A 144,179-nucleotide genomic window follows, 5' to 3' on the forward strand; every position below is an offset into this window, starting at 1 on the left:
GAAGAGTTCATGTCCTTTGTAGGGACGTGGATGAAACTGGAAACCATCATTCTCAGCAAACTATTGCAAGGACAAAAAACCAAACACCGCATGTTCTCACTCATAGGTGGGAATTGAACAATGAGAACACATGGACACAGGAAGGGGAACATCATGCTCTGGGGACTGTTGTGGGGTGGGGGGAGTGGGGAGGGATAGCATTAGGAGATATACCTAATGCTAAATGACGACTTAATGGGTGCAGCACACCAACATGGCACATGGATACATATGTAACAAACCTGCACATTGTGCGCATGTACCCTAAAACTTAAAGTATAATAATAAAAAAAAGAACAACTACTAAACCAAAAAAAAAAATTATAAGGCATAATGTCTAGGCCAGTTAGGAAAATACTCTCCAGTCAGATCAAATTTGGGGTAGTTCCGAATGCTACACCTGGAGTTAAGCTCTAGGGAGATCAAGATGTTGATGTATCTGGATACTAAGTCTCATGAATGGATAAAAGAACTGGGATAATTTAGTATGGAGAGGAAAATATTTTGGAAGACATGAGGTGTCTTTCAGCTCCTTAGGGCCTTCAAGTAGAATAAAAAGCTCATTTTTGTCTCCAGACACAGATTAGGACAAATAGCTAACATTTACATTATTTCTCATAAAAACTCTGTTAGTAGTTACTATTAATGTAAGTATCTCCAATACACAGATGAGAAGATTGGGCAAAAATGGTTAAATTGTTCTCTCAAGGCCACAGTGATAACAAGTGTAATCGGTGGAATTCAAACCTAGGAAATCTGACTCCAGAGCTTGCCAACTTTACCATATTATTTAGCATTTTGGTTCAACATAAAGAGTTCATTGAAGATACGGACTATTCTATTTATCATTGCATCTTGGGCTCTTAGCCCAATACCTGACACATTATATGGGTTAAAAGATTAAGTGAATAAGCAGTTTCCTCAAACTCCTGGCCTCAAGCAGTCCTCCCACCTACCCTTTCAAGTAGCTGAGATTACAGGCGCAAGCCACGGTGTCTTGAAGGAATGATTTTCTGAACACTCAAGATGCCTAACAATTAAAACAATCTGCCTTATGGAGGCCTTAATACCTTGTCTTCAGGGCTATTGAGACAGAAGCAAAAGGTGAATGATGATCTCTCAAAGATGTGGAATAAGATTTCTTTATGAGTGAAAAGTTGAAGGAGAAGGTCTTTACATAGTCTTTTTTCAGATGCTGTGATTCTATGATTCAATGATTTCTCAATAGTCATAGAAATGAATTTCCAAAATTCCCTCCAGCTGAAAAGTATACTCACCCATCTGTGAGACGACAGTATCTCTAAACTCTGTGGACAGAAGGTATTCAAGGGACTGCTGTTGCCTTGGGAAGGGTAATGACAATGGTGGAAGGGAGATACACACTGAAGACAGAGGCAGAGGCAAAAGCAAAGACAAAGGGACAGGAGGCAAGTGCCACTCTCTTGCGTTGAGGTGACCAAGGTGGTAAGGTGGATTCAAAAGAGGTGACCTGGTAATGTCAGCCAAATCCCCATACTCCCATTATATTCAAGAAAGAGATTCCATGTTGATTATTAAATTTCCTTTTAGTAATTCAAGGTGGTAAAACACATGCTGGAAATACTGTTGTCTCTCAGTATCCATGGGGAATTGGTTCCAGGATTCCCCACAGATACCCAAATCACAGATGCCCAAGTCCCTTCTATAAAATGGTATAATATTTGCATATAATCTACACACATCTTCCCATATACTTTAAAACATCTCTAGATTACTTATAATACCTAATACATTGTAAATGTAATGTAAATATTATACTATATTGTTTAAGGAATAAAAACAAATTAATCTATACATATTTAGTACAGATAATAATCATCTTCTATTTTTCCAAATATTTTTGATATGCAGTTGGTTGAGTCCATGGATGTGGAACCCATGGATATAAAGGGCCAACTATATTTGCGGACCTGTGAGAAGGCTTCATTTAGTAAAAGACTGCTTAGAACCAGAAAACAGATATGGGGATACATGACCTCAAATCTCTCAGGAATACCCCCTATGCTGCTGATCTGGAGAGCTTCTTCAAATCAACAGCCATCACAAATGTAGATTCACCTTCATATAATAACTAATGAAAATGTCTTTCAATGTGTTATAGGGTCCATAGTAATTAGTTTTATTGAAATACTACCTGTGTTCCTGTATCACCTAATGGTTTTGCAAGCATTTTCTAATAACGATGCCAACAATGACAACAACATAAACAACATTTACATAATTTGAAATTGTTATATTTTCTAGGTACTTTCCTTCCATGTCTGTTAATCTTCATAATAGTTTTGAAACGTAGGTATCACTAAGACCACTTTTACATCTATGCAAGAGGGTCTCCTTTGCCCTAGACCCCTGTTTTAAAGAGCCTCCCTCCAGGTCTTCTCCACCCATGCCTCTCTCTGAAGGGCTTGGAGCTTGTAGGTCAAGGACATCTGCCCAGCACAAAACTTTAATCCCCTTCTTGTTTATAACTTGGAATCCTAAACTTTTGAATTCGCTTCCTAAGCAAACTTTAACCTGCTTACTGGGCCTATGTAAACTTCTTCTTCAGGTCAGCTCCCTCAAGGCAGACTATGTTTCTGATATGCACCTTCTTTACTCCAAAGTATGACCTAAGGGCGAATATTTGCAGTAGTTTGGATGAAGATTGGACATGCAGGCTTTGGTATGCAGGCCCATGTTCACACTGCTCTTATGAGGCATAACGGAACTGAGTTGGATAGAGACCAGTGGCAGACCAGGAGAGAGACTGATGCTCTGTGGCTAACTTCTCTCATGCTGCTAGATTCCCACAAGAAACACTTAAGGAGTTTGAGAATCTTAAATTTGAGTCTGAGCTTTCATGTTGCAATGAAGATATATTTGCCAAGATATAAGAATAGAATTGTATTTAAACATGTGTTAGCTATAAATTTTAAATAGTTTCTAAATACATTGTAGATATAGAATGCAAGAGCTTCCATTTTAATCCTTGCCTGGAGCCCAACACATGTTAGGAATGGGCCTGGGTATTAGTCTAACTCTAAAAGTGTGTTAAAAATTCTGAGATAGATACCAAGTAACTTTCTTATGATCATAAAGTGAGACTGAAATTTTTAAAACTGCTTTATTGAAATATGATTGACATAAATATCTGTATATATTTAAAATATAGAACTTAGTGTATTTGAAGATAAGTATATACTTATGAAACCATTGTAACAATTAATGCAATAAGTTTATCCAGTATCTCCAAAAGTTTCCTTCTGCCTCCTTTTACTGTGTGTTTTGTTTTCTTTTGTTTTTCCTTTTCTGGTAAAAGCACTTAAAATAAAAATCTATCCTCTTAGCAAAATTTTAAATATAAAATACAGTATTGTTAACCACAGGCCCTATGTTGTAGGATAGATCTTTAAAACTTACTTATTTTGCATAACTGAAACTTTGTACCCTTTGATCAACATCTCCTCATTTCCTTCTCCTTCCATTCCCTGACAACAACCATTATACTATCTGCTTCTATGAGTTTGACTATTTTAGTTTATACATGTAAGTGAGATAATGTGATATTTTGTCTTTCTATGTCTGGCTTATTTTAATTAGCATAATGTCTGCCAGGTCATCCATGTTATTGCAAATGGCAGCATTTCCTTCTTTTTTAAAAGGCTGAATGATATTTCGTTATATATGTGGTATGTAGCACATTTAAAAAATTCATTCATTTATTGATGTCTGATAGAACAGAGCAGAGAGCCCAGAAATAAACCCACACATATATAGTCAATTGATCTTTGACAAGGATGACAAGGATACACAATGGGGAAAAGATAATGCCCTTAATAAATGATGTAGGGAAAATTAGATATCAACTTGCAAAAAATAAAATTGGACCCTTATCTCACAGCATGTACACAAGTCAACTTGAAATACATTAAAAAGTTAAATGTTAGACAAAACAATAAAGCTCTTAGAAGAAAACATAAGCCATTGGACTAGTCAATGATTGATTGGAAATGGTACTAAAAGCACAGATAACAAAAAGGAAAATAGACAAGTGGAATTAAATAAAATTAAATGGCTGCTACATGGCAAAGGAAACAACAAATTTAAAGGTGACCTACACGATAGGAAAAAATATTTGCATACCATATATCTAATTCCAAAATACGTAAGAAACTCCTATAACTCAATAGCAAAAAAGCTAATAACCTGTTTAAAGATGGGAAAAATAACCTGAATAGGCATGTTTTTCCAAAGAGGAACAACTGGCCCACAGGTACGTGAAAAGGTACTCAACATAACTAATTATCAGATAAATGCAAATCAAAACCACAATGAGATATCATCTCACACCTGTTAGGATGGCTATTATCATTGAAAAAACAAAAAGAAAAGATAAGTGTTAGAAAGGATGTGGAAAAGTTGGAACCTTTGTATATTGATAGTGGGAATGGAAATTGGTGCATCTGCTGTAGGAGAGTTCTCAAAAACTTAAAAATAGGACTACTATTTGATCTAGCTATCCCACTTCTGGATATGTATCTAAAGAAACTGAAATCTGGATCTCAGAGGTATATCTACACTCCCATGTTCGTTACAGTATAATTTGCAATAGCCAAGATATGAAACTCAGTGTTTTTTTTTTTTTTTTTTGGCAACTCACTAACATTTATTTAACCCCATCATCAAGTGTTTAGGAACCCATTATGGACGGAGGATGAACTGTTTTATCAGGCTATTGAATACGTGGCTGGGTCCAGTGGTATCCTGTGGTGATTTCAAAGTGTGTCTTCTAGAATAATCTAACATTTGTTCAACACGTGTTTATTAAATGTGACCTCTAAGTTTGTTTACATTCTATGTTAGGCCATGGGAGCAGGAGATGATTAGATGCAATTCCACTTTTCAAGAGGTCCATATTCCAGTAGTGGAGTTTTGCTTATCAGCAGATAATTACATTTCAATGTGGCAAATAACAGAAAAATGTATAACATTTAGTATAGTAGTGGTATCAAAAATTGAGACAGCAAATATTGTTGGAGGAGAGTGAGCAAATAAGTCATCAAAGAAGAGGTTCTAGCTGAAGGATGGGGAAGCAGTCTTTAGTCACATTTACAGGGTAAGGCCTATGTCTTCCGAAAGCATTCTCCCAGTGTCCCTGGCTAGTGATTGTTTCATCCTCTGATCGCCTGTAATATGTAGAATCTGTTATTTTGTATTTAACTTCTGGATTTTGGTATTGTTTATTTATTTTTGCAAATGACCTGTCTCCCAAATGCAAGTCCATAAAGTCAGGAACACTTTATGTTTCTTTGAATTCTTAAAGAGTAGCCATTGGAAATTTTCAAGTAAGAAATAACACAATGAAAATGCTGCTTAAACTCAGTTATTGTTCATTCAAAAGTATTTATTGATTGGCAATTAAATGTAAGGAATTGTATTTAGGTTATATCTTCCAAGTACATCATATCTTCTCAACTACAAAGAAAACTCAGTAAGGGCAGAAATAATGTCGATACTGTTCATTGTTTTATCTGCAGATGTCAGCACAATACCATGTATTTAGGAATTGAATGATTTTTGTTTGATGACTAATATGTGAAAGAGTTTTAAGGATGATCAAGGCACCTTCCTTGATCTCCAAAAATTACGTATCCAACTAGGGGTGTAAGACAAATTTCAGACCTGGTCTTAGGAATCAAAAATTTTAAAAAGTAGTGGAAAGATAAAAATAAAATGACCCAATGGAACATGCATGACTTTATGTTGATTCTCTTTCTCTACACTTCAGACCAATCCACTTGGGTGGGTAGGAAGAGTCAGAATCCTAATCTAGGGCAGTTCTCTATGCCATACTTCAGGGGATGTCAGCTGCTGCTGGTAAAAGTACATTTTCTGGTTATCAGAAGTTGAGGCTGCAATCTTCTTATTTATGAAACATTTTCATTTATTTTTTTCAGGTTTCAGTAAAGAATCTACACAAAGCAAGCAAACCATAGGGTTTATTTCTCTGGCCTGGGTTAGAAAAAAGCATGTTTTGGGCTGTTGAGCTACTGATTCCCATGATTTGCCAAGAGGGAAATTTCTGGCAGAAAGAGGCTCTTAGCCATTATTTATGACTAAAGTAAATCCAAAAGATATAATTCCGTACCAAAATTTTTAGAAAGAATTTCCTTAAGGTCCATTTTATTTAAAAATCAAATTAAGCAGTGCTTAAAATTAAGCATTTTACTTCCAAAGAATTTCCTTTAGGTGCAGTTACTTAAAAAGCATCTTACTTAAAAAATAATTTTTAAGCCTTTTACTTAAAAAAGCATCCTTTTCCTGGAAAATAATTGCCTCGTGCTCAGAATGCACTATAAGACATTTTAGAACCTCTTTACCTTCCCATTTGTAAACACTTAAATGCATTAATACTTGCTTCATGAAAAGAAAGACAAATGCTAAATGCTAAGCCTGTAAGCATTTTTTTAGCATTACACTTCACCATTATGACTCAGAAAACTCCTTGCAACTTGTCAATTTTAATGGAAAGGACTGCAGCCCAATAATATCTTAGTGACTGATGTAATGTATTAAATAGAAATATCTTTTAGTTAATAACTTTTGTCATTATTTTCATTAATTTTTATTTTCAAGGTAATCAAAATAGCTTAGGAGCCTTCCTTTTATTCTAGATTATTAGCGTTTTCTCAGGGGGTAGGTAGAGGGTGAGAGGATCGAATAAACTGCCAGATATATTTTATGCTTGTTTTTCTTCACAAATATTATGTCTTGCAAGTAATTAAAATGAAGGATATGTACTTCTTCAGATTTGACTGTAATTTTATTAATTTTTTATATAGTACTAATGTGTCTTTTGAGATGATCACTTTGAAACTATTAGACAATTTCAGTCTATATCATAAATCCTTCATATCCACCTTTGAGGCTCCTAGCACAACAAAAGTGTCTTAGGTTTAGCAAAACATTTAAACCATTTGCTAATTTTTAACGTATAAGAACAAAAAATCTGAGCTCTTTCTAGCTGTCAGAGCTGTTCAGGAATGTGTTGTGCAAACAGAGAAAGTGAGTTTCCTGTCACTAGAAGTATTTAATGTAGCCTGGTAGACAACTTGGTGGGCTTCCTGGGGAAAGAATTGAAGCAGTAGATTTGATGAGAAGATGTTTTATGATCCTCTGGCTCATCTTAGTAACCAGCTTGTGCTATGAGAAAAACAACATAATATTTCTAAACCTGCTGTACATCAGCAGAATAGTATTCCTTAGAGGGACTATGTGACACATTAAATTCTAAAAGAAATCTCTGAAATGAAGTTTACTTTAAAACTTAAGTATAGGAAATAAGCCCTTTATATATTTAACTTTGGAGCAAAAATGTTAATTTTTGGAATAGATTTTGCCTATAGGTTTGTCATCTTTTGTAAATTACCACTGTTAGTGACAGCTTCTTCTAAGAAAATATTTTTAAATGATAGATATTAATTGTTCTGAGCTATTATTAATTTCAGGGATTTGGACTTTTCAGTTAAATCTGTCAGACTGTAAGTACAAAAAATCCTGTCTTATCTACCTCCTATGAGATAAATGAGAGAGGCAAATCTCTGAGAATTGCTAACCTTCTCAAAGCTCTTGTTCTTTATAAAATGTGGATCTAATCACATCTATCTCATGTATTTGTAGTGAGAAATAATAAAAGAAATCAAACATGTTTAGGATTGCTATAGTGTGTTACAAACAGTAAGGACTAAATTTTAGTTATTGTATTTAGTTTTGTCTTAAGTTATCCACGCAGATGATTACAAAATTTCCATCAGTATTTTTTACTATCCCAGAGTACATACTCTGAATTTCTAATCAATTGCCGAACATCTCTACTTGAGTATCTTGCAGTATCTGCAGACTTAAGGTATCCAAAATTTAACTCATCTTCCCCCTCTCAACCTGCTCCTACCGCTTACTTATTCTTCTACATGTTGTGACCCTATTGTTTTTAAGGCACTGGGAAGGGTTCTGAGATTATATAAGACACAATGCTGGCCAAATACCACCACAGACTCTAGTGGAGACAAGAATGACAAAATCTCTTGCAAAATGTAAGGCAGCATTGCACATTAAGTAGGAAGGGTTGGAACACATTAAGGACAACAAATTCTGCACCTAGTTGTATAGAAAACTGACTGAGAAGTAATAACATCACCGTGTAAGCAATGGTCCAAACGAAAAACATCAACACCATCTAAATATTTAAGTTCTCCTAATCATGCATATAAATAGTTTGCCAACTCTTTTTAAGTTCTGTTTCTGAAATTTATCTCCAATCTTCCATGCCCTGCTTTTTTCTCCTGTTGACTAATTTTATTTAGATCCACATTATAATTTCCAAATGTCTCCTAACTTTTCTCCTTTGCTCTCTCTCCTTATTCTACCCATCCTCCATCCTCCATAACTCAGCAGAGAGCTGCCTTCTCCTCTCCTTTCTTTTTTTATTTCTCATCATCTCTTCGCCTCACTACTATGCAGAGGCAGTATGGTGTAGTGTTTAAAAGTAGAGACTGTGCTGCTAAATTTTTGGTTTCAAATCTCACCTAAACTTGGGCAACTTGCTTAACCTTTATGTGACCTTTTCCACAGGTAAAATGGGGGAATAGTACCTACCTCATATAGTTGTTTTGAACATTAAATGCATTTATATGAATTAAGCACTTGGAATAGTAGTTGTCATGTAAAAAAGGACTATATGTATTTTCTATCATTATTTTTACTACTTCTGTCTGGAGAGAAATTTTTCTCAAGCACAGGCCTGCTAGAAACTCCCTATTAATACTATATAGGGTTCTGTGGCTGCAAGATGGAGGCTGACTTTCCCAACACTGTGGAGTGGTCTTCACTACCCCAAGCTACCTCAGGGCTCTTCATAGCCCTAGGAGAGCTCTTAAGTCCACTACCAAACCTGTACCCACAACCCTCAGACAAATACTTCATTTTAGTTCCAGTCAAATTCTCACTGCTCCCAAATCGAGGTAAAGTACTTTAATCCCTACGATTTGCAGCCTCTCATTGCTTGCTTAGAAAAAAACTCCTACTTATTGTTCAAAACCAACTTACTCATCATTTCACAAACACTCCTTTGCCACTTCTTTTACAGAACGCATGCGTCTTGGGAAAACAAAATGGCGATAGCTGACATCCAACACTGGCTGGCTACCAGGAGCCCTCTGAAAACCCTACATGTGGCTACTGCTTAACTCTTGCAATCCTTTGAGGTAAATGCTATAAATTTTCCTAAAGAAAAGGAGACCAAAACAGAAAAGTTAAGTAAAATTTTCAGGATCATATAGCTGTTAATTGATGAACCTATTACTTGAGACCAACCCTATGATTTTAAAGTCAATAATCTTGATTTGTATGCTTATTTTATACTGTTTTACTTACAAGTCTCAGTCTCAAAGACAACTAAGTGTGATGCTTAGATTGCTTGCCTGCTAAATGAAAGTTTTTATTGCCTTATATGAGAATTGTCTAAAATATATTAACAATTTTCACAATGAATCAAAATAGAAAGGCTAAATCATGTTCTTCATCCCTTGATGGGTAAGTAAAGACATATATGACCATTTTGTAATAATACGAGGTAGTTGCTATAATTTGGATATTTGTCCCCACCCAAATCTCCTGTTGAAATGTAATACCCAGTCTTGGAGGTGAAGCCTGCTGGGATGTGTTTGGATCATGGGGGCAGATCTCCCAAGAATGGTTTGGGCCATCTTAGTGATAAGTGAGCTCTTAGTGATAAGTGAGCTCTTGCTCTGAGTTGACACATGTTCTGGTCCTTTAAAAGTGTGTGGCACCGCCAGTCCTTTACTTCTACTTTCACCATGTGATGTTTCTGCTCCCGCTTTGCCTTCCACCATGACTGAAATCTCCCTGAGGCTTCACCAGAAGCCAGGCAGATGCCAGCACCATGCTTCCTATATAGGCTGTAGAATCATGAGCCAATTAAACTACTTTTGTTTATAAATTACCCAGTCTCAAGTATTTCTTTATAGCAATGCAAGAATGGCCTAACATGGGAGCCCTCCTAGAATTTTTACAATGTGCAAAGGGCTATGTTGAGCTCTTTATAAGACTTATGGCATTTAAGCTCCTAGCAATCCAATGAGGCAGGTATTATAATTATTTTCATTTTGTAAATGAGGAGACTGAGGTCCAGAAAAAGTCATTTATTCTAGCCACATAGTGACAAAACTGGGAATCAACAGAATTTTGCCTGACTCTAAAGCCAGTATATGTATGGCTACTATGTTCTATTAACTTCATTTAATAATGATTTGAATCTAAAATGCTTTCAGTGAAACCAGCTTTGATATTCAAATGGGTAAATATTAGCTACATAACAAAATTATATGGCATATCAAATATATTTCTGATAGGTGACTCTAAATCATGTATTTTGCATGTTGAAAAATATATGAAAGGGCTTTTGATTTTTGAGATGGAAAAATTTATCCCAACTTTTAGATTACATAAAAATAATAATTATATACTACATGTTGTGGAATGACCATTTTCTCTGGGACACATGTTTTCCATCTAGAATAAAATACAAACCATTTTTTGAAAAAAATATGGTTATTTGCTTCAGTTATTAGTCTGTGCCACTGAAATAGGGTTCTCTTCAAGGCTTTGAATTAAAATAATTATCAGGGTTGATTCACTCAGCAAGTGTGGGAATGCGATGGTTGCTCTTTTAGAGAGGTTGAGGGGAGAATAGAATACAGGAAAAAGGGCCTTGGCCTGGGAAAGTGACCATCATCATCATCAGAGATGAGTTTAGTAAATAATGCCAGACCATATTTAGTACTCAATAAATATGGAATGGATAAAAGCATGATATATTTTTAAACCTTTAAAATCTTGTGTCAGTCATAGATGATGAGTTGAATCAATGTTGATTTCTACTCAATGAAGTAAGAATATTCTATAAACAAACGGGTCAATAATGGGCTGGGTTTTTTTTTTTTTTTTTTTTTTTTTTTTTTTGACAAGAGAGTTGTTGCATCAAAGCAGAGATTGGATTGTGATCACCTTCAGGGATCCCACAGGAAACTTTATTATGCAGGAAGAAGTTGGGTTAGATGAGCTTTTTTTTTTTTTTTTTTTTTTTGAGACGGAGTCTCGCTTTTTCACCCAGGCTGGAGTGCAGATGAGCTTTATGCTCCGCTCCACTCCTGAGACAATGTGATTCAGTGATTTCTTGATGGAGAGAGAAAAATGCATAACAAAAACAAAATAGACTTGCTCATTTTTGAGATGAAAGAACCTTAGAATTTCTTGGACTCAGATTCTCAGTTCAGAAGATAAATCAAAGTGGTAGGATCAAGAGGGATTATTGTTTCCATGACGCTGAAAGTGGCTAAAGGTGGAGGCAAAAGAAGTAACCTGCTGTTATTAACCTAGCCCATTAAAGGCTTGAATTATGTCCTAGTTAGATGTGTCATCTTGATTAAGAAATGACTGTTTCCCAGATCATGGCACTAGAACAGGTTTAAAATAATGAATCATTGGAAATAATTCCTGTGGAATATTATTACATAATATGACCCAAATTAATGCTATGTTACATTTGAATGGTACATGAATAATTCTTACTGTGTTCACATATATTTTGTTATCTTATTAGACTCACATATAAGTCTGGGGTGGATATTACCATCATCTCCGTTTTCTAGAGGAGGAAACTGGCCCTTAGAGAAGCTAAATAACTTGCTCAAAATCTCGTAACTAGTGAATTTCTAAAATAAGTCTTAAAAATAGATTCTTGGGTTCAGAACTCATTTTCTACAATGGCACCATTTTCATGTGAGTCTGCTGCAATGATCAGTAAGGCTCTCATCACCAGCTGTCTTGGTTCTCTACCCAGATCCCTCTTCTGGAACCCTGTCAGGTCAAGTTCTACACTGGTCATAAAGCAGAGGAATCCATTCACTGATCTTGGTTGACAAGGATCAACTAGTAACCCATGTTCTTTAACAGAGAATGACTTTGTTAAGAGTGTAGAATTTGGTGGTGCAATGAATGGAGATAGGGAGAGAGCTAACTGAACACCTGCTGTGAATCTACCTGTTCTCTGTTGGAAGTTGCTTATATAAGTTTCCTTAGAGGGAAGATCAGTAGCATTCTCAGGCACTAGAATAAGGATCCATGTGTATATCTTAAGAATCAGATGGTACAGAAGCTGGACTGTCCCTGATGCTTTGACCATGATTGCCATATCTCCAAACATGGCTAACTCTAAGAGGCCACGTATATTTTGATGCATCAAGAACCAGAGACCTCCATTGTGTTCAGTCTCAAGGGGCATACTTAGCTAGTGATCATCAACTGCCATTTCTAAAGGAAGGGCAACATTTGCCCTTCTCACTATGCCAAACATTCGGGAATAACTTAGTTACCAGGAATGAAGATTTTAAGAAAATATTCTTTATTTATGCCCTTTGGCTTTGACTGTGCAAAATGGCATTTTCAAAGAGCCATTCTTTGGCTTTACAATAAGACCACTGGCAGTTCCTCTGGCTTTTTGCGTTCGTGGGCTGGAAGGCACTCTGTGACACTAATGAACATAGCACCTACAGCCTGAAAAGGTTGGATTACAGAGAGCTTACTTAACATTTATTTCCCTGTAAATCAATAAAACAGCCAGAATCTGTTCAGATGAGCTGCTGTGGGGATAGGAATTATGATGTTGCCTAGGGAACACTGTACAGCAGTGTTTAAAAGCTTGGGTTCTGGACCCAGTAAATGCGCTTGCCAATCACAATTCCATCATTTCCTATTTGTTTTGAACAGCATAGTCTGTCTTCACTGAACCTCATTTTTCACAACTGAGAAAAAAGAGGACTCATTCATTAACTTATTACTTTTGTTTTTTGGTTTTTTGAACTCCTACTGTGTTCATTACTATATTAGGTGTTAGGTATACCCTAGTAAACGTTATAAACACTGTCTTCAAGGAAGTTTCCAAGCTGGTGACATTAAAAGGTCTGTATTCATAAGGTTATTTTGGGATTTAAATAAGATTATGATGTAAAGCATTTAGTAAGAACCTGGTATCAGATACTCTTCAATGAATGTTAGTAAACTCAGGAGGCATGCGAGAACTATCTTAAAAATACCGAAAGTGTTCTCAACTAGACTTTTTCTCTGTGGCCCCAAGAGCTACATTTAGGACACATGAGGGGGTAAATAATACATGGTCAATTTAACTTGATGACCTTTTGGTAGTAAAATTCCTCATTAATTACTGCCTCCAGAAATGATGAGCTCCTGCTCACTCCAGGGATCCATGAAGTTACATGAATATCTGTTAGGAATCCCATGGAGACAATTCCTGCATTGAGTGTGAGGATTGTAGCCATCAGTATTTTGTACTTTTTAACAGTCATACTAATACTTGTTGAATGCTAATTATGTACCATAAATATTCTAAGCACTCTCATTCATGAAGTTGTTTAATGCTTACACAAATTCTATGAAGTGGGCACAAACAGGATCCCTATGTAACTGAAGAGGAAACTGAATCCCGGAAATTAAACACTTGCCCAAGTTCATACAGCTAGCCAGTAGTGAAGCTGGGAATCTAACCATAACCTAGTATAAAAAATATATAAAAGAGATGCATCGCTGAATTGAAGTTGGAGTAGAGAAGTCTAGTTTGTTGGTCCTGCTTTTTCTTTACTGAGCTGCTGCAGCATACTTGGGAATTCCTAAATTTCCTTAGAATGCCATTTAATGACCACTGGTCTTCCTCAGTGGTTGTTAAATACCACTATTACTCTTCCAGTAGTTACTTTATATAAATATTATGTTTACTGCTTGTTTCAGTTATTTTAGGAGGTTATTGTTTGGGAGGAAGGAAAAACAGACCCAAAATGCAAGTATTCTTGCATTTTAACATTAAGCCAAAGGGAATACAACATTTTATTTATTATATTATTGCCAATATGTGAATTTTGTGCCTTTATATAGATAAGGGCTAAAATGATGACATAGTTTCCTAAAAATTGTGGGTGATTTTTGTCTTGCAACCAATAGAATTTCTATTTTGGTTTTTGCTTTATTTTACAATAAATAATTATAAAAAATGTAATTGGTCTGTGATATCCAGAAATCTTTAGATTTCTGAATCACTGGTTCAGTATTTAAGGTGTCTTCTTTGACCAAAAGTTTCTGTCAGAAAATGCTCTTGATGCTTTGCTTTGCTCTTCATGGAAGCTGTCACAGAGAAAGTGGAAATATTCACCACAGTTAGGCAACGTAATGCCCTACTCCAGTCTGCATTACATTCTCTGTAAAGTGGGCCCCTATGTAGACAGATTTCCTGGTCAACTTAATACTATTTTAGTAGAAAAGTAATTCCCTTAAGGGAAAAAAGTCCTTGTGATCAAAGAGGCTTGAAGATGTTAGAGAAGGTGTCTTTAAGAAAATACCTTAAATGCAAATATATTGATGCTTTTCACAAAGCAAATGTTTTCAAATTCATGGCCAATTTATTCCTGAGAACACCTACTTATTTTCTCCTTGTCCTTCTAATCTTTTCTCTATTTTGTCGTATATTGTATATAGACAATGTATATAATAAACATACAGTTTAAATAATAATGATAATGACAATACACATGCTCATACGTCTTATCACTCAGTTTACAAAATAGCACGTGCGCTCGCTCTATCTTTTAAACTGTATGCCTCCCCTCCAGCTGCCATTCTTTACTGCTGCTCAGGCTACCAGCTCTCCTCTAATTCTATTTCCATCTTCCTCTCTTTTAGGAAGGACACTCATGCAACCACAGATTCTAGAAATATTTCTTCATCTGTGGAGGTATTCAGTTGGTTTTGTTCTCTGGCCTTGGCTAAATAATACTGGTCTCTTTTGTAATTTTCAGGCAATGTAGAATTCACTATGGGGCTCTTTGTGCCCTTAGGATATTACATATGTGTTTTTAAATATATTTATCCTAGAGTTGGTTTTGATGTTGTTTTCCCTCACAGTAGAGTTTGTTTTGATGTCATTTACCCTAACAGTTTAAAAATTACATATGTATGTCAGGCGTTGCCTACTATGCGTCAGGCAGAAGAGATGAATATTTATTTGAGACACAAGGATGAACAAGACCCAATTCCCTGCTCTTAAGGGGCTTGAAACCAGAAGATATCTATATATACTTTTATTTTATTTCTAAAAAACACTGAGGATAATTTTTTAAATGTCCTTCTAGAAGCCCTAATGGAGGTTTGTGCCTTCATTTCATTGCAGTCAAGCCGCTCTGCTGACCTCTGTGGCTGTCCCTGTGATTATCTACTCTAACAGGAGGCTCTCAGTGCTGTATCTCAGGATAGGGTCAAGTGTGAGTGGTGGTTGTGATAGGGTGGGGTTGCAGAAAATACTAGGAAGTGCCAGAACCTAAATTAGAAGCACCCATAGGCTTACGGGGCAAACTTATTACAAGTACAGATTTTTGTTATTATATTTTAAATCTACCATTTCTTGTTAGCTAATTACATGCCAGGCACAATATTATGTGCTGTATACATATTACTTCATGCTAATCTGGAAGGAACTGTTATTGTCTCCATTCGAAATGCAGGAACCCAAACTCAGAAATTAAGCCACTAACTCAAGGCTACTTAGAAGTGGCAAACCTAAATTTGACCCCAGGGCTTTCTCTGCCCAAAGCCCCTTAGTTCTTAACCATTATATTCTACAGGCTTCACAAATAATTTTAGTTTGACAGGGAGAACAAGTTAATATCTAAAGGGTGTGGCAGCAAACAGATGGTAGTTCAAGCAATTAGTGGGCCTCAGAGATGTATAAGAAACAATTGGAGCCCAGACAGGCAGCCAAAACAGAAGTAGGGGGGCCAGTGTTTTAAGGGTGTTTGCCAGTGGGCTGCCATTCTAGAAGTAGTAAAGTGGAGAAGAGAGAAGCAAGGAGCACAACCTAGAGGTGGAAAGTACCAGAGGACTAGGCTCCTGGGCACATTACAGAGTCAGGGGCTCAGGCTGGGTATGCAGCAGTCACCAGGAGTTTCACGGGCAGGCAGAATAAGATTCAGAAACTGGGCACAAGGATAGAAAGAAACCCAAAGCCAGGCTTACTCTTTGATTAGTCATGCAGGGCTTGGCTGGGTGGGGCTTCAGTTGTTTTAACCTCCACACCTGTTTGTGAGCATGAAATGCCTCATGTCCTAGAAAGGATCACTTCGAGTCTGGCAAGTGGGAGTGATGCACCAGTTTCCTGAACTCTCCAGAAGCATCTCGCAGAACTCCAGTAGCCTTTTTCCTATTTTTAAGCAGGTGCTCTTAAAAAGCTTAATTTTATATTGACTGCTGTGTTTGGATTTAGAGTTCTTTTTAAAAGAAATTCTGAAATATTTTCAGAATGTGTCTATGTGGATGTGTTTTGTTAAGGAACGTATTTATAACTCTGGATTCCATTTCCTTGATCTACACCCTTATTGTTAATCAACATTCCAAAGTCAATACTTCAGCTTAAAATTGTTCTCTGACAGACGTGAGTTACCTGTTTTACAAGGACTGGTTAATTGGATATAGTAATGCGTGCTTTGCTTAAATGTGAGGAAGAGCTAATTAAAAATGAAATAAAGTGAGATTTCTTAGAATTTGTGTAGGCTTCAGTTCTAGCAACAGGTTTTGGTAATTATTTAATTGTTTTCATCTTATTTTATTTGTATATCTTTAAAATTTTATGGTAATTTTTTTCATGTTACAAATGACAAGGATTTTACAAGGTGGTTTTGCAAGAGATGAAAGGAATGTAATAAGGAATCTTGGGCTGTGGGCTGTGCAAAGTAATGGCCATTTTGATGACTCCTCCACAATCTCTAGAAAAGCATTTATTGCTCTCTATTGTTTGTATGTTTGTGGATTCTTCATAGGGAACTTGAAGAAGCAGAGTTTGGGTTGATGCAGAATGCAAATAGATATATATTCTCATGTTGGAGCTGGATCGGGAGTGAAGACACCTGACTTCAGAGTTATCTGGGAAAAGACATCATGGTTTCCTTGCTTACTTGTTGACAGAAGCCAAATTCAATTCATCTTAATTTAACTTAGTTAATTTATAAGGTATTAATTGAACACCTATGGCATGCCAACTGCAAGCCTGCAATATGCCAGTGGAAATAGATGGTTACAGAGCTAAAGTGAAAATAATATAAAGTATGCTAATTTAGGAGGACCAAATACATAGGAGATGCTTTTTAAAGATAATGACATTAAGGCTGAAAGATGATGTGGAAATTGGTAAGATGGAAAAGTGGGAAAGAGAATTGTAGAAAGAGGGATGAGCATGTGCAAAATTTCAGAGTGCATGGGAGGTTCTGAGAGTGGTGACCAGTCTGGGGCAAACTGTGGAATGGAGAGAGATGAGTTTGGAGAGTGAGGTGGCCGATATTGGTGGGGCTGTAAGCAGTGAGACTTACTGAAGCAACCTTACCAGGGGAATGGATGATGAGGTCTGTGTTTAGAAATATCACTCTGAAGGCTGTTAGAAAATGGATTGTGGGAAGTGGGTGGTAGAGAGGATAACAAGGAAGAGTGGTTGGAAAACATGAATTGGCCAACAACTCTTTATACTGGCTTTCTACATTGCAGTCTCATGTATTCACAATGCTTGGAATGATGCTTCTCTCTTTCTTTTCTTTTCTTTTTCCTTTTATTATTATTATTATTATTGAGACAGAGTCTCACTTCATCACCCAGACCAGAGTGCAGGGGTGCAATCTCAGCTCATTGCAGCCTTGACATCCAGCCTCAACCTCCCGGGCTCAAGTGGGCTTCCCAGGCTCAATTGATTCTTCTGCCTCGGCCACCCGAGTAGCTGAAACTACAGACATATACTACCACACCAGCTAATTTTCTCTGTTTTTTGTAAAGATGGCATTTCATCATGTTGCCCAGGCTGGTCTTTATCTTCTAGGCTCCAGCAATCCTCCTGCCTTGGCCTCCCAAAGTGCTGGAATTACAGGCATGAGCCACTGTGCCTGGCTGCTTCTCATTTCTCAACCCCATGGCCAACCTCTCCCAACTCCAACTCACTGCTCTTGCCCACCATTTTCTTTTACTGACTTCTATCCATCCTTCAGGTTTCTGCTTATAAGTTACCTTCTCAGGGAAGTCTTTCCTCATTACCCAGTCTAAGTCTAGCTTTTTCAAATATGTATATTAAAGATTGATATATTGTTAACATAATTCTTTCTCTCTAGACTTAAAACTCCATGAAAAACAGACTAATGTTTATATTTATTTGCTCTCTGATTCATTTCTAGCAGCATCTGGCAGAGTGAATATTTAATAAATATTTGGTGAAAAGATGGATGAATAAATTCTAGGTTAATATTTTTAATTCCTTTAAAGAGTTTCTTTGAAGAGCACTTTTTTTCCCTCTCTAAATTCCAATCAACAAATTTAAAGAGAGTGTTTTTAAGTAATGTTAGTGATGGTCTTGCATCATTCTGAAAGTTAAAAAAAAATGTAAAATAGAAAAGAAAAGAAAAGAAACACCAAACACCATTGTACCTGAATTCTGTGGAGGTTAACATGGGTCATTCTGATAGACAGTCTTGTTCCCTGAATCTGTGATGAAGTTGCAAGACCAGATCATAGCTCAAAAAGGGCTTGACTACATTTTCTCTTTCTCCCTCTTTATAGATAGTATATAGGTAGGTTTTCATATGTTAAATTCATGGGTGACTCTGTTATAATCTAATGAAAATGTTGCTTAATTTCAATTCAATTTATTGAGCATGTTTCTATATCAGTTTTATGCAAGGTGCTGTACCAAGCATAAGAAATTCCTTCACAGAATATAAACTCCAAGGTGGCAAGACCATATCTACTCTACTCAACATTGTATTCTCCAAGGCAGAACACTGACACTGACAAAGTAGGCCTTAATAGATATTTGTGATTGAATATATACACAAATGGATTACCAAGATTTACAAGGCATATTCTCTGGTCTTTAAGAAACTTGTGATATAATAGTAGGATAAGCTAAATTTCAGGTCTCAGACCTGAGATCAAGCATTCAAGAAAGAAAAATATCAGAGACGTCAACTAATATGTGAGAAGTTGCACAACTTTACCAACCATTTTTTTTACCAGCCACATTTTACAAACATATTCTCTGGTAGGAAACAGTTGGAGAGCAGTCCCAATCCAGAGCAATTCTCAGTGTCTTAAACCCAAGAGACATCTAGCAAAGCAGTGTTTTCTGATTCTAGTGCCTGAAGGGTCTCTCTTTATCTGTTCACATTTCAGGGATGTTCAATAACTGAGTAATGTACATGGAGTGTTTTCCTAGCCTGGGTAAGAACAATGCATCAGCTTCAGGGCCTTTAATTTTCTAATTCCTATTGCTAGTCTTGATTGGCCCTTTTTTTCTCCCTAAAATTATCTATTAGACAGCACCCAAAAGTAAAAAACAAGTCTAGAAAATTCAACTCAGTTCCCCCCCAAAAAGGAGTCAGGTGCACATTTATTTCCCTTATATCTGCTTTATTATACAAAGAAATCTACATATGGTGATGAGTAGGCAATGTGGCATAGATAATATGGGAACAGAAGTGTGTCTCTTGTGAATAGATGCATTAAAAGATATTTTGGACTCACAAGATAGATTTAACATTTTCCAAAATGTACAAATTTAAGTTTGCCGTCAGTTTTCCTGTGGAGAGAATATAGCAACAAATGAGAAATGCTGAGCCCATAGGCATTTCATTAGCATCCAAACTTCACTAATGAATCCTAAAAATGTATTCAAGTTTCCCCGCTTATTGATGTTTTAAAAGGAGTGACTGCAATTTAGAAATATTTTTGAAACTGGTGCTGATTACATAAGGATGATGCTCAAATACATCACAATTTATATCCCTGAAAACGTTTTAATTTTTTTTTTAATTTAAGGGAAACACACACTTAGGAGTCTCTTTTCACAAAAATTGTTGTTTTTCTTTTATTAAAAAAAGAACCAGAACAATATGCCGCATATGTTAGATGCTCATTTGTATTTCATCTATATTTTTGAAAATATTTAAAATGACCCATATGTTTTTATACATTCCAGTATGTCATTCATTATTTTATAATTTTTGAACTAATGTTAATATATCTTGGAGATGATTAGTTTATAATCTTTAAACTACTTTTGGCTACTTGATTTTTTAAGTGTAATTTTTACTATAACACCAACATATATTCTGTTGAGATATAATACTCTGAAACAGAAGAAGTTCTTCAGATTTTGCAGATATTATCCCCTGTTGTACCAGGCATTAGGGGGCTCTAACATATCCAAGCCTAGTTGCTAAAGCTGAACAAAAACATGGCTCATTCTACCAGATGTGGATGGGATGCTTAGGAGGGAGGATATTCCTTATCCCTGGAAATAATCCAGATGGACTGTGAGACTACTTGGTAACTTTTCTGTAGAGGAAGTTTAAGCAATAGATTATCAAGTGGAAGTTGAACTAGATGACCATATATTTCCTTTCAACTTGGAGATTTTAGAATTCTCTGATTCACTCTTACTTCTAGAATATGTGGAGATATTGTGATATCAGGGACTCCCAAATTCTACCAACTGGAAGGTTCTGTTTGTTAGAGACAATATGATATGATTCACATATTCCTTAGGCCCTACATCACACCTTCTAATTTGTCTTAATATATACTTTTACCTTAAATATGAAAAAGAAAACATTTTGATACTTACTTAACTTGAGAACAGAAGAAACAATCATTTTTATAAGTTTTGCCATCAGATCCACAAATTGGATCATACATGTGATGACAAAATCTCTGTTGTCCTGGTGGTAGCTTTTTATAATGACTGCAGTCAACCTGAAAAAACATATTAAAAACCTTCAACTCTTTCAACCAAATCTTTATTATCAGGATTTAGGATTTTCCAAGCAAGCTCAGAGGGCTCTCAATGCATGTTTCTTATTACAATTGTTGGTTCTCATTTACCCCCTTCAAGACATTTCAAATGTAAAGATGTTTTATGTCAGATATAAAATCATGACTGATAAACATCTTTACCATAGTTGGTTCCCAAATCATAGCTTAATGTAAAAATAGATTTTTTTTCTCACTATACTGGTTGATGTGTCAGTTCTTAAAATACATGGCATATTCTCAAATGCAACCATTCTCATGGGAATACTCAGAAGTGTCATATATTTTCTGTAGGAATTATCCTACTATTTCTGTCTTTCACTGAAAAAGCTCAATATGAATGCAAGTGTGAAATATAGGGATAACTACTATCATTTTAATGACCAGTACATTATTGACAGATTTTTACTACTAATTATTGGTAACAATTTACTTGTTATATACTTCACTGGCACACAGATGAATGTATCTTAATATTGTAGTTGGGAACCAGTGTTCTAAATTCCTAGAGCAAAGCCTGTGGAAGTAGGTAGGCAATTCCCAAGAAAAGTTTTTCATATTTTTAAAAAAATCTATGAGCATATAGAAGAGCATATAGAGTAAAGTCAAACACATCTGAATGCAAATCTTATGTGACCCTGTAAAAATTATTTTACCTCTTTAAACTTTAGTTTCTTTACCTGTAAAATAAAGATAATAACTACATTGTAGGGTGGAAGTAAAAAGTATGTAAATGAAAGGATATGTGTACAATGCTTAGCACTACATTGCATGGAAAATATTGAATGAATAATAGGCACAATTTTTTATCTTTTGATTTCTCTTTCGGGTCTACACAAACTCCAGCTGTATACAAAAGACTGCATCTCCAGCTTGTTTTGTCTGAGAGGTCTAGGCATGATATTTTATTAATTGTTAAGTATCTCTACTTGAATAGCTTGGAATATACTCAAAGTTGAATTCTTCTTTCCCTCCAGATATGCTTCATTAATTAATTAATTCATTCATTCATTAGCTTCCGTACACCTCCTGTTTTCGGGCTAAGGTTAGTGGAGCTGATGCAAAGATAGGTATGCATGGCATAATGGCAGGAGGACCTTAGAGGCTAGTGCAGCAAAATAGAAACAGCAGTGCCTGATGGTAAGTATATGCCAGCATGATTTCACTTCCTCTTCTTGCCTGCTCAAATCCCAGGGAGAGAGTTTATGTGATACTCAAAAATGTGATGGGAAACTACCAAGCTCGTAACTTTCAGTAATCCTTTACATCCTCTCACAGCTACTAAATCATGAAGGATGGCTTGAACTCAGGCCCATCTGACTCCAAAATTTGTATCCTTAACCCTATTATTGTCTTTAATAGGTAAAACAAAAGTCTCAAAAGACATAAAATAAATTTCCCAGGCCCCAGTGTCACACAGTTAATAAGCAACAGAGTTTAGAGTGGAACTCAAATTAAGTACCAAATAAGATTTTTACTACCACACCTAGATTTTTTCAACAATACTCATTACTCTAACCTGAGTCATGAATGGAAGGCTAAATTAAATCCTTATTTTCTAAGACAGAGAACAAAGATATTTGTGACCCATTTAAACATCATAAGAATCATGACTTGCCCTTATTGAGTTTCACTTTGTGCCAGGCACTGTGCTAAGCTCTTTTCAAATACTATGGCTTCAAGTCTTGGAATAATGTTATAAGTATGTTGCCCATGGCCACGTGATCAAAAAGGTGGAATTAAAGACCAGGCCTTTCTAACTTTGTTGCTAGTGTCTCACCACCTTGTTCTACTTTCTCCATTTTAGAAAGATCTGCCGACAATTTTTGAAATAAAACCAGTTTTGATACACATAAAGTAAATATTCAAACATATAGAAATTTAATTACTATGTAGTATCAAATATTTCCTTACTGATACTGACTTTAAAATTACGTAAAAGTAGGATGGGTGTACTGACCATCTGTTTCGTCTGCTTGGCACATTCTATACCTGGAAGAAAAACAAAGACAAGACAATATTAAACTCTGGAAGAACCTAATCTTACTAGAAAAATAATCTTTGATTTATGCTTTAGCTTTCAGCCTGTCATAAAAATGTAAGTCTCTCTTCACAACTGTGTATCAGCATTGTATCAAAGGTTGAAGCTCATCACACGTATCTTTAAATTTTTTTCTTTTTTGGAGTGGAAGTGGAATCTAGTCAAAGAAATGGAAAAGATGCCACGATGAATGAGAAGTTTGTCTTAATATTTTCTGCCTCATAACCAGAGCTCAGTAGAGACAGAAGAAGTAAGTGAGTCATATTTAGGGAGATCTGCTATTGTGGACAGGGGTAGATGATAGATGTTGGAACAGTGGTTGAAAATTCTAGGGAGGCCAATTTTAACTCAATAATAGAAGAATAGCCCATGGTGCCAAACAATTGATTGTAATGTTTTATGAATAAATGAGTTCCCTGTAAATGGTGACATCAAGTCAAAGCAGAGTCTGGATGATCATCTCCCTAAAAAATTACACAAAGTATTCTCATGAATAAGCATTTGACTTTAGCTGACTGTTAACATCCACTCTACCCCTGAGGTGATGTGATTTAGTGATTTGTTGGTTGAGGCAAAAGATGCATTTTAAAAAGTTTCCCTTATTATTTATGTGATGAATTACATATATCCCAGAATTACATAGGCAGAAGACTGCATGAGCTATTAGTACAAGGGCAGGGGCAGTATTATTAGAGATACTCACTGAACATGGTTGCAAGTGTCAGAGCCAAGAGTAGGACAATGGCTGTTGCTCTCATAGTACTGAAGTGGCCAAGGCAGTCAGATGTGGGGAAAAGAAGTGACCTGGTGTCTGTCCAGCTCACTTGGATCCTGCCTTATATATTTTCAAGAATTCCTGCCTTAATTGTGAAATAGCAATTTCTAAGTAGTACAACTCCAGAAAGAGGTCAGAAATGTCTGTGAGCCATGGGGATTCTTTTCTTGTGAAAGACAGCTAATTGCACATGCCATTTTAATAGCTAGTCCCCAAACCCAGGCTGATGGATGAAGAATGAGATGGTAACTTTGCTTTGAACTACAATTATGTACATAATTAGTGGCATTTTTCATTTCATACAATAACTTGCAATAGACAAGCCACCAATCTTTTGGCCATGGTTTAATAAGTTTTAATTGTTCCTTAATTAAACCATGAGTCATTTGAATTCTTTAATAAAGGCTACAAAAGTGCTGATTTTGGAATGTGCTAGTTTTCAGATAGAGTGACTCTATGAGAAAACTCTGGAAGAAGCTCTTGCAGGTTTTGTGGGTAGAATTGGAGGACACTTTATACTACTAATGGAAGTATTAGTATCTAAGGCTGAAATTCACATTTATTTCCCTTCAAAAGTAAAGAGATAGCTGGAACTTATTCTGGTATGATCTGGGGACAAGATCATCATACTATCTCTGCGAGCTGAAACTTTGGGAATCTTGCACACCTGAACTAATTGCCAGCTACACCACTCTCTATGTGACCTTGTGCAAGCTATTTATCCGCTATAAGCCTTGGCTTTTTTAATCTTCATTTGATCATCTCATAAATATTAATGAGCATTTACTCTGTCTTAGAGACTGTAAATTATCTTGAATATGCCACAGTCCATGAAAAACTGTGACTGCTCTCATGTAGTTTGAGAGAGACTGTCTTCTTTTTTTTTTGGAGATAGAGTCTTGCTTTATCAGCTAGGCTGGAGTGCAGTGGCATGATCTCAGCTCACTGCAACCTCTGCCTTCTGTGTTCAAGGGATTTTCCTGACTCAGCCTCCCAAGGAGCTGGGATTACAGGAGCATGCCACCACACCTGGCTAATTTTTGCGTTTTTAATAGAGACCAGATTTCACCACATTGGCCAGGCTGGTCTTGAACTCCTGACCTCAAGTGATCTGCCTGCCTTGGCCTCCCAAAGTGCTGCAATTACAGGCGTGAGCCTTGGTGCCCAACCGAAAGACTCTTCCTGATCAAACTTATTTAAGGTCCTCTGGACCCTTTTCTTGACTAGGCCTTAGTATTGGCCCTCGTTTTGTCTTCTGGCCTCCCCAGCTCCCAGTTTAGTAAAGAACTTACTAAATTTAGTTTTAGTAAAGAATCCTACTAAATCATAATCATCCCCCCCACTCTTGATATCTGATCACCCTTGATATCTGATAAAGTTCCTTATCCTCCACCTCTGACATATAATTGCTTAGCCTGCCTTTAGCAAGAATCCTATTAGGTCCTTTTATCAAGAATCCCCCCCTACCCTTAATGTCTTCTATTAAGTAGTTTTCTATCCACTGACCCCCTCATTCTTCTTCTTGGCTATAAATCCCCACTTGTCCCTGTTGTGTCCAGAGTTGAGCCCAATCTCTCTTTCCTATTATAATAATTCTATTATATTAGAATTAAAGGAATCACCCTGCAAAGGTGATGATAATAGCAATAACAGTAAGCATACTTACTGAGCACATATTATGCCTCAGGTACTATTGTAACTGCTGTAAGTATATTAACTCATTTAAATTTCAAAACAAGTTAATGAGACAAGTATTATTACAATCAAGAATTTAAAAATGAATGAAGTGAGGTACAGAGGAGTAAGTTTTTCAAGGTCATAAAAGTAAGTAGTAGTCAGGAAAGAGGTGGGACTAGACTCCTGAGGCAGAGCCTGGACACTGGAACAAATTGGGAACTAGCCAAAACAGGTCCGGAGCATAAGGACTTCTCCATAAGACATGCCTCACAGTATGCCATGTCAGTTTACCATTGCCATGGCAACACCCAGACATTACTGCCCCTTTCCGTGGCAATGACCTGACAACCCTTTAGTTACCACCTTCATCCTAGGAATTTCTGCATAAGCTGTCCCTGAATTTGCGTATAATTAAAAGTGGGTAAAATATGAGTGCAGAACTGCCTCTGAGCTGCTACTCTGGGCACACTGGCTATGGGCTAGCCCCGTTTAACTCAGCAAGGAACAGTAGCTGTGCTGCTGCTGTATACTGCCACTTCAGTAAAAGATGCTGTATAACACCATCAGCTTGCCCTTGAATTCTTTCCTGTACGAAACCAAGAACCCTCCCTGGCTAAGCCGCAATTTTGGGTCTTGCCTGTCCTGCATCAGTAGAGTTGGAAAATGCTGTGTAAAAACATGACGTATTAAACAGATAAAAGAAGTGTGCTGTTAGATGAAGTGGGAATGTGGGAATGTGGCAGCCTGGTTTCCTTGTACCCCTCTTTCCACAATGACCCCTGGATCATGCTCATGGAGTCCTCTTGGCTACTTGGAGTAATGAGAAGATCACTAATCCAGATGAGAAGTTCCCAAATTTCAGAATCCCGACTGTGATAAAGTTTTTGTCATTATGAGGCAAAATATGAAAAATTTTTAAATGCTACCAACTCATTATTTGGGAACCTTATTTAAGACTCATCTTTAAATTAAAAAAAAAAATTACTGTATAAGTTTCCCAGGTGAGGTAAAGATGATCTCTAATGTCCCATTTCTGACTTGAAGTGGGTATAATTCCTTGACACTGAGAGAAGATGACCTTTACTCTCTGACTTGTCAGGGAGCATCTCAGAGAGCAAGTAGAAAAATCCAATTTAGTGTGAGTTATTTAGCAGCCTCATTGTCAGTCCCACTTTTCCCTCTATGGTGAGTGCAGCTCTTCACTTTAGTGGAACTTTAGAATAGTCCATGGTATTTTCTGAGGAGAGTACAATAAAATTACAGATACTGAAAAAGAGGGAGAAAGCCTGTTTAACACTGATATTTTGTTCTTGAGAAATATTTCAAAAAGCCTGGTGAACTTGAGTTCCCATTATGTACTACTGCTTTTGCACCACTTTTCCAATTATAGTCTTCCAAATGTCCCCCACTTTATCTGTCGTGAATGCTCGTCTAGCACAGATCCTAGAAAAACCTATTGGTATTGCTATTTACTTCCATTTTACAGAAGGTAAATGAGTCTCAGGTTAAATCACATTTCCAAGGTTTCAGATTAAACAACTTAATTTGTAATAAGTTTGTGTTGGGAATGGGGTAAGTGAACACAGCCTCACGGTTTACTTGAGAATTTACTGAACAACTCAGCCTGTGTGACAAATCCCCTCAGATTCTCTTTGGCATTTAACATTCTGAAGTAACTGCTGTGCTTTGAGGTTGCTGTTTTGGAGGTTGACCTCCTTCATAGAAACAGATTTATCACATTACTAGTACCTACTTTACATGACAGTCAGGAAGAACACATTTTTAATTTTATAACTTTTTCTTTTGAATTTACTATTGCAAGAATAGACCAAAGAACTTCATATGTACTCTTTACCCTAAGGTCACATTCAAATTTTGCCATCTGTGCCATTTGCCATCAATGCCTTTATAGAAAACTGACCCCAAAGAGCAAGATGTGCTATTGTTATAATGGTCATAGTCCTCAAATTGAGCTACAGATTCAACATAATCCCTATCAAAATCTCAGTTGCCTATCTGAGAAAGAAACTCACATTTTCCAATATTAAAATTTACTACAAAGCTATAGTAATCAAAACAGTATAATAGAGACTATAATAGATAGTCCCAAAATAAATTATTTTATGGTGAATTGATTTTTTGAAATATAGTTTTATTTTTAATTGACAAATAATAATTGTATACATTTATGGAGTACAATGTGATGTTTTGATGGATGTATACATTGTGGAATGATCAAATCTGGTTAACTAATGTATCAATCACTTCAAATACTTATCTTTTTTTTGGAGAACATTTAAAATCCACTTTTTTAGCGATGTTGAAATATAGAATGTGTTATTATTAGCTGTACTCATTATGCTGTGCAATAGATCACCAAAACAAATTCCTCTTTTCTAATTGAAACTTTGCACCCTTTGGCCAGTGTCTTCTCCTTCCCTCTCCACTTCCCAACTCATAGCTTCTGGTAGCCACCATTCTACTCTCTCCTACTATGAGTTTGACTCTTTTAGATTCCACATATAAGTGAGATCACGTAGTATTTATTTGTCTTTCTGTGCTTGGTTTATTGCACCTAGCATAATATCTTCTAGTTTCATCCATGCTGTCACAAATGACAGAATATCCATCTTTTAAGGCTGAATAATATTCCATTGTGTATATCACATTTTAAAAATTCATTCCTCTAGAGGGTGGAGCCAAGATAGCCAAATAGGAACAGCTCCAGTCTACAGCTCCCAGCATGAGTGACACAGAAGACAGGTGATTTCTGCATTTCCAACTGAGGTAGCAGGTTCATCTCACTGGGGAGTGCCGGACAGTGGGTGCAGGACAGTGGGTGGAGTGCACCGTGGGTGAGCTGAAGCAGGGCGAGGCATCGCCTCACCTGGGAAGTGCAAGGGGTCAGGGAATTCCCTTTCCGAGTCAAAGAAAGGGGTGACAGACAGCACCTGGAAAATCGGGTCACTCCCACCCTAATACTGCGCTTTTCCATCGGGCTTAACAAACGGCACACCAGGAGATTATATCCCGCACCTGGCTCAGAGGGTCCTATGCCCATGGAGAAACTCTACAAGCTAGAGGAGAGTGGGGGCCAATATTCAACATTCTTAAAGAAAAGAATTTTCAACCCAGAATTTCATATCCAGCCAAACTAAGCTTCATAAGTGAAGGAGAAATAAAATACTTTACAGACAAGCAAATGCTGAGAGATTTTGTCACCACCAGGCCTGCCCTAAAAGAGCTCCTGAAGGAAGCACTAAACATGGAAAGGAAAAACCGGTACCAGCCACTGCAAAAACATGCCAAATTGTAAAGACCATCAAGGCTAGGAAGAAACTGCATCAACTAACGAGCAAAATAACCAGCTAACATCATAATGACAGGATCAAATTCACACATAACAATACTAACCCTAAATGTAAATGGGCCAAATGCTCCATTTAAAAGGCACAGACTGGCAAATTGGATAGAGTCAAGACCCATCAGTATGCTGTATTCAGGAAACCCATCTCACATGCAGAGACACACATAGGCTCAAAATAAAGGGATGGAGGAAGATCTACCAAGCAAATGGAAAACAAAAAAAGGCAGGGGTTGCAATCCTAGTCTCGGGTAAAACAGACTTTAAACCAACAAAGATCAAAAGAGACAAAGAAGGCCATTACATAGTGGTAAAGGGATCAATTCAACAAGAAGAACTAACTATCCTAAATATATATGCACCCAATACACGAGCACCCAGATTCATAAAGCAAGTCCTGAGTGACCTACAAAGAGCCTTAGACTCCAACATAAAAATAATGGGAGACTTTAACACCCCACTGTCAACGTTAGACAGATCAACGAGTCAGAAAGTTAAAATGAAGATATCCAGGAATTGAACTCAGCTCTGCAGCAAGCGGACCTAATAGACATCTACAGAACTGTCCACCCCGAATAAACAGAATATACATTCTTTTTAGCACCACAGCACACCTATTCCAAAATTGACCACATAGTTGGAAGTAAAGCACTCCTCAGCAAATGTAAAAGAACAGAAATTAAACTGTCTCTCAGACCACAGTGCAATCAAACTAGAACTCAAGATTAAGAAACTCACTCAAAAGCACACAACTACATGGAAACTGAACAACCTGCTCCTGAATGACTACTGGGTACATAACGACGTGAAGGCAGAAATGAAGTTGTTCTTTGAAACCAATGAGAACAAAGACACAACATACCAGAATCTCTGGGACACATTCAAAGCAGTGTGTAGAGGGAAATTTATAGCACTAAATGCCCGCAAGAGAAGCAGGAAAGATCTAAAATTGACACCCTAACATCACAATTAAAGGAACTAGAGAAGCAAGAGCAAACACATTCAAAAGCTAGCAGAAGGCAAGAAATAACTAAGATCAGAGCAGAACTGAAGGAGATAGAGACACAAAAAACCCTTCAAAAAATTAATGAATCCAGGAGCTGGTTTTTTGAAAAGATCAACAAAATTGATAGACAGCTAGCAAGACTAATAAAGAAGAAAAGAGAGAAGAATCAAATAGACACAATAAAAAATGACAAAGAGGATATCACCACCAATCCCACAGAAATACAAACTACCATCAGAGAATACTATAAACACCTGTATACAAATAAACTAGAAAATCTAGAAGAAATGGATAAATTCCTCAACACATACACTCTCCCAAGACTAAACCAGGAAGAAGTTGAATCTCTGAATAGACCAATAACAGGCTCTGAAATTGAGGCAATAATTAATAGCTTACCAACCAAAAAAAGTCCAGGACCAGATGGATTCACAGCCGAATTCTACCAGAGGTACAAGGAGGAGCTGGTACCATTCCTTCTGAAACTATTCCAATCAATAGAAAAAGAGGAAATCCTCCCTAACTCATTTTTATGAGGCCAGCATCATCCTGACACCAAAGTCTGGCAGAGACACAACAAAAAAAGAGAATTTTAGACCAATATCCTTGATGAACATTGATGCAAAAATCCTCAATAAAATACTGGCAAACCAAATCCAGCAACACATCAAAAAGCTTATCCACCATGATCAAGTGGGCTTCATCCCTGGGATGCAAGGCTGGTTCAACATACGAAAGTCAATAAACTTAATCCAGCATATAAACAGAACCAAAGACAAAAACCACATGATTATCTCATTAGATGCAGAAAAGGCCTTTGACAAAATTCAACAACTCTTCATGCTAAAAACTCTCAATAAATTAGGTAATGATGGGACATATCTCAAAATAATAAGAGCTATCTATGACAAACCCACAGCCAATATCATACTGAATGGAGAAAAACTGGAAGTATTCCCTTTGAAAACTGGCACAAGACAGGGATGCCCTCTCTCACCACTCCTATTTAATATAGTGTTGGAGGTTCTGGCCAGGGCAATCAGGCAGGAGAAGGAAATAAAGGGTATTCAATTAGGAAAAGAGGAAGTCAAATTGTCCCTGTTTGCAGATGACATGATTGTATATCTAGAAAACCCCATTGTCTCAGCCCAAAATCTCCTTAAGCTTATAGGCAACTTCAGCAAAGTCTCAGGATACAAAATCAATGTGCAAAAATCACAAGCATTCTTATTCACCAATAACAGACAAACAGAGAGCCAAATCATGAGTGAACTCCCATTCACAATTGCTTCAAAGGGAATAAAATACCTAGGAATCCAACTTACAAGGGATGTGAAGGACCTCTTCAAGGAGAACTACAAACCACTGCTCAATGAAATAAAAGAGGATACAAACAAATGGAAGAACATTCCATGCTCATGGGTAGGAAGAATCAATATTGTGAAAATGGCCATACTGCCCAAGGTAATTTATAGATTCATTGCCATCCCCATCAAGCTACCAATGACTTTCTTCACAGAATTGGAAAAAACTACTTTAAAGTTCATATGGAACCGAAAAAGAGCCTGCATTGCCAAGACAATCCTAAGCCAAAAGAACAAAGCTGGAGGCATCATGCTACCTGACTTCAAACTATACTACAAGGCTACAGTAACCAAAACAGCATGGTACTGGTACCAAAACAGAGATATAGACCAATGGAACAGAACAGAGCCCTCAGAAATAATGCGAGGTATCTACAACTATCTGATCTTTGACAAACCTGACAAAAACAAGGAATGGGGAAAGGATTCCCTATTTAATAAATGGTGCTGGGAAAACTGGCTAGCCATATGTAGAAAGCTGAAACTAGATCCCTTCCTTACACCTTATACAAACATTAATTCAAGATGGATTAAAGACTTACATCTTTAGGTTAGACCTAAAACCATAAAAACCCTAGAAGAAAACCTAGGCAATACCATTCAGGACATAGGCATGGGCAAGGACTTCATGTCTAAAACACAAAAAGCAATGGCAACAAAAGCCAAAATTGACAAATGGGATGGAATTAAGCTAAAGAGCTTCTGCACAGCAAAAGAAACTACCATCAGAGTGAACAGGAAACCTACAAAATGGGAGAAAATTTTTTCAACCTACTCATCTGACAAAGGGCTAATATCCAGAATCTACAGTGAACTCAAACAAATTTACAAGAAAAAAACAAACAACTGCATCAAAAAGTGGGCGAAAGATATGAAAAGACATTTCTCAAAAGAAGACATTTATGCAGCCAAAAAACACGTGAAAAAATGATCATCACTGGCCATCAGAGAAATGCAAATCAAAACCACAATGACATACCATCTCACACCAGTTAGAATGGCGATCATTAAAAAGTCAGGAAACAACAGGTGCTGGAGAGGATATGGAGAAATAGGAACACTTTTACACTGTTGGTGGGACTGTAAACTAGTTCAACCATTGTGGAAGTCAGTGTGGCCATTCCTCAGGGATCTAGAACAAGAAATACCGTTTGACCCAGCCATGCCATTACTGGGTATATACCCAAAGGACTATAAATCATGGTGTTATAAAGACACGTGCACACGTATGTTTATTACGGCACTATTCACAATAGCAAAGACTTGGAACCAACCCAAATGTCCAACAACGATAGACTGGATTAAGAAAATGTGGCACATATACACCATGGAATACTATGCAGCTATAAAAAAGGATGAGTTCATGTCCTTTGTAGGGACATGGATGAAGCTGGAAACCCTCATTCTCAGCAAACTATCGCAGGGACAAAAAACCAAACACCACATGTTCTCACTCATAGGTGGGAATTGAACAATGAGAACACATGCACACAGGAAGGGGAACATCACACACCAGGGACTGTTGTGGGTTGTGGGGAGAGGGGAGGGATAGCATTAGGAGATACACCTAATGCTAAATGACGAGTTAATGGGTGCAGCACACCAACATGGCACATGTATACATATGTAACAAACCTGCATGTTGTGCACATGTACCCCAAAACTTAAAGTATAATAATAATAATAATAATAATAATAATAATAATTCATTCCTCTGTTGATGGGCACTTTGGTTATTTCCATATCTTGGCTATTGTGAATAATGCTGCAATGAACATGGAAATGCAGACATCTCATTGACTACTGGTTTCAGTTTGTTTGGATGTATACCCAGAAGTGGGATTGCTGGATTACATGGTAATTCAATTTTTAGTTTTTGAGAAACTTTTATATCATTTTCCAAAATGACTGTACTAATTTGCAATCCCACCAACAGTGTACATATTCCTTTTTCTCACGTTCTCACCAACACTTGTTATCTTTCATCTTTTTGATGCTAGCCAATCTAACAGGTGCAAAGTGATATACTATTGTGGTTTCAATTCACATTTCTCTAGTAATTAGAGATGTTGAGCATTTTTTCATATATCTGTTGACCATTTGTATGTCTTCATTCAAGTAATGTTTATTAAGGTCCTTTGCCCAATTTTAATAGTTTTTTTTGTCACTGAATTGTTTGAGTTCCTTGTATATTTTGGATATATGGCGAATTGATTTTTGGCAAGGGTGCCAAGACAATTCTTTGGAGAATAATCTTTTCGAAAATTCAGGATGGGACAACTGGATATCCACATGCAAAATAACGTAAGATACCACATATAAAAAGTAACTGAAAATGGATCAGAGAGTTACATGTAAAATCTAAAAACGAAAGAACTTTTAGAAAAAGCCCAAAGTGTAAATCTTAGTAACCTTTGACTAGGCAATGATTTCTTAGATATGACACTAAAAATACAAAAACAAAAGATATAATAGGTAAATTGGACATTATGAAAATTGAAAGATTTTGTGCCTCAAACGACAGCTCACAGAATGAGAGAAAATATTTGCAAATCATGTATGTGATGAGACACTGGTATCTAGAATATATATAAAAAATTACAGTTCAATAATAAAAAGGCAATCTGATTAAAAATGAGCAAAGGATTTGAATGGACATTTCTCCAAAGAAATGCAAAACGTCAATAAGCACATGAAAAGACCACTAACACCATTAGTTATTAGGGACATGAAAATCAACATCAGTTATCGCTCCCCATCCATTAGGATGGTTAAGATAAAAAAGGTGACGTGTTGGTGAATAGGTAGAGAAATTGGAACCATTATACATCGCTGGTATAAATGTAAATGAAAATGTAAAATGGCAAAGCTGCTTTGAAAAATAGTTTGGTAGCTCCTCAAAAAGTTAAACATAGAGTTACTAGCAATTCCACTCTTAGGTATTTATTCAAGATTATTGAAAACATGTCCACACAAAACTTGTACATGAATGTACATAGCAGCTTTATTTATAAAACCCCAAATTGGAAACAACCCAACTATCCATCAATTTACGAATGATTGAATGTCATATATCCATGCAATGGAATATATTTCAGCTGTATAAAGGAATGAAGTACTGATACATGCCACAACATGGATTAACCTTGAAAACTTAATGCTAAGTAAAAGAAGCCAGACACAAAAAGCACATATTGCATGATTTTATTTATATATAATGTCAAGAATAGCAAGTCCACAGACAGAAATTAGATTAGTGATTCCCTGGGGTTGGGAGAATAGTAGGGGGTAGTTAGGCGTGACTGCTAAAGGAATAGTTTCTTTTTGGTGTGATGAAATGTCCTGGAATTAGGTAGTGGTGATGATTGCACAATTTTGTTAACAGACCAGAAACTACTGAAATTTATATTTTAAAAACATGAATTTTGACTCTCTCTCTCTCTCTGTCTCTCTCTCTCAGGGTACAAAAAGCCATGAATTTAATGCTTTGTGAATTATTTCTCATTAATAATAATAATAATAAGACCCATTCAGGATCATGCATTGTCATGTTCTTCAGTCTTCTTTAAGGCATAACATTGAAACAGTGCTTTCTTGGTTTTGGAAGTTATAGACCAGTGATTTTGTAGAATGTTTCTGAATTTGAGTTTTTCTGATATCTCATAATGATTATATTCAGGTTGTGCATTTTTGTCAGAGAAATCCAAACGTTATTCTGTGTTTTGCATATTGTATCTTTTCAGCCAGTATATATCATGTTGATTTGCCTATCATTAATGATGTCAACTTTGATCACTTGAGTAAGGGCAGTGTCTGAATGATTTCTCTACTATAAAGTTACTCTTTTCTTTCATAATTAATAAACATTTTATGATGAGATGCTTTGAGATTCTGTAAATATCTCATTTTATGTTGCAAACCCATACTATTGAGTTCAATAGGCCATGTTTTAATGGGACAAACTATGTAAATGAATGTGTATAATCTTTGTATGTTCCAAGTTATACATTCTCCTTTTCACTTTCTAATATCAATTTCTAACAAATAGAAATGTTTCCATTTTTCAAGCAAGGGGAAAAAACTTGAAAAATTACTGATTGTATTTCTTTAATATGCCATGCATGTTGCAAAGAAAGTGATTTATGTTTTTAGGCCTTAGTAAATATTGGAGAAGGATGGGCATTCAGATCATAATTGTTTCTTTAGATTTTTATAGGACATTATAGTTTACAAAGCATGTTTGCATGCATTGTCTTATCTGACTCCCACAATATACATGTCTAATTAGGGGTGATTATTCTCTTTATTTTATAAGTAAGGAAAGAAATACTTTAGATACACATTAAATTACTTTCTCAGGGCTATGTATCTTGTAAATGTTCAGGCTGGGTTAAGCCCACGAGTCTCCTGGGTTCACTGAGTTCTCCTGAGCTGCTTGGTGGAGTTTTATAATGAAAACAATGATGAGAAGGATTCATAAAGACCATAAAGATGCAAATGCTGATGATCACACAGAGAGACAAATCTCATTGAAATCACTTCTTCTCCAATACCTAAACTTCAAAAGGTAAAATTTTAAAAACAAATTTACCTCACATTCATATGACGGCAAGTTAGCAACTTCCCATGTGAGAATGATTTATTCTTCCTAAGAATAAAGAAGGAAAGAAAGTTAATAAAGTTAATATATATGTCATTGTAAGAAATACTTATAAATTCCATTGACATTAAACAGTTTATAATGAAAAACCAGTCTTTTATCATCAGCATCACACTTCAGTGGGAACTCATTTGAACCATTTCTGTTTTTAGATTATTGCCATCATAATTCTTAATAATATATGTCTATTGCCTTATGAGCTAAAATTAATTATTTGTTGACTCCCATCTATGGAGGAAAAAAGTATTAATTTCTATTTCCTTTTCATTCATCCCAATTTTTGATAGGCATATCATGACTTTTTAAAATTCTGCTTGTTAACTTTGTAACCTAAAGTAATGTACTTTAGTCACTATTTCTATGTTATCATCTTTAGACAGTATCTCATAACCCAATAAGTACTTCATCTGTCTCCATATACTTCCCTCAATCAGCATTTTTGTCTAGCGATTTTTCACCTCTATTTTTACTTTTATATTTCATACATTAAAAATATGCATGTTCTGTTCTGTATTCCATAATTGTATCTTCTATATTTTGCTTATAGGTGGGTTTTAAAATTTGAACAGCAATAACTATTTTTAAATTCATTTATAAATATTAAAAGGATTCTGGGAATGTATCCATTGTAGACCAAATCTAGACTTCAATTTCAGAAAGACTGGGGATACTTTTAAGGTCATGAGTTTTGATAAATGCTGGAAGAAAAAGGTCAGCATTATCAACAGTCTAGTGTCCGCTTTGGATGTCATATAGATTGCAGAACTAAGCCTGCCCTGGTCTCCTGTGAAGCTAGATGTTTCCTTAGCTTTCTTATGTAAGTCTGCAGAACAAACATTATTTAGACCCTGCGCCTGTAGACCCGTCTGCCACTTAGAGCCCTACAACTGGGCTATGAAAGTGTTTTGTAAACTATAAAGTGCTTTATAGATATACGTACTGGGTCATATCATAGTAGAAGGAATTTGATTTCCAGGGATCATAAGATATAGTGGATAAAACTCTGGAAATAGTATTTGGCCCCTGGATTGATTGGGAGTAAGCAGACCTGGGTTCTTGTCTTGGTCTTCCACATAAGCAATGAAGCATTTTCAGCTTTTGGAGCTCAGTGTTTCCATCCATAAAATGAGGCTGTTGACTGGCTCTCTTCCATTCCTGACAGTGAGGAATTATTAAAGTAAAGATGTATATTTTGTGCATATTCTATATCATGGTTCCATTGATATCTTTACCTGATCTTCATGTACAGTTGGCAGGGATTGACATAAGTCTTTCTATGTGTACCACACACAGGGGTAAAGATGAGCTCCCAGTGTCACAGTATACCTGTGTCATGATCAATGTATCTATTACAGAGTATACCTGTGTCATATCAATATATCTATTACAATTTACCTGCAAGCTTTCATGTACACAGGCTGTAGACTATAGTGATTAAACATATGGGGTATAAAGTTAAATCATCAAGGCAAAAATGCTAACTAACTTTGTGGTTTTCTATAAATTCCTTCTTGCCAAATCTCAGTGGATAACAGGAAATTTCTCAGTATAATTGAGAGAAATAAATGAAATAAACATAAAACATATTTCACAAGTTCTAGTGTAAAACAAGTGTTAGTTGTCATTATCTTAGATTATTTGAAAGTTAGACAAAAAAATTGCTAGGGCTTTTGAGTAGTATAAGGTCATTGTGAGGAAATACTCAATATAAAATATCTTTATTTTTACTCATACAAATTGATTACTGCAAACTATTTCCTGCAATTATTTATTCATTGGGAAACAATTAATGCTTTTCTTTGTGGGTAAGTAAGGACTTGGGGAGATCTCAGCTTCGTTGATTCTTTCTCAAAACTGATTTTTGCTTGTACAGGTCATATGTTAGACATAATATAAAGATATTTTAGTTATAACTTATTTTCCCTAGATTTTAAGTCGATGATACCATACTGATGTTGAAAATCAGGGTGGCATAATGAAAAGAGGATTGGACTTGGACTTGGAATTAGAATATATGGCGTTTAATCCTAGGTCCCCACCTATGCTTTCTAGCTTAATTTCCCTCGTTTGTTAAAAAAAAAAAAAAAAAAATTGCACCAGTCCATCCTATCACAGAGAATAAAATTAAGACATTCTCATTAAAATGTTTTAAAATGATAAAATTCTGTTTGAAAACAAGTTTAAAAATTTAAATGAATGCAATAGCTTTAAAACAACTTTTACAAAACTTGATAAATCATATACAGACTCAAACTAATGTTTGGTCTCACTAAGAATATCTAAAAAAGAAGAAAACAGTGAAAAAAATAAGGATCAAAATTTGCTCTTTAAAATTATTTGCAGACAAGAAGTTTTTAAAATTCGTAGTCAATGTAAGAACTATTTTCCATTTTCCATCAGACAATTTTGTGATGTGATCTAGCACTTACCATTTTTTCCCCTAAGTATGGTCCTAGACTTTATGGATGACAGAGAGGGAGTGCTCATTAATAACCAGATGCCTACTAGAGGCAAACCAAAATACCAGAATGAGGACAAGCAGGATGTGACCAACAACTTGGAGAAGACTGTTTCTTTGCTGTGGATACTGTGTTGAGTGAATGTTCTGGCTAAATTCTCATCCAAATAGACCTATTTGCATGGATCTGCACAGAGGCTGCTGGGAGAGGGTGAGTTGTTGTGAGCCAATTAGTAAGAGAAGTAGAGGTTGGGTTCCATTCTCATTTGCCAGGAAGGACTCTGGTGAATAACCACAGTTCTGCCATGCTGGGCTCAAATGAAATTTCACCTTCTCTAAGAGATATTTCCTGTTAATCTCATGCAGTAGTGATGTTGCTTTCAGCCGGGACCCTCTTGTATTGAGCTGGGTCAGACATTTATCTCTGAATTTTCTAATTCTGAATGTATACCAATTTAAAAAAATTAGATTGTTTAGGGCTTTCTTCAGTTCTATTGAATGATAATTTGTAGGGTGGAGTCCTGGCATCTTTATTTTAGTTCATTCCTCATTATTCTTATGCAGCAAGCCTGGTATTTGCAAACACGTCAGATTTTATTCTAATGATGTTTCTATATTATAAACATGATCCTTGGTGTATTCAGCTGCATTAATAGAAGGGAAGGTTTAGTGGAGAGGTGGTAGTTTTAATTTCTCTGTATCTATCGGACAAAAAAAACTTTGGTGATTAGTCTATTTTTGGACAACATACCGACATATTTTAAGATGGACAATGCCTAATTGTAACAGATCCAAGGAGTATGGTCCAGGATAGAAATGTTATAAGGGAAATAACACTTGAGAAAAAAGGGTTGAATTAACCAGAGATTTTTATCCTGGAGAAAATAAATTTCAATGGAGACAGAATATTCATTTTTAAATAATGAAAAGTCTGTTAATTGGCAAAAAGGGTGAACTTCTTTGTTATGTAGTCTCACTGGCACTGATGGTTGATAGCCTCATGAATATAGTCTTCAATTTTAGACAAGTAGAACATCTCAACAGTCAGATCTCTACAACAATGGACATGCTTCCTGTTGAAGCAGTGGCTTTCCCATCAGTACTCTAGAAGAGTTGGCCTATGAGAAATTGTGGTATGTTTCTGGAAAGGAATAGGAAGAAAAACTTCCCTTCTAGAAATGACTTCTTGGAACAAGAGAGGTTCTCTTTTAAGGATCTTTTAAAAAAAGAGACCAATGTAAAGCAACAGTATGGTACATAGACTTGTCTGTAGTGGATAAAGACTCCAGGAGAAGGTGTGGTGTTCACTGGCATTTGTGTGTGTGTATGTCTATGTATCGTGTGTGTGTGTGTGTGTGTGTGTGTGTGTGTGTGGTATGCATGTGTTTCTTGGAAGCTGATTGGGATTCTTTGTATAAATTTTTTCCTAAACAACAAGACTTATGTGTTTCTCAATTTTCTTTTATAATTGTGTTATTTTATACCCTGATCTAAGAAACAAACACAAACAGAAGCAAATATAAACTTTCTGGGAGATTTTTTTTTATTGACGTGTTAAAAAAAAAAGCTGGTCTGTCAGTGAGGCATGCGTTTGTGGGGGTAGCATAGAAACTTTCTCCATTCAATCAATATTACTCTGAATCTGGCTCTGTCCCCCACCCAGAACATCAGTAAAACTGAAAGAAACTCAGTCAGAGCCTTGGATGATGAAGATGATGATGAGAATATCATTCCTTTCTCTCTATGTCCATGGAGAATTTAGCAATTTCCATCGTGAAGAAACTGAACTCTTCCATTACTTTTCCTAAGGGAAGACACAGTTCACAAGATTCATTAGCACAAGAGGAAATTTTATGTAATGTTAGAGCTGAAAGGAACTATAGAGATTATGAGGCAGCACCTCATTTTACAGATAAGGAAACTGAGTCTCAGAAAATGAATGACCTTGCCAAAGCACATTCTGACAGAGGAAGAAGCAGAATTTCCCCAGTCCAGTGATAATTCCACCCCTCTGCTGCCTCCTCTGATTCCAGAGCCCCGCTGACCACCCAGTGTCTTAAAACAACAAAGAAAGAGTACTCTGACAAAATTGAGAGGGCCTGTCTCTCAGCTTTTCCTGGTCAGCAAGTCCTTTGACGAAGCTGGATCCTGCATTAGTGAGGAGGACTTTCATCATGTTTCCCTCCAGTGTCCCTTGAAAACAGCTAGTTTCCTGGCCAAGGGCTAGTTTCCCAGTCTGCCTATGTTACAGAATTTTCCCTTTTGTGAAATAAAACCTCCCAAATAGGAATAAATACATAGACATGTCCTTTTGGGCTCAGGGCTTGTTGTTCTCACTTGTTAAGATAATCACAAAGATGAAAACGCAAGATCTAAGTGTCCAAAATCCAGTGGCCTAAAAGAGTTAACAATGATCACAGCGGACTCGGTATGAGGCAGTTAAGTGCAATTTGCATGTCTTGTACCAAAGAAGTGACATCTGCCTAGCTACATTTCTGCAAAAACATTTTGTGGGCCAAACAAAATACCTAAACAAAACATGTCCGTGGTATTCTGGTCCAAATACTGACAGCTTGCATCCCTTATTTTAGATAAAAGAAAAGCAATCATTTTTGTAGCCTTATTCCCCCTTAAAGCTACAGATACTTGGAGCCTCTAAGAATTTGAAGATAAAGAACCTCTAGGGACACTTTGGCTAAGAATCAAGCTGCAGTGAGAATGTTAAGTATCTTAGAATCTAAGTCAGGTAGTGTAGTAGTTTTCAATTATTTTTTGGGGGGTGGGGATTCAGGGCCCTTTCTTCAAACATGATATTGTATGGCACTCCACTACTTAAAATAGTCAAAGCTGAACTTTATGTTGTAAACTACCCCAAATGATCCCTTTAACCCTAGTGGCGACTCCTGACTTGCCTCTATAGAACCTCTGTGCTCTGGGGACAGCAGTTTGAGAATTCACAGTCTTACTGGATTCTCACAATTGACAGACAGGAACTGAAGGTTCTGTGATGGGATGGGACTAGTCCAAGCTGGCAGAGCAGGTGACTCTACCCTGTCTGATTGTGCAACAGTCAGTTTTCTATCCCCACCTGCTGTTCTGGGTGGGAATAATTATAAATTACAGCTTATAGAGATTTAAGCTGGATCCTGGAAAGTAGAAGCGTTTGTAGTAGAGAGCACTGGCTCCAGATCTCATTTTCTTCTTATGAGGTACTCACAAGCTCTCGGTACACAAGTGACATTCATTCCCATAGGTGATGTAGTCAGAACCACAGACTGGCAGGTATGTGATGGGGCAGGGGATGGCCACCACTGGATACTTCTTGTAAATGCTGCAGTCCACCTGTGTCATACATAAGCAAATGTCCCGTTTTTCTCCCAGACCCCAAGCTAGGCCACTATTAGATATACTACAAGGGCTGGAAGTCCCAGCTCAGATATTCAGATGTTGCTTGGCCACTTCTTTAAGCACTAGTGTTATCACTATGACAAATACTAGCACTACTGGTGTTCTGTTTTTTTTTCTACTACACTCAGTTAACAATTGCTGGGCATTTCTGGGCTAGGCGTTAAACTTAAATCTTACATGAATTTTCTTGTTTAATCTTCAGAACAACTAGATTAAATTCTACTATTACCTCTCTTTACAAATGTGGAAATTAAAGCTTAGAAATAGAGATAACCTGTTGAAGATAAATGCTGGTAAGTAGTAGAGTTAGGATTTGAATCCAGAGCCTGTGCAATTTATCAGGGTACTTTTGCTCTGCCTTTTACATGTTATGCCTTTTATGAAAACATCACCAACCTCTCAGCTGGAAGGCAGTTCTCCCTTCTTTAACTCTGGAATATTTAAAAAACATTTTTAAAATATGGTTGTTTATATGTATGTCATATTTCTTCAGTTGCCTTCTGGAGAACAGATACCATTTCTCCATGTGTGTTTGCCTCCCTCTCGAATCCCCCTAAACATACTGAATTTATCCTACATATATGTTGACTAAATTACAGTCAATAGTTATCGACATTAAAATGTTATTCAACATACTTACTTTTTTTGGAGACAGACTAGCAGCTTCTGAAAACGAGATACAGATGAAAATGTTAAAAATAAAGCAAACTTTAAATCTCATTAATTAATATAAGTTTCATCCTATATAATTACTCTACATTTCCTTTAGCAATGAGATTCAGCACACTCTCCATCCTTATGCAAAATCCTAGTTGTTTGCTGAGGAAGTTGAATGGCCAATGGGTTAGATTAACCCTTGGTTTAGGCAAGAGAATTATCAAAATTTCCTCAATATATTGATCAAGGGATGTTTTCTGAACCTCATAGTGTTTTTGATAATGGCCAAAATCAGGTAGCAATAAGAAGAATTAAAATCATCACTCCTAAGAGCCTGAAGGATCATCTCTGATATCCTTTCCTTCCCTATTGACATAAAGAAATGCAGTGGAATGTCTTTATGGGGTTGGAAACACTTTAATTTTTCACAGTATAAAAGTCTAATTTGTTGACCCTTGGCTTTTTGAGACTTGTGTTTTATTTTAATCCCTCCAAACTGATTTGGGAAGACATCCAAGTTTTTCTGTATCTTTGCACTAAGAAATCGTATATCTAATAACACTGACAACTTCCAGTGTCCATATGAACATAGAAATGGGAGACTTACAGAGAAATTAGATCATTTTTTGTTCTATGGATGCAAATAAGAATCCTTGAAAGTGAAGACATTGGACTCAAGTCTCACAAACTCCAGATGGAACATAAGATCCTATTACAAACCAGTACACTTTAAATTCTTACAACCAGATGTTTCTGAGATGCTCACATCCCAGGAGGGATTATTTGTGAAAACAATCTTAATGGCTATATAGGGCACTGTCTGACCTTAACTTACCTGAGCTGCTACAGAAATAGACCACTGTACAGAGCAGAAGGAGACCCTCAGTGATCTTCATGCTGGAAATGGCTGTGGGGCAGAAGCTGCTCTGAGATTGTCACTACAGCTGCATCGACCATATCCCGGGAAAGGGGTCATGTTTATATATATGCAAGGCTTGGTTTCTCCACCTTTCCTGTGAGGTCATCCAGAGGATCTCAAAGCACGGTGCCACACCCTGGGCTGTGTTACAGTCCTTGTTACTGAATTGCCACTTCTTATCTGACCAATGATTTGATTATTTGAGGTAAGAAGTATTTTCTATCTTCCCCAAAGGTGGGACTGTTAAGAATTCTAAACTTCATGAACTAGAAGAGACTAAGTATGAGCTTCTTGACTTAGTTATGAAATAAGTGAATATCTCAAACCTCCTTTATTTTACAAAACTGGAATCTATTAAACCCAGATTATACTGATTACACCTACGTTTATATCTTGGCACCTGGGGAAATATTGTTTATTTTTGAGGCAATGAACCAATGAAGCAAACTGGGACCTAATGGAAGGAACACTGACATTAGCATTTATGAGGTATGGAGAAAAGCACTAACATAATACTTCTGAAATTTTCTACCTGTATAATCTTGGATAAGTCGTGATATGCTGTGAGCCTTTATCAGTCCAAAAGGCTTGGTTATGTTGTGGTAACATGTAACCACAAGATTTCTGTGAATTAAAACAAAACTTTGTTTCTTACTCAAGTTACACGTGTATGGTAGTCAGCTGATCATGCTACATTGCCTCCACTGTGGATGCCAAGTGGGCAGAGTCATCACTATTTGGAATACTGTAGTCAAGGCGAAGTGAAGTTGAGTTAGTTCTCAAGGAGTTCTCATTTTAGTAATTAAAACTTCCAGCCCAGAGCAATACTGCTGTCACTTCCCCTCATGGTCGTGTGGCCATCACATGCTTTGTTATGTATGGAGTGAGTGCAATCAATCTGATATGGTTTAGCTGTGTCTCCACCCAAATCCCATCTTGAATTGTAGCTCCCATAATTCCCATATGTTGTGGGAGGGACCTGGTGGGAGATAATTGAATCATGGAGGCAATTTCCCTCATACTGTTCTCATGGAAGTGAGTAAGTCTCACGAGATCTGATGGTTTTATAAGGGGTTTCCCCTTGCACTTGGCTCTCATTCTCTCTTGCCTGCTGCCACGTAAGACATGCCATTCACTTTCTGCCATGATTGGGAGGCCTCTTCAGCCATGTGGAACTGTGAGCCCATTAAACCTCTTTTTCTTTATAAATGACCCAGTCTTGGGTATGTCTTAATCAGCAGCTTGCAAACAGATTAATACACAGTCTTACCTTGTCCTGACCTGTTCCCTGACCTGAAGGTCAGATGAAGACCTAGAATAGTTGGCAAATAGCAGAGACCATCCCAGAGACTGAGTTTCATCCCAGTCCAATAGGGCCTGTTGTTAGCCACAATAGAGTTCACATAATTGGAATCATATACATAAAAGTCTGCTCTAAAGCATAGTGCATTTAATACTATTATTGTGATTGTTATTATTATTGACAAACCAAGAGTTAATGCTATGAGTTGCTGACATTAGATTGTAAACTGTATTGTCCATGCACAACTGTCCAAATAGCTGCAGTTTTCCTATTGAGTTTAAGGACGTATGTATGAAGACCTGGGGGAAGGCAGTAGACTGTTCCACTAGTTTACTGCTTGGAAGGTTTATTTTAGTACATTCTAAAACTAGCATCTACAAGACATATTAAGTGACTAATAAATGATATTGCATAATCTCCTAATATTTTACTCCTATATCTGTTTGGGAGGCAATGTAATCTAGTAGTTAAGAGCATGGGCATTGAGTAGATCTCATTTAGAATCTTTCTTCTAAAAAATGTTGACTGTGTGTCTTTTAGTATTTAGGTTAACATCTGATACTTTAGTGTCTTCATCCTTATGACAGAAATAATATTTACCTCATAGGTTGTTTTGAGTGTTAAATTCGATTTTACAGACACACACTCTCTCACACACACACATTATACAGTCAACTCTTGAACAACATGGGGTGCTGACACCACCACGGTTGAAAAATTAACATACAATTTTTGATTTCTCAATAATTTAACTATTAATAGCCTACTGTTGACCTTATTAATAACATAAACAGTTAATGAACACATGTTTTGTATGTTACATGTATTATATACTGTATTCCTACAACAAAGTAAGCTAGAAAAAAGAAAATGTTATTAAGAAAATTGTAAGGAAGAGAAAATATATTTACATTAATTAAGTGGAAATGGATCATCATAAAAGTTTTCATCTTTGTTGTCCTCATCTTGAGTAGACTAAGGAGAAGAAGAAAGAGGAAAAGTTGATTTTACTGCCTCAGGAGTGGCAGAGGTAGAAGAAAATCTATGTATAAGTGAACCTGTGCGGTTCAAACCAATTTTATTCAAGGGTCAACTGTGCATATAATCTCTTATGGTTGCGTGTCTGTGAGGTGTCTTTGTGGTATGTTTGTGTGGTTTGTGTGTATTTGGGTATCAGGGCGCCAAGCTCATAATTAGATCTTGATATATGGTAGCTAATAATATGGAATGTGCCCTTCATAACAACTCATTAAGGAAGGAATTTTTGTTACTCTAGTTTTGCCAGTGAGTAAGTTAAGACTCAGAGGATTTAAGTAATCTTCCAAGGATCATGATACAATTAATGGAGGAAACTGCTGAGTTCAGTCAAGGAAAAGAAGTAAAGTGAAGGTTCCAATAAGGAGAGGTAATTGTAGGTTTCATTGTTTGCTGTGAATGTTTGAAAAGAATGAATCCTAAGAAAAAGCCATTATATTTCAAGATGAGGTATCTTTATTGCAGTTTGAAAATGCACTTTTATCAAAGAGGAGTGGGAATAGGGTCAAAGGGTGGTCAAAATGGTGGTAAAAGATAGGATCACAGATTTTTTTTTTAAATGTTTGATAGTCAAAGGAGGAATGGAAGAAGCTGAGGCTACAGAAAGATATAGGATAGACTGAGCGTGTCTTAAAACCAAAGAGAAGAAGAAATTTTAGATACATGGTAGAGAGTGGCTAATTAGAGGCATGTAGAAAGATAGAAAATAAGGTTAAGAGCACAGATGAAAAACCATTTTCTCTGAAACATGAGAGAGAGAAGAGTGGATAAATGTAGAAACAGGCATATTTTGAAGGGTAAGGAAGGAGACATGGGGGAAGCCTACTGTAAGGTAGGCTCTAGTTGTTCAGTGCTGGTTTGCTTTTTTGCACTGGGATAACTGGGTTCGTTTGGGAGTTGAGAAAGATGATAGAAGACTTGGTAGCATGTCAGATAGTCAGCAATGGATCTAAAGATTAATGGCCACTGGAAAAGTTAGAACTAGATTTTAGAAGGCCCAATTAGTACTATTCTTCGTATTTCTCCCAAAGTTTGTGCGACACAGAGTGAGAAATGGGGAACAGTGATTTTATAGATAGGGAATGGATACATCAGAGGCTTGAGGATACCATAAAGACTGCATTAGGAGGTGGCAAAGCTTGAAAGAGAGTTAAATGTTCCAGAAGTTTCTGATGGGCTACACAAGGTACAGGCATTTAAGTGTTTAGAGATCAAGGTTTAGGCAAAATGTGGCAGGTATAGAAAATAAGAACAATTGTTTACTGAGACAGGGCTAGGAATCAAGTTGTCGGATACTATTTCTCGGGGTGGGGCTGAGATAATGATCCTCAGGGTGTATCCAGTGGGTGGAGATAAATATCTCTCGATTGAAAAGGATGAGGAAAGGTGAGGTCAAGGGATCAGGAGAGGGGTTGGTTTGGGTTTTGGAAGCCGTTTACATAGAGAGGAAATTTTCCAGCCGGGTACTGAGGCACAAATTATGGAGGAGGCTTTTGAAATGAAAGTCAAAGCCTGTGAAGATAAAAGCAGTCCATTTCAGGATAGTTTTTTCATTTATCCTTATAGTTCTCCAAGGAGAAAATCTTGAGGCCTTGTAAGAGAGAATAACTATGGTCCTGGTTTCATCATGAAGAAGGAAATTAGCTCTTTTCCCATTTAGAAAAAAAAAGTGCAGCTTGCTGCCAGCATTCATTTAATTTTACATAAACATGCTCTTTGAGGCTGAAGTAAATCTAATTTTCAATGTGAAAATAAAATACAAAAACTGTTCTTGGAGTTATTTCTAAACAGAACTTATCTCTAATCCTAATGTAACAGAAATGTAAATGATGATCAGTATTTAGTAGTTTTTTTTAATTTGGTAAATTTCAAAGCACAGAACAACACAAAGCAGAACATCATATTATAAACAAAAATATTCCGTTTCTCTCCACATCTTGCTGTGCTTGTCATTGTGTGAGCAGCAAACTTGCAGTGACCAGTTGGATTCCACCCCCCTGATGTTGGTGGTATGCTCTTGGGGAAATGTCTTCCAGACAGGCAAAGAAGAGTGACATCATCAGAGTATGGACGGCCTCAAAGACATTGCAGCTATGGTCTGTGATGTTTTTCCAGCATTCTTTCAATCAATGTCAGTCTGAAGTTTACATGGCTAATTGTGTGCTCAGGATTGTCCTTCTTGAACAGGATGTAGGAGTCTAGCACTGTAATTTTTAGAAGGTAGTGAAAGAATTTCTTATACCAAACATTTGATCTCAGTTGGTTAAGAAGTGAGCATCTGATCAGCCAAATCCACTGCTCCCATATTCTTGTTGTAATCCACAATGGCACGTGGCTCCTTAGTTTTCTTTCCATTTCTGCTGTCTACTTCAATCACAGTATCAGGGTTGATATGGTTTGGCTCTGTGTCCCCACCCAAATTTCATCTCGAATTGTAATTCCCATGTGTCGGAGGAGGGGCCTGGTAGGAGGTGATTGGATTGTGGGGGCAGATTTCCCCTTGCTGTTCTCATGTTAGTGAGTGAGTTCCCATGAGATCTGATGGTTTAAAAGTGTATGGCACTTCCCCCCTCCCCCTCTCTCTGGCCACCATTAGAAGAAGGTACTTGCTTCCCCTTTGCCTTCCACCATGATTGTAAGTTTTCTGAGGCCTCCCAGTCATGCTTCCTGTTAAGCCTGCATAACTGTGCATCAATTAAACCTCTTTTCTTCATAAATTACCCAGTATCAAGAGTTCTTTATAGCATTGTGAGAATGGACTAAGACAATTGTGGAATGTTGACAGCATTGTCACCTCCTTCTTCTTGGGGTAAATGCTGCAGCCACAAGTGCTACTGGCGAGTATTCTCAGGGCAAATGGGAAAAGGTTTTGAAGAAAAGCACAAAAAATTAATATAAAAAATTGAGAGTATTGGGGATTTATTCCCTTATAGATTTGGGGTGTCACAAGGAAGAGTGGGATAACTCATTAGAAGGTTAGAGAAGGGTGAGGGAATTAAATTGGAGCAAGGCCTGTATGAAGAGTTTTTGGGTTAGTTAGCTGGAGGGAAATAGGGAAGCCAGCACTGTAGCTGTGCAGGAATCCAGGTATAGAATAGTGGCTCTAAGGATGGACTGTTATAATAAGAAAATTAACCATATATTCAGCACTTATGAAGTGCTAGAACTGCACTACACCTGCTGTGTGCATTATCTCATTTCATACTTAAAACAATCTTAGGAAATAGGAATGGGTATTCTCCCTGCTATTTAGCTGCAATAATGGGAACTTAAGAGATATGACAAGTTTAAGGTAAAGAGCTTAAAGATTCTTTTTAATCACTCTGGTGTATTACCTTTAAATCTAAACCTAAAAGGTAGATTTGTAGACTCATCGGACACTGAAATAATAGTGTAACTGGCAGAATCAGAGTAGTCAGGAAGAACAGCTAAGTTTTGAGTGAGCAGCAGAGGGAGCTGAACACTGGGGCAGAGTGTGTGTCATTTTCATCTGTGAGGATCATCTGGAAAGAGGGTTCACTCCAGTGGAGAGAGGGGAGGACTGAGAGCCAGGGGCCAAGGGTTCCTATCCTGTCCCCCATCCCCATCTATCTATCTAGGGAGCAACACTGTGACAATCCCTTCTCCAATGTGAGCTCTCTACTTCCTCTAAATCTAGTGAGATTAGCCTAGATTGGTAGTTCACATTTTCGAGTTAAAAAGCCATCCATGGTACACTAATTTATACAATAAATAAGGCTGAGGAGTGAGGCTAGGTGGGAAGGAGAGGGTGGAACTTTATTAATTGATTCTGGTTTTCCCTCCTCATTGCTTCACCAGCACCTCTCACCCACCCCCACCAGGGTGCCTTTCTTCTTGGCATCCAGCAAACAAACCACCAAACACTCTCAAGGGGTCTTTTGACAGTTTAAAAATCACTGGCTTAGATTTGTCTTTTCTTCTTTCCCTGTATGGCCCCTTCACATCCCAACTCTTTTCTTTTTTGTTTTTCAAGATAGCCCCGATTATGATCATGCCCTTGTGACCACTGAGGGCACAGTGACCTAGGAATCTGGATATTTGCATTTTGACTTTGTGTCTGGCAGGACTTTGTTCCCTGCATCTCATGAGAGCCGGGAGTTAGCACATCCAGGGATCTTATGCTTTGAATGCCTTCACTTCTTTTGGGGCCATTGAGACTAAATAGCTCCAATTATGGAACAAGGTGATTTGGATGAACAGTAACAACTATTTTTTTTTCTGAATTTATTTTGTTCCTAGGAGACCTCACAGTATCTGGATGAAGACTCTTTACACACATGCACGTGTGAGCACATACACACACACACACACACACACACACACACACACACACACAGCTCCCAGCTCCAATTGGTAAAAATCATGTTTACTAGGAAGGAGCAGAGCGTGATGGCAGAGTAGGATTCTCCAGTGATTGTCCCTGAACAGAAAAATTGATTTGTAACGATTACCCATACAGGAAAAATCTTGACAAGAGCTAAATAAACCAGGTAAGAGTACCTAGTTTAAAAATAATAAGAAGAAAATATATATTGAAGAGGGTAAAAAAGACAGTTTTATATTACCGACAACCCCCTCCTCTAACCCCAGGCAGCACAGCTTGGAGAGAGATAGATACCTACTTGGGAGAAGGCCAGGGAAGCAAGTGTAGGACGTTGCCTATACCAGAGGCTAGAGTTATTAGGAAGAAGGTGGAGATGGGGTGACATTGGTCAAAGGAGACATAATTACAGTTAGATAGGAGAAATACATTTCAGCAGAACTATTATACAGCAGGGTGACTAGAGTTAATGTTGATATATTCATTTTTATTCTGAAAAAATATCAAGGAAGTGGATGTTATGTGCTCTTGCCACAAAAATGATAACTATTAGTGGTAATGCATTTGTAGTTAGCTAGGTTTAACCATTCTTCTTCAGTGTAAATGTACTTCAAAACATCAGATTGTACAAGATAAAAATATGTAATGTTATCTATCAATTAAAAAATAAAATAAAACATTTAAAAGTAAATAAATAATCATGTTTCCTGTGCTCAGTGCTGAAAAGATACCTGTAACCTCAGAGTTAGCCAACAACAGGAAATGTATTAGTCACAAATGTATTAGTCAAAATGTCACAAACTGAGGAGCTCAAACAGCAGAAATTTTTTCACTTCTAGAATCCAAAATCAAAATGCCAGCAGGTCTGGTTTCTCCCAAGGCCTTTCCCTGTAGCTTGCAGCCAGTCTGTCTTCTCACTGTGTCCTCATCTGGTCTTTTCTCTGTGTACATGGCCTTGATGTCTCTTCCTTTTCTTATAAGGACTCCAGTTCTATTGGATTAGAGTCCTTCTCTTATGACCTCATTTGACCTTAATTACTATCCTAAAGGCCATATTTCAAAATATAGTCACATTGGAGATGTTAAGTCAAGTCTAGTCTAAAGCTGCCTCCCTACATATTTTAAGCTCAGTCTAAAGGTTTCTCTGTACATCGTGAACTATAACAAGTGGAGGTGTAAACAGACCATAGCCTACACTTGTGCCAATCACTGAGTTTTGGCCAATCAAATGTAGCCAACTGCTCGAATTGTGTTCAAATAAGGCAAAGGCTGAGCTACCACCAATCCAGCTGTTTATGTACCTCACTGTCATTTTCTGTACATCACTTTACTTTTTCTGTCTATAAATTTTCTTCCACCACATGGCTGCGCCGGAGTCTCAGAGCCTACTGTTGCTGGGGAGGCTGCCAATTTGCAAATCATTCATTTCTCAATTAAACTCAACTTCTTTAAATGTAATTCAGACGAAGTTTTTCTTTTTTTTTTTTTTAAATCAGAGATCAACATATACATTTTGAGGAGACAAAATTCAGTCCATGATGTTCTACCCCCAGACCCTCAATATGCATATTCTTTTCACATGTGGAGAACTATAGACTTTTGATCTTCAAGACCCTGGTATTTCATAAAATGTTAGTAAGTGTTTCTTGAAAATAAGATTCCCTGATCAACCAGACACGGGAAACTCTGGGTACTCCATTTCTTTCTGAGGAATTCACAATACATTTTATTTTTAAAGGTTCAATTACATTTTTTTGCAATATGGAAAGTTTTCACTTTATTTAACTCAATTTTTCCAAAACTTAACTGGCTACAGTTTATTTATCATGTTATAGGACACTTACTAACATCTAAAGGGTGCCAGTGTTTTCTTGAACATTAAAAAAAAATAAGGATTTACTCTAATTTTCCAGACTCATCACCAAAGGAGGTCATTGAATTTTTGGTCTTCTTCGACTGCTCAGAAGTTCTTTATCACATTGAACAGAACTCCACTGGGATGTGGCCTCCAACATTGTAGTTCTCAGCAATGGAGCCCAACACAACAAGTCTGTACCCTCTTTTCAAGTATAGCCCTTCAGACCTGCAAAGGCAGTTCTAGAGTGCCCTGTCAAGATCTTTTTTTCTCCAGATGATTAGATCTCTTAATGTTTCCCCTTATAGTACATAGTCTTATAAGTCCTCCGTATGCTGACATATTAATACAAGTTTGCTTAATCAAAATGAAACACCAAGTAATAATAACCAATTTTACTATTTCCCTTCTCTGTTCCAGGCAGTGTTCCCCACACTAGAGATACAGAGTTGAAAAAGACACACAGGATCCCTACTTCATGAAGCTTACTTTCTTGTAGAGTAAGAAAAAAAAATCAAGAAATATGAGATGATTTCAGATCCTGACAAGTATCTTAAAAATATGTATCATGATATTGAGATAGGAGATAACATGGAAATTGGGGGTGAACTGGATTGAGTGACTAGGGAATACTTCTCAGAGAAGGTGATATTTGAAGGACACCTTAATTATGAGAAGGAGCCAGTCTGGGAGTGCAAAAAGCTCAGGTAGTGAAGAGGGAATAGCTGGTGTGGTAACACATTAAATGATTCTGTTTTCTTCAATTCCAGCATTATATAAAATGGCTGTTTTTTCCTTAAAACATTCAATTTGGAAATCAAGCAAGTTGTAGCCCGTATCTTCTGTAACTAGGCAAAATGTCTTATACTGAATTCTACATGGCATTGAGTTGAAAAATTCTTCCATCTAGTTTCTTTTTTAAATCACCTTTTCTTTTTCCTTGGTTCTCTCTTCTTATTTTTTATTGCAAGTGTTCCTTCCAGTGATTTCAAGTGGAGTCTCTGTCCGGGAGTTTATAGTCTCAAACTTCCATTCAACATCTATTTATTCAATTCCTGTTATGTGCCTCACTTTTTATCATACGACTTTTAATTCATTTTTACGACAGCATTCATTACTGACATACTGACTATATGACATTGCCTATTTATTTATTTGTATATTATTTGTATCTCACCACTTGAATTCAGCTTCCACAAGACCAGGCTCTTGCCTGTTTTTAATTTGCCTGTCTAGCACCTCACACAATGCATTGCCCAGAGTAGGAACTAGGCAATAAATAATTGCTAAATTAATAAATAGCCCTAAGATTCCACAACATTAGCCAAATTGTAGAGTAACTCACAATTCATCCAGCATTCAGGAGAGATCATGTCTTTTCCTTTAGTGGATTAAAACAAAATAAGTAAACTTACCTCACTGGAACTTAAAATAATTAAACCAATTTTTATTGAATTTAACTTCAATAATAAGAGGAAACTAAGATGTTTAACACATTTTCTTTCACTTCCCCCCCGATGACTCATAATAATGTTTAAGTTGAAATAATTATTATCTGAGCATGCAGAGACCCCTTTGCAGAGCTGCTGTTAGGAGAGGAGGCCAAAGGACAAATGTATGCCTTAGGGCTGAGGGAGAACCGTTGCCTACTCCCCCTTAGCTGCTACCACCACTGCATCAATACAAGGAATACACCAGTCCTAGCAGTGCCCAGACATAGTCTATAAAAAGATTTATCAGCTAATCAAAGGCTTTATTAATTAAGGTTGTATCTACTTACTTAAAACATGGATACTGCCTAAATGTAGCATGTCCAGATCAAATGGCCCAGGGTAGAAAGAAAAAAAAAAAAGGTCATGAGAAATGACTCTAGCAACTTGAGGGATTTTGTTTTTAATGGAGAAGAAAAATTTGAGAATGCATTAAGTAGAAGTAGGGATATGCATGTTATATGACTAACTGGGTGAGGGAGTAAAAACCTGTTCTGTCGTGAAAGGCTCTGAAGGTTGAAAGCATCACAAATGTAGCTGTGGATTTAAGGTAAGCAGAGCTGCCTATCAATCAGATCTCTATAGCAACATTCATGCTTCATCATGAGGTGCATTTCCTTTTTGTAGAAAATCCTGTAGATGCTGGTCCACTAGGAATACTGCGAAAGAAATCAGAGATTATTTAGATGGTCTCTGAGTTCTCATTCAACTCTGAAAACCTGTGGTTATACCCAAGTTAAACTCAGTCAATGTATTGTGGATTCAAACGACTTTCCTTTGCTCATGTCTGATATACAGGCATACTTTGCAGATGTTGCAGGATCATTACCAGAGCACAAAAATAACATGATTATTGCAATAAAGCAAGCCACACAGATTTTTTTTGGTCTCCCAGTAGATATAAAAATTATGTTTACACTGTACTCTAGTCTATTAAATGTACAATAGTATTATGTCTAAAAACAATAGACATAATTTAATTTAAAAATCTTTATTGCTAAAAAGTGCTAACAGTTATTTGAACCTTTAACAAGTTGTTATTTTTTTGCTGGTGGAGGATCTGATGTTGATGGCTGCTTACTGATCAGAGTGGTAATTGATGATGGTTGGGGTAGCTGTGGAAAGTTTTAAAAATAAGACAACAGTAAAGTTTGCTGCATCAATTGACTCTTTCTTTCAAGAAAGATTTCTCTGTAGCATGCAGTGATTTTTGATAGAACTTTACCCAAAGAACTTTCAAAATTGTCAATCCTCTCAAACTGCCACTGTTTTATCAACTAAGTTTAGGTGATATTCTCAATTTTTTATTGTGTTTTCAACAGTGTTTACAATATCTTCATCAGCAGTAGATTTTATCTCAAGAAACCACTTCCTTTACTTATTAATAAGAAAAAACTCATCATCCATTGAAATTTAATCATGAGGTTACAACAATTCAGGCACATCTTCAGACTCCAATCTAATTCTAGTTTTCTTGCTATTTCCAGCACACTGCAGCAACTTCCTCTACTGGTCTTGAACCCCTTGGAGTTGTCCATGACAGTTTTATTCCCTTCTAAACCCTTGCTAAAGTTCTTTTGGGCTTCTCCCATGAATCACAGATATTCTTAATGGCAAATGGAATGGTGAATCCTTTGCATAATATTTTCGATTTACTTTGCCATCAGAGGAATCACCATCTATGGCAGCTATATTCTTATGAAATGATTTTCGTAAATAATATGACTTGAAAGTCAGAATTAGTCCTTGATTCATGGTCAGCAGAATGGATGTTGCGTCAGAGGGCATGAAAACAACATTCTTCTTATACCTTTCCATCAGAGCTCTTGAGTGACTAAATGCATTGTCAATGAGCAGCAATAGTTTGAAAGGAATCATTATTTCTAAGCAGTAGCTCTCAACAGTGGGCTTAAAATTTTCAGTAAACTGTGGTAAACAGATGAGCTGTCATCTAGGCTTTGTTGTTCCATTTATAGAACATAGATGGAGTAGATTTAACAATTCTTAAGGGCAGTAGGATTTTCAGGATAGTCAATGAGCACTGGCTTCAACTTAAAGTCACCAGCTTCCTTCTCCTTTAACAGGGGAGTCAACCGGGCCTTTGAAGCTTTGAAGCCAGGCACTGACTTCCACTCTCTAGCTATAAAAGTCCTAGATAGAATTTTCTCCCAATAAAAGGCTGTTTTGTACACATTAAAAATTTATTGTGTAGTATAGCCACCTTCATCAATTATCTAAGGCAAATCTTTGGGATAACTGGTTGCAGCTTCTTCATCAACACTTCATTTTGCATTTTTATGCTATGGAAACGACTTATTTCCTTAATGAATACCCTCTGCTGGCTTCTAACTTTTCTTCTGCAGGTTTCCACCTCTCTCATCCTTCACAGAATTAAAGAGAATTAGGGCCTTGCTCTGGACTAGGCTTTGGCATAAGGAAATTTTGTGGTTGGTTTGATTTTCTATTCAGACCACTCAAACTTTATATCAGCAATGAGCCTGTTCTGTTTTCTTTTTCTTTTTTTCTTTTTTCTTTTTTTTGAGATGGAGTCTCGCTCTGTCGCCCAGCCTGGAGTGCAGTGGCGTGATCTCGGCTTACTGCAAACTCCACCTCCCGGGTTCACGCCATTCTCCTGCCTCAGCCTCCCGAGTAGCTGGGACTATAGGCGCCTGCCACCACGCCCAGCTAATTTTTTGTATTTTTAGTAGAGACGGGATTTCACCGTGTTATCCAGGATGGTTTCAATCTCCTGACCTCGCGATCCACCCCCCTCAGCCTCCCAAAGTGCTGGGATTACAGGCAGGAGCCACCGCGCCCGGCCTTGTTTTCTTTTTCATGTGTTCATTGGAGTAGCACTTTTAATTTCCTTCAAGAACTTTTTATTTGCATCCACAACTTGTGCTATTTGTTGCAGGAGGCCTTGCTTTTGGCCTGTTTTAGCTTTTGACATGCCTTCTAAGCTTATTGAATTTAATCATTTCTAGCTTTTGATTTAAAATGAGAGATGTGCAGCCGGGCGCGGTGGCTCATGCCTGTAATCCCAGCACTTTGGGAGGCCAAGGCGGGCAGATCACGAGATCAGGAGATGGAGACCATTCTGGCTAACACGGTGAAACCCTGTCTCTACTAAAAATACAAAATGTTAGCTGGGCGTGGTGGCGGGCGCCTGTAGTCCCAGCTACTTGGGAAGCTGAGGCAGGAGAATGGCGTGAATCTGGGAAGCGCAGCTTTGCAGTGAGTCGAGATCGCTCCACTGCACTTCAGCCTGGGTGACAGAGCGAGACTCCATCTCAAAAAATAATAATAATAATAATAATAAAATAAAATAATAAAATGAGAGATGTGCAACTCTTCTTTTCACTTGAACACTTAGAGGCCATTGTAGGGTTTTCAGCTGGACTAATTTTAATATTGTTCTTTCTCAGGGAATACGGAGACCCAGGGAGAGGGAGAGTGATGGGAGAACAGCTACTCAGTGGGGCAGTCAGAACAACACCCTTTTGTCAATTAAGTTCACTATCTTATATGTCATGGTTCGTGGCACCCTAAAACAATACAATAGTAGTATCAAAGATCACTATTACCATACCAGATATAATAATAATGAAAAAGTTTGAAATTTTGTGAAAATTACCAAAATGTGAAACAGAGACACAAAATGAGCATATTCTATTGGAAAAATGGTGCCAATAGACTTCTTTGACACAGGATTGCCACAAACCTTCAATTTATATAAAGCACAATATCTGCAAAACACAATAAAATGAAATGCAGCAAAATGAGGTATTTCTGTAGTGACAAAGGCTCCTCCTAGACCAACCCTAGTCAGGCTCCTTTGAGTCCTCTTCTCACCTAGGCCTAGAGAAACTGCAGGTTCTCAACACCTAAGATTTTGTTTATTCCTCCCCATATTTACCAAAATGCACTAAGAGTTCTGAACAAACCCTAGCATAGTTTCCAAAAGCTCAAGGTCACATCCCTAGGATGACTCCAGCCTTCCATAAAATGCTAGCCTACAAAAGCTTAACACTGCTGGGAGAATTTACTTTGTTCCAGCCAAAACCTGGTGATGGACAGATAGACCCCTAAAACCCCTCTTCAAGCAGTTACTTTAGATAGCTTGCAATTAGAAATCCTTTCTCTTCCCTTTAAAATATAAACTCAAAACTGTTTCCTCAAGGACCTGAGCACTGTCTCTTTGAACTGCAAGCCTTCAGGGAGATACCACTTCTTGTTCTCAGTCCCCATGAGAGGATAAGGGTCTTACTTAAGTGGGAGCCTCACTTTATCTTGCATGTCCGCTTCTGTCATAAAAAAAGTTTGTTTCTTCTTGGAATAAGCACCAGTTAACAAACCCACTGGCCCGGCCACATTAACTAACTCCTCTTGCCCTGATCTTTGTGAACTTTGACCTTCTTGACTGCTCAAGCCCCTACTATTCTCTACTCTCGATTCCTCGTCCTCTTCTTAAAACACTCAGTCACTTCTGTACAAATCGAAGTTGAGTTTGGTTTATGCTGGGCTATTTCCCTATAGCAACAGTATTACTGATAAAACTTTTTCTGGCCACCTGAATAGTATCAAGCTTTGTTTAGTTTTGACAATGTTTTATTAGTAACTTCTAAGTGAGAGAAATGCAAAATAAAATTTTGGTACAGGTGGAAATGTTAGATGTGTTATTGCCAAAGTTCAAGCAGTGGATCACAATCAGGACTTAAAAAACTCCATGGAAAGCTGAATGTATTTAAGATTGTTAGAATGACAAGTTAGGAGTGTCAGTAGAAGCTTCCCCGGATATGGTGATACACTCTGTGATGGTGACATTCACTTTTAAAAAATCTGTCCTCTCATGGTATTCTCTCCCACCTGCACCAAAGCATCATATTCTGCCTTGCAATAGAGATTTTTCCTGAGTCTTTTTGTGTAGGTGATATTCTACTCGATACATCAATGGTAGTGAAATTTCTGGATCAAAGTATCTATATATCTATAAACGTTATATCTTAAGTTTCTGAGTTATAATGGAAAGACAGTCATCAGGGTACCTACAGATTCCCTTAAATTGTATGCACAATATGAAGTATATGTGAATATATGTATAATTTGCTGGCTTTTTATTAGAATCTCAATGGGGTTTCTCTTTAATCCCAAAACATGTCCTAGACTTTAAGATCCTGAGAATAGGGTCGTATATAATGTTAGGTTTTGAAGGGAAGGCAAGAGTTAAAGAAAGGCAGACAGAGAGAGAATTGGTGGTTCTACAGCAATGCAGGTTTATTGCTGGTGCAACCTGCGGAAGTTGGGTACCAGCTTAATGCCAGAGCCAACTGCCACTTACAGGCTGGGGTAATTTATAGGCCTGGGTAGGAGGGGTCTGGGCAATATGGCTTGCTGCCTGTGAAAATATTGATAAGATGTTTATATGATCCGATGGTTTGGCCCTTTTTCTGGTGGGATGTGGTTAGGGTGTTCCCTGGACCTTTGCCCAGCAGGATATAATAGGAATGTTCCTTCATTTGGGCCTTTGCCCAGCAGGGTGTGATAAGGATGTTCCTGTGCTTTGGGGTCAGGTGGCTAGGCAGGATGTTTCTCATGCCCTGAACCCCCATGGAATGTTTCAGTCTGACCAAGGTCTGCAAAATGGAGGGGGAACTTACAAAATGGTGCAGTTTGGACTAACATATAGTTTTCTCTAATACAGGGCCATGCACATAAATGTTAGTAAATGGCAAGGAAAACAGCTTTGCAAGACATAGTATTTGGGGCAAAGTTTTTCATTCAATAAGACAATGTACCTGGAGTCTTTTTTATATACTTGTCTCCCTCTTGTGAGGTTTTACCATTTGTTCTTACCGTAAGTTTCCTTGTCAACCTTGTCAATTCCTTGTCAAATGTCCTCCTCTCAACATTCTGAGGTCTGAAATGAGAATGGAAAGGAGTAGATAGAACTCCAAAATATTTTGTGTTTTAAATGGAGAGAATGTGGCATTTGTGGGAAAAGGAATAAAAAATGTCTGTGAGTTATTAAAGATGGTGCTGGAGGATTAGAAAAGGTTGCATCAGTGTCATGGGATGTTGTTTAACTCTGATCTCTAGGAAAAGTGAGCCATCCCTCAGTGTTTTCCTTCCAACTGCCCTGGTTGCCAGGTTAAGATGACTGATGACACCAGGAGCTTCCATGCTCCTGTTTGGAAGAGTCAATCCATGTGGGTATTTGGCAGAGCGTGTGGACAGTGGCTTCTTCTTAAAGCATTCTCACTCTTTTTTCCCTTCTTCCTATTTTTTAATTGACAAATAAAAATTGTGTATGTTCATATTATACAATATGATGCTTTGAAATATATATACATTGTAGAGTGGCTAAATCAAGCTAATTAGCATATGTACCACTTCACCTACTTATCATTTACTTGTGATGAGAACACTTAAAAATCTCTCAGCAATTTTCAAATATGCAATATATTGTTATTAACTACAGTCATCATGATGTACAATAGATCTCTTGAGCTTATTCCTCTTGTCTAACTGTACTTTGTGTCTTTTGATCAACATCTTTTCAATTCCTCTCTCTTTAGCCTTTGGTAGCTACCATTCTACTCTCTGCTTGTATGAGATTTACTTTTGAAGATTCCACATATGAGTGAGATCATGCAGTATTTATCTTTGTGTGCCTGACTTCTTTCACTTAACATGATGTAATCCACATTCATTCATATTGTCCCAAATGACAAAATGTCTTTCTAATGCTGAATGGTATTACATTGTGTGTACATACCACATTTATTGTGAATAATGCTGCAATGAATACATGACTGCAGATATCTCTTCCACATACTGCTTGATTACTCCAAATTCTGAATAGAGATAATGGGGTTGGTCACAGCCATAATCCAGAATCAAAGATGGGATAGATCATGCACTTCATGCTTGAAAGACAGGTTTTCCCACAAGGAGTGTGTGAAAGTAGGATTAAGGAGATTTTGAAGAGTGGTTGGACTGAACTGGAGAGAAGCCGTTGTTACATATGAGAGTTGGTATTTGGGACCTGGACAGAATTAGATGCTGAATAAGGATACAGAGCTACCTGTATTTATCTGTAGAGACATGTCTTTGCTATTATATGTTGTCTTTCCAGATTCAGGCTTATGACCCAGGATACTGGGTGTGGTGGTAAAATCTTATAATCATTTCCTAGAACTCCCAAAGACCAGAGAAGCACAAGGTCATCAGTCTGCAGAAACCAAAGCCCACAGCTCTTCTCCAACATGCTAGCGACAGACTTCACAAAATAAACACAAACTCTCCTCCAGAAGAAAGTGGAACAAATTAGTAGTGAGAGAACTCATGACATTTGTGTTAATCAGAATATTTAAAGATAGACTGTTTTCAGTGTAGTAGAACAACTTTTAAATTTTTTATTTGCAATATAATTCTATAAAAATTGTTTAATTCAAATAATGAGATATTTCTGGCTGAAATAAACATCACATAATAAAGCACAATATGTAACAATAAAAATCATATCATATGAAGAAGAATTGTCTAGGAATTATGAAGCTTTAGTTAGTGTATTTAGAAAATAAATTCCCCAGAGATTTTACATTTATATACTCAATGGTTGTATATTGCAGTAAAAAACAAGTTTTAACAAACTGGTGTTAAAAAATACAATGAAAGTCAAAGGATTATAATTAATAGCTTAATACATGCCAGGTATTTTAATAGCTTATTTTGAAAATGTTAATCATATAATTATTATATTTCATTTAAGAGAGATTTGTAGTTTAAAAATGTGATATTTATAAAAAGGTTTGTGATAGATGTTTTACATGCTATATATGTATATATTCATTTTTCTCATGATTTTTCATTAAAATAGTTTTTTGTCTTTGTACCTATTGAACTCACATAGGTGCATGGAAGTTCCCTAACATTTCTATAAATGTACATGTTTTACTGAATGTTTCATCTTTGATATAGAAAACCTTAAAGAAAACCATCTTAAAGAAAAATTATTAAAATTTAGTAGTACTTTTTAACTTGCCTTAATGCATGATATTTTAAATTATTAAACAGGACAAGGTAATGCTTCCATTTTGAATACAAATAAATATTATAAATCAAAATGCTTTGCTGGAAAAACCCATGATGCATTGATACAATAAAAATGAAATGTCTTGTTAACTTTAAGAGATGGGTGTTATTATAACACCCATCTCAGCTGGTTCTTTGCTACTAATGACATTGTTATTTAATGGGTTTGTTATAATTTGACCAAAATTTTAAACTATGAAAAACATCCTTAAGTTTTTTTTCCACATTGGAAAACATTTTTTTAAAAAATAATAATGGGAAATGAGACAGACCCTGAGATAAAAGCCTTGATGCAGGAGATGGATTGGGGGGAGAAAAAGAAAGCATGAAAGAAAGAAATCAGGCTCTGTGAACCCAGGGACAATACTGAAGGAAAAGCACTGCAACAGAAAATGCATTCCTGATGATGGCAAGATGATTAGAAACATATAGGTAAAGGTAATGGTAGCTTGCTTTCTTTCTTTCTTTGGTAGCTTTCTTTCTTTCTTTTTTTTTTTTTTTTTTTTTTTTTGAGATAGAGTTTTGCTCTGTTGCCCAGGCTGGAGTGCAGTGGCACAATCTTGGCTCACTGCAACCTCCGCCTCCCAGGTTCAAGCAATTCTTCTGCCTCAGCCTCCTGAGTAGCTGGGACTACAGGCGCACGCCACCACACCCAGCTAATTTTTGTATTTTTAGTAGAGACGGGGTTGCACCGTATTGGCCAGGCAGGTCTCAAAACTCCTGACCTCGTGATCCGCCCACCTCGGCCTCCCAAAGTGCTGGGATTACAGGTGTGAGCCACCGTGACCAGCCAGGTAGTGGTAGCTTTTCAATGTAAAAAATGGGACCTCCTTACAAACTACAATTCCAGTTTTATGTAGGAGATGAAAAAAACTAAAGTATATGATGAAATGGGAACCATGAAAAAGAAGTGAGATTATTTGGGCAATGTCTAAGAAATAGGAAAAGTGAAAAAAGCTAGAGTAATAATAGCACAAATACAGAGAAGAAAGAGCTGAAGAAATGAGTACTAAATTAACCCCAAAACTGTATAGGACATGGTAGCATCAGAGAATATGGAATTGTGTGGTAAAGAGAATACGGAATTGTGTCATAAAGAAATTGGGTCTTTTCCAAAAAAGGATTTGGCCTTTATTCTTGACTTCTGAGATGTAATTTAAGTCAGAGTGTCCTTGTTTAGAGCAGCGTCTGGCCACAACAGATCTTAGGATGCGGCTGGCCACACCTGACAATTTAGGGTAGGGCTGTTCATACCAGAGAGACCAACAATGTAATTTAGGGTGAGGGCTCCAATTGACCTGGAGACTGAGTTCGACCATGTGGGCAATCAAGCAATCAATCAACCATGCCTTTGCTATAAAGCCCTAATAAAAACTCTGGACACCAAGGCTTATGGAAACTCCCTGGTTGGTATTACTCCATGTGTATTGTCACACATTGATGCTACACAGAAAGTAATGTGTGCTGACTCCACAGAAAGAGGACAAAGCAAGCTTTGCCTTCCCCTGTCCTGTGTCTCTTCCTTTGACTAATTTTAATCTATATCTTCTTGCTATAATAAAATATAACCATGAGTATAATAGCTTTCAGGGAGTTCTGTGAGTCCTTCAAGCAAATTGTTGAACCTGTGAGTGGTTATAGGAACTTCCGAACTTGCAATTTGTGTCAGAAGTGAGAGCAGTCTTGTGAAGGGCTATGCCCTTGATCTCCATAGTTTGGCTAACTCCAGATAGGGATAATTACTGAATTTGGGAGTAATGTGGGATATGGGAACAATTTAGGAAATGAACATGTGCATAATTTAAATATCAATTAGAAGCAAAACAAATACAATAAAATGCAAACAACAGGAAAGTGCACTTTTTAGGGCATAGAGCAAGATAGTAAATATGCTTTGTGACTGAGGTCAGCAGGAACAGCTGGGAATGGTTTTAAGAGTCTGAGAAAGGCTGAAGTACAGAATCAACTAGAAATTTGAAAGAATTAAAGGAACAAGGAGACAATTAGTATAATGAGCAATGAAGAAACAAATTTCTTAAAAGCCCTTGAGGACAGTTTCTGACAATTGATCAGGAACATCAGGACAACTCAAGTGGCTTGGCAAGGGCAAGATATTATAGCTGCAGGAACATTTTAGTAGGATATATGAAAAGTTGAAGAAACGAGTAGAGTGGAAATGGTGGACAGCACAACGGTGGATTAAATAGTGGAGAAGATAAGAAAAGTTCAGGAAGTGGATGCGGTTCCATACTATAGGAGCATCTGGGATAGGTGAGCAACTGAGGAGTAAAAAGTAGCTGAGGGCAAAATAAGTGTGTGTTGAGGAAGGGATGTAGATCTGGTAAGTGAGATTAGCTGACAAGCTGTGTAGCTGAGGAGCTAAATCAACAAAGAAAGAAATGGCACCGGTGGAACGTAACACTTTTCCAATTAGCTCAAAGAAGATGAATAGCATTTAGAAAGAGGGAAAGTTGATATGAGGACAGTAGAGAGAATAGACATTCATTGATATGAAAACAGAGTACAGAAAAAAAGTGAATGGAGGAGCTTGGAGACAGATATGGTCTATAAAATTCCTAGGAATTCTAATGTGCATATGAAGCTCTACTCTAGTTCTCCATGAGGTGACAACGGGGCAGCGAGGAAATGAGAGCATTTGAAGTGAGGGAGTAGCTAAATGAGTAAGAGCTGTGCAAGAGACAGAATGATGGAAGTGACATGTAAAGCCAGAGCAATGATGAAAGAACAAATGGTGAGGCCACAGAAGATAGAGGGAGCCGAGGAGCTGGGAACATTTAGTAATACAGAAGGGAAAACTTAGATTACACGCCAGATGATGAAAGGAGCCCGAGAGGCAGGACTGGCCCAATTAGAAGAGGCTTGAGTCATTGAAAAATGGGGTAAAGCCTAAGGCAAGAGACTTACAGGAAATGGTATAGCTGTGAGAATTAGGCAGTTTGGCCCCTGAAAGCCAAGAAGGAAAATAAACCAAATGATCTTAGGAGATACAAGTCAGTAAAAGAAGAATATCTGCCTTCCAGAAATAACAACTTAGAAATGACAGCAAGAGGGGAAAGTGAAAGAGACAGTGGCAGTCAAGGGTACTGGAACCAGAGAGCATGAAGGGCTGCATCTCAGAGTGCAACAGAGCTCAAAAGGTATGAAGAGAAGGTGTTGGCACAAGGCTTCATGCACTGTCTGCAGACCCATGAGCCAATTAAACCTTTCTCTATAAATTACCCCGTCTCAGGCACTTCTTTATAGCAATGCAAGAACTGACGTAGCTCAACTGTTTATATAGTCAATAGGCTTGTGAAACCCTGCCTACTTTAAGAAGCCTTCCTGGATTAAGAGGAAAGGGCTGGAATCTGTCTTGTCTTCTTTCTCTTAACCATGACTGTGCTTGTTTGAAATGTTGTTCAGTCCTTTTCTGTATTCTTCTTGGTTTGTGACATTCATGCTTCCATAACACACTTGATCAACCTACTTAATAATTCTGTGTGTCATGTGTCATGGTAAGTCATAGAGATAGAATCTGTATCCATCGGATTTGTATAGACTTATTGGTAGCAAAGTATGTAATGACGGGTTGGTTCAATTGTTTGAGTATTTTTCTTACCCATGTCTCTTTTCTGAGACAGGAAAGAAATAGTCAATACAACTAGGTGTTCCCTCACTCTCCTGTGAGTGTGACTGATATATCCATGTGTCTTTTGTACGTTCAATGAATTCCCTGCAGGTTGTCTGGGATATCTTTGTTTAATTCTGGAGCACATGAAGGGAACATCAAAGTGCCATGGAAGTAAATCTAGGCCCAATCTGGGTGGATGATTTCCTATGAGTTCCTCTACCAGTGGAGGCTGATCCAGGATATTGTGACAACACAGTACCCTTTCTAGAAGAAACTGCTACCTTATCATTGATAATAAAGCCTGTATCACTCTCATTTTCAAATATAACCATAAAAAAGTTCACAATTTGCCAATGCTGTCAGTGCTGTTAGTCTTTACAACAACACTAAGAAGTGATACCTGCATTTTACACATGTGAAAGGTAGATCTCAGAGAGGATCAGGGATCTGTCCTAAGCAACATAGTAGTAGGTGGCATATTTTGTTGTTGTTGTTGTTGGCAACTGTAGTAATACAGCAAGGGAAGAAACATGGGAAGATAAATTATGTATGTATGAACTGCATCCTCCAGTGATGCTTATTTCTGCTATTCTTAGCCCCTTGATCCTTAGTCAATAACAGACAAAGTAGAATTTAGGCCGAAAGTCATCAAATTAAGACAAATATGAACACTTTACAATGCTAAAGACTCCAATTACAATAAATACAGCCAATTTTATGATGCAGAACTATCAAGGAGAAGTGTTCAGAAACAAAATAATAATAGAAAACTTTAACACATCACTCTTAGTATTAGAAATTTGCTGTCAAAGGGGATAAAATATAGCTAAGTATATAAAAGTTTAAATAACATAACCTATCACCAACAATGTTGATGGCTGTTGTGAGACCCTGGCTCTTGTCTTCATAGTTTAAATGAATTGAAACGAGACACACAGCAAATGAGGTGCAGCATAGGGCAGTTCATTACAAAGGAAAAATAATATTTGGAAGTTAGGTGCAGAATAGACAGTACACCCTGAGAGAGACTTTGGTCCATTTTCTATTGGGTTGTTTGTTCTTCACTGTTGAGTTTATATATCCTAAATACTAGTTCTTAGTGGATATGTGGTTTACAAATGTTTTCTTGCAGTCTAGAGTTTGTCTTTCCATCTTTTTAATAGGCTATTTAACAAAGCGAAAGAAGTAAATAGCTTTAAATTTCCATAAGATACAATATGTAATATTTTAAGCTTAGTTTTTTTACTTAAGGTAGTGTGCTGGAGTCAGCTTACATCAGCCCTTGAGAACTGGTTTTCAAGTATTCAGGGATTTTGCAAACTGATTGCTAAGGGCAGCTTGAATTTGACCACTGGAGAGTATTTACACTGCAAAAATGAACAAATGGTACGAATTAGGGCTTTTGCTCATGCTTCTTCCAACACTACTTGTCCCCAAAATGTATAACAGTCCAAAAAAATAGAATAATTTATATTATATCTTTTTAATTTTTAGAATTATCTTAATTTTAGATAAACCTGTTTTAAAAATTTATTTATTTCACCTTATTAGATAAATTAGGAAACTCAAATTTGTATATATATATATAAATTTACCCATAATTTATATATAGAAAAATAAACCTAACTGGATTTTTTTAACAAGAAATAGACACACCTATTCTGAGTACAGTACAATTAGTAAAACAAATGATGATAAAATTGACTCAGAAGAAATAAAGATGAAATGAGTTTGTATTGGTTTTACTCCAATGTATGTTACCTTATAAAATTGAATTTAATTTCATAGCCATTATGAACAGCTAAACCATAGTGTCTCATCACTTATGGAAATGTTTTGGCAAATTAAGCAATGAAAACGCTAACATTTGGCCGGGCGCGGTGGCTCACGCCTGTAATCCCAGCACTTTGGGAGGCCGAGGTGAGCAGATCACGAGGTCAGGAGATCAAGACCATCCTGGCTAACAAGGTGAAAACCCATCTCTACTAAAAATACAAAAAAAAAATTAGCTGGGCGTGGTGGCGTGCACCTGTAGTCCCAGCTACTCGGGAGGCTGAGGCAGGAGAATGGCGTGAACCCAGGAGGCGGAGCTTGCAGTGAGCGGAGGTCGCGCCACTGCACTCCAGCCTGGGAGACAGCGAGACTCCCTTACAAAAAAAAAAAAAAAAAAAGTTTAAAGTTTCACATAAGTGTATTAGTGCTTTGTGGGCTTCTTATTAAATGTCACTACAGGTTGCTAAGATTAGTATAAGCATATACATTTGCTGAGACATCAGTGAGAGATTGGATCAAAGATGTTTACTTGGAAATATTGGGTGAATTTTTGGCAAAGATGGTTGCTCAGCTATCAGTTTCTAGTAACACCATAGCATGCTGACATGTGGTATAAAATATTAATTCATAGAATAAGTGAAGCTGCTGAGACGTCTTCCACTATAACTTGACTAGTACTTGTGTGATTTACACATGGTGATGTAAATATGAAGGAAGATTTATTTTTTCCTCTTTGGCAACAAATGTGATTAACTCTGAGCTACCTAAAATTCTGAAAGATTACATTGTAAGCAAATATGGTCTTAAACTGAAGTTTTGCGTAGTTACATACTTTGATACTGAACCTATGATGACAAGAAAACATGCTGGAGTGGTTGCCTAGATGAAAGAACTCATACTAGAATATAAATCACTATTACCTTCATGGAGAAAGTCTCACTATGGAAAAGAAAAGCAGTTGAACTAAAGTGTTCTTAATGACATTAAAAACTGAATTACATAAGGTTACAGCATTACTTCTTGAATACTATTACCTTTATTATGTAATATTATGGATGCTGATCTGAACAATAGTTACTGCCTTTTATAGCTTTTAAGTAGAAATGCTCTGTTAAATATTTCAACTACCACACAAATGTCCTGTTATGGCAAGTTTTGAAACCGGTTTGATCTCAGACTTTTAAGGATATGAATGAGCCATGCTTATTCACTTGTCTGAGATCTTCAGTATTTTTAATGATTTTAATACTTCCATTCAAGGAAAGAATGTAGAATGTTTTTCATGAACTAATGACAAAAATAAAAGTTAGATGCTTGGATGAACAGTTTCTACAAGTTCTTATGACATATGTAAATGATTCAACAATTAGCAATAAGTGGTAGTGGTAATTTTAATATTAAACATCTGTGAAAAGTCAGTAGCAAAACCTTACACATTTGTTTCCAATTTAAATTTTATTTTCTGTCAAAAGAATACTTATACGTAAAAACTTTATAGAACCAGAATCTATTTCTTTCATCAGATGTAATTGGTTAACTGTAATTTTATACCACTTTTTTTAGAACTGAATACTAATAAGGATTGAAGATTAATTTTGAAAATACAGTATCACTTTCTTAATATCATCTAACAGTTAAAATAAAATATCCTGAGCTTGCTGAAATTGCTTTAACATGTATTTTCTAAATTTAACATAAATATTTCCTGTGAGATTTGCTTTTCAGACACGAGCATTATTTAAGCAAAACAACACAGAAAGAGTTTAAATATATAGACTTTGATACCAATAAATTAGATGAGTTAATAATCAAGGAGTACACTAAATCTTTTAACAGCTACAAGAATATGTTCTTTCAAAATACTCATATAGGTGTTTCATATGTAAAATTGCTATTTTACTCAATATTTATAATTGCAGAAAAGCAAAAATTATGAGTGTAATAACTAGGTATATTGATCACCTGTATGCATACTTTCTATAAATGAGTTCAGTTTTCTCATTTTTTTCTTCCCCTGTGTTTGTACTTACTGAATTTATTGAAATTGATTTTATATCTGAATGTGATAAAAAAATTTTGGTCTTATACTTTCTTTGATTTTTTATTATTTCATTTTCTAGTGATCCATTTTATTGTCTTTTATACAAATATTGGCCTTTGATGGCTTGAAAGTTTTTGAAAAAATGATCCTTAAACACAAATGGTTTAAGAACTTCAATAGAGAGTTTGACGATTATATGGCCATAGGTGGAGCCATGGAGGGACAAAGAAAGAGCAAAATTGTTCAGCCTCATGACTGGGAAAATGCAGCTCCATGGCCTGAAATAGGGAAGAGGAGCTGGCCTGTGGTGAGAGATGCTTGTTTGAGTTTTAGATCTCTATATTGTAAGGTGATGGTAGAAAATTCAGATACAGGGTCTAGCAGGAGACTGGAGCTCTGGAACTGGAGCTGAGGTCATTGAAAAGATAAGACCAGGATCATTTGCCTGAAGTCATAGTTGAATCATAGTAATTGTAAGATTCACAGAAGAGAATGATGTCCTATGAGATCTGAGCAGCTACATTTTTTCATTCAGTGGCTTCAAATAAAATTGATTTATACGTCCTATCAAGGTTGTTATTCTCCCAGGTAATGTAAATTTTCCTATCTGTAGCAAGAGAAAGTAACGGAGCAATGATAATTATGATGATGGTGATGATAACAATAAGGATAATAAAATAATAATGATCATTGTAAAGCAATAGTAATAATAAAAACAAGTCCTTATGTAGTCCCTATGTACCAAGGGCAGTTTATTTCACACGAGACAGTTTAGGCACAGAGGGGTTAAGTTTAATGACTTGCTGGAGGTCACTTAAATAATATGTGGTGGAGTTGAGGTTTGAATTCAGACTGTTTGGATTTAGAGCTTGTTTTTTTAACCATTGACTGCTAACCATTAAAGATGCTGAAGTAAATCTTTCTCAGAGTCATTAACAACAAGCTACACAATATCTTGGAAGTATTTGTGTCTTTCAGGAAAAAACAAAGCCATTTTTTAATAATCCACTCATTTTTCTGAAAAATTGCTCTAAGGGGTCTAAACCGATTCTTCTCAAACTGCAACGTGCCCTGCAAATCAAGTGCCCTGCAGATCTTGCTACAATGCAGAATCCGACCCAGTAGGTCTGAGGTGAGATCTGTAATTCTGCATTGGTAACAGCTCCCAATGCTGGTCCTTACCCACACTCTGAAGAGCAAAGGTCTGCAAAGTCAGGTGGCAGATGAAGATATGAGGAAGCTGTCCTAGTGGTTAGAGATAAACTATGTTCTGCACTTTTATCTAGAGGAGTCAGGCTCTTGCTCAATGTCCTTAAATTGTTGAAACTACTATTAATTCATTATTACATCTAGGCAGAATACTTTGTTAAAGAAGAGACTAATATTTTTAAGAAGATATGGGTCTGTACTTTTTTGAAAATCTCTTATAATCACCTCTACCTGTCCTCTTTTTTCTGGTTCCATTTGGGTTTGACAACATGAGGTTGTGGTTAGAAGCAGGATAATTTGAGTTTGAATCTCAGTCCTTCTTCATGAACTACAAGATTGCATAGTTTACTTACCTTGTGTGAGCTTAGTTCCCTCGTTTGTAGTATGGGGGTGATAATGGTATTAGGCTTATAAGACTGTGGAGAGGATCAATTGAGACAAGGCACATAAAACATGCTATGGCACTTGGCATGGTACATGTGTTCCCTGAACCTGGGCTAATTATTGTTACAGCTCTATCTCTGCCCATGTGCTGTGCCCTAGTGTCACACTGCCTGTTCCTGTAATGGAACACCTGTGTTCTCATCTGGAACCTCGGATGATTATTTCCATTATCAGCTCACACCCAGAGCCCCCTCCAAATGTCCTTGCTTTTACGTTTGTGTTCATGTTTGTCTTTCAACCAGCACAGGATTTTCACACAATAGTGAAGACATTTATAAATCAGGGGTTTCTAGACTTTGCATGTTTGTTTTCCTACTAAAATAGAATAATTGTGAGCTCTATATTTTGAAGAGAGAAAAAGAAAGGATACAATTTTCTTTGTGTTCTGTGGTAATACAGGATTGTTCCTCTCCATCTCTCTTTTGAGGAGAAGATTTCATTTTTGTTTTTGTTACTTCGTGTAAAGCAGAGACATAGACTAAATAATGAAATAGTGTTAGGCTATAATAGACAGCCAATATTAACACAAATGTCTGTATTTTAGAAGCTGCTTTACTTTTTGAAACTGGAAAAACCTGAAACTCTTTCCAGCTCCAGAGACAGCCATCCTGATGGAACCTACTGACAGGGGGACACAAAAGAAAAGAGGGAGGAGATGAAAGAAGATGAGGGTCTCTATTGCCAGCAGAACTGGACTGTGTGTTTAACTGGAAAGCTGATGGAGAATGTAGTTATGCACAGCTCTCTGGGCCCTTCTAGTGAAATAAAGAACTAGTTAAATAAGGCAAGACAGAAGAATGAGGCTGCCATCTAGAGGTAGTAACAGGTAATGTTCCAGGGCACAAGGGAGCCAAAGGCAGAGAGCTGCTTCACTTTTTATTCTCTGCAGTGTTCATACATAATAATGATCTCATTCCTCTGTATTAGGATCTTCCCATTATAAGTGACGAATTATAACCAGATTAAACCCAAAAGTAAAATAATTTATTGACTGATTGATATGGTTTGGATTTGTGTCCCCGCTCAAATCTCATGTAGAATTGTAATCCCCAGTGTTGGAGGTGGGTCCTGGTGGGAGGTGATGGGATCATGTGGGCGGTTTCTCATGGTGTAACGCAATCCACCTTGGTGCTGTCGTCGCGATGGTGAGTCCTCATGAGATCTGGTTGTTTCAAGGTGTGTGGCACCTCACCTCTCTCTCTCTCTTGCTCCTGCTCCCACCACGTGAGGCACCTCTCTCCCCCCTTTACCTTCTGCCATGATTGGAAGCTTCCTGAGGCCTCCCCAGAAGCAGAAGCCCCTATGCTTCCTGCACAGCCTGCAGAACCATGAGCCAATTAAACTTTTTTTCTTTATAAATTATGCAGTCTCAGGTATTTGTTTTTTTATAGCAGTGAAAGAACGGAGTAATACAATGATATAATTGGAATAGGATGAGATGGAGTGAGCATTAGGTATGTTGGAACTAGGGGATCAAATGATATCAACTCACTCTCTCCTGCTCAAAAACATACATACTCCCCAAAAATGCTTGGCTCTTCTTATTCTTCCTTTTATTAACATGTGGCCACTATTCTATCCTAATGAATATGGGCTTTACCCAGGAAATGAGTTAAAAGGCCACAGCTATGTGTATATGTGTATGTGTGTTGGGGGAGGGGGAGGGGTTGGAGGTCTTAGTTTACCTTTTCTGCACCAATACCTATCCGCCGATGACTTCTAAACTTTTTGTCAGCCCCATCCTAATTCTGATTCCCAGATCTAGATATTTAGAGGGCAGTTTGGCCTAGATGTCTAATAAGTCATTCAACTACAAAGCAGTCAAAATAGAAGGTGCTATTCTTCTTATGTTTTATCCTTAGTTATTTGTGTTTTTCTTCCGTGTTGATGGTGATACTATCTTTAAATTCCCCTTGGATCTTCATCAGAGATCAGAATTTATAAGTTGATGATTGATACATATTCATTAAATAAATATATGTTGAACATGCAAAGTGGAGATGCATCATGTGTAACATAATTTTGTTGTGAGGATTAAATGAAATAACATATGAAAAACATTCAGTAAAATGCCTGACATGCATAATTTCACAACCAATGAATGAAGAGGATACGAAAGATATTTTTAAGCTTGTGTCTTTTATCCTATAGTTTCTCAAGTGAATTCATAACATGGAAGAATATGACATTTTTCACACCCAGGGAAAGTCACTTTACCACCAAAACATCCTTTAGTACACTTCAGATTGTGCCTTGAAGTGTTCGTTTTCATTTGTTAATATAAATGAGAGAAGAGAAGAAAACTTCTCCCACCTCAGGTAAGCCCATAAATGCAGCTGTCTCTACTGCATCTCAGGGCATTGTTAGATACATATTTCACTTTAGCCTGGAATCCATTTGAAATGAGTTGAGTGTATGAAAAGAATGGCCATATATATATATATATATATATATATATATATATATGTAGTTATATATTATATATATGTAGTTATATATATTATATATGTAGTTATATATAATTAATATATATGGTTATATGTATGGCAATAAACCAATTATTAATCATGTAAAATGTAGTGAGTGATATTACACACCCATCTCTATAAAAGGCATTTTCCCAAACATGCTCTTTAGTGTTTGCAGGAATCCCATATATTAGGTGTAAAAAGTGGCATTAAAGGTAGAGAAGGGGCTACTCAAGGAATGGAAGTCACATATGTGGCAGGAGGAAGTGAACCTAAGCCTCAGTGCTGCATGTCCATCCCTCAGATCACTGCACCTCAATGCCACACTTAGCTCTGAGAAAACCTCCTCTGCCCTCGGACACTCACTAGGGTAGCATCCTTTACAGTTTTCAAGAACAGACATTATTTTCTGTTAGGGGGAGAGCATTTCCTTCATAAGTAAAATTTATCCACCAGTACTGATCCTAGAGGTGTTGAGTGCCTTGAAAGCTCTCTGTGTCATGAACTCTTAGACTAGAAATTAATCTTAAATTAGAATGGCACAAATATGCATCACAAACATATAAACACACTCAAGCATACCAGGGCTGACATTTAAAATGTCTGGACTAAGAAAATGTGAGGCCAAAGGTTTGGATGAATAAACTACGTGGACATAGAAGCCTCCTAGGACAATGACATGAATGTTGTCAAGAAAGGCTGTGTCTGTTAGAGGCCAAAAGGCCTGAATTACTTATGGGGGTATGACCAGTGTCTAGACAGCAGAGATGAGGCATCGTTAGTGATTCACCTGGCATGTGCCTTAACCTTGCTTTTCCAGCAGGGCAGATAAATGATGGCCTGAAAGCTGCCTCAGAAAATCAAGATGATTCCAGTCTGCTCTCCACAACCCTGGAGGAGAATGGGCATCCCCTACTCTCACTATTCCAAAGTCAAGAGTGTCCTTGGGGGAAACACCCGAGTCAGCAGGGGCAAGGAGGTGCAAGTAGCATTTGGTAAACAACACAAAACATCTGTAGAACACAGTGGAAATATTCATGAGGGAAGAGAGCCATGGAAAGAAGGACTGGGGAGAAGAAGCACAAAATTGTAAGAGAATGTGATATGATTAAGACAAGGCTGCTTGCCAAAACTCTGCACAGGCAGCAGTCAAGCTGGTCTTCTAGTCTCCTTGGACAAAAAGGCTCTGTTGTCCTGATTATGAGCTCTCTAATAGAGTATACAGATTTTGAACCTTTCTTTTTGCAGGAAGATGACTTTCTGTAACCATGCAACATATATTGAACTTGTAAGTAGTTAACTTTTTAAAAAATTTGGATGCTCTTTATTTCTTTATCTTGTCTGATTGCTCTAGCTAGGACTTTCAGCACTATGTCCAATAACAGTGGTGAAAGTGGGCATCCTTGTCTTGTTCCAGACTTAGAGGAAAGGCTTTTAGTTTTTCCCTGTTCGGTATGATACTAGCAGTGGGTCTCTCATATATGACTTTTATTATGTTGAAGTTAGATGTTAACATTTTATGTATATTAAAAAATGTCTGGGCTTGGATGCCTATACTGCCTTTGTAACCAGGGAAAAGGCTCTGATCTCCAATACAAATAGGCTTTAGGAAAGGATCTTTGCAAAAGTGAAAAATCTAGGGAGTCTGTTTTCCTTTGATACATTGTTCTTTAATTTATCATTTGGCTTATCTCAGAGAACAGAAAACATGATGCCAAACGTGTAAGAGGAAATGTATTATTACCTATAAAAGAAAAGTCAAAGAGTAGATCTAATTTAGGCATGGCATGGCTGGAGACAGAAAATCGATGCCATCAGAATATATTTTCCCTGTATCTCTTGTTTCTGTTTGCTCTGCTCTTTAACTTCATTCTTAAAGGGGCTCCCATTTGTTCTTACGAGATTGCTGCCTGTGGCTCTGAGGAAACACATTACAGGAAAAAAGAGTGACAATCTTTCTCTTAGGATTTCTAGGTAAGGACCAGAATATCAATGGATCTGTTTTAGGTCGTGTGCTGTTGCCTGCACTAATGTCTGTGACCAAGGGACTTCCATTTGTAGATGTGCATAGGCCCAGATTATGTGTTCTACCCCAGATCATGATGAAGTTAACACAAATGAAGACACAACCTTGAGGGTTGGGGTAATCACAAGAAGATAATTGAATTTTAGTTTCTAGAATATAGATGACTGGATATAGAGACATCAGCAAAAGATGTCTACTCTATTTGACTTTTTTACTCGTTAGTTCCCTTACTAGCTACTAACAACACTCATTGTTATGGCTAGAATATTTCTACTATCTGATGTAAACCTATAGTGGATTTTCAAATCCCAATCTTGCTAACAAATGGAGGAGCCATAGTGTATTTCATCAGGATATTCAATATATATAAGGCTAGATACCAGTAAAGTGGATGACTTACTCTTTTGTGTAAACAAAACAGTAAGTGGAACCAAGAAAAATTTAAAGCCACTATGGCCAGAGACACTGATAGTGAATGTGACCCAAAATTATAGTTAATCAATCAGTGGCAAAATTGAGGGCAAAATTCATATCTCCTTATTTCCATACCAGTGTCCTTTCTTTCTTTGAGTAGGAATCATCCAGTAGCCTAATACTCCTCCTCTCTCCATGGTATTTTACTTCTCCAACCACAGAAAGTATAACATCCATTTGCGAACGGTGAAAAATAGCACTAGACCTGGGTAACTCAGTGATTCCTTCCTTTGGACTCTGTCTTTTGTAGGAAGGATATTTTCTCTTTTGCTCCATGTCTTTTAATTATATTAGTGGGGTAGGGTTTAATTCTGCAGATAGGCCTGCAATTGGTGGTAAGTATAATTTTAGGTAGTGTTAAGCCCAACTGGTGAAGAGAATTTAAACTACCCAAAATGGGAGTAAGATGACTTAAAACAATCAATACACAGTAATGAATATCAGCTCTTTTGTTGTTTATTTGTAATAAATTTGATATTTGGTTCTTGTCAGTTTGATTCCTTCGTTTTTGTCTCCCATTTTGTTTGATATTTAAGTACAGCATAGGGATGTTATTTAATTTACATCCTCACACTCCAAAAGAAATACTATTCTGAATTAAGTAGAAAAAAGAATAAGCAAGTGTAGGTACTCTGGTACCCATTAATCACATTTTCCATATTTTTCAAATTTTATACGATAATGAAATTCCCTAAAGAGAAGAGAAAAAAAGATTAGTATCATAAGGAAAGTGAACATTGGTATTGAATGTACTTTTCCTTATCTTCTAAAAGAGGTCCTGAAAAGGGAGCTGCTTTTAAATTCCCTTTACATCCTTCTTTTTTTTTTCATTTTTGTTTGTTACCACTATAATTTGTACATTCTTTCTCCATGTCTTGATTATTCAAAAGGTGTCCTATGACATTTTTTATATAGAGTTTTTCATCCCCTAACCCATTCCCATCTCAATACCTTTTCATTCAACATAGAAATACCAGATTTTTTTTTACCAAGAGGTAAAAGATAACCACAGCAATAATGCTATGCATAATTCACACAATTCGCTCTGTGCTCAAATTTTTCACTGTTTTAACACTGTCCATTGATTGTAGTCTGTTCCCCTTACTTGGTATTTATGTTTCACAAAAGACTAGCCTCTGCATTATTTTCCATCTTTACATATTACTATTCTCTAAATACATAATATTCCTTTCAGCATCATATTTGTATTACATCTCTAAAGACACTGCACACTTTCTTGATTCAAAGTGTTTTCCCAAACAGTTGGCACTGTGTAGATTGAACAATCCATTTTCTTTTTTGTGTTCCATTTCTTTAAAACTCCTTTAGCCCTCTCGTTCTTCAAGAGACTTCCCACGCCAACCCTATAATCAGGTTCATCTTTGATATATATCTAATGCACTCATTTGGTTCAGGAATTATAAACATAAATGCTTGGAGCCTAGTGGGTAATATAAATAAGTGATGTGAGCCACTTCCATCACAAAAGAGAGAGGAAGAACTGGTTGTTTGGAACACATGATCTCCATTTGAACAGGGAGCTACTATGAGGCAGCTGTTGCTTATTTATTGCCTGAGAAATCCTTGCTTAGTATCACTAAGCAAGTTTGAAATCTGTATTTGTGGGTAAATTCTATCAATGATTTCAAAACTTATTAAAACATCATTTTTGTCCAACAAAACCAAGGTTGCTTTCTATTCTCATCAACTTTGTATGCATATGTTCTTTTTGCCAAATAAGACCACAAGCTTTTTAAGAGTATGGACTGTTTCATGTAAGGTTCTCTTTTCTTAGCATATATTACCAGAGTGCTAGACTGAGTAGGCTTGAGGGATTCATTAAGGAGAGTGAATGACTATAAATTCTAGCCAAGTCTTGGATTCATCATTATTTTTCAAATATTTTACATTGTTCACAAGTGGCAGATATCTCTGAGAGCCGTGAATCCAATTTGCCAGGGCTTTTTCCTCAAAACACTGCTAAGAGCAGAGACCAAGGAATTACCCTTCTCCTCCCATTGTTCAAAAGAGCATTAGGACTATTCTTCTTGCCCTGAGATATAGAAATGGCATGAAAATTAAGTTTATACATTCAGGTCATATGGAGAATTAAGCAAATATGCATGTCACTGCACCATTCCTGTCATTGGAATTAATTTTCTGTGTTCCAGAATAAGATATGTTTGATATGAACTGTGCTCCTATTGGCTACAATCTTACTGAACAGTTTTTAACTATTTTAACCAGCAGGGCTCTTCATTTATTCTTAGATTGAGAAATAAAAACTAGAGTGGTCATAGTACATCTCTCAGAGTTACAAGGTAGAAGGGAAGGAAAGAAGGAAAGAGGGAGAGAGGGAGGAAGGAAGTAAGGAAGGAAGGAATTACTACACCAGGAATTATTACCAGCTTCTGGAGGATGACCTAGAAGCCCAAGGAAGGAAGGAAGAGGGTAGGAAGGAAAAATGGAAGGAAGGGAGGAAGGAAGGAAGGAAGGAAGGAAGGAAGGAAGGAAGGAAGGAAGGAAGGGAGGGAGGGAGGAAGGGAAGGGAAGGAGAGAGGGAGGAAGGAAATGGAGGGAGGAAGGAAGGAAGGAAAGGGAGGGAGGGAGGAAAGGGAGGAAGGAAGGAAGGAAAGGAAGGAAGGAAGGAATTGATGAAGGAAGAGAGGAAGGAAGAGAGGAAGGAAAGGGAGGGAGGGAGGGAAGAAGGAAGGAAAGAAGGGATTGTTTCTTTAATCTCTTCCCCATTTTTGCCAAGGAGACCTGAGGCCTGATCTTTGAGCTGCTAACACTGTTCCGTGAGGTTACAGCCTTCTCACATTTCCTAGATGAGCCTGAAAGGAATCTGAGAATGATCTTTGTGGGAAGTTGTGAAGTAATAGCCCGGCAGATCAAGGCCCACATTGTGTGTCTGTCTGAATCTATGTGATTTTCCAAAGGCCAGGGCATTATGAGTGAGACCCTCTTACACTGCTCTTTTTAGTAATGTGTGTACAAGCACCACAGAGTATAACAGAAATATTACGTGGAAGAGCTACAAAGACATTTCCAAGTCTCTTTTCTGACTATCTCATTTCTAAGAAATCAACAGTAACTGCATTAGCAAGGAAGGATAATGTAACTTAATTATTCTATATAGTCTGGTATCTCTTTCATCTTTTAATGAGAACAGTAGAGCCAACAGTAGAGACCTGGTTAACTTACATTTTTACATTTACATTCTTTTTCTTTAAAAGACATTTCAATTATCCTCTGAAATGGAATAATCCTCATGGAAGGGCAGCATGATACTAGAAGCTCATGAGGATTATTTTCAAAGAAAGCTGTGCAGAAGAGTTGGCTTAGCAGGCTTGGCATGCTCAAACCAGCTGCTGGGAGATAACCTATGAGCCCTTGGAATAGTCTGTGCAATAGGGTATGTTTGTTTATCTAGGACCTGGGTCTGCCAAAGAGTTTATGCTAGCCATGAAATTTATAATGAACACCTGTTGTTGTTTACTAGGGTCCTGGAGCACTCCATATCAGTTTGATCTCTGGCTGGGGAGGAGCTGGAGATTAAGTATTTAAGATCAGCCATGTAGGTATTCTGTGCCTACCTGACTGATCCCCATTAAAAAGTCTGAACACCAAGTCTTGGGTGAGCTTCCCTGGTAAGCAATACTTCATGTGTGTTGTCAGGGTAGCAGGGAGAATTAAGTATCGCTTCTGTGAGTCCACTGGGAGAAGACAGCTAGAAACTTGTGCCTGCTCTCTCGGGGACTCCACCTCATGCATCTTTGGTCTTTGCTGATTTTAATTTGTATCCTTTCATTATAATAAACAGTTACCATGAATATAACAGCTTTTCTGAGTTTTATGAGTCCTCTTGAATCCTCAAGGCTGAAGATAGTTTTGGGGAACCCCAACAGAGAAGATCTCACAGGTCATGAAGAAGTTAACTGACAAGACACAGGGCTGATATGTGAAAACAATTTTGAGTGGAGCTAAATATACATTGTAAGGAATATTATTAATTCCTTAGTCTAAATTTCCTACTGAATTTATTTGAAAGGCAAAAACAATATGAAAAGTTGACTGTCAATTTTTATGCATGTAAGACCACAAAACCCCTTTGCTCCTCGTGTATCAATACCTGCATCTATGTTTATACCTTGGTCTATGTCTGTAGCGGCATCTGCATCTTTTTCTACGCCTCTTAATAGCTACCAAACACTGATAGGTGCTATTCATAGGTTTGTCAATGTGACATATAAAAAAAGTTGAGTGTTTTTTTAAAATAACTAGATTTCCATTCATTGCTTGAATATAATCTGTAGATTACCTACAAATATAATCTCCGTACAGTTCTCCCAGAACATTATGTAAGCCTTTTTTCTTTTTTAAATGATTCAACTTAGAATATTAACTAAATTCTAGGAGACTTTCTTTCTTCACTCTGTCTGTAGTCTGTCCCCAGTTTTTGTAAATAATGAGGCTATTTTTTTTTTAACAGTGTGCACCAGTAAAACCCAATTCCTTGACTATGTTGCTTTGAAATTTCTGTGAAGTAGAGGGAAAAATAATGGCATTTTATTCTGAACTTACCTCTGTTCAACACAAAAGAAACACTCATTCTGGAAAGTGCGGCCATTTGAGGCACAAACAGGTGCTGTCACATTGGGGCAGTCTGCATCGTAATCAGGGTCCAGTGGGATGTACATTTTACATCGGGGCTGCAAATACATGATACCATAAAGTAACAAATAATAGACTCTCTCCCATCTATTTCTTCCTGTCACTTCTGTCCCACTTAAAAATAATATTAAATCATACCAGTCAATTGAGCTTATCAAGGATTCCCTGTTCTGTGGCCTTCTGTCAGGCCAGTTTCTTTTTCTGATTGTAGTGTCCCCACCCATCCTATCATCTCTTCAAGTCATAACCATTTTAATATCCCTATTTAACCTTGAATGCAAAGTTTTCACTTAGCCTTCATGTTTCAGTTCCAATAGGACGTTTATGAGTGGAGATACTTATGTGTTTGTGAACTTCTAGAGGACAGACCTCAAGTGTCATTGGTCAGAATAAGGATTTTGTATTAAAACTTATTAAAACTCACAGGCAAGATAACTGAATAGGAAGAGCTCCCGTCTGCAGCTCCCAGTGAGATCAATGCAGAAGGTGGGTGATTTCTACATTTCCAACTGAGGTACCTGACTCATCTCACTGGAACTGGTTAGACAGTGGGTACAGCCCACAGAGGGTGAACAGAAGCAGAGTGGGGCCCTACCTCACCCAGGAAGTGCAATGGGTCAGGGAACTCCCTCCCCAGCCAAGGGAAGCCATTAGAGACTGTGCTGTGAAGGACAGAGCTATCCATCCCAGATACTATGCTTTTCCCACAGTCTTCGCAACCTGCAGACCAGGAGATTCCCTCAGGTCCCTACACCACCAGGGCCCTGGGTTTCAAGCACAAAACTGGGTGCCCATTTGGGCAGACGCTGAGCTAACTGCAGGAGTTTTTTTTCATACCCCAGGGGTGCCTGGAACTCCAGCGAGACAGAACTGTTCACTCCCCTGGAAAGGGGGCTGAAGCCAGGGAGCCGAGTGGTCTTGCTCAGCAGGTCCCATCCCCACGGAGCCCAGCAAGCTAAGATCCACTGGCTTGAAATTCTCGCTGCCAGCACGGCAGTCGGAAGTCGACCTGGGACACTCAAGCTTGGTGGGGGGAGGGGCATCCGCCATTACTGAGGCTTGAGTAGGCAGTTTTCCCCTCACAGTGTAAACAAAGCCACTGGGAAGTTCCGACTGGGTGGAGCCCACTGCAGCTCAGCAAAGCTGCTGTAGCCAGACTGCCTCTCTAGATTTCTCCTCTCTGGGCAGGGCATCACTGACAAAAAGGCAGCAGCCCCAGTCAGGGGCTTATAGATAAAACTCCCATCTCCCTAGGACAGAGCACCTGGGGGAAGGGGCAGCTGTGGGTGCGTCTTCAGCAGACTTAAACGTTCCTGCCTGCTGGCTCTAAAAAGAGTAGTGGATCTTCCAGCACAGTGCTTGAGCTCAGCTAAGGGATAGACTGTTCCTCAAGTGGGTCCCTGACCCCCGTGCCTCCTGAAGGGGAGACACCTCCCAGCAGGGGTCTACAGACACCTCAAAGAGGAGAGCTCTGGCTGGCATCTGGCAGGTGCCGCTCTGGGACAAAGTTTCCAGAGGAAGGAGCAGGCAGCAATCTTTGCTGTTCTGCAGGCTCTACTGGTGATAACCAGACAGGGGCTGGAGTGGACCTCCAGCAAACTCCAGCCGACCTGCAGAAGAGGGGCCTGACTGTTAGAAGGCAAACTAACAAACGAAAGCAATAGTATCAACATCAACAGAAAGGATGACCATGCCAAAACCCGATCTGAAGGTCTCCAACATCAAAGACCAAAGGTAGATAAATCCACGAAGATTAGGAAAAATCAGCCCAAAAAGGCTTAAAATTTCAAAACTCAGAATGCCTCTTCTCCTCCAAAGGATCACAACTTGGCAGCAAGGAAACAAAACTGGATGGAGAATGAGTTTGACAAATTGACAGAAGTAGGCTTCAGAAGGTGGGTAATAACAAACTCCTCTGAGCCAAAGGAGCATGTTCTAACCCAATGCAAGAAAGCTAAGAACCTTGATAAAAGGTTACAGGAACTGCTAACTAGAATAACCAGTTTAGAGAAGAACATAAATGACTTGATGAAGATGAAAAACACAGCATGAGAACTTTGTGAAGCATACACAAGTATCAATAGCCAAATCAATCAAGCAAAAGAAAGGATATCAGAGATTGAACATCAACTTAATGAAATAAAGTGTGAAGGCAAGATTAGAGAAAAAAGGATGAAAAGGAATGAACAAAGCCTCCAAGAAATATGGGACTATGTGAAAAGACCAAACTACGTTTGACTGGTATACCTGAAAGTGATGGGGAGAATGGAACCAAGTTGGAAAACACACTTCAGGATATTATCCAGGAGAACTTCCCCAGCCTAGCAAGACAGGCCAACATTCAAATTTGGGATAAACAGAGAACACCACAAAGATACTCCTGAAGGAGGGCGATCCCAAGAGACAGAATCGTCAGATTCACCAAGGTTGAAATGGAAGGAAAAAATGTTAAGGGCAGCCAGAGAGAAAGGTCAGTTTACCCACAAAAAAAAAAGCCCATCAAACTAACAGTGGATCTCTCTGCAGAAACCCTACAAGCCAGAAGAGAGTGGGGGGCCAATGTTCAACATTCTTAAAGAAAAGAATTTTCAACCCAGAATTTCATATCCAGCCAAACTAAGCTTCATAAGGGAAGGAGAAATAAAATCTTTCACAGACAAGCAAATGCTGAGGGATTTTGTCACCACCAGGCCTGCCTTACAAGAGCTCCTGAGGGAAGCACTAAACATGGGAAGGAAAAACCGGTATCAGCCACTGCAAAAACATGCCAAAATGTAAAGACCATCAACACTATGAAGAAACTGAATGGGCAGAATAGCCAGCTAGCATAATAATGACAGGATCAAATTTACATATAACAATATTAACCTTAAATGTAAATGGGCTAAATGCCCCAATTAAAAGACACAGACTGGCAAATTAGACAGAGTCAAGACCCAGCAGTGTATCCAGGAGACCTATCTCACGTGCAAAGACACACATAGACTCAAAATAAAGGGATGGAGGAAGATTTACCAAGCAAATGGAAAGCAAAAAAAAGCAGGGGTTGCAATTCTAGTCTCTGATAAAACAGACTTTAAACCAACAAAGATCACAAGAGACAAACAAGGCCATTACATAATGGTAAAGGGATCAATACAACAAGAAGAGCTAACTATCCTAAATATATATGCACCCAATACAGGAGCACCCAGATTCATAAAGCAAGTTCTTAGAGACCTACAAGGAGACTTACACCCCCACACAATAATAGTGGAAGACTTTAACACCCCACTGTCAGATAGATTGATGAGACAGAAAGTTAACAAGGATACTTAGGACTTGAACTCAGCTCTGGACCAAGTGGACCTAATAGACATCTACAGAACTTTCCACCCCAAATCAACAAAGTATACATTCTTCTCAGCACCACATCGCACTTATTTTAAAATTGAACACATTATTGGAAGTAAAACACTCCTCAGCAAATGCAAAAGAATGGAAATCATAACAAACAGTCTCTCAGACCACAGTGCAATCAAAGTACAACTCAGGATTAAGAAACTCACTCAAAACTGCACAACTACATGGAAACAGAACAACCTGCTCATGAATGGCTACTGGGTAGATAACAAAATTAAGGCAAAAATAAAGATATTCTTTGAAACTGATGAGAACAAAGACACAACATAACAGAATCTCTGGGACACAGCTAAAACAGTGTTCAGAGGGAAATTTATAGCACTAAATTCCCACAGGAGAAAGTGGGAAAGATCTAAAATCGACACCTTACATCAAAATTAAAAGAACTAGAGAAGCAAGAGCAAACACATTCAAAAGCTAGCAGGAGGCAAGAAATAACTAAGATCAGAGCAGAACTGAAGGCAATAGAGACTCAAAAACCCCTTCAAAAAATCAGTGATTCTAGGAGCTGGTTTTTTTAAAAGATTAACAGAACAGATAGACTGCTAGCCAGACTAAAAAAGAAGAAAAGAGGGAAGAATCAAATAGACACAATAAAAAATGATAAAGGGGATATCACCACCAATCCCTCAGAAATACAAACTACCATCAGAGAATACTATAAACAACTCTATGCAAATAAACTAGAAAATCTAGAAGAAATTGATAAATTCCTGGACACATACGTCCTCCCAAGACTAAACCAGGAAGAAGTCAAATCCCTAAATAGACCAATAACAAGTTCTGAAATAGAATCAGTAATTAATAGCCTACCAACCAAAGAAAGCCCAGGACCAGATGGATTCACAGCTGAATTCTACCAGAGGTACAAAGAGGAGCTGGTACCATTCCTTCTGAAATTATTCCAAACAATAGAAAAAGAGGGACTCCTCTCTAACTCATTTTATGAGGCCAGCATCATCCTGATACCAAAACCTGGCAGAGACACAAGAAAAGAAAATTTCATGCCAAGATCCCTGGTGAACATTGATGGGAAAATCCTCAATAAAATACTGGCAAACCGAATCCAGCAGCACATCAAAAAGCTTATCCACCATGATCAAGTCAGCTTCATCCTTGCAATGCAACGTTTGTTTAACATATGCAAATCAATAAACAGAATCCATCACATAAACAGAACCATGACAAAAACCACATGATTATCTCAATGGTGCAGAAAAGACCTTCAATAAAATTCAACACCCCTTCATGCTAAAAACACTCAATGAACTAGGTATTGATTGAATGTATCTCAAAATAATAAGAGCTATTTATGGCAAACCCACAGCCAATATCATACCAAATGGGCAAAAGCTGGAAGCATTCCCTTTGAAAGCCAGCACAAGGCAAGGATGTCCTCTCTCACCACTCCTATTCAACATAGTATTAGAAATTCTGACCAGGGCATTCAGGCAAGAGAAAGAAATAAAGGATATTCAAATAGGAAAAGAGGAAGTCAAATTATCTCTGTTTGCAGAGGACATGATCATATATTTAGAAAACTCCATCATCTCAGCCCAAAAATTCCTTAAGCTGATAAGCAACTTCAGCAAAGTCTCAGGATACAAAATCAATGTGCAAAAATCACAAGCATTCCTATACAGCAATAATAAACAAACAGAGAGCCAAATCATGAGTGAACTCCCATTCACAATTGCTACAAAGAGAATAAAATACCTAGGAGTACAACTTACAAGGGATGTGAAGGACCTCTTCAAGGAGAACTACAAACCACTGCTCAAGGAAATAAGAGAGGATACAAACAAATCAAAAAACATCCCATGCTCATGGATAGGAAGAATCAATACTGTGAAAATGGCGATACAGCCCAAAGTAATTTATAGATTCAGTGCTATTCCCATCAAGCTACCATTGACTTTCTTCACATAATTAGAAAAAAACTACTTTAAATTTCATATGGAACCAAAAAAGAGCCCATACAGCCAAGACAATTTTAAGCAAAAAGAACAAAGCTAGAGGCATCACGCTACCTGACTTCAAATTATACTACAAGGCAACAGTAACCAAAACAGCCATATAGACCAATGGAACAGAACAGAGGCCTCAGAAATAACACCACACATCCACAACCATCTGATCTTTGACAAACCTGACAAAAACAAGCAATGGGGAAAGGATTCCCTATTTAATAAATGGTGTTGGGAAAACTGGCTAGCCATATGCCAAAAACTGAAACTGGACCCCTTCCTTACAACTCACACAAAAATTAACTCAAGATGGATTAACGATTTAAATGCAAGAACTAAAACCATAAAATCCCTCGAAGAAAACCTAGGCAATACCGTTCAGGACACAGGCATGGGCAAATACTTCATGACTGAAAAACACCAAAAGCAATTGGTAACAGAAGCCAAAATTGACAAACGGGATCTGATTAAAGAGCTTCTGCACAGCAAAATAAACTATCATCAGAGTGAACAGGCAACCTACAGAATGGGAGAGAATTTTTGCAATCTATCCATCTGACAAAGGGCTAATATCCAGAATCTACAGGGAATTTAAACAAATTTCCAAGAAAAAAACAACCTCATCAAAAAGTGGGTGAAGGATATGAACAGACATTTTTCAAAAGAAGACATTTATGCAGCCAACAAACATATGAAAAAACACTCATCATCACTGGTCATCAGAGAAATGCATATCAAAACCACAATGAGATACCATCTCACACCAGTTAGAATGGCGCAGTGGCTCATGCCTGTAATCCCAGCACTTTGGGAGGACGAGGCGGGCAGATCACAAGGTCAGGAGATTGAGACCATCCTGGCTAACACGGTGAAACCCCGTCTCTACTAAAAAATACAAAAAATTAGCCGGGCTTGGTGGCGGGTCCCTGTAGTCCCAGCTACTCGGGAGGCTGAGGCAGGAGAATGGCGTGAACCCAGGAGGCAGAGCTTGCAGTGAGCCAAGATCGCGCCACTGCACTCCAGCCTGGGTGAGAGAGCTAGACTCTGTCAAAAAAAAAAAAAAAGAAAGAAAAAAGTCAGGAAACAACAGATGCTGGAGAGGATATGGAGAAATAGGAATGCTTTTTCACTGTTGGTGGGAGTGTAAATTAGTTCAACCATTGTGGAGGACAATGTGGTGAGTCCTCAAGGATCTAGAACTAGAAATACCATTTGACACGGCAATCTCTTTACTGGGTATATACCCAAAGGATTATAAATCATTCTATTATAAAAACACATGCACACATATGTTTATTGTAGCACTATTCACAATAGCAAAGACTTGGAACCAATCCAAGTGCCCATCGATGATAGACTGGATAAAAAAATGTGGCACATATATACCGTGGAATACTATGCAGCCATGAAAAAGAATGAGTTCATGTCCATTGCAGGGACATGTATGAAGCTGGAAACCATCATTCTCAGCAAATTAACACAGGAACAGAAAACCAAACACCACATGTTCTTACTCATAAGTGGGAGTTGAACAATGAGAACACATGAACACAGGGAGGAGAACATTACACAGTGGGGCCTGTTGGGGCAGCAGGGACAAGGAGAGGAATAGTATTAGGAGAAATACCTAATGTAGATGATGGATTGATGGGTGCAGCAAACCACCGTGGCACATGTATACCTATGTAGCAAACCTATATGTTCTGCACATGTATCCCAAAACTTATTAAAACTGAGAATAAACCCTGGATTTACCACGGTTTAGCTTTGTGACTTTGAACACATGGCAGGTATTATTTTACTTAATGATCAGAGATATATTTACTCAATATTTTATTTGACTATAAAGATATTTATTTTACTAAAATATATTTTAAAGCTTGTGCTACATGGGAGACAATCTAAGTATGGAGAGGTCTATGTGCAAGGTCACATAGAATCCTTCCATTCTGCTTTACCTCCATGAAGATTTATTTATTTATTTGTAGACAGGGTTTCACTCTGTTGCCCAGGCTGGAGTGCAGTAGTGCCATTATGGCTCATTGCAGTTTCCAACTCCTGGCCTCAAGTGACCCTCCCAACTCAACCTCCTATGTAGCTGGCTACAGGCTTGCCCCACCACACCTGGCTAATTTTTGCATTTTTTTAGACACAGGATCTTGCTATGTTGCTCAGGCCGACCTTGAACTCCTGGGCTCAGGTGATCCTCCTGCTTCAGCTTCCCTAAGTTCTGGAATTACAGGTATGAGCCACTGTGCCTGACTTTCCATGAAGTTTTAGATCTCTCATGTCAGGAGAGTGATTAGACTAGAATTACAATCTAGAACTGAGAAATTTAAATTTACCTTAGGCCACCTAGTGAAGTCACGTCTTTTGAAAATTCCTGCAAATAAAGAACAAACACAGTAAGTTAAAGGAAATAGTTCTCCATGGGATATAATATCACCTACTGAAGTCACTGATTGAATAATGTAAACTAATTTAATTACTCATTTACAAAAATGTATACAAAAGAATTTTAATAGCAATAGAATTTGCAGTAACATTCCTTTTTAAATTACTTTATCCATTTATTCTTTCTTTTTCACAGTATTGATTTTATTTATAAATTTGCTGTATCAGTGAGGAAAGAGTAAAAACTGAGGTTGTATATATAACTTAAAATAATTTTATTTATTTATTTTCACTTTTGTTGGCTTTAGCTTCCTCTTCACTGCAATTGGGGTAATTACATGCATTTTTAAACTTTAAAAAAGTAAATATGATATAGTAAGTAATGTATCAGGCCAGTTACTACCAAGATGCTGAATTAAAGTGGGCACAGTGATGATAAGAAAACTGAGGGAGTTCCCTGGCTTTCAGGATACGGACTTTATGGGTTGGTTGTATGAGGGGTGCTGGTGTTACCTGGGACAGAGGGTGACTAGCTGCCTGTGGGAAAATGAAATAAGAAAGTACTTATTGTATTCTGCTCTTACTTATCTGTCACTGTTAAGTGATATTTAAAATATCATAGAATATTCTGACTTTCCAAAAGTTAGAATTTTCAAAAGTTAAAAGAAAAATTCTGCATGATATTTAGAAATCTTCCCACAAAGAAAAGACTACTAACCTTTCAAGGAATAGATCTTGCTGATTACATGTACACTCTTTCAGAGAACAAAAAAGATAGAATGCTTTTATCTACTACTGAAAGGTCAGAATATTTTTATGACAAAAGTAGCTGGATATAGTTATAAGAAAAGAAAAATAAAGGTCTTCATCTAGTAAAAATGAAACAAAATTACATGTATATACTGCACATCCTACATAAGAATTAACTCCAAATTAATCAGGATCTAAACATAAAAAAACTATACAATAATTAAAATGACATAATTCCTTTTTCATCATAAAGATTCATTAATCTAAATACAATAACAGAAAACACAGATGCATTTTTTTTTACTTAAAAATAAAAACAACTTCCTGGCAAAAAATAAACATATACAATCTAAAAAGATTTTTGATAAAGGGCTAATATGCCTAATTTATAAAGAACTCATTAAAATTGAGGGAAGAAAAAAATAAGAAACCTAACTGAAGAGCAGACAATATACATGCAAATATAATTTACGCAAGCATACATACTCAAAAAGATACAGAAATGACCCTTAAATCTCTAAAGGAAATTCAGCCTTACTCATGCTAAGAAAAATGCTAATTAAAACTATATGGAAATATCATTTATCAGGTATCAGATTAGCTGTTGAGAAAGAGGTTCCTGGTGGGAATCCAAATTGGAAGAATGTTTATGAAGTAAAATTTGGCAATATTGAACAAAACTATATTTGCATTTACAGAATTCTTATTCCATGCTTTTGCAAAATGTAAGCCTACAAATTAGAGTTCAATGTATAAATGACTTTTTTGTCTTCAGAATAAGAATATATAGTTCAACTAATAGATTCAGAGATAAGTTGGGTTAGTTCCATTCCTCTCATTTTGGTGTAAACCTATTTTTCTTTTAAAATATGGTTTAGTTAATTTGTTAAAGACAGACCTGAAGATTCTGTACTTGTGATTTCTGATGTGGATCCTGAGAACAGGAAGTATTGGCATCCTAAAGGTCTGACATTTGCATAACAGATTGGCATAAAGATAAACAAATAGATCAGTGAAAAGGATGGAATCCAGAAATATAGGCATCCAAGAAGTTCAAAAATATACACTTCTATGGACAAGTGCTCTTTGGCAAAGGGGAAAGAACAATTTAGTGGAAAAAGAATCATCCTTTCCACAAACCATACTAAAACAATTGGGCTTCTGGAAGGAAAACAAAAAAAGAATCTCAATTTATATATTGCACCATCATCTGAAACATTTTTTATTATCTAATATTTTTTAAATTTTAGTTTTCTAATGAAAAGTTATTAGTTCATGCAGTAACTTTGGAGAACCATCTGGCATTATCTTCTAGTATAGAAAATTCACACACATTGTAGCATAGCAACTCTACTCTTAGATATATACCTAAGAGAAACTCTTGTTCATGTGCATCAAAAAACATGTATAAGAATATTTCTACCAGATCTGCTCTTAACATCATAAATTTGTAAGCAAACCAAATGTCCATCAACAAAAGAGTAATGAAATTAGGCTATAGTCGCACATTGGGATATTATTCATTGATGTGGTATTATTCATCAATGAAACTAAATGAACAACTGCACATATGAATATTTATAAATTTAAACAATATGTAGGAAAAAGCAAATTTCAAAAGACGAAAATAATCTCTTCATATAATATTGAATTTAAAAGTCCTAATAATAGGCCAGGCGTGGTGGCTCACACCTGTAATCCCAGCACTTTGGGAGGCCGAGGCAGGCGGATGCCGAGGTCAGGAGATGGAGACCATCCTGGCTAACATGGTGAAACCTTGTCTCTACTAAAAATACAAAAAATTAGCCGGGCGTGGTGGTGGGCGCCTGTAGTCCCAGCTACTCGGGAGGCTGAGGCAGGAGAACGGCGTGAATCTGGGAGGCGGAGCTTGCTGCACACTCCAGCCTGGGCGACAAAGTGAGACTCTGTCTCCAAACAAAACAAAACAAAACAAAAGTCCTATATGAAAAGTTATATAGATGTTACATAAATGTTAAAATAATTATAAAAATATATTTTCCATGATGTGTATAAATAAAGACTATATTAAAAATAAGAGCACAAGAAGAATAGACACAAGATTTAGAATGACTGAAACTGAAGTAAGAATTTTGGGAAAAAATAAATTTTAAAAAAGATGTAGAACTGTGTTTTTCTTGGATGAAGATAGAAAAGAAAATTGGATGATTGAATACTACATTATTGGATTTGAACTTTTGTCAGTAGTCTAGATTTTTGCAGGAATGGTATATTCATGGTGCTTTTTGATTGAACCCAATGAAATTTAGTGAACCAAGTATTGTGATTAATCCAATTCTATCCAACTGAGGCATATTTAAAATAATAAAGTACATTACAGAGAACCTACACATAGCAGGAAATCAACTGATAATAGCTACATTTTTAAACATTCATTTAGTGAGTATTTACTTTGTACCATGTATTTAAGGATGATCTGGAAATGCAAACATGAGATTATAGTGTCTGCTTTACTAATCTGTAATTTATTTGCAGGTGTACTATTTTCTTATTGCTGTTGTAATGAATTGTCACAAACTTAGTGACTTAAAACAACACAGATTTATTATCTTACAATTCTGGAGGTGAGAAGTCCTAAAGTCAAGATGTCAGCAGTGATGCATTCCTCCTGGAGTTTCTAAGGAAGAATTAATTTCCTTACCTTTTCCAGCTTCTACAGGCTGTCTGAGTTCCTCAGCCGATGGCCCTTTTACTGCACCATTCTAACTTCTGCTTCCATTGTCACGTCTTCTCTGACTTGGGCCCTCCTGCCTCCCTCTGATAAGAATCCCTGTGTTTATCCTGTTCCACCTGAATAGTCCAGTATAATTTTTCAATCTTAGGATCCTTAACTAAATTACATCTGCAAAGTCCCCTGTGCCATGCAAGGCAACATATTCACAGGTTCCAGTGATTAGGACTTGGATATTTTGGGGAGGCATTATTCCATCTATAATTAGCAGGTAACATAGGTTTTGTTTTTATACATTCATCATTTTTACTACTGAACTCTAAAGACACATGTGAACCCAACATCAATCACAGAAATAGCTTTTATTTTTCATTGGCTTATTTTTCATTATCATATTTATCATATCATTTACCATATTTGAAATCCATAAGAAAATGCATCATTTTTTCTAGGAAAAAATAATAATTATACTGTATATTGCTTACAATAAAAAAATCACAATTTTCTCTGCACTAGAGGATTTCTTTTGAATCGACAGAATAGACACGAGGTTGTGACTCCACCATGTAGAAAACAAGTCTGGTTTTTCTATTTAAGAATATACATTTTAATTATACCCAGTTTGGACTACACTGGCTTACATTTCAGCAAAATATTTCCCATAAAAGTAAAAAATTACTCATTTTCTTTCCTATAACTTTAAGAAAATCAGAGTTTATCTCCCAAAACCTCTTAGGTTACTCACCTGAGAAAGCCACATGTGTCAAAGTAGAGCATACCAGGAAAAATATAATCTTGTGGGGGAAAGGCAACCATTTCATCTCATATAAGACTCTTCTTTGATAAGGCCTGTGAACATGTCCAAGATTGTTTGTTTCTAGTTTCCTGCACAGCTAGCTTTTCCAATGTGAGAGAACACAACATCCTAAGGTGATACCATTCCCGTACACTTGCCCTGGTGATTCTTAATACTGACCTGGTCTCCAGGAACTCAGGCCTGAGAGAGCCCTTTTGCTTTCAAGAGGAAGATGAAAAACATAAAAAAAATGACTTTTTTTTTTTCTGCCAAAAACTAGCTGACAATCACAGTTCTGGCCTGGAAGAAAAATTAGGCCCAAGATTCATCAGGGCTGACTCAAAGTCTATTACCTATACATAGGTTCACCCTACAAGTATCTAATTATCTCGCAGTTAATTACCTAAGCTGCTGCCTTCTTGTTAGTGAACACAGACATGTAAAGAATTCATAAGAATTCTGAGGTAACAGGTGTAAACTGAGGGCTGTCCTGTACAATCTTGGACATATCACCCTATAACATGTGATTCCCTGAGATGGACCAGTTTCTCCCACATTTAAGCCCTTTATTTCCCAGCTAAATTTCTCTTTGCCAGGTTAGTCACATGGGCTCAAATATAAAGAATGGGTTAAAAATGGAATTGTTGGTCATGCTTAATAAAAATTGTGTATACCTTCCCTGATTCAAGAATCAGAAAAAAAACAAAAAACATATGACCTATGACCTTGAATTGAGTGAGATGCTAGAAATCACAGAGTTTGGAGTTAGAGAGATGGGAGTTCAAATTCTTGGTTTAACGTCTCTGAGAAGTGTAGGCCTCAGCAAGTATGAACTTCATAGGATATTGAAAGAATCAACTGGTATTAATATAAGTAGAGTTTAAACATATTAAATTGACAATTTGTTTAGCCCAACTTTTCTTTGCTGGGAGTGAAATATTTAGGCGCAGGGAGAAGATACCTTCCCCGTCCATTTCCTTAACTTGCTCATGCCCTACTCTATCCATTCTGTCTGCTTTCAAAATTGTAGCAGGGGCATACAGAGAAATGAAGGAGAACCATAAATAAGCGTGACGTTTTCTCTACTTTAATATGCAGAGGAAACAAAAGGAGGGTGTTAGAGGAAGAAGAGGGAAACCCACTGACAGAGAGGAAAGCTGAAGAGATCCCACCACTGACTTGGACTAAGGAGAGAGAAGTCAAAGAGTAGTTACCTGGATGAGGTGGCTGAATGTGGGCCTGCTCTTGTCACAACTAGCCTTGAAAAGAGCTGCTGTTCCAGGAGTCTGTAGCCAAGGACGTGCAGCAGTGGGGGCTGACTCATTGCATAGCGGAGTGACCAATTGCTTGGCATGAGTTTACTTTAATGGCTGTTTCTGAGTTTGGTCACTCTCCTGAACCACCCCCTCTGACGTGTCCTGTTCCAGCAGGAAGAGACAGACCTGGATGTTCCATACTTGTGATTTCTGGATGTGGAGCCTGAGAACAAGAAGTACTGGGATCCTAAAGTTCTGACATTTGCAAAGCAGATTAATGACCTACCACATTCCAGATCATTTGGCAATTTTGTGTGTGTGTGTGTGTGTGTGTGTGTGTGTGCCAAATTCAAGGTGGTTCCAGCCTTTCTAGTCTTCTCTAGCCCTTCTTCTCAGAAGTCGCACCTGTTCTGTCTTTCTAAGATATAATTTTTTTTCTATTAGCCTGGGTAACACCCCAACCAATAAGGTTTGCAATATCCAAGCCTCCTAATTTCTCTACTTATTAGCTTATATTAAGCTTCAGCATAAGCAAGCCTAAAAACTCACCATTATCTGGAAAAGTTCTATTTCACAGGCTTTAATCTCTCCTAGAGTAGTTACTACTCTTATGTGACTTTGTGTTCCTGTACTAGCTAGAATTCCATAGTCTGACGTTAATATTTAGCTCGTTAACATGTCCATCCTCTCTTGATGTCCTGCTCCCTATTTTTCCTTCTTTCTTAATCCAATTGTAACAGGTTCATAATTCAGGATTGCACATGATCATTGCTATGCAACCCAGATGTCTGTTATCTAGGTTTTGCTCTAACAAGGCTTGCACTGGTTTATCTCATAACCTTCACTATGGTGCCTAGACAGCTGTAGTTCAGGCCTGCTAAGGCTTCTCATGACCTTCACTGTACTTCTTAGATAAAACAGAATACTTGAAGTTACTAGTTTCAGAGAACAAGAATATACAAACCCATACCATAAAACAAAGGAAAATTTGTTTTTCTTCTCCCTGTGTTGAGGGAATGCTGATAGAGTCTCCAGAGCATATTAGATAATATTATTAAGACTTTTCCTGGGTCTGAGCTGTGCTTGTTGCTGCCTCTGGGACAAGTCAGCCTAATACAGAAAAGCTTATTTCTCTTTCTTTTTAATTTTATTTTTCTTTAATTTTCTGCCTCACTGTCAGTGCTCTGTTTATATCTTTTTGGGTTTTGTGCATCGGTTTGTGTGGCTCCACTTCCAACTGCTAGCATCTTGTATCTCTTTGTTAATGGGCTTTCTCGGAATACTCTGTCCATGTACCTTGTGCCAGAAGCTACATGCAGTCAGCACACCCTGTGAGCATCTCTCTTATCAATGAGTGATGAGAGTTGGTGTATAAATATGCCACCACCCTTGCCTTTTGTGTAGAATAAACCTGGTGTTGATGCTTCATACTACCTCTAGAATCCCACTGTGGAAGAAGGATTCATTTTCCCACTGTGATAATCTGCTGGATGACACCCTGTTCCTTGACTCCCTTCACTTTTCTGCCTCACTTTCCGAATCTCCTACTAATGTTTCCCAAACAGACTAATTTATAGTCAAATCTTTACACAGAATCACCTTCCGGAGGAATCCAAACTAAGATATATAGCTAACATATATCTCAAACTTAACATGTAAAGACTTTTTTTTTTTTTTATTTCCAAACACCAGCCAGCAGGAGAAAAGAGAGATAGACTTTCACACCCCTCTGACACTGGTCAAACAGTACAAAATCCAGTAATGCAAGGAGTAATTTCTGGAAAGCGAATGCACGGTATGGTGAAGAAAGGAAATATAACTGTATTGCATACTTGTAATTTGCTAAGAGGATAGGATAAACTAAGTTGAATCTTCTCATTAAACATACATACACAGACACACAATGGTAACTATGTAGAGATAAGGGATATGTTTCTTAGTTTGATTGTGGGGATAATCTTTCAATGTATAGGTATATTAAAACATCACGTTGTACATCTTAAGTATGTACTTTTTTATTATACTTTGAGTTCTAGGGTACATGTGCACAACGTGCAGGTTTGTTACATATGTACACATGTGCCATGTTGGTGTGCTGCACCCACCAACTCGTCACTTGCATTAGGTATATCTTCTAATGCTATTCCTCCCCCCACCCCATGACAGGCCCTGGTGTGTGATGTTCCCCTTCCTGTGTCCAAGTGTTCTCATTGTTCAATTCCCATCTATTAGTAAGAACATGCAGTGTTTGGTTTTTTGTCCCTGCGATAGTTTGCTGAGAATGATGGTTTCCAGCTTCATCTATGTCCTACCAAGGACATGAACTCACCATTTTTTATGGCTGCATAGTATTCCATGGTGTATATGTGCCACATTTTCTTAATCCAGTCTATCATTGATGGACAATTGGGTTGGTTCCAAGTCTTTGCTATTGTGAATAGTGCTGCAATAAACATATGTGTGCATGTGTCTTTATAGCAGCATGATTTATAATCCTTTGGGTATATACCCAGTAATGGGATGGCTGGGTCAAATGGTATTTCTAGTTCTAGATCCTTGAGGAATCACGACACTGTCTTCCACAATGGTTGAACTGGTTTACAGTCCCACCAACAGTGTAAAAGTGTTCCTATTTCTCCACATCCTCTCCAGCACCTGTTGTTTCCTGACTTTTTAATGATCACCATTCTAACTGGTGTGAGATGGTATCTCACTGTGGTTTTGATTTGCATTTCTCTGATGGCCAGTGATGATGAGCATTTTTTCATGTGTTTTTTGGCTGCATAAATGTCTTCTTTTGAGAAGTGTCTGTTCATATCCTTCACCCACTTTTTGATGGGGTTGTTTTTTTCTTGTAAATTTGTTTGAGTTCTTTGTAGATTCTGGATATTAGCCCTTTGTCAGGTGAGTAGGTTGCAAAAGTTTTCTCCCATTCTGTAGGTTGCCTGTTCACTCTGATGGTAGTTTCTTTTGCTGTGCAGAAGCTCTTTAGTTTAATTCGATCCCATTTGTCAATTTTGGCTTTTGTTGCCATTGCTTTTTGTGTTTTAGACATGAAGTCCTTGCCCATGCCTATGTCCTGAATGGTATTGCCTAGGTTTTCTTCTAGGGTTTTTATGGTTTTAGGTCTAACATTTAAGTCTTTAATCCATCATGTCAATGACATCTGAATAAAGCTATTAAAATTATTCAAATTTGTCATCTTAATATATTTAAATTTTATTTAAATTATATATTCCATATTTACCAATAAAAACCTGCATTATCACCTCCAAAGTGCCACAGTTCCTGTACATTCTGAGACTGATTTTTTCTTTTAATTTTGATTATTAGTCCTTAAAGTTTCTAATAAATTCTGATTTTTCTTTAAAAAGTGTATATCCCTCCATTAAAGAATGTTTCATAGAAATTGGACATGTATTTTAGACTGAAGGAAACTCCATTCCACAAGCATCACAAATGACTCTCATTCCTTCCCAGGAGATGTTCTCTGTAACAGTGTTGTCATGCCGTCAACAAAATCATCTGTGTAAAAGCTGATTTTAAGAGCACTAGACTCTTAATGTACTTGACAAGAGATGAAACCACTTAAAACAACAGAGATGTACTATTTGTCAGCAGATTTATTTACACTCCACTCCCAAGGCAAATACAGGACATTCTTCCGAGCCAATTTAGCTAGAAGCATGATGACACTTGAATTCATAGAATAAATGGACATCGAAGGTGGGAGATTTTTCCTAGTTTTGGTGTATATGATGTCTGGATGGCCTGCGGCCTTACCCTTGTCAAGAGCTAATGCTCAGGAAGTGGTAAAGGCTCTCTTAATGCACATAACTCCTGATTCGGGGACACCAAAGCATATTAAATTATACAGAGAAAATAATTTTATTTCTATTGTCATCAGGAGTTATGCATAAGTATGCAGATTCTTATAAACCTTAGTTCTCTGAAAGACAGAGCTAATAAATCAAACTGCAAAACCCATTGGTTAAGATTCTGTACCTGCTACACTATGATGACCTAGAGTTTTACCATTCACTTATTGCCATTAGATGTAATCCCACAATAAAGCACAGAATCTCTTCCTTTAAATTTCTTTTTGGCAGGGCAATGACTTTGTGTATGAGAACATTTCCTGTGCCTGATTTAATCTAATTCTGCCACAGTCATGTGCAATATTTAAAGGACTTCTCTCATCTCTAGAAACCTTAAGACATTAAGTTGCAAGAATCTGGAAGGACCTTCCAGAAGTCTACCAATCCTAGTTGCTGGGAGGTTATGTCCACCTAAAAGTGCTTTACAAGAAAGAGATGCTGTCATCATGCTGGAGAGAAGTTTTCTAGTGCTGCTAGTCATCCATGTGGTTATCAAAGCTAAAAAAGGAAATCCTTTTGGATTTGTGTTTCCCATAAGAAGCCAGCTCTGCAGGAGGACTAGACTGTGGTTCCAAAAAAGGACATAAAACTTAACTTTTTTGAGTAGGTGATCCTGTTTCTGAACGTAACTGAAAGGATGAGTTCTAGAAAACTCATTACTATTCTTGTGGACATCCGTGCTGTCCTTTTCACAGTGGAGTTATTTCAAATACTTAAGAGTCACGTCTTCCTGGAAAACAAGCTTGTTGTTTGTTACAAATCAGCATTGGATTGCTTAGTGGTTTAATGCTAAGGGAGAAAATTTTGTAAAGCTTTCAGAGACACCTACTTGTACAATCCAGCAACAATTAGCTATAAAAAAGCCCAAGACATCATCTTAGTTTAAAATTATAGATATGTCATATTTAAGGTAACAATTATGTATTGGGGCAATTCCTGTGAAATAGGAGATAAAAGAATGATGTAGCAAAAAAAAAATACTATCAAATTAATAGTTGACATGCACAGGTAGAGACTGCAGAAGACAGAGATGCAAATTTTCCCCTTGACCAGGGTAAATATAAAAACACAGATGAATGTCTATTATTCGTAGTCATTCAGTTGGCTGTTGCAGTAATATAAGTATTAATTTCCATCAATGCACAGAAAAGGCCATAGGGTGGGTTTGTTCTGAAGACTTAGAACAATTAAAGCCATGTATATTAAACACTGGAATTTCAATATATACTCTTCAATGGGTGCTTCAAAATAAACACTTAATACTACATAATAGCCATGGGCGCTTTTGTTCCATACACAAGAAGCATTGCTTGGAAAGCTAAAACAATTTTTGAACAGCTTAAATTATAACATAAGCGTGATCAAACGAAATTCAGAAGAAAGTTATTAGGTATTGCAAAAACAAAACAAAATAACAAAAAATGCCCTCTTATCTAAAAATATAGATCATCAAGCTCCAGAATTCATACTCTTTAGGCTTGCATTAGATAAGATTTCATACCTTCAAAATAATAATTAATCATGTGAAAACATGAGCAAATTTAAAGTAAGATATGAGAAGTTCTACCATTATTTATATGAAGGCAATTAGCAAAAACAAATTTCCACCCTAGTTACCAGATGAAATTAGGATGAATTGTGATATGTGACAAATAGTACTTCCAGTCCTCTTACTTGAAAAAGAGTTATTGCTGCTTTTGAGAAAAGGTTTGACATGAGTCATGTTTGCATGACTACATAAAAAGGTTAAGATTTCTTTCTGTCTTTGAAATCTCTTTAACAAGTTGCCTAAGATGCATATCACATTCTTGTTTAATGCGTATTCAATAATAATACTATTTTCTTTCTCTTCTACTTTTTTGGAGAGGTTTCTGAGTTTTATAGGATGAATAAGTACATATTGAACAATTAAAAAATGCTTGTTGAAAATAAGGGAAGAGGCTTCCTTCCTCTGTCTTCTTAGATCATTAATTTTAGATCACTTTGAGTTATAAATTCTTGTTTCTTTGAGGTATATGTACATTTCAAAAAATAAGCCTTTTTGGATGAATTCATATCCTTTGCAGGGACATGGATGAAGCTGGAAACCATCATTCTCAGCAAACTAACACAGGAACGAAAACCAAACACTGCATGTTCTCACTCATAAGTGGGAGTTGAACAATGAGAACACATGGACACAGGGAGGGAAACATCACACACCAGGGCCTGTTGAGGGATGGGGGGCTAGGGGAGGGATAGCATTAGGAGAAATACCTAATGTAGATAACGGGTTGATGGGTGCAGCAAACCACCATGGCACGTGTATACCTGTGTAACAAATCTGCATGTTCTGCACATGTATCCCAGAACTTGAAGTATAATAAATTTTTTTTTAAAGCCTTTTCTTTCCAGCCTTCCCCACCAACTCAGCAGCTACATTACAGGCTCCAGCCACTTGAGACTAATTACTGTTCTCAGGGAAGGTGGTGCTTCTCCATGCCTCAGTGCTTCAGGTAATGTCGATTCTGTCAAGTAGAATGCTCTATGAGCGTCTACTCTCTCTGAAGGGATGATGCCATCCTTTGCTTTCTCCTTCCTCCACTGTCTTGAGACCCTGTCAAGATCAAGAAGAAAATGTACCCACAAACACCTGTTGATGATTAATTCTGATGATTCTGAGTGATGCTTTTCTGTAAAGAGCTTCCAGGTTTGGCATAGGATGTTGCATTGTCCCACTTTTCTGGACTGTCTGGTGTTGATGAAATCTCTCAGCTTTTATTTGTCTGGGAAGGTCTTTATTTTTTTCTTCATGTTTAAAGGATATTTTTTGCTGGATGTACTATTCTAGTGCAAAGTGTTTTTCTTTCAGCATTTTAAATATGTCATTCCATACTCTCCTGGCCTGTAAGGTTTCCACTAAAAAGTCTGCTGCCGGACACATTGGAGCTCCATTATATGTTATTATTTTTTTTCTTACTGCTTTTAGGATCCTTTCTTTACCTTTGACCTTTGGGAGTTTGATTATTGAATGCCTTGAGGTAATCTTTGAGTTAAATCTGCTTGGTGTTCTATAACCTTCTCATACTTGAATGTTGCTGTTTTTCTCTAGGTTTAGGAAGTTATCTGATATTATCCCTTTGAATAAACTTTCTACCCCTCCCTTTCTCTACCTACTTTTTAGGGCCAATGACTCTTAGATTTCCTCTTTTGAGGCCATTTCTAGATCTTGTAGGCATGCTTCATTATTTGTATTCTATTTACTTTTGTCTCCTCTGTGAATTTTCAAATAGCCTGTTTTCAAGCTCACCAATTCTTTCTTATACTTGATCAATTCTGCTATTAAGAGACTGTAATGCACTTTTTACCATGTCAGTTGCATTTTTCAATGCTAGAATTTCTGCTTGATTATTTTTAATTATTTCAATCTCTATTAAATTTAAATTTGTCTGACAGAATTCTGAATTTCTTCTCTGTGTTATCTTGAATTTCTTTGAGTTTCCTCAAAACAGGTATTTTGAATTCTCTGTCTGAAAGGTCATATATCTCTGTTTCTCCAGGATTTATCCCTGGTGCCTTATTTAGTTCATTTGGTGAGGTCATGTTTTCCTGGATGGTGCTGATGCTTGTAGATAGATGTTCTTCAGTGTCTGGACATTGAAGAGTTAGGTATACATTATAGTCTTCATAATCTGGGCTTGTTTGTGCTTGTCCTTCTTGGGAAAGCTTTCCAAGTATTCAGAGACTTGGGCCCCAAGCCTAATAATGCTGTGGTTTTTGAAGACTCGTAGAGGTATCACCTGTATCACCTTGGTGGTCTTGGATTAGAGCTGGAAGAATTTTCTGTATTACCTGGCAGAGATTCATTCTTTTTCCTTACTTTCTCCCAAATGGAGGTTCTCTCTCTGTGCTGAGCTACCTAGAATTGGGGGGCAGGTGTGGCAAGCACCCCTGTGGCCACCACCACTGGGACAGCACTGGGTCAGACCTGAAGCCAGCACAGCACTAGGCCTTACCCATGGTCCTTTCCTTCAGAGTGGTGAGTTCCCCCAGGACTTGAACATGTCCGGAGATGCTGCATGGGAGCCAGGTATTTGTGTAAAAAACCTTAGCAATTTCCCTGATATTCTATTCTATTCTGGCTAACATGACACTCAAACAACAATACAAAGTTCTTCTCACTCTTCCCTACCCTTTCCACAGGCATAGGAGCCTCTCCCTGTGGCCACCAGCATCACCAGTCCACAGAGATTTCTGCCAGGCCACCATTGATGTTCTCTTAAAGCCCTTGGGTCTTTAAGTGACAGCCAGTTCTGTCAGCCTGTGGTGAATGCTTCCATGACTGGGACTCACTCTTGAGGCAATACGCTCCCCTCTGGTGCAGGGCAAGTCCAGAAATGCTGTTCAAGATCCTAGGCCTGGACTTGGGGACCCCAAGAGCCTGCTTGCTTCTCTACCCAACTAGCTGAGCTGATACCTAGGTTGCAAGACAAAGTTCCCTTTACTTTTCTGTCTACTTTTCTCAAACAGAAGTCTTTCACCATAGCTGTCACAGCTGGGAGTGTGCTGGGTCATCACTAAAGCTAGCATATCTCACAGCCCAAAGCCCATGGCAAACTTCCTGGGTATCACTGGTGGTTATTCAGGGCCCAGTGGCTCTTTAGACACCAGGTGATGAATCCTGTCAGGACTGGGTTCTTCCTCATTGGCCCAAGGTGTGTGTAGAAATGTCATCCAGGATCTAGGGCCTGTAATGGGGACCTCATGACTTTGCCCAGTGCCCTATGGCTGAGCTGGTATCCAAGATGCAATACAAAGTACTCTTTACTCTCTTTACTCTTTGGTCTCCTCTTAAACAGAAGGAAGGAGTCACTTTTGTTGCTGTGAGCTGCACTGCCTGGATCTTGGGGAGGGATAGTACAAGTCCCCCCACCATGGTCATGCCAGCTGGTGTCTCCCTAAGTCACATGCCACCCTAGTTTACTGACTCTAAGCCCAGCCTGGCACTAGGAGTTGCCTAGGAATTATAGTACTTGTGTCCTAGACTGCCTTTCGAGTTTACCTAGGATCCCAGAGTACTTCAGCCCATGATGGCAAGGCTTGCTGAGAAACAAAGTTTGAACTGCTGGGATGGATGATTCCCCTCTTCCTAGGGCTAGTCTAAATGCTGCTCCATTTGTGAGCACTGGCTGAGTCCATAACAAATTTATTGTCTGATGTGACAGGGAAGCACTGAGTTCAGTGATGTGCTCTCCTTCTCCAAAGGTTCTACACTGATTCTCTGTCCTGTACCACAGGGCTGCTGCTAGGGGATCAGGGAAAGGTGGTGTTGGCAATTCAAGACTGTCTCTCCTGCCCTCCTCAATACCTTTTTCCATGATATGAAGTCCAAACCAGGTACTTTGATTGCTCATCTGAGTTTTCGTTCTTGTGACGGTGCTTTTCTGAGTGCAGATAGTTATTAAAATTTGGTGTTCCTGCGGGTGGTGGGTGGGTGGGGGCAGACAAACGGTGTAAGTTTCTCTTTTACCATCTTGCTCTGCCCCCAGGATTGAGTTCTTGACTTGTCTCTTAGCTTGAACATTATTGGTGTATAGAAATGTTTGGTAGAATTCAGCACAGCTGCCCTCAGATTTTGTGCTTTTCTTTAATGGAAGACTTTTCATTACGGCTAGGGTCTGCTTACTTGTTATTGCTTTGTCAAGGTTTTCTATTTCTTTAAGTAGAAAGAGAAACCTTTGGTTTCCTTTTTTTTTTTTTTTTTGAGACACAGTCTTGCTCTGTTGCCCAAGCTGTAGCTGTAGTACAGTGGTGCAATCTTGGCTCACTGCAACCTTCGCCTCCTGGGTTCAAGCGATTCTCCTGCCTCAGCCTCTTTAGTAATTGGGATTAAAGACATGTGTCACCATGCTCTGCTAATTTTTGTATTTTTAGTAGAGATGGGGATTTCACCATGTTGGCCAGGTTCGTCTTGAACTCCCGACCTCAGGTGATCCACCCGTCTTGGCCTCCCAAAGTGCTGGGATTACAGGCGTGAGCCATGCGCCCGGCCTGGTTTTCTATAAAGAAATAGAAAACTTTGACAAACCAATAAGAAGTAAGCAGATCCCATCAATCTAGTTGTGTTTAATATGTCCAGGAATTTATCCATATATCCTAGGCTTTCCAATTTGAAGTCATGTAGATGTTCATATAATGAATGAACTTTTTAGTTTTAATTTTTTTATGTCTTTTCTATTTTCTTAATTATTCTAGCTAAGGATTTGTGATTTTGTTTATCTTTTCAAGAAACCAAGTTTTTGTTTCATTGATCTTTTGTATGTTTTTAAATTCTCAATTTTATTTATATCTGCTCTGATCTTTGTTATTTCTTTTCTCCATTAAATTTGGGTTTGGTTTGTTCTTGCTTTTGTAGTTCCTTGAGGTAAATCATTAGATTGTTTATTTTAAGCCTTCTACTTTTTTGATGCAGGCATGTATTGCTATAAGCTTCCCTACTACCACTGCTCTTACAGTATCTCATAGATATTGGCATGCAGAATTTCCATGTTTATTTGTTTCAAACAATTTATTAATTTGTAATGTATTTGTTGACCCATTGATCATTCAGAAGTACGTTGTATAATATCCATGTGTTTGTGTAGTTTTCAACGTTCCTCTTGTTATTTTTTCCTAGTTTTATTTCATTATTTGCTCAGAAAAGATACATGATATGATTTATAGTTTTTAAAATTTGTTGACACTTGTTTTTTGGCCTAATATATGGTCTATTCTGAAAAATTTACCATGTATTGTTGGGGAGAATGTGTATTTTGCCAGCAGTTGAGTGAAATGTTCTGTAAATATTGGTTAAACACATTTGGTCTAGTGTGTAGTTTCACTCTGATGTTTTTGGATTTTGGTCTGGAAGATCTGTCCATTAGTAAGAGTGAGGTGTTGAATTATCTTCTCATTTTGTGGCCATCTAGCTCTCCTTATAGATCTGTTAATATTTTCTTTATATACTTATATGCTTCTGTGTTGGGTGCATAGATATTTATAAATATTGTAGCCTCTTGTTGAATTGAAACCTGTGTTATTATGTAATGACACAGGTGCATGTCCTTACAGGTGTAGTGATTGTAAGGCAACATGCTGGTTGGTCTATTTATCCATTCACTTAGTCTATGTCCATTAATGGGAGAACTTAGTTCATTTATATTCAATGTTATTACTGCTAGATAAGATGTACTTCTGACATTTTATTACTTATTTTCTGGTTGTTTTGTAACTTCTCACTTCCTCTCTTAATTTCTTACTGTCTTTCTCTTTGGTTAAGTGATTTTTCTCTAATGGGACGTTTTAATTTGTTACTTTTATTTTTAATATATTTATTATAGGTTTTTGCTTTTTGGTTTACCATGAGGCTTGCAAAAACATCATATATATATGTGTATATATATATATATATATATATATCTCAAGTCATTTGAAACAGATAATAATTTATATCTGATCACAAATAAAATGATACAAATAAATAATGAAAAACTAAAAAAACTGCCTATTTAACTGCATACCCACATTTTGACTTATTGTTGTCTCTATGTATTTTCATATTATCCATCACTTAACAGGTTGTATAGTTATTATTATGTATGATACATTTGTCTTTAATATTCATACTAGAGTTATGAGTAGATTGCATAGCACAACTACGGTATTAAAGTATTTTGAGTTTGTGTATGTACTTAATTTTACCAATTGGCTTTGTACATTCAGATGTTTTCTTTTTGCATATTAATATTTTTTTCTTTCAAGTTGAAGAACTCCTTTAATATTCTTGTGAGATGGGTCTGGTGTTAATAAATTCCTTCAGATTTTGTTTGTCTGAGAAAGACTTTATCATGTCCCAAGGATAATTTGCTAAGTACAGTATTCTCAGTTGAAGTAGTTTTCTTTAAGCACCTTGTGTCATCCCGTTTCTTCCTGGCTTGTTTGGTTTCTGTTGAGAAGTCTGTTGCCAGATTAACTGGAGCTCCTTTATATGTTATTTGCCTCTTTCCTCTTGCTGCTCTTAGGATATACTTTATTTGTCCTTGACCTTTGAGAAGTTGACTGTTATATTACTTGAGTCAGTCTTATGTGGGTTTAATCTCTTTGGTGATCTCTGACCTTCCTCTATGTGGACATTTAAATCTTTCTCAAGTTTTGAAAAGTTTTCTCTTATCATTTAATTACATATGCTTCCTACCTTATGCTCTTATTCAGATTCTTTTTAAAAGCAAATAATTATTAGATCTGCTTCCTTTAGGTAATTTCCTATATCTTTTAGGCATTCTTTATACCATTTCATTCTCTCTTTTTTTCTCTGTGAATTTTCAAATAGCCTGTCTTTGAGGTCACAGATTATTTCCTCTGTTGCAGATCTGTTCTGCAGTTAACAGCCCGTAATTAATTTTTTAGGTCAGTAAATATATTTCTCAGTTCTAGGATTTCTCTTTGATTTTTAAAATTATTTCAATCTTTTTGTGAAATTTCTCCAGTAAATTTCTGAAATGCTTTTCTGTATTAATTTGGGGATTACTTAATTTCTTTAAAACTACTTTTTAAAATTATTGATCAGAGAGCTTGCCTATCATCGTCTCATTAGGGTTAGTCACTGGCTCCTTTCCTTGTCCAAATGGGGAGTTCATTTTCCCATTTGTTATTGTTTCTTGTGGACATACTCCAATGTCTTTGCGTTCAAAGATTAGCTAATTATTCCAGTCTTCTCTGTCTGGTTTGTTTTGGTTTTTATTGAATATGTTTGCTTCAAGATTTCTTTGCAATTTAGATATTGACTATCATTTTTGCTAGGTCACTGCCTCCTTTTTGGCACATGATGTTGCTTTAAGCCCAGATTTCCCTTCTCTCTACCAAATGTTCAGTGCACTGCACGTCCATATGTGGGTGGGCCCGAAGTGAATACCACAGTCGTGTTGAAGGCTTGCCAGGTCTTCATACCCTGGAGAATCATGGAATATGCGTCTTATATTGTGATGCTGAACAGCCAATCTGATTTGGAATCTCCCTTGGCTGAGTTTTAGAGCAGAATTTCCAAAGCTGGGGCTGCCAGTCCTGCTTCCCCTTTTTGTTTACTTCTGTCCTCAGGAATTTTTCTCCCTTTGAGCACTTCTGATGCTTCCTGTGGTTTGAGGAAAGGACAGGTCTCTTGTCACAAAACCCAAGATGGAGGGGAGGCTGGCTGTCCCCTTCAATCTCACTTATTTCAACCTTGAGTTGGGGGGAAATTTTCCACACTCTTAGTGCGTGGGAGATTGGAGGAGAAGCATTGTGGATATAAAAGTCTGATTCTCTTGTAATCTGTACAAAGTTTTTTCACTGTTCTATGGCCTCAGGAAATGTCTCATTCTCATATTTGAGTTTTGAAATGTTGCTAGAAATAATCTCAGTTCTATATATTTGTTTTTTGGTTTTCTTCGAGCATGGAGCAGTAGAGCCAGTTTGCTTCAACTTTGCCATTTGGTGAAAGCTATGTTCTGTTTCACTCTTTATTTGCCTGGCTATCTAGTGTTAATTTTACTAAATTTTATTTTCCAATTTTTCTTGCAGGTATACTGAAATAGAATTTATTTTTGTATATTGACCTTACACCCTGTTACCATAATGTACTTTCATTTTAATTCTGGTAATTATATATTTTAATATACATTTTTTGAACACTTTAACTCTCTAGCTGTCTGCTAATAGTGACTATTTTAAGCAGTCTACTAATAGTGACTATTTTACTTTAGTTTTTTTTCAATCTTCTTTTTTTTTCTTTTTTTTTTTTTTCTTTTTTGAGGCAGAGTCTCACACTGTCACCCAGGCTTGAGTGCAGTGGCACTATCTCTGCTCACTGCAATCTCTGCCTCCTGGTTTCAAGCAATTCTGCCTCAGCCTCCTGAGTAGCTGGGATTACAGGCATGCACTACCATGCCCAGCTAATTATTGTATTTGTATTTTTAGTAGAAACGGGGTTTCACCATATTGGCCAGGCTAGTCTCAAACTCCTGACCTCAGGTGTCCGCCCACCTTGGCCTACCAAAGTGCTGGGATTACAGGTGTGAACCACCCTGCCTGGACTGATTTTTAATCTTGAATACTCTACCTCTCTCCCACCTGCTTTTTAAATTCTTTCCTTATTTCACTGTATGGATATCCTCATGTTATAGGAAAAAATCTATCAAAATTTCAGCATAAATTATAATGTTAGCTCTAGGTGATTCGTGATATCCTATATAAGATTAAATACATCCAACATGATTTCCGGTTTCTAAGATGCCTTTATCATTAATAAGCTGTCGATTGACATGGTCATATGATTTTCTCTTCTACTCTGTGTATGTAGTGAATTACATTTCTCAGGTTTAGGATATTACAATAGTCTTGCATTCCTGCAAAAAATCCTACTAATTATAGTTTTTCAAAAAAGCATTACTGTATTTAATTTGCTGATATGTTGTCAATAAATGATATAGCCTTATATAATAAGCTTTCAGTCACTACTTAAAAGTCAATTTCTTTTTAGAATTGTATTCTACACTTATATAGTGTGTGCATTATGTCAGGCACTGTTTAAAGCATTTGACATACAACAAATCATTTAATAATTATAAGCAGCATGCTATATTTATTCCTCTGTACAAGTGACATAGCTTATGCCCAGAGGATATATGAAATTTTACAAGATCATTCACTTGTTATGCCTCATATTCAAAACTTCTAGCACAGTAGTCAGGCGCCAGATTCTTAGGTCATAATAAGCTAAAATAATCATTTATTGTTTATTTTATATTTTTGAGGGGAATCACTAAAATTTTAAGCAAGCTATATTTCCATTTATAAGTGTGTTAAGTAAATTAATATTTATGTAACATAGCATGTATAATGTAATGTTCCGAGAAGAATAAATTAATTCATACAATCATGTGGAAAAAAGTTCAATTTGAACATTATGTAAATACAGCTAGCCACAAATAAGTTTGTATCCTATGTTTCCATTAAATTTGAAAGCTCTAATACAGAGAAATGTAAGTATTGATGTGATGGGCTCCAGAGATTATTCTACACTCGCAACTCAGTCACCTCAAATAGTAGCTGCATATTGCTCTCATCTTGTAGACTTACAAAAAGCACCAATGACTAGGATCTAAAGTAGAAAATTGATTCAGATTCCAGTCATATTTGTAAATTTTAATTTGTGGAATTCTACTTTTCTTTCCTTATTTCTCTTGACTCTGCACAGCTCCCATGCTTAGAAAGATTTCGTGTTTTGTAGGATCTATAAATAGGTTGATCATTTTCTTTCCTTCTCATTTGTTTGTGCCCATCAGTAAAATTGTCTGTCCCCTTACTCTCAGCTGTAAGTATAGCTTTGATAACGTCTGTATGAGGCAAGTTCCTAGCACCTGCCAGGACACGTAATCACTCTGTGTCTTATCTCTCCTGGCTTATTTGTCTTCCTTATGTAGAGATTTTAAAAGAGACTCCTCAGCAGAGTGGAGATACATAGAAGGCAAGAGTGATCAGGACGCCCACTGTTTCCCTTTGGACCATTCCTTCTTCTTGAGGTGGGTAATTTGTGACATATATTGTGGTGACATATTATGTGGTGACATTTATGCTGTCTGGATTTCTCCAGATCGCGTTTTTCTAATAATGATTTTTGCAACTTCTATGAAGAATAAATTTGACTCTCAAAAGTCCATGTGATATTAAATGCTACACAGAAGACTATCCTGAACATTTTTCCGTATGTATTTATTGTGATTATTTCTTGTTGGCTTTAGGGGTGGAGGAGCAAAGGGACTACTCTTCATTAGTCTTCCCTAAAGAAATATAGAAGTTCTAACTGTCCTCTCAATTGGGAGGGTACAGAAAGTGGTCCCTCTTTCCAATTCTGTTCACTGAAGCTTTATGGGGTTGGTGTCATGAATATTATGAACTTTTCTCTACAGATTTCTTTTAGGGTAACTGAAGAGGTCAAATGGCTCACTTCTCATTGTAGATCAAAGCTAGTTTTATCATCATGTTGGCATTTTATCTTTGTTCTGATAAGTATATTTTGTAATCCTGGTTAGACATTCTGATGTCCTAGAAAATGCAGGCAAGTTTTGATAACACCTGGGAATAGAATTGGTTGTTACATTTGATATAATATACTTGAATTGGTAAATCGAATAAACAGAGGACAAATGCCCTTTTAAAATTACATTGTTACCAGCCTGGCCAACATGGTGAAACCCCGTCTCTACTAAAGATAAAAAAATTAGCCAAGTGTGGTGGTGTGCACTTGTAGTTCCAGCTACTCAGGAGGCTGAGGCAGGAGAATTGATTGATTCCGGGAGGTGGAAGTTGCAGTGAGCTGAGATTGCCACTGCGCTCCAGCCGGGGTAACAGAGCAAGACTTCATCTCAAAAAAATAAATAAATAAAATAAATAAATAAAAATAACTTACATTGGTGGATTCCCCTCTCTAGGTTATAAAAGGAGAAAAACTCTACAGTGAATATAAATGCCCAGTGAATTCTCTTTAAGTACTTCAGCTAAACTCTTTCTCTATTTTGGAGGTCATATTCTCCAGTAAAATTTGTTAGGATAAACCTTCAGATCTGATATTTTTAGTTACAAATTCTGACATCAAAGTATTGTATCAAGCCAGTCCTCACTGATAACTTTTGAGACATTTAGCCTGCCTTAAAATCCATGATTGTCTGTTACTCTCATTGTGACGGAATTACATGGGCATTGGGAAAAGCAGTGAAAATAGAAGAGAGCTTGACTCTGAGTTCTAGTTAATTTTCTTTATATGTGAAGTAATTGTCATCCTTAGCCTTTAATTTCATCATCTATAAAATGTAGATAACAAATAAGGTGGTATCCTCAAGGGAAGGTGTTGTTGGTTTAAAGTGTGCAATGTATTTGAGACTGAGGAAGATCAACTGTAAGAATCAGGACTATTACCAGTGTTGTAATCTGACTTTCCCATACACAGTGACTGCCAGAGAAGACTCACTTTATGGCTTGTAGCTTCCCCCGCAAAAGAGCCGCATCCACGTCATCTTACAAGAGATGTGGATATATCATTGGGGAGACTAAGTTATTTCATCTTTTTTACTTGTGCAGATACTGCATTGTCTGAGTTGCCTGCTGTGTTGGCTGAGGTAAGTTACCTCTAATTTTTTAGAAAGTCGAAAACAATTTTTAAAAAACTGTTAGCCAAAAACTGACTGTTACATGGAAAATGTTCACAACAAAAATTATGTGTTACAACGTAAAACACTAACTTATTGTCCTTCTCCGGGAGGGGATACAGCAATCTCAGCATTCCAGAAGTTCTTCTATTTATGCAGACATTTCTTCTTATTTACTAGCTCTATGGTACTCTATTTTGTAGAATTTCAAGAGATAATCCAGTCTTTTATATTTCAGCATTTAAATTGTTTCCCAGATTTTGCAATTACAGATGATATTTCAGTGAATAATCTGTGCATATATATTTACAATTTAAATTTCTAGCTGTGAGAATGCTAGTATGAAATGTAAAAATATAGGTAATTTTGTTATACATTTTACCATATTGGAAACAATATCCTCTTTAAGAGTTTTCCTAGTTTTTATTCCCATTAACAATGAGAGTGTCTTGATCTCCATAGTCTTGTCACCATAGTGGGCTGTCAAAAATTTTCTGTTTGTTTGGATACATTTATATGTTACATGCATAGATTGTGTAGTGGTGAACCTAGGGCTTTTAGGGTATCCTTTACACAAATAAAGTACATTGTACCCATTAAGTCATTTCTCATCATTGTTCTCCACCCCCACACTCTTCCATGTGTCTCCATTTTCTATCATTCCATACTCTATGTCCACAAGTATACATTATTTAGCTGCTACTTATAAGTGAGAACATGTGGTATTTGTCTTTCTTCATTTGACTTTCATGTAAGATGGCCTCCAGTTCTATCCATGCAAAAGACATGGTTCGATTCTCTTTAATGGCTGCATAGAAATCAACTGTGTATGTATACTACATTTTCTTTATCCAAACATTCATTGATGGGCACTTAGATTGATTTTATATGTTTACTATTGTGATTAGTACTGTGATAAACCTATAGATGCATGTGTTTTTTTTGACATAATGATTTCTATTCTTTTATGTAGATATCTAGTAGTTGGATTGCTGTGTTGAGTGGTAGTTCTATTTTTATTTCTTTAAGTAAAGTTCATGTTGCATTTCAGAGATGTACTACTAATTTACATTCCCTTCAACAGTATATAAGAGTTCCCTTTTCTCCACATCCTAACTAACACCTGTTATTTTTTATCTTTTTAGTAATAATCATTCTAACTAGTGAAAGATGATATCTTATTGTGGATTTAATTTGCATTTCTCTCATGATTAGTAATGTTGAGCATTTTTGTGTGTGCTTCTTGGCCATTTGTATGTCTTCTTTTGAAAAATATCTATTCATGTATTTGCCCACTTTTATTGAGATTATTATTTTGGTTTTGTTTTTGTTCACAGTTGTTAGAGGTCCTTGTAAAATCTGGATATTAATCCTCTGTCAGATTCATAGTTTCAAATACATTCTCCGATTCTACAGGTTGTCTGTTCATCCTGTTGTTTATTTATTTTGCTGTACAGAACCTTTTTAGTTTAATTAAGTCCCATTTGTCTGGGGTTTTTTTGTTGTTTGTTTGTTTGTTTTTCATTTGCTTTTGAGGTTTTAGTCACAAATTCATTGCCTAGAATGATGTTGTTTTTGTTTGTGTCTTTGTGCTTAGGATTGCTTTGGCTATTCAGGCTTTTTTGCCTCCATATATATTTTAGAGTTGTTTTCTCTAATCCTGTGAAAAATGATGACACTGGTACATTTTTACATTGTTAGGGATTAATTTGAATTTGTAGATTGCTTTGGGCATTATGGTCACTTTAATTATATTCTTCCAATCCATAAGCATGAAACGTTTTTTCATTTGTTTCTGTTATCTACAGTTTCCTTTATCAGTGTTTTATTGTTTTCCTTGTAGTGATATTTCACCTCCTTGGTTAATTATATTTCTAGATTTTTAACGTTTTTGGGTCTATTGTATGTGAAATTGTCTTCTTTTTCAAAGATTTAAAATTTCTGTAGATCTTGTATGTGGGAGTGAATATTATGTTTTAATTTTTCTAATTAGAAGTAAAATTTAACATCTTTTCTTATATTACAGAACCACTTTTCTAGGTCCTTTAGGAAATTTTTGATCATACATTTTGAACACTGTTCTCTTTGGCATTTTAAATATCTCTCTATTATTTATGAGTTTTAATAATATCACCATATTATGCTACATATGTTAAAAATATCAATGCATTATAACTTGATTATGGTGTTTATTTGCCATGCAAATGTTTTAGTGGTTAAATTTTTTGTTCTTTAGGTATATAACATATTGACATTAAGTCATATTTAGAAACTTTCCAACTTTCTGGTTTTAGAGAAATTCACCCTTGTTGACTTCTAATGTTCTTGTCATTTTATGATTTATACTTAATGCTCTGATATGTTGGGAGTGTATTTTTGAATATAGCGTGAGATGTATCTTCAATTTTATCTTTTTCCAAGAAGCAAATAAGGTTTCCTAGGATAATTTATTGAAATGTACACCTTTGCTTGAGTTACTTGAGAAACTACCTTTATTATATATTAGATTTCCAAATGCACTTTGATCTATTTATTGACTTTCTATTTTACTCTACTTCTTTGATCTGTATGATATTGTCAAATTATAGAAGTTTAAAAAATGTTGAACATCTAGTAAAGCAAATTCATCAAGCATATAGTTTTTATTTTCCAGTTTTTAACTATTGTCAAATATCTATTTTTCCCTGTAAAATAGATATCAATTAAAGATGCTCAATCATCTTATCCAAGAACATAAAATATCTTTCTTATTCTCCAAATATACCTTTGTGTTTGTGTTATTCAGAAATTTTTTTTTAACTTTTATTTTAAGTTCAGGGTCACAAATACAGGTTTGTTACATAGGTAAACTCGTGTCATGGAGGTTTGTTATACAGATTATTTCCTCACCCAGGTATTAAGCTTAGCACACGTTAATTATTTTCCTGATCCTCTCTTTCCTTGCAGTCTGCACCTTCTGGTAAGCCCCAGTGTCTGTTGTTCCCTTCTATGTGTTCATGTGTTTTCTTTTTTTTTTTTAATATAACTGAAAATTTATTGGATAAACAGTAGATGCAACACAGCAGAAAGGGAATCAGTAAACTTTTTTTTTCTTCTTTTTTATTATTATAATTTAGGTTTTAGGGTACATGTGCACAATGTGCAGGTTTGTTACATATGTATCCATGTGCCATGTTGTTTTGCTGCACCCATTAACTCGTCATTTAGCATTAGGTATATCTCCTAATGCTGTCCCTCCCACCTCCCCCCACCCCACAACAGTCCCCCGAGTGTGATGTTCCCCTTCCTGTGTCCATGAGTTCTCATTGTTCAATTCCCACCTATGAGTGAGAACATGTGGTGTTTGGTTTTTTGTCCTTGCGATAGTTTACTGAGAATGATGGTTTCCAGTTTCATCCATGTCCCTACAAAGGACATGAATTCATCATTTTTTATGGCTGCATAGTATTCCATGGTGTATATGTGCCACATTTTCTTAATCCAGTCTATCATTGTTGGACATTTGGGTTGGTTCCAAGTCTTTGCTATTGTGAATAGTGCCGCAATAAACATACGTGTGCATGTGTCTTTATAGCAGCATGATTTATAGTCCTTTGGGTATATACCCAGTAATGGCATGGCTGGGTCAAATGGTATTTCTTGTTCTAGATCCCTGAGGAATCGCCACACTGACTTCCACAATGGTTGAACTAGTTTACAGTCCCACCAACAGTGTAAAAGTGTTCCTATTTCTCCACATCCTCTCCAGCACCTGTTGTTTCTTGACTTTTTAATGACGGCCATTCTAACTGGTGTGAGATGGTATCTCACTGTGGTTTTGATTTGCATTTCTCTGATGGCCAGTGATGATGAGCATTTTTTCATGTGTTTTTTGTCTGCATAAATGTCTTCTTTTGAGAAGTGTCTGTTCATGTCCTTCACCCACTTTTTGATGGGGTTGTTTATTTTTTTCTTGTAAATTTGTTTGAGTTCATTGTAGATTCTGGATATTAGCCCTTTGTCAGATGAGTAGGTTGTAAAAATTTTCTCCCATTCTGTAGGTTGCCTGTTCACTCTGATGGTAGTTTCTTTTGCTGTGCAGAAGCTCTTTAGTTTAATTCGATCCCATTTGTCAATTTTGGCTTTTGTTGCCATTGCTTTTTGTGTTTTAGACATGAAGTCCTTGCCCATGCCTATGTCCTGAATGGTATTGCCTAGGTTTTCTTGTAGGATTTTAATGGTTTTAGGTCTAACATTTAAGTCTTTAATCCATCTTGAATTAATTTTTGTATAAGGTGTAAGGAAGGGATCCAGTTTCAGCTTTCTACATATGGCTGGCCAGTTTTCCCCAGCACCATTTATTAAATGGGGAATCCTTTCCCCATTTCTTGTTTTTGTCAGGTTTGTCAAAGATCAGATAGTTGTAGATATGCGGCATTGTTTCTGAGGGCTCTGTTCTGTTCCATTGATCTATGTCTCTGTTGTGGTACCAGTACCATGCTGTTTTGGTTACTGTAGCCTTGTAGTATAGTTTGAAGTCAGGTAGCGTGATGCCTCCAGCTTTGTTCTTTTGACTTAGGATTGACTTGGTGATGTGGGCTCTTTTTTGGTTCCATATGAAATTTAAAGTAGTTTTTTCCAATTCTGTGAAGAAAGTCATTGGTAGCTTGATGGGGATGGCATTGAATCTGTAAATTACCTTGGGCAGTATGGCCATTTTCACGATATTGATTCTTCCAACCCATGAGCATGGAATGTTCTTCCATTTGTTTGTATCCTCTTTTATTTCGTTGAGCAGTGGTTTGTAGTTCTCCTTGAAGAGGTCCTTCACATCCCTTGTAAGTTGGATTCCTAGGTATTTTATTCTCTTTGAAGCGATTGTGAATGGGAGTTCACTCATGATTTGGCTCTCTGTTTGTCTGTGATTGGTGTACAAGAATGCTTGTGATTTTTGTACATTGATTTTGTATCCTGAGACTTTGCTGAAGTTGCTAATCAGCTTAAGGAGATTTTGGGCTGAGATGATGGGGTTTTCTAGATATACAATCATGTCATCTGCAAACTGGGACAATTTGACTTCCTCTTTTCCTAATTGAATACCCTTTATTTCCTTCTCCTGCCTGATTGCCCTGGCCAGAACTTCCAGCACTATGTTGAATAGGAGTGGTGAGAGAGGGCATCCCTGTCTTGTGCCAGTTTTCAAAGGGAATGCTTCCAGTTTTTGCCCATTCAGTATGATATTGGCTGTGGGTTTGTCATAGATAGCTCTTATGATTTTGAGATACGTCCCATGAATACCTAATTTATGGAGAGTTTTTAGCATGAAGGGTTGTTGAATTTTGTCAAAGGCCTTTTCTGCATCTTTTGAGATAATCATCTGGTTATTGTCTTTGGTTCTGTTTATATGCTGGATTACATTTATTGATTTGCGTATGTTGAACCAGCCTTGCATCCCAGGGATGAAGCCCACCTGATCATGGTGTATAAGCTTTTTGATGTGCTGCTGGATTTGGTTTGCCAGTATTTTATTGAGGATTTTTGCATCAATGTTCATCAAGGATATTGGTCTGAAATTCTCTGTTTTGGTTATGTCTCTGCCAGGCTTTGGTATCAGGACGATGCTGGCCTCATAAAATGTGTTAGGGAGGATTCCCTTTTTTTCTATCAATTGGAATAGTTTCAGAAGGAATAGTACCAGTTCCTCCTTGTACCTCTGGTAGAATTCGGCTGTGAATCCATCAGGTCCTGGACTCTTTTTGGTTGGTAAGCTATTGATTATTGCCACAATTTCAGAGCCTGTTATTGGTCTATTCAGAGATTCAACTTCTTCCTGGTTTAGTCTTGAGAGGATGTATTTGTCGAGGAATTTATCCATTTCTTCTAGATTTTCTAGTTTATTTGCATAGAGGTGTTTGTAGTATTCTCTGATGGTAGATTCTATTTCTGTGCGATCAGTGGTTATATCCTCTTTTTCATTTTTTATTGCATCTATTTGATTCTTCTCTCTTTTCTTCTTTATTAGTCTTGCTAGCGGTATATCAATTTTGTTGATCTTTTCAAAAAACCAGCTCCTGGATTCATTAATTTTTTGAAGGGTTTTTTGTGTCTCTATTTCCTTCAGTTCTGCTCTGATTTTAGTTATTTCTTGCCTTCTGCTAGCTTTTGAATGTGTTTGCTCTTGCTTTTCTCGTTCTTTTAATTGTGATGTTAGGGTGTCAATTTTGGATCTTTCCTGCTTTCTCTTGTGGGCATTTAGTGCTACAAATTTCCCTCTACACACTGCTTTGAATGTGTCCCAGAGATTCTGGTATGTTGTGTCTTTGTTCTCGTTGGTTTCAAAGAACATCTTTATTTCTGCCTTCATTTCATTATGTACCCATTATTTCTGCCTGCATTTCATTATGTACCCATTAGTCATTCAGGAGCAGGTTGTCAGTTTCCATGTAGTTGAGCGGTTTTGAGTGAGTTTCTTAATCCTGAGTTCTAGTTTGATTGCACTGGGGTCTGAGAGACAGTTTGTTATCATTTCTGTTCTTTTACATTTGCTGAGGAGAGCTTTACTTCCAACTATGTGGTCAGTTTTGGAATAGGTGTGGTGTGGTGCTGAAAAAAATGTATATTCTGTTGATTTGGGGTGGAGAGTTCTGTAGATGTCTATTAGGTCCACTTTGTGCAGAGCTGAGTTCAATTCCTGGATATGCTTGTTAACTTTCTGTCTCCTTGGTCTGTCTAATGTTGACAGTGGGGTATTAAAATCTCCCATTATTATTGTGTGGGAGTTTAAGTCCCTTTGTAGGTCACTCAGGACTTGCTTTATGAATCTGGGTGCTCCTGTGTTGAGTGCATATATATTTTGGATAGTTAGCTCTTCTTGTTTTTTTTTTTGTTTGTTTTTTTTTTGAGACAGAGTCTCGCTGTCGCCCAGGCTGGAGTGCAGTGGCGCGATCTCAGCTCACTGCAGGCTCCGCCCCCCGGGGTTCAGGCCTTTCTCCTGCCTCAGCCTCCCGAGTAGCTTTACCATTATGTAATGGCCTTCTTTGTCTCTTTTGATCTTTGTTGGTTTAAAGTCTGTTTTATCAGAGATTAGGATTGCAACCCCTTCCTTTTTTTGTTTTCCATTTGCTTGATAGATCTTCCTCCATCCTTTTATTTTGAGTCTATGTGTGTCTCTGCACATGAGATGGGTTTCCTGAATACAGCACACTGATGGGTCTTGACTCCTTATCCAGTTTGCCAGTCTGTGTCTTTTAATTGGAGGATTTAGCCCATTTACATTTAAATTTAATATTGTTATGTGTGAATTTGATCCTGTCATTATGATGTTAGTTGGTTATTTTGCTCGTTAGTTGATGCAGTTTCTTCCTAGCCTCAATGGTCTTTACAATGTGGAATGTTTTTGCAGGGGCTGGTACCGGTTGTTCCTTTCCATGTTTAGTGCTTCCTTCAGGAGCTCTTTTAGGGCAGGCCTGGTGGTGACAAAATCACTCAGCATTTGCTTGTCTGTAAAGTATTTTATTTCTCCTTCACTTATGAAGCTTAGTTTGGCTGGATATGAAATTCTGGGTTGAAAATTCTTTAAGAATGTTGAATATCAGCCCCCACTCTCTTCTGGCTTGTAGAGTTTCTGCCGAGAGATCAGCTGTTAGTCTGATGGGCTTCCCTTTGTGGGTAACCCGACCTTTCTCTCTGGCTGCCCTTAACATTTTTTCCTTCATTTCAACTTTGGTGAATCTGACAATTATGTGTCTTGGAGTTGCTCTTCTCGAGGAGTATCTTTGTGGCATTCTCTGTATTTCCTGAATCTGAATGTTGGCCTGCCTTGCTAGATTGGGGAAGTTCTCCTGGATAATATCTTGCAGAGTGTTTTCCAGCTTGGTTCCATTCTCCCTGTCATTTTCAGGTACACCAATCAGACGTAGGTTTGGTCTTTTCACAAAGTCCCAAATTTCTTGGAAGCTTTGTTCATTTCTTTTTATTCTTTTTTCTCTAAACTTCCCTTCTCGCTTCATTTCATTCATTTCATCTTCCATCACTGATACCCTTTCTTCCAGTTGATCAAATCGGCTACCAAGGCTTCTGCAATCTTCGTGTAGTTCTCGATACTTGGCTTTCAGCTCCATCAGCTCCTTTAAGCCCATCTTTCCATTGGTTATTCTAGTTATCCATTCATCTCTTTTTTTTTCAAAATTTTTAACTTCTTTGCTATTGTTTTGAATTTCCTCCCGTAGCTGGGAGTAGTTTGATTGTCTGAAGCCTTCTTCTCTCAACTCAAAGTCATTCTCCGTCCAGCTTTGTTCCGTTGCTGGTGAGGAACTGTGTTCCTTTGGAGGAGGGGAGGTGCTCTGCTTTTTAGAGTTTCCAGTTTTTCTCCTCTGTTTTTTCCCCATCTTTGTGGTTTTATCTACTTTTGGTCTTTGATGATGGTGATGTACAGATGGGTTTTTGGTGTGGATGTCCTTTCTGTTTGTTAGTTTTCCTTCTACCAGACAGGACCCTCAGCTACAGGTCTGTTGGAATTTGCTAGGGGTCCACTCCAGACCCTGTTTGGCTGGGTGTCAGCAGCGGTGGCTGCAGAACAGCAGATTTTCGTGAGACCACAAATTCAGCTGTCTGATAGTTCCTCTGGAAGTTTTGTCTCAGAGGAGTACCCGGCCGAGTGAGGTGTCAGTCTGTCCCTACTGGGGGGTGCCTCCCAGTTAGGCTGCTTGGGGGTCAGGGACCCACTTTAGGAGGCAGTCTGTCCATTCTCAGATCTCCAGCTGCATGCTGGTAGAACCACTACTCTCTTCAAAGCTGTCAGTCAGACAGGGACATTTAAGTCTGCAGAGGTTCCTGCTGAATTTTTGTTTTTCTGTGCCCTGCCCCTAGAGGTGGAGCCTACAGAGGCAGGCAGGCCTCCTTGAGCTGTGGTGGGCTCCACCCAGTTCGAGCTTCCTGGCTGCTTTGTTTACCTAAGCAAGCCTGGGCAATGGCGGGCGCCTCTCCCCTAGCCTTGCTGCCGCCTTGCAGTTTGATCTCAGACTGCTGTGCTAGCAATCAGCAAGACTCCGTGGGCATAGGACCCTCCAAGCCAGGTGCGGGACACCATCTCCTGGTGTGCCGTTTTCCAGACCCATTGGAAAACACAGTATTAGGGTGGGACTGACGCGATTTTCCAGGTGCCGTCTGTTACCCCTTTCTTTGACTAGGAAAGGGAACTCCCTGACCCCTTGCACTTCCCGAGGGAGGCAATGCCTCGCCCTACTTCGGCTCGCTCACAATGCACGGCACCAACTGTCCTGCACCCACTGTTTGGCACTCCCTAGTGAGATGAACCCAGTACCTCAAACGGAAATGCAGAAATCACCCATCTTCTGTGTCGCTCACGCTGGGAGCTGTAGACTGGAGCTGTTCCTATTTGGCCATCTTGGCTCCACCTCCCGTTTCCATTTTTCTTAAGGTGTTTCCTCTCATAAAATCTTTCCACTTTCTTAATAATCATTTCCTTCAGAAGAACCACAAATATAATTATTAATCTTCTCCTTTAAGTATGGGCAGATTTCAAAATTGAATCTGGCCTGAGCAAGTAGGAAGGGTCAGTTGTCCCCACAATGGGACATATGTAGGTTTGGTGAACAGATGGGTCCCAGCTGTTTGTAGAAGTGGAGCACAGCCTTGTCCTGTCCCAAGTTCAAATCTTCACTGAAAAGAATTTGGTCCACTTCTCAGAGGAGCTTAACCTGATCTTTTAGTAGTGTATTTTTCTCTCTTTCTTTCTCTACAGACTTCGTGGTGAAAAACTTAAATTTTATCATTATGGTGTTTGCTGAATTCTGACAGAACCATATAATCATATGGCATTAGTGTGAGCCCATTTTGCAAAGGATTCTACTATTAGAATTAGAAATTAATCAGTCTCAAATTCATAGATGTCCAGGTGAAATCTTCTGTGGAATACAAGATAGAACATAGCATGTTCAAGATTCTTTCCAACTATTAAAATTTTGTGACTTCGGGGTTTTGATTACTGATGTTCAATTATTCAATGACAGTTTTTAAAATATTTTAAGTGTATGTTTGATAATGTAAAACCTAATGCAAATAAAAATAATAAATGTCTCACTCAAAAAATGTTAAATATTTTATCTTTATTTTAATAAGTACTTCTTTTTTCATTAAGGTAATATTTTCCATTAGAACATAAAAATATAATCACCTAGTTGCATGGCCTTTTTCTTTATATATGCTTTTAAAATAGTTCTTCATTGAATATGATATGTTCATATATGTATTCTTTTTTATATTTATTCACCATATTACATAAAAGGCTACAGTGTGTCAAGCACTATATCAGATGATAAAGACAAGTTGATCAGAGAAAGCAGGTGCAGTCACTCACTGTTCTCTAGGATCATTCACTGTATTTGTTAAAGTTATTGTCTATCAGAAAATGGAAAGTCTTCTTTGTCGAGTGACTGTTATCTGCAAAAGCTGTGTCAGGGAGCCTCCCACATGTCATCTGAATTCTTATAAAAATCCTACTAGGCATTGACTCCATACTTTAGCCACAATTAAAGTGAGTAATAACTTAAATCAAACTAAGTGAGGTATTTGCATACCAGAAAGTTATTTTAGATGTAATAAATTGATTTTTTGTGAATATATCAGAGATATGAAATCACCATGCAATCAAATTTTAGGTCATTTATATCACCCCCAAAAGACTCTTCTGATTGCAGTTAACCCCTCTTCTCACCCCCATCCCCAAGCAGCTACAATTCTACATTCTCTATTGTGTTACCTTTTCTGGATATTTCATGTAAGCAGAATATGTAGTTTTTACAATTTGCATTTTCATTAAGCATAATCATTTGGAAGTTTATACTCTATACCATGAATCAGTAGTTCATTATTTTTAAACAATGAATGGCATTGCATTTTTTGTGTTGATAAACTACATCGTGTCACTTATTTACCAGCTGATAGATACTTGGATTGTTTTGACTTTTTTGGCTATATGGTTAATGTTGCTATCAACACTAGTGTAAAAGTATTTGCATGAACATCTGTTTTTTTATTTCTTTTTTTCTGTTGGGTAAATATCAGTAGTGAAATGGATGGATGATTCACATAGATGTATATTGCGGTTTTTAAGAATCTGACAAACTTTTATCCAAAGTATTATCTAAAATGGTGTACCTTCTCATTCTCATACCTTACATTCTCACTAGTAATATAAGGTTACCCTTCATCCACTTTCTCATAAACATATTTTATTATCTTTCTTTTTTGATTATAGCCATTCTAATGGGTGTGTTTAGTATTTTTATAATCATAAACATATTTAAATTAGTATATGAAATCTGAATATAGTCTATGGTAATAATTAAGAAAAAAGGTCAAATATTAACATACCAAAATATTAAAATTGGTTGCCTTCGGATGAGAGAATTAAGGTTTTCTCTCTTTTTTGGAATTTCTACATATTTGTTTTTAGTAAGAAGGGTATATCTACTGACATAATAAAAAATTGGTGAATGAAAGTATTTTTACAGCCAAGGTTTCAATCACTGAAGCCAGATTTAACAGTAGAGAATTCAGACAGCAATTGATGTTAAGAATATATAGATCCAGCATAACAAATACAGCAGGAACACAGGCATTAGAATAGGGAACATGCTGAGTTTGAACTGTACTTTCATTCACCATTGGCCTCCATATCTGGCTCAACACTTCTGCTGACAGTTTCTGCAAATCATTTTTAATACCTCTCATCCTACCATTTGTTAGATTTTTTTTCTTTTCTTGAGCTCCATGTTGCTAATCAATATGATTAATATTCTGATGAGATTTCTTCTAATCATCTAAATTTCAGGCTATAATGGGCTTAAACATATAAATATGTTAATTTTTCCATTTTAATAACTAAAGATCTATAATTTTATAATATACTTGTAGTCATAGAACCCTTTAAGAACCCAATAATAGCTTTGGATACTCTCTTAAGAAAAAAGCACATAGAGGATTTATTTGGTATATGGTTTGATGGGCCTTCTGAGTCAATCAGTGTGTCCTTAAAAACATCTTAAATCAGTTTTTCATCATGTCCAGCGACAAACTTTGTTAGAAAAACCTGGAATGTGGTATTGAATTGCAGTTTCTTTAGCTCTGCTAGATCCCTAAATCAGTATTCCTAAAGTGAGGAATCTTCATTTTTTACATGCAATCCTGAGATTCTTAGATCTATTAGGATTTACAAATTGTTGGCCTAGGTCCTGAAGTGTTGTCCCTGAAGGAAAGAACAGAATTCATAACTGTTTTGGCACTTTGGGAACAGAGGGATCACAGACACATAGAATTAGGGAAAGTCTAGAAAAAAAAAATCCAAGAAGCCAGAAATTACTCTGGAACTGACTTTATTTGACATGGAACAAACTTGAAAAGTATGCAGGATCCATCAGATCTATAAGATTCAAGATGATCTCACAATGGAACTCCTAGGGAAATCATTCTTTGAGGAGACTCGCCAGTGAATTTTGACTTCCAACTAATTTGGTTCTCATAAATGCTTAGCATTCTCCCTCATGATTCAGACTCAGATTTCCATTACTCAACCTGAAAAAAATGAGAGAAATCAAGGATCGAATAGTTGTAGCAGCATCATAAAGAGAAAATGAGATTATTTAAAAATCACTTGGAAAGGAACAGACCTAGATGCTGGCTTGTGTAGTTTTCATTGACTGCCCCGAGAATCTGTGCACTTTGAGTCAGTTCCTTCTCATCTCTGGGCCAGATGGCTTATCTATGAGGGAAGTGGCACCTAATGCCCTTTCTCATTCAAATGGCATAGCTACTGGGGACACTTAACTTTTAATTAATTTATTTCTGCAACAAGAATTTACAAAGTACTTACAAATTCTAGAACTGTTGAAAACAAAACAAATATTCTTACATTATCCCCACCTTTCATAGCTGAACATTCAAAAATTCTAAAAGCTAAATTATCTAACTTTTTTTAGCCACATGTTACAATTTAAAACAGCTATATAATTTATTTCTGTAGGTAGCGCGTAACTCAAAGGTTTGATTGACTCACCAAATCCAAACTTTGCTATTGTTATTTAGGATTAACATATAATTGAGTAGGCAACAATTAGTAATCAATTGGCTTCATAGTCCTTTTTATGCTCTGATATATTTCATTTGTCTTCTACTGCAGGAATCAAAACTTCATGAAAGTAGGGATTTCTGTGTTTTGCTTACCATTTTACCTCCAGCTCTTAGAGCACTTTCTGCTATATAATTGACATTCAATAAATATTTGCTAAATAAATTACTCAAAAGTAAATTTACTTCTACTTTAATAACTGAATAAACCACATTCCCCCAGGAATTGATTGAATTTATTGTTCAAGGTTTAATTTAAGTATCTTTTCATTTTCTTTGGGCAAACGATAGCCATGGTACTATTAGGCGAAAAATCCAGAGAAGTGAAGAGTAATCATCTTTTATTCCCTGTGAAACAGAATAGTACTCCCTCATATAAAGAGATACAAATCCTTCTTACCACTTTGCTTCACGAAGTATGCAGTGGTTACCATAGGTTTTTCCATCAGAACCACAGACTGGTTTGTAGACAGACTGACATTTTGTTTTTCTAATTGAGTTCTTGCTGCTGGCACTGCCAGTCTGTAGAAACGTGAAAGATTATTAGGAATCGGGTAATTAATTTATTTCAGATATTATAATAAAAATATCCATTACCCATTAATTATTAAGCATTGTAATCAACCAATTATTTGATTGATTCTTGTATTTAATTCTTACAATAGAACTGAAAAAAGGGGTATATTTTGGTGGAGCAAGATAGCAAAGAGAAGATTCCACTGATTATCCTCCCCACTCCAACAAAGACACCAATTTAACAACTATCTACACAAGAGAAGCATCTAGGTAAGAACCAAAAATCAGGTGATCTCTCATAGTATCTAGTTTGAACTTTGTCACTGAAAGAGGCACTAAAAAGGTGAGGAAAGAGTCTTGAGTTGCTGATGCCACCTGTCTCTCATCCCGTTGCAGAGGCAGCGTGGCATGGACAGAGAATCTGTGTGCATGGGAAAAAGAGAGCACAGCAATTGTGAGACATTGCATTGAAATCAGTGCTACCCTGTCACAGCAGAAGGCAAAACTGAGTTGAACTCAGGTGATGCCCACCCATGGAGGGAGCAGTTAAATCAGGCATAGCGAAAGGAGAATTGCCCATCTCAGCAGTCAGAACTTGAGCTCTGGCAAGCCTTGCTACCATGGACTAACATGCTCTGGGGCTCTACAGAAATTTGAAAGACAGTCTAGGCCTCAAGGACTGCAAATCCTAGGTGAGTCTTACTGCTGAACAGGGCTCAGAGCCAGTGGACTTGGGAGGCACATGACCTGAGACATCAGCCAGGGTGACTAAGGAAGTACTTGCACCACCCCTCCCCCAACCCCAGGCTAAAAGGCTCTCGGCTCCAAAAGAGACCTATTCTTTTCACTTGAGGAGAAGAAAGGGAAGAGTAAAGATATCTAAGATGTTTTGCATCGTGGATACCAGCTCAGCAACAATAGCAGAGGGCACGAGTTAGAGTCATGAGGCCCCTTTCCAGACACTAGCTTCCAGATGACATACCTAGACACACCCTGGGCCAGGAGGGAACCTTCTGCCTTGAAGGGAAGAATCCAGTCCTTTCAGGCCCCATCACCTGCTGATAAAGAGCCCTTGGCCCCTGAATAATCAGCAGCAATTCCCAAGTAGTACACCAAGGGCCTTGAGTGAGACTCTGAGACTTGCTGGCTTCAGGTGAGACTTAATACATTCCCAGCTGTGATGACTATTGGAAAAGACTCTTTCTGCTTGAGAAAAAGTGGAAGGAACAGTAAACAGGGCTTTGTTTTGCACCATAGGTACCAGCTCAGCCACAAGGGCATAGACCACCAAGCAGGCTCTTAGGGTCCCTAATTATAGGCCTTGGCTTTTGGATGGCATTTCTGGACCTGCCCTGGGTAAGAGCAGAGACAAAGTCCCTTGAAGGATAAGTCTGAGGCCAGGCAGCAATCACCACAAGCTGAATAAAGAGCGCTTGGACCTTAAGGTAACAGTGTTCCCCATGGGCCTTAGATGGTGGTGACCACAGGGTGAGGCTCCTCTGCCTATGGAAAGGAGGGGGAAGAATGTTAAAAACTGCATCTTGTGGTTTGAGTGTCAGCTCAGCTGCAGCACAGTAGAACATCCGGTTGACTTCTAAGTTTTCTGAATCCATTCTCTGGCTCCTTGATGGCACCTCTCTCTGAACTGGCCCAGGGACTGGGGGAGTTCACTACCTTCTAGGGAAGGATGCAAGCCTGGCAGGCTTTGCTATCTGCTGACTATAGAGTTCCAGGGCCTGAGAAAACATAGGTAGTAGCCCAGCAGTGGTTACAGAGGTGAGACACAGTGCTGTGCTGTCTTCAGGTCTGACCCAGCTACTGATGGTGGCCACTGAGATAATTGTGTCACCCAACGTCCAGCTCTAGACAGGTCAGAATATAGAGAGAGACTATTAGCTTGTAAGAAAGTGAGAGAAGAAAATAAGAATCTCTGCCTTGTAATCCAGGTAATTCTTCTGGATATTATCCAAGATGTTCAAGGCGGTACCTCTATGTGTCTGCAAGAAACACAGTGTTACTGGGATTGGGGTGCCCCTTAATGCAAATACAGCTTAGATCACAAGATCACAGCACTCAAGTTCTTTCACATATCTGGAATGCCTGCCCAAGAAGGATGGGCAGAAAGAAGCCCAAACTGCAAAAACTACAATAAATGCTTAACTCTTCAATGCTCAGATGACAACGAACATGCAGAAACATCAGGACCACTTAGGAAATCATGACCTCACCAAATGAACCAGGGGTCAAGGGAGAGGCACCAGGGACCAATTCTGGAGAAACAGAGATATATGATCTTTCAGGCAGATAATTCAAAATAGCTCTTTTGAGAAAACTCAAAGACATTCAAGATAACACAGAGAAGGAATTCAGAATTTTATCAGATAAATTTAACAAACAGATTGAAATAATTGAAAAGAAACAAGCAGAAATTCTGGACCTGAAAAATACAATTGGCATATCAAAGAATACATCAGAGTCTTTTAGTAACAGAATTGATCAAGCAGAAGAAAAAATTAATGAGCTTGAAGACAGGCTATTTGAAAATACACGGAGCAGAAAAAAATAATAAAATACAATAAAGCATGCCTATAGATCTAGAAAATAGCCCCAAAAGGGCAATTCTAAAAGTTATTGTCCTTAAATAGAAGGCAGAGAAAGAGATCAGAAAAGAAAATTTATTCAAAGAGATAATAAAAGAACTTTCCAAACATAGAGGAAGTTATCAACATTCAAGTACAAGAAAGTTATAGAAAACCAGGCAGATTTAACACAAAGAAGATAACCTCAAGTCATTTAATAATTAAACTCTCAAATACCAAGGATAAAGAAAGGATCCTAAAAGCAGTGAGAGAAAATAAATAAATAACATACAACAGATCTCCAACATGGCGGGCAGCAGATTTTCTGTGGAAACCATACATACTAGGAGAGAATAGCATGATATAAATAACATGCTGAAGGAAAAGGAAAAAAAAAAACTTTAACCCTAGAATAGTAAATCTAGGAAACATATCCTCCAAACAGGCAGGAGAAATAAAGACTTTCTGAGACAAACAAAAGCTGAGGGATTTCATCAATGTCAGACCTGTCTTATAAGAAATGCTAGAGGGAACATTTCAATCAGAAAGAAAAGGCTGTGAATGAGCAATAAGAAATCATCTGCAGATACAAAACTCACTGGTAATAGTAAATGCACAGGAAAACAGAATATTATAACATCATAATTGTGGTGTATAGACTACTCTTAAGAAGAGAGACTAAATGATGAACCAATCAAAAATAATAACTACAATGACTTTTCATGATATACACAGGCTGGGCATGGTGACTCAAGCCTGTAATCCCAGGACTTTGGGAGGCTAAGGCAGGCAGATCGCTTGAGGTCAGGAGTTCAAGACCAGCCTGGCCAACATAGCGAAACATCATCTCTACTAAAAGTACAAAAATTAACTGGGAGTAGTGGTGTGCACCTGTAATCCCAGCTACTCTACTCCAGAGACTTAGGCAGGAGAATTGCTTGAAACTGGGAGGCAGAGGTTGCAATGAGCCGAGATCACACCACTGCACTCCAGCCTGGGCAACAGAGTGAAACTGTCTCAAACACACACACACAATTCCAATGCTCTGTTGCCTACAAGAAACACACTTCAGGCCAGGTGCAGTGGCTCATGCCTGTAATCCCAGCAATTTGGGAGGCTAAGGTGGGTGGATTGCTTGAGGTCAGGAGTTCAAGACCAGCCTGGACAATATGGTGAAACCCGTCTCTACTAAAAGTAAAAGAATTAGCTGGGCGTGGTGGCACACACCTGTAATCCGAACTACTCGGGAGGCTGAGGGAGGAGAATCTCTTGAACCTGGGAAGCAGAGGTTTCAGTGATCTGAGATTTCGCCACTGCACTCCAGCCTTTGCTACACAGCAAGAGTTTGTCCTCTCGCCCCCCCAAAAAAAAGAAAGGAGAAAAGAAAAAAAAAAGTACACTTCACCTGTAAAGATACACATAGACAGAAAATAAAGGGATGAAAAATAATACCCCATGCCATGCCAATGGAAACCACAAAAGAACAGGAGTAGCTAGACAGAATAAATTTCAAGGTAAAAACTATAAAAAGAGAAAAGGTCACTCTATAATGATAAAGGTGTCAATTCAGTAAGGGCATATAACAATTGTAAGTATATATTTACTCAACACTGGAAAACTCAGATATATAAAGAAAATACTATTAGAGCTAAAGAGAGAGAGATCCCAATACAATAATAGCTGGAGACTTAATGCCACACTTTCAGCATTAGACAGATCTTCCATACAGAAGACACAAGAAGAAATATTGCATTTAATCTACACTATAGAACTGATAAAACTAATAAGTATTTACACAACATTTCATTCAATGGTTGCGAATACACACTGTTCTCCTCAGCAGATAAATTATTCTCAAGGATAAACCTTATGTTAGCTCACAAAGAAAGTCTTAAAATATTCAAAAAATACTGTAATAAAGTTAAGCATCTTCTCTGACCACAATGTAATAAAACTAGAAATCATTAATAAAGTGAATTTTGAAAACTATTCAAACACATGGAAATTAAACAAAATATACCTGAATAACCAGTGAGTCCATGAAAAAGTAAAAAATAAAATTAAAAATTTTCTTGAAACAAGTGATAATGGAAACACAACATACCAAAACCTATGGGATACAGTAAAAGCATTACTAAGAGGTAAGTTTGTAGCTATAAGGACCTACATCAAAAAACAAGGAAGTCTTCAAGTAAATAACCCAATGATGCATCTTGAAGAACTGGAAAAGCAAGTGCAAACCAAATCGAAAATTAGTAGAAGAAAAGAAATAGTAAAGATCAAAGCAGAAATAAATGAATTAGAAATGAAGAAAATAACGTAAAAGATGAATAAAATATAAAGTCGTGTTTTGAAAAGTTAAACAAAATAGACAAACTGTTAGCCAGACTAAGAAAAAAAGAGAGAAGCTCAAAAATAAATTAAATCAGAGATGAACAAGGATACATTAAAACAATACTGCAGAAACTCAAAGGATCATTAGCGACTACTGTAAGAAACTATATGCAAATAAATTGGAAAATCTAGAAGAAATGGACAAACTCCTAGACACAAACAACCTAAACTTGAACCATGACGATATCCAAAACCTGAACAGATAAATAACAACTAATGGGATTAAGCCACAGTAGAAAGTCACTCAGTAAAGAAAAGCTCAGGATCTGATGGCTTCACTGCTTACTTCTATCAAATAATTAATGATGATCTAATATCATTTTACTCAAACTATTCTGAAAAATAGAGAAGGGAATACTTCCAATCCTATTCTATTCTATGAGGCCAGTATTATCCTGATACCAAAACCAGACAAAGAGACATCAGAAAAAGAAAACTATGGCCCAATGTCTCTGATAAATATTGATGCAAAAATTCTCAACAAAATACTAGCAAACCAAATTCAACAACACATTAGAAAGATCATTCATCATGACCAACTGGGATTTATCCTAGGGGTGCAAGGATGCTTCAACATACACAAATTAATTAATGTGATATGTCATGTCAACAAAATAAAGAACAAAAACTATATGATCATTTCAATTAATGCTGAAAAAGCATTTGATAAAATTCAACATCCCGTTTTGATAAAAAGCCTTAGAAATCTGGATATAGAAAGATTATACCTCAACAAAATAAAGGCAGTGTACAACAGACTCACAGCTAGTATTAAACTAAATGAGGGAAAACCAAAACCCTTTCCTCCAAGATTGAGAACACAACAAGGATGCCCACTTTCACAAGTTTTATTCAACACAGTTCTGTAAGTCTTCCTAGAGCAATTAGACAAGAGAGACATAAAGGGCATCCAAATTGGAAAGAAAGAAGCCAAATTATCCTTGTTTGCACATAATCTGATTTTATATTTGGAAAAACCTAAAGACTCCACCAAAAAACTATTTGAACTGATAAACAAATTCAGTAAAGTTGCAGGAAAGGAAATCAACATAGAAAAATCAGTAGCATTTTATATGCCAATAGTGAACAATCTGAAAAAGAAATCAAGAAAGTAATTCAATTTACCTTAGTTACAAATTAAATTAAATACCTAGGTATTAACTTAGCCAAAGAAGTGAAAGATCTCTACAATAAAAACTATAAAACACTGGTGCAAGAAATTAAAGAGGACACTAAAAAATGGAAAGGCATTTTCTGTTCATGGATTGGAAGAATCAATGTGAAAATGTCTATACTACCCAAAACAATCTACAGATTCAATGCAATCCCTATCAAAATGCCAATGACATTCTTCACAGAGATAGAAAAAACAATGATAAAATTCATATGGAAACAAAAGATACCCAGAATAACCAAAGCTATCATAAGCAAAAGAAAACAAAACAAAAAAGAGAACTTGAGGAATCACATTACCTGAGTTCAAATTATGCTATAGAGCTATAGTAACGAAAATGGCATGGTACTGGTATAAAAGCAGATATGTAAATCAGTGGAACAGAATAAAGAACCCAGAGATAAATCCATATGTCCACAGCACAGTGAAGCCATTTTTGGTGAAGGTGCCAAGAACATACACTGGGAAAAGGACAGTCTTCAATAAATGATGCTGGGAAAACTGGATATCCATATACAGAAAAATGAAACCACAATCCTATCTCTCACCTTATATAAAAATCAACTCAAAATGGATTAAAGACTTAAATCTAAGAGCTCAAACAATGAAACTACTACAAGAAAACTGTGTTGAAACTCTCTTGAACATTGGACTGGCAAAGATTTCTTGAGTAATACCTAACTAACACAGACAACCATAGCAAAAATGGACCACATCAGGTTGAAATACCTAACCAACACAGATAATCCATAGCAAAAATGGACCACATCAGGTTGAAAAACTTCTGCACAGGAAAGGAAACAATCAATGAAGTGAAAAGATACCCACAGAATCAAGGAAAATATTTGCAAACTACTCACTTACTATATGTCAGACTACCTCCATTTTAATTTTCTGGAGGCAATTCTTCCTCTACATGGAAAAACAATAGTCAGGGAAAAGTCATACAAGCAAATGCAAAACGCATACAGTCATAATTCGTTGATTCCCATTTTTTGGTATGCCCATGAAAAAAAATTATACAGGAAGTAGGATTATGCAGGATTTATTTAAATAATACCTGATGCATTTTCTTTGGATGTGAGCTAAATGGCAGAAGCCTGTGAATATAAGTACGCTTTGACAGCAGGTGAGAACGGAGACATTAATGAGAATGATGAGACATTTTTGATAGATGATGTGGTATTCTCAGAGCTGAGATGTTGTAGGGAGATAAAAAAAATACCTCCATATTTTCCAAATCATACAACCCTTTCATGACGATCAATTTATTTCACACATACTCTGTTAATTGGACATGGTTATTTCTCCTATTCTAGAATAAATATAAAATTGCAAAAATTTAAGTGACATCCTAAAAACTCAGAGACCTGCTGGTGACGGCATTAAGATCTGAATGGTAGGGAGTCTCTCTGAGAGATTGCTACTTCATGCCAGTCAAGTGATGATGACTAACAGAACAAATGACTTTCATCTGGAAGGCTTGTGAGGAGTGAAAATTTATGAGGTAAAAAAATAAAGTTTCCATTAAGATGATAAGATAGTGTTCTAGAAAATTGTTTTGAATGTGAGTATCAAACGGCGTATTCAAAGCAGTTGTTAAATTAGGAGGCCGATTGTTGGAAGAGAGGCAGGCAAGTGAAAGTAAAAGTGCAGCAGGACTCAAAAGGGAATACAGGAGACATGTGGATCAGATAGATGTTCACCTATTTGAAATGGTAGCTTCCAAGTAGCAGGCATTTATCTATCCATCTAACATGCAGTTCAGGAGAACTTACTATATGTCACATTTATTCTAGGTTCTGGGGATACAGGTTTGAAAATAAATGGTACTTTCTTCAAGAAGTTCATTATCTAGCTGATAATAGACAATTACAAAGTGTTAAGGTGAGTTTAATAATAGATGAAACATTAGTATTAGGAATACATGAGTGGAAAATCAAAGGGCTCTGTATGATATGGGTGGTGTGTGAGCAACAGTGACATGAAGTGAGGCTAAACAGTATGCAGTATAGTCATGAAAATCTGTAAATTCTATGTTTAGGAGTTTAAGTTACATCTTCTAGGTAGTATGAAGCCACTGGGGAATTTCAAGTAGGGGTCCAAAATATCAGAGAGGATTTTTGATTTAGGAATATTACTTCAGTGATTTATAGATTATGGATGGGATAAAAATGGACATGAAAGTTAAACCTGGCAAAGGTGTGGGCTCAGTTGATGAGGATCTGAGTTGTTCTAGTATAGGTAGGGAGGTTTGAGTGGAAAATAATAGAGGGAAATGAAAGATAGAATAGAAGGGCAGTACATTCATTAATAATCATAAGTATTATGCATGAAAATAATCAGCTCCAAAGTTCTTCTCATTTTGTTTAATCAGTGTCATTGCAAGTGACTTTTCATTAACACACTGTGGTTTTTAAAGCATTTTAAGTCTTGGAAAAAGAGAATTGCTAGGTCAAGTTGACTGAGAAAAAGAAGTTATTAGCACTAACCTGAAAGTCCATTATATTGCCATCCAAAGTGCTGTCAATATTTTTTCTTTGTTGTTGGTTGTAAAGTGACCTTAATTTTCTCTGTTGGCTAGATGACTCTGGCTTCCATTCCTGGCCAGATGACCCTATATTTCCTTGCTGGCTAGATGACCCTGGCTTCCCCTGCTGCTTAGAAGATCCTAGATCTCCCTGCTGGCTAGATGACCCTAGATTTCCTTGTTGACTAGATGCCCCTGGCTTCCCTTGTTGGTTAGATGACACTGGCTTCCCTTGATGGCTAGATGACACTGGTTTCCCTTGATGGCTAGATGACCCTAGATTCCCTTGTTGGCTAGAAGACTCTGGCTTCTTCTTTTGGCTAGGAGATCCTATATTCCCTTGCTGGCTAGATAATCGTAGATTTCCTTGATGGCTGGATGATCCTGGCTTCCTCTGTTTGCTAGAAGGTCCTTGATTCCCTTGCTGGCTAGATAAATGTAGATTTCCTTGTTGGCTAGATGACCCTGGCTTCCCTTGATGACTGGATGACCCTGGCTTCCCCTGTTGGCTAGAAGATCCTGGCTTCCCCTTTTGGTCAGAAGATCCTAGATTTCCTTGTTGGCTAGATGACCCTGGCTTCCCTTGTTGGCCAGATGACTCTGGCTTCCCTTGATGGCTAGATAAACCTAGATGCTCTTGTAGGCTAGAAGATCCTAAATTCCCTTTCTGGGTAGATGACCCTAGATTCCCGTGTTGGCTAGATGATCCTGGCTTCCCCTGTTGGCTAGATGACCCCACCATCACTTTCTGGCTAAATGAGCCTGGTTTCCCTTGTTGGCCAGATGACCCTGGATTTCCCTGTTGGGTAGAAATCCCTGGTTTCCCTAGTTGGCTAGAAGATCCTGAGTTTTCCTGCATATAAGAAGATTCTGGATTCCCTTTTTGGTTAGATTTTCCTGAATTCTTTAAAATCCCAGGCTGGTTTAAAACTCCTGCTCTCCCTTGCTTAAAATTTCTTGGTTTCTCTAGCTTGTTAAAATAGCCTGGTTGTCCTTGAAGACTAAATATTCCTGGATTTCCTTGTGTATAACCACCTCCTCGCTTGTTAGAATCCCTTTGTCCTCCTAGATGGTTAGCTTCATTTTTTTTCTCCAGAATAAGTGCAGGTTTTGGATTCTCTTCTAGTTTGAAAACACTGGTATTTGAAATCTGCGTTGAAGATGCTGTAATAATAACACAACCAGAAAAAAATGAACATAAAGTTATATACATTAAATAATTTTAAATCAACATTTGTCCAAGATATAGTATGTTTTTAATGCTTTCTTGATTTTTTAACCAAGTCCCAAGATAGAATCTTCTCATTCTTCCTCATATCCTGAATATTTTGGCTCTTCCTATGTTTTCTTTACTCTGCTACATGGATTTCAAAAATTAGAAGATCAATCCAACTTGCCCCATTTCTAAATCATAAAGTCTGAATTATTTGAATTGAGACTTCATTCTACCCCCAATTCCTTTAAGTGGTTTTCTGATGAATCAAACTGGCTCTGCTCAATGCTCATTATAAACTTATTTTTTCACACCAAGTACTTTATCCCTAATTTTCCAGCTTCACTTTACGGAGAACGCCATCAACTTTCCAGACAGGAAAAGGCTGGCAGACGTGAGCCCCACTTTATTCTTCTCTCTTCCATCTCTATACATGTTATCTGTAGCCATCTTTCTTTCCATTTCCATCCCTAAAACAGATGTTTCCTTTCTCCTTCAGAACATGTTTCTTTCAATCAGCTTTATGTTCACCATTTCCAACAAAAGGCCCTAGGATCAATCATGCTGTCTCTAGTGGTTATATTTCTTCTTTCTATTTTGGTCAACTACTCAAGAGAATGGTAAATATCATGATTATTTCTTAAATCCTATGTTTTGTAGCTTCTCCAACTTATTTTGGAAGCCCATCTATGCCCTAATGAAATATATATAATTGTGTGTATGTGTATATGTTTTATGTTTTTTCAGATTATATTCCATAATGAGCAGGATCTAAAAAACAATAAATAAACAAATGGAATGACTTTAGAGTTAAGTATAAAAGTATTGCATTGGGTCTATGCTTCTTTTCCTTTTTTTTTTTTTTTGGTAGAAGTGTACATTTTTCTCTTCCTTTCCTTCTTGCTTGATAATTCCTCTTTCTTTATTCACTTTCCTAATGTGAAGTTCTCTTAAAGATTGTAATTAGGCTTACATTTTGTTTTCTGCATAGTTTTTTTTGGTATTTTTTTCAATATATGCAATTTTAAATCATTCCAATGTTGATTATTTCAGATACATACTTAGGATCTGACTTGAATTTTCAATTGCTCTGCTTTATATTTCCATAAATATACACATTTATACCTTCAAGTCAATTTAAGTAAAGTCAAATGATAGTAAATTGGTATGCACTGAGCATGCTATGGTATACTACTGCAGGTGATTAAGGTCCTAGTCAAGACACAGAAGCTTAGCAGGTAGCAACCTGCTTAACTAAACTGTGGTATAGTGTGGATATGGTTTGTGAGTATAACTGAGCCATTCATTCAATTTAACAAAAAAATATAAATTTAAATAATTCATTACTATAAAAGAAGCTTAGGAAGAGCTAGGAATGAACAAGACATTCACGGCCCTGCCCACATGAAGCTGAGAAGTCTAGTAGTGGGGCAAATAAGTAGGACTTTATATTATAGTAGAATGATCAATGCTATCATGTGAGGAGTAAACTAGACAATAGTCTCCTAATCAAGGTAGCAGAGAGTGTGGAATCCTTTCTTCTTCCTGGAGGAGGAGGTACATAAGAAACATAAGATTCAACCAGAGAAATTAATGAGAAAAAATAATTTTTTTTAGCTAAGAGATGAGTACATGTATGGATTCTTTCAGTTCTAGGAATAAAACATTGCTCATTAACAGTTGCTAACACTAAGTAGAAATCAATTAAAGTAGATATGTGGATGAAATAGGAAAAAAAAAGTCGGTAACATATTTTTATTAATGATTTTGAGTTTTTTTAACAGGTGACACAAGTAAATGGAGCCAAATCCCAAAGATGCAAAGAGTAAACAGTTTAAAAATACTTTCCTTTTCTTTCCTGTCTGTACCCCCACTCCAAATCCCCCACAAAAATAATTTCCTAACTACAACATAATTATTTCCTGTTACCTAGGAAATGGTAAAAGTAAAGTGCCTAAGACACCATCACATTTACAGGTTTTTGTGAATTATTTGATGGATATCCTATGTATTTACAAACATATGTGAATATAATTATCCACACAATTGGTGGCCACTCTACACAGAGTTCTACTCTTTGTTTTCTCCAAGGACAATCAATATAATGAAGGGTTCACTACATCAATACATACAGAGCATATTTATTTATTTCCCGTCTTTGGTTGCATAGTATCCCATTTTATGGGTTTATCATAATTTATTTAGCCAGTGTTCTAGTAATAAACAAGTAGTTTATTTCCCTCTTTTGCTAATGTAAGTAATGAATCAATGAAAATCCTAATAATACATCATTTCTTACATGGATAAGAAAATTTATTAAACAAAAACTAAGGGTGAATTTTGGAGTAATAAGAGGCAATTAAGATATTATAATGTGGTTTCACCATCTATTTTTTAAGCTAAAAACTTGGAAAATAAGTATCTTCAGCTTTGTTTTGTATTTTTTCCCTTCTGATTTTACAAACTCTAGGATGTGCTTAGTATTGCTTTTCTGATTCATCTCTCTTCTTCATCTTGCAATCTATATAATCATTGCATATATAATACAGTTTCTTCCATCACAAAATACCTTCTAGCACTTAGCAAGGCACTGAAGGTCACAACACTTACAGTACCTGCCATCATGAAATATGAAATATATGTTCTATAAAGGAATTTTATCTGAATATCTGTTTTCCCCCTTTAAAACACACACACACACACACACACACACACACACGTACTGTTCTCCTTTCTCTAATTCTATCTCTTAACTCTCCCTTTTTTTTCTTAACTCTGTTACTTGAGCAGCTCCTCAGTGGCATTACTGTACAACTTCTTAAATCTAATTCATTTTTAGTATTACCACAAGACTGATATTTCTTAACAAGATGAATATTATCACCCTTGTACTCAAAACTCTGAAACAGCTTTGCAGTGTTTCCAATGAGAAGAGAACCACTATTTTGATGTTACAAATATAAGAAGTGGGGGGTCTGAGGCACTTTACTTTTTTTATTTCATTTCACTAGGTATAAGAAAGATGGTCAACTGGGAGCTTATGATTTGGGGATAAATTAGAATCAGTTTCATTATTATAATTTTTATCTTGAGAAATGTATTAACTATGTCATTTATTATCTTGAGAAATTTACATCTCAAAGCTAGAAATTTACATATCTGAAAATCACCTAACTGTTGTACTGAGGTAAGGAATAGAGAAAAGTAAGTTGAGAGTCAAGTGCCTAAGAAAACACAAGTAATGGTAACTAAAGCTATTATCTGTATAGTTCCTGAAATAACTCTATAGGAAAGAATAATAATTTCCATTTTCAAATGAGAAAATTGAGATTCAAGTAAGTTAAACAAATTTCCTCAAATCACATGAATGGGAAAAAAAAATCAAGATTTGAACACATTATTATTTGACCATATAGTCCTGGATCATATCACAAAACTATTTCCTTATAAATTATGAACTTAAATATTCACAAACTCATAAGCCTATTAGTCTAAATTCATCTTTCCGGTCTCATGTCTTGCCTTTCTTACTTCCTTGTATCTGTTTCTCTTCAGCCACACCAAACTATTCACTCTTATTTCATTCAGTCCATATTTTTATGACTCTGGATCTACATTTATTTTGTTGGAAATTTACCTTCTTCCATTTTTCTGTCTGATGGATTGCCTATTTTTAAATCTTTTGACAAAGTATTGCTAAATCACTTAACATTTCTAATTCTTTACTTTGAGATTTGGAAGGAAAGTTATTGACTGTGACTTTCTTACCTGAGAACATGGCCAGGAGCATGAAGAGAAAGAAAATGAAAGCCCTCATGGTACCGTCAGTTGTTTCAGACTTGACTGTTGGGTGGAGTTAAGCCTAACTCTGTAGTAGATGCTCTTCAAATAAACCATGCTCACTACCACCGTGTTATATATTGGAAAAATTCTTCTCCCTAACTGCCAAACACTGTCACGGTCTTCAATAAATTACAGAGTAATTTTCACAAACTGGAAAGTATTGCTTCTTGAATGAACTGTCATTTTCAAAATTAGCTCCATGCCCCAACTTCCATAAATATTCAAACTTTAATATGTGTCTATTAGGTATCTTCCTCCCAGAAGAAAATTAAAATGATGAAACCCATCTGGGAAAGTGGTAAATTCAGTGTTCACTTTTTTATTGTTAAGGGATGGCTTATCTTCAGTTAGTATTATTATTTGTTCTCCAAGTTTATATGGCCACGAGAGAAACTTTCAAGTGATTTATGTGTCAATTATTTACCTCAAATTATCTTTTAAAAGCAAGTAAAAATGCATTGAATATTGGTCATTAGTAGTAATGAATGCAGACAGTATTCATCAAGATGAATGATGACAAGAAATGCATTTTTATGAGGTAACAGGAAACAGTAGAGCTCATGTTTAAGAAATAACATTACACAATTGGCATTGTTGCTTCAAGTTATTACATCAAACAGCAGCTCATGGGAAAATCACCTTGGGATTTTTAGTTGGTCATAAGCTCAATGTTATTGGAATATTCTCTTCAAGATTGGTTTCTCTAAATAAGAGAAACTTGAATCAGTTGGAGCATGTCCAAAAGATAACTTTGATAATGTGAGGTCTGGAGACCATAAAGCGTGAAGTAGATTTATGGCAGTAGAAAATGTAAGCTCAGAAAAGCACAAACTCGGGAGTGTTACTGTCATTGGCTTCATCTTCTCAAGGGCATCACTATGGAGAAGAAAGATATTATTTGAACTTTTTAGTTACAGAGAGCAGAAATAATATAAGGAAGTTCAGGATAAATATCTTAGGGTTCTAAAGAAAATTTCAACTTTCGGAGGAGAGATTAACTAGACCATTTTTCCAATTACTTCCAATTCTAAGACTTTCAGATTTAGTGGTTCTGGATTGTGTTTGATTTTCTCTTCAACTTACTTAGAAGAAGGAGAAGTTTGAAAATAATAGATGATTTCTTTTAATCAAACAAGCAATTTTATGGCATCAAAAGAGACCAAGTTTAAGTTTCCTATAGTAAGAAAGCAACTTTTTCTCCCTGCATAATTATCTTCTAAACTGACTGGAATTCACGTGAGTATCAAAGGAAGCTTATGGAACCAGACAGAGTTGGATTGTTTATATAACACACAGACACACATACACACACACACATATATATATCCACTCACACATATATGGATGGATTGTTTACATATATATATACATACACACATATATATATACACACAGCTCAGGTTAATTTTTCAAAATTTTTATTATGAACTGCTGCAATATACAGACAAAATTAAAGAATTCTGCAGTGAAAACCCATTGATATGGTTTGGCTGTGTCCCTACCCAAATCTCATATTGAATCTCATAATTCCCACATGTCGTGGGAGGGACCTAGTGGGAGATAATTAAATCATGGGGGCAGTTTCTCTCATACTGTTCTTGTTTAGTGAATAATTCTCACAAGATCTGGTGGTTTTATAAGGGGAAATCCGTTTTGCTTGATTCTCTCTTCTCTTATCTACCTCCATGTAAGACATTCCTTTTGCCTTCTGCCATGATTGTGAGCCCTCCCCAGCCACATGAAACTGTGAGGCCATTAAACCTCTTTCTTGGTAAATTACCTAGTCTCAGGTATATCTTTATAAGCAGCGTGAAAATGAACGAATACACCGATACACACACCATTAAGATTAATCAATTAAAATTTTGCTAAATTTCTTCTACTATATCTCTATCAAAATAGGTAAATTTCATAGAAGTTATTTTCACATGCAGATACTCATTAATGGAACTCAATGTAGTAAATTTCCAAATAACAAATGGGTCACAACAGATGCATTTGTATTTTGCCTAAACAATTGCCTCTTAAACACTCAGTGCTCTCATCTGTCTTGCCCATGCTTTTTTCTAACTCCAGTACTGCTGATATAACACAATAGCAATATCAATAATAAATGTTGAGTGTCTTGTAGGTCAGGCAGTAATAAAGTAAACTCTCATCAAGTTCATACTCTGAGGTCTTAGAAACTGTCTATTTGTTGAAGGTGTTCTTGGTTGCATGGAGTAAGATTGCTCCGTCTGTCTTTACGTACCTGTTTTCCAAATCATTTCAGAAGGCTTTTTGACTAATTTTTTTAGATGCTACAGTTATCTTAACTGAAACATTAAATTTTTCTTATAGTAATGGAAATTTTCCCATCTGTAGAATTGTCTTCCATTTTTACTATCCTTGACATTTGAGGGTAAGGTCAAAATTCTGGCTTGGAGCAAGCTCACCACACCTGCATATTTAAGAAGGAGGATAATGTGTTTCATATGTCTTGGAGTGAAATGTTGGGCCAAGGCTTTTCTTTCAGTTATCATTATACTTGGTGGAAATAGCAGTAGCAATGGAGTCAAATGACCCAAGGTGTCTGTCCTTTTTTAGCTATGTGTTATGCAAGTTAATCTTAATCTCTCTCTCTCTCTCTCTCTTTCTCTCTCTCTCCTCTTTCTCTATATACTTACCTATCTAATCATCTCTTCACTTTGCCTACCCAGAGGGTAAAAAATAACAAAAGCTTTTCATAAAATAGGAGGATCTCAGCAAAATTCTAGTGGTTGAAGCTCTTTAGACAATAATTTATTGAAGCTGACCTAAGATGAGAATTTCTGATTCAATATACATTTATTTTTTTAAAGATGAAGCTTGTCTGTAAACATAATGTTGTTAATTGTGGTCTACTAAAGGGAACATAACTCCTAATCCTGGGACTCCTAGATTAAGAGGCCTGTTTGACCTAGAGCAGGTCTTGTCATTTTGACATGCAACATTGTTTTTCGAATTGGATAAAGCTATCTCTTCCATAGCATTTTAGTGAAAATTAAAGGAGCTAATTTATAAATAAAAATTCCTTGTAAATTAAAAGTGTGATTTGTAGTCACTATGATTAACCATCTTTATCATCATCATAAAAAAAATAATGTTACAGCTTCAGTCATTGACTGGTCTGTTCCAGAATTCCATAAAACTCACCTGCAAAGAGGAATAAACAGGCCACACTAATAAAAAGCAGAAGGGTACCTGATGGCTTCTTGGTAAATAAGATCTGCATGGTTTATAGGAAATACATTAATAGAATTCACTATTGACATTCTACAGGCTGTATTTTAAGTGGATATATGAATGAATCTAAGTACCTATAAATTTGGTAGTCAGTTACATCCCTCATCTTAATTACGTAATGTATTTCCCCAAAGAGTAGAGACACCGGAAACCAAAGAAACTTCAGGCCTTTTTTAAACAGACAGAAACAATAGTCAAAAAATAATGTTTAGGTAGAATGAAATGTGCTACAGGTAACATACCCATAATTTTCGCTGTTTAGCCCATGGAGATAATTACAATCAAGTCATCATCTTCCAATTTGCATATGTTAGACTTGCCTCCAGTAGAGCCTTGGGTTAGAGAGCTTTCACTATGTAGTAACCTATAGGATGATTTGCACAATTTGTGCACAGTATTAATAGTAATAAGGCTTGGTGTCACAACTACCAGGGAAATAAAAGTGCTGATGTGAGGAATTTTGAAGTCAAGGGATTTATTGGACAAAGTAAGAGGGCACTCTCAATAATCATTGAATTAGAAACTCTGGACATTCAAGGTGAATGTGAATCATGGGGCTGTTTCCTTCAGCCTCTTGCTTTTAGTCAGCCTATGCATGATAGTTTCTTGTTTACTTGGTTTACTTGTTTTACTTGGTTTACTTGTTACTTGGTCTTGTTTACTTGTTAATTTTAACAAGTAATTCACAGGTTGACTTTGGTCCTTGTACATATATCCCACACGCACTTGTGTTCTTTCTCTTTCTCAAATCCATCATTCACTGTTTACCTTAGAACTCTTGTTCTTACCGTTTCCTCTGCCTGGAAAACTACTGTCTCAGAAAAGTAAATGGCCATTTCTTCTTTCCAGAAGTAACAGTTCAAATATTACTGGTTCAGTAAAGATTTTCCTAACTATTTTAAATGCCCCAACCTAAATCAATGTGTTTTATTGTCATCATACTTTTCAATATCTGAAATTATCTTTCTTATTTCATTAATTATTTGTATATTTTCTCACCATCAAATCTACGCTTACATACACACAAATATATGTACAAACACAGATGCATACACACTAGGATATAGCTCATGGATCTTTTGTTTTGCACATGGAAGCCCATAGACACCATTTGATTTTACAAATGTGAACCAATGAAAAGTCCTTCCTTCCTTTGAAAATAATAATTGAGGACTGATTATTCTAGGTATTATTAGATGCTAAAAACACAGTAACAGACACTTCTCAGAAGAAGACATTTATGCAGCCAAAAAACACATGAAGAAATGCTCATCATCACTGGCCATCAGAGAAATGCAAATCAAAACCACAGTGAGATACCATCTCACACCAGTTAGAATGGCCATCATTAAAAAATCAGGAAACAACAGGTGCTGGAGAGGATGTGGAGAAATAGGAACACTTTTACACTGTTGGTGGGACTGTAAACCAGTTCAACCATTGTGGAAGTCAGTGTGGCGATTCCTCAGGGATCTAGAACTAGAAATACCATTTGACCCAGCCATCCCATTACTGGGTATATACCCAAAGGACTATAAATCATGCTGCTATAAAGACACATGCACACGTATGTTTATTGCAGCACTATTCACAATAGCAAAGACTTGGAACCAACCCAAATGTCCAACAACGATAGACTGGATTAAGAAAATGTGGCACATATACACCATGGAATACTATGCAGCTATAAAAAATGATGAGTTCATGTCCTTTGTAGGGACATGGATGAAACTGGAAACCATCATTCTCATTAAACTATCACAAGGACAAAAAACCAAACACCACATGTTCTCACTCATAGGTGGGAATTGAACAATGAGAACTCATGGACACAGGAAGGGGAACATCACACTCCGGGGACTGTTGTGGGGTTGGGGGAGGGGGGAGGGAGAGCATTAGGAGATATACCTAATGCTAAATGACGAGTTAATGGGTGCAGGAAATCAACATGGCACATGGATACATATGTAACAAACCTGCACATTGTGCACATGTACCCTAAAACCTAAAGTATAATAATAAAAAAAAAGAAAACACAGTAACAACAAAGATATATTCATAGAGCTTACATTCTTCATTTTTCTCTCAAACGCTTACCAGGTGGAACCTACTGATTATTGGTATTTTAAAGATGAGTAAGAGAAGCTCATAGGCAACAGGTGAAAAAAATGTAATTAAAGTTATACGCAAATAAGTAGAGAACCACTAAAGAGACCATACTGACTTGGAAGTAGGGTGGAGGAATGCACCGAGCAGAGATGGTCATGACCAGGCTCCACAAAGGACCTGGCCCTCAGAGATACTAGAAGGTGTTGAAGCACTTGAAGGGATAACCAGCATTCTAAGAATAAAGAATGCTATGGAAATTAAACAAATAAGAACTAAACTACATTTTTTTGGAAATGAGAGTAATGGTTAGACCCAAATGCAGAGATGGAACTTTAAAAAAAGGTTTTTGTGTGTCTTTCATGTTTCTTGTGCTTAACATCCACTAAGATCTTTGTATCTATGGGTTTATAGTTTTTATCAAATCACGATTATTTCAGTTATTTCTTCTTATTTTTCATAATTTTACCATTTCTTATAAGCTGCATGAAGACCCATAACTTACCAATGCTCTCTTCATTTTTTTCTTCAGAATACTTTTTCTATGTTTTCTTTTTGTTGATTTCCAATGTTGTGTCTCCAAGCTTACAAGCCTTTTTTTCTGCATTATCTAATCTGTTCTTAATAACCATATAGTACATTTTCCTCTACAAGCACTGTGTTTTCTCATCTTTAAAAATACACTTTTTAAAAATACGTATCTTCCTTGAATCTACTTAATATGTTCTATTTTTCTTCTACCTTCTTGAACACATAGAATAGCTGATTTAATGCCCTCATCATCAATTGTACTATTTGTCTCATTTCTGTGTCTGTTTACCTGATTTATATTTTTTCATATTATGGGCTATATTTTCCTGCT

At 37.0% G+C, this 144,179-nt stretch overlaps 4 protein-coding genes and 1 long non-coding RNA gene across 5 annotated transcripts; 1 reads left to right on the top strand and 4 right to left on the bottom strand.

Moving 5' to 3' along the window:
• The first annotated feature begins 9,205 nt into the window (after positions 1-9,205).
• LOC115837276 lies at positions 9,206-110,554 on the top strand. Its single transcript, XR_004032330.1, has 3 exons — positions 9,206-9,320; positions 108,852-108,950; positions 110,506-110,554. It is a non-coding gene; the product is annotated as an uncharacterized LOC115837276 (long non-coding RNA).
• On the bottom strand, positions 19,619-23,883 carry SPINK9 (serine peptidase inhibitor, Kazal type 9). Its single transcript, XM_003266610.2, has 4 exons — positions 23,781-23,883; positions 22,997-23,028; positions 20,852-20,979; positions 19,619-19,804 (listed from the first exon to the last, which is right to left on the bottom strand). The coding sequence occupies exons 1-4, from the start codon at positions 23,833-23,835 to the stop codon at positions 19,759-19,761; spliced, it is 261 nt and encodes an 86-aa protein (XP_003266658.1). The 5' UTR covers positions 23,836-23,883; the 3' UTR covers positions 19,619-19,758.
• On the bottom strand, positions 39,907-43,403 carry SPINK7 (serine peptidase inhibitor, Kazal type 7 (putative)). The gene is made up of 4 exons (XM_003266609.2): positions 43,282-43,403; positions 42,430-42,455; positions 41,599-41,723; positions 39,907-40,185 (listed from the first exon to the last, which is right to left on the bottom strand). The coding sequence occupies exons 1-4, from the start codon at positions 43,340-43,342 to the stop codon at positions 40,140-40,142; spliced, it is 258 nt and encodes an 85-aa protein (XP_003266657.1). The 5' UTR covers positions 43,343-43,403; the 3' UTR covers positions 39,907-40,139.
• Positions 76,033-93,527, bottom strand: SPINK13 (serine peptidase inhibitor, Kazal type 13 (putative)). Its single transcript, XM_003266608.4, has 5 exons — positions 93,458-93,527; positions 92,193-92,296; positions 87,939-87,976; positions 80,135-80,262; positions 76,033-76,241 (listed from the first exon to the last, which is right to left on the bottom strand). Exons 2-5 carry the CDS (start codon positions 92,266-92,268, stop codon positions 76,193-76,195), a joined length of 291 nt encoding a protein of 96 aa, XP_003266656.1. The 5' UTR covers positions 92,269-92,296; positions 93,458-93,527; the 3' UTR covers positions 76,033-76,192.
• Positions 110,555-132,811: 22,257 nt separating the features above from the next.
• Positions 132,812-134,866, bottom strand: MARCOL (MARCO like). The gene has a single exon (XM_030821651.1). It carries the CDS (start codon positions 134,102-134,104, stop codon positions 132,812-132,814), a length of 1,293 nt encoding a protein of 430 aa, XP_030677511.1. The 5' UTR covers positions 134,105-134,866.
• Positions 134,867-144,179: the final 9,313 nt, after the last annotated feature.

The sequence above is a fragment of the Nomascus leucogenys genome, chromosome 2 (assembly GCF_006542625.1).
Source record: "Nomascus leucogenys isolate Asia chromosome 2, Asia_NLE_v1, whole genome shotgun sequence".
Taxonomy (NCBI): Eukaryota; Metazoa; Chordata; class Mammalia; order Primates; family Hylobatidae; genus Nomascus; species Nomascus leucogenys.

Bases quoted from the DNA above. Each gene is read 5' to 3' on its own strand.
- SPINK13 (XM_003266608.4), bottom strand. From the start codon at position 92,268: ATGAAATGGTTGCCTTTCCCCCACAAGATTATATTTTTCCTGGTATGC. The intron at 87,977-92,192 runs GTGAGTAACCTA...CTTTATTTGCAG, and splicing joins GACACATGTGGCTTTCTCAG to GAATTTTCAAAAGACGTGAC. The intron at 76,242-80,134 runs GTAAGTTCAGAA...TCTTCTCTTTAG, and splicing joins TTCTTTTGTGTTGAACAGAG to GGAATTTCATTATCGTATAA.
- MARCOL (XM_030821651.1), bottom strand. From the start codon at position 134,104: ATGTATATAACTTTATGTTCATTTTTTTCTGGTTGTGTTATTATTACA.
- SPINK9 (XM_003266610.2), bottom strand. From the start codon at position 23,835: ATGAGAGCAACAGCCATTGTCCTACTCTTGGCTCTGACACTTGCAACC. The intron at 23,029-23,780 runs GTGAGTATCTCT...TTTTTCTTCCAG, and splicing joins GACACTTGCAACCATGTTCA to GTATAGAATGTGCCAAGCAG. The intron at 19,805-20,851 runs GTAAGTATCAAA...TTCTCTCCACAG, and splicing joins TTCTTCTGTTCTCAAGTTAA to GAAAACTGACGGCAAACTTA.
- SPINK7 (XM_003266609.2), bottom strand. From the start codon at position 43,342: ATGAAGATCACTGAGGGTCTCCTTCTGCTCTGTACAGTGGTCTATTTC. The intron at 42,456-43,281 runs GTAAGTTAAGGT...TCTCGTTTTCAG, and splicing joins CTATTTCTGTAGCAGCTCAG to AAGCTGCTAGTCTGTCTCCA. The intron at 40,186-41,598 runs GTGAGTACCTCA...GTCTTCCCTTAG, and splicing joins CACTTGTGTACCGAGAGCTT to GAAAAGTAATGGAAGAGTTC.